We start from the raw sequence: 144,179 nt of genomic DNA, 5'->3' as shown, positions 1-144,179 counted from the left end.
TTTTTCACTCTTACCAACATTACCCATCCGCCCCCATCCACTGTTCTCTATCATAAATTCAGGAAGATGAATATTTCATCTTTCATCCACTTCACAGCGCTCTCCAGCATTACTGGGGAGGCGGAGGAGGAAGCAGAGATAGTCTTGTGGTGTCGTGGGCAGATTATGCTAACAACATAAGAGAGGACATTCTGCTCTCTCATTATACTCAGCCAATTTTAGAGAGTGCTAGGTGAGTGCTAAAATGGTTAGTTTGCTGTTTTCTTTCTTTCAATCTGATGGGATTTCCCTCACAGAAGCAAAGAAACTGTTCAGATGATTGCTGCTGAAAGAATGTTTCAGTAAACTTCGCTGTGCTGCTGCATCAGAAAGCTGCCAGTGTTAGAACCCTGAACACATAGATGTTGTATCAGATTGCTCTAACTTGCCTTGCGTGGCAGTTTGGTGGAGTGGCTAATGTGTGTGCTTTACATGTGAAAGACTCCTGGTTTGATTCTTAGCAGACACACAAACTGATCCTGTGATGGTTACAAGCCAATGTACGCCTAGTGCTGGATTAAAGTGAGGCTTCTGTCAGGAAGAGCACACAGTGGATAATCTATGACAAATCAAGCAGGTGTCGCCTGGAAGTAAGAACCAACATTTCTTCAACTTTAGCTTCATGTTTTTTCTTCGTCCAGGAGCGACCACATTAAGACAACCGGATGGAGTGCTTCCTAATTAGTGCTAAGTCAGTTCCATTAAAAAAATGCATCAGATGAAAACTAGAGCACAGATTTACTTACATCAGTCAGGCATAACATTATGACTACCTGCCTAATATTGTGTTGTCCCCTTTTGCTTCTGAAACAGCCCTGAAACTTCGAGGCATGGACTACACTAGACCTTTGTGGTGTTCTGTGGTATCTGGCACCAAACCAAGATGTTAGCGACAGATCCTTTAAATCTTGTAAGTTGTGGCCTCCATGGATCAGTATTGTCTGTCTAGACTGGACTGAGATCTAGGGAATTTTGGAGGGCAAATCAGCACCTCAAACTCGTTTTTGTGCTTCTGGAACCATTCCTGAACCATTTTTGCTTTGTGGCAGAGCACATTACCCTGCCAAAAGAGGCCACATGGTCTGCAACAACACTTAAATAGGTCATAACGTGCCAAAGTAACATCCACATGGATGGCAGGACCCAGGGTTTCCCAGTAGAACATTGCCCAAAGAGTCACACTGCCTCCACCAGTTCGCCTGCTTCATACACCGATCAAGCTACCTGGCACCAGGATGCACTTCTCATAGTGCATCATGATGCCAGGTGTTCCCCAGGTACACAACACACATGCAGCCGGTTATCTACATTATGTAAAAGAACGCTGATTCATTAGACCAGGCCAATTTGAGCTGCATTAGCTCTTCTGTTGGATCAGCCTTCACTCCCCACGTGAATCAATGAGCCTTGGTGCCCATAGACCCTGTCATTCGTTCAGCACTGCTCCTTCCTTGGGCCACTTTTGATAGATACTAAACAAAGGCCAGGAGCACCCCACAGTTTTGGAGATGCTCTGACCCAGTCGCCATCATAATTTGGCCCTCATCTTCCCTCAAATCCTTTTGTGCCACTTTGTGAACATGTTTATTTTGTTGTGAACTTGGGTGTTTTCAACATGGACTCACTTTTGGTCCCAGCCTCAAGTGGTCATTTTGCCACTTAAAGTTAGTATTTAGGGTAAAACAGTACACACGGGGCAATAGGCAAAAGTGGACTTCCACTTTAAAACAGCTTTTGAAGTGGCTCTCAGTCCTCGAGCTGTAAATCTTCAGTTCACTGGAAACATAACAGGCTACACTCTTGCACAATGAGATTCCTTTTTCTTTATATTAGGGAAATAGCCTGGGCAGTGAGTGGCCAGGGAGGAGCCGATTATTCGGTGTAATTGAGTTAACCTGGAACATGAGAGTGAGGAGTGAGGTGCTCTGTTGAAGATGGAGGAGGAGGGAGGAAGGAGTGTGAAAGGATACATTAAGGGTTTTTTTGTATCCCGTAAAACGAAGCAAGAATCAATCTCACCTCTTTGAGGCGACAACAATGGAGACAAGAATCGCTTATTTCCTCATTATGAGGCCAGGATGTTTCTGACTGAGTGCCCTCCGACAGGCCAGGAGTCAATTCTGCACTGATATTATTTAATGATAATGTTGGTCTGTAATTAAAAGATCACTTTGGGTCCAACTATTAACACATTTTATGTTTTGTTACCATGGAAATGCTGATTTCTCAGTTTTAATATTTTTGTGTTTAAATGAAAGCACAGTGGTCTCATAATTACCAAGCAGTGACAAACAGCCCACTCCACAGGGTACGTTATGTTTTCAAATTTCAGAGGCAAAAAAACGGAATATTAATGTTAACTGTAATCTCTGTTTCAGGGTTAAAAGAAGCCCACAGAGCTTTTATTAAATGAAATATTAGGTCCACCGAAACACACAGGATATTGATAGTGACACATTTATCTATAAATCCACATTTTTATTTATGACAGCAGGCTTTGTTATCTTAAATGTTTAAAAAGAAAGCACTGATGAATGCACACCGGAAGCACTTGTTTGTCAAGCAGCAGGCTTCTTATCTTATCTTTACATGTTTCAGATTTTCACAAAGCATTCACATAAAATGGGAACAGTGTGTTCAAGTTTTGCAGCTTAATAGTGAATTCATTGTGAAAATGAATACATTAAAACACAGTTAATGCTGACCTGGTAATGCCACCTAAAACTGACTCAATCATTATGTTAATAAACCAAATATAGACCCTTCTTTGAAATCTTGGAAGTAAAGGAAGTAGGATGTTTAAGGATTTATTATTGCTTCAGTCCTGAATAATCACATTTTACTTTCAAAGATCTAAAGCGAACCACCCGGATCTGCTAATTTAAGCAGTTGATTGGTTTTGTGAAAACTTGCTAAGGGCCATAAAGAAATTAATAGTACGAGGATAAAGCAACAGCAGCAGTATCGGCAGTAAAATCAGTGGCAGCAGAAGAACCTGCAGCAGGTGTCAAGTCAGCTGAATGAAACATTTGCTTAAAAGGGCTTTTTAATCTATCTGTAGATCCCAGAATGAATAAAATAATGTAAAAGTTGTCCTTTTACATGATGATGCAGGAGGTTTCTGATCACAACGCAGAAATTTATGTTAATGACCCTTTTGACTTTGAGAAAAGTCATTTTAATACATATCTTATCGCTGAAACATTCAAATAAACAGAAACAGATTATCAGAGTTTTGTTCCTTTTGTTATACAATCAGTCCAGAACCATTAGCATGTACACTCAAGTCAAAGTTAATTGTTGCTTTTTAAGCGTTTTTTGCTTTAATTAACTGATAAACAGAAAACCTTTATTGTGTGATATCAACAAAACTGAAATCTAATCCACTACTGATGAATGTTCAACTCTGTTTTTTGTGAGGTGAAACGAGGACAAACCTGAAGGCACAATGATAATCATACAGTGCCATCCAGTGGTGAAAGGACAACACTGCATATTCGTCACTGAGAACTAAATATTCCTGTTTCTTTGCTTAAATTGAACCCAAGGAGTCCATCTATCTCTTCCTCTCACACTTTTATCTTTGTCTTCTGGATGGCCCTTTTTTCTTTCTTACTCCTAAACCGTTTCTCTTTATGCAGCTTTGCCCTTACAAATTACAAGTTTTAGTTTTAATTACTCTTTTTTTCTCCCTTTCTTTCTTGAAGTGCTCCCTCGTCTTCTCTTGCTCCATCAATTCATCAGCCACCCCACGCTCCCTCCTCCCTTCTCGGTGTATAATTATCAGGGCCACTTAGGCACCTCTGATAGAGCATTTTCCTCCTCATACATGATTTATATGGCTCGTTATGGTCATTTTTAGGTGTGTATATGTGTGTGGTGTTAGCTTAGATCAATATGCTTGAAATTAAGTGGTGGCTAGTTGACGCTGGGGCCATTTAGATGTGGTGAGGAGGTAACATCAATCTAAACCTTGACCTGTTTTCTTTATAAGCAACACAATACACGGCAGTATGTTTTTTCAGCAAAGGTAAAAGAGCAGTAAATATAGCAAAACATGTTGCAGTTTGTTGGGCACAAAATGTCTTGTTCTGGAAAAGTTTACATGTGCTACTGCGTATTGTAGACAATCTAAACTCCAGTAGATGTCAGCCTGTATGCGGACCATGCAGAGACTCTGAACTGCTACTATGAACAAATGTTGTGAGTCATTTCCATTTGTGGATACTTTTAAATATTAAACACTGATCAAGTTTCTATGCAGTAATTGCAAAGACAGGTGGACGGTTGTTGCCCTGTCGATAATGCAGCTCTAGATTCCAGAGGATGTGATGAGGAGACCCTTTATGGGGTCATTTCTCCCTTTCAGTCAGACTAATTCACTATGGCTGCTAATTAAATCACTGACATGTCTGCCACTCTGTCTGCATACTGCTAATGCATTATCAATACCTGCCCTAACGGAGGGAGCGCTTCTGTGAAAAGACAGGAAATCGAAGAAATCACAGGGGTCTTTGATAGCTTGTCAGAAGTTGCCGAGAAGGGAGAGGAAGAAGTTTCTTGGAAGTAGATGATGTGAGGAGGAAGATCAGAGTCACATGACGGTCAAGACATTGGAGGTAAAGGTTCTGATATTTAATACACTAATTTCTACATTCCCTCCTCTTCCAATGAGTAACATAAAAATGAGATAAATCATCTGCATTCTCGATACTCTTTATGTTTGAAAGTGGAGAAAATGTCAAGGAGGGTAAGTTCTTAGAATGTCTTTTATTTCCTTTAAAATCGCTGTAGGTATTAAATTTGTGGCTTGTTTGTTTCTGGCAATAAAAGAAAAAAAAACATAGCACTAAAATTAATCTGTTAATCTTTGTTTTTATTAAATATTAAACCCTTTTATGTCACTTTCCTGTCACAATCCAACTGAATTTATTGCACTTTTCACGTGTTAGATATGAGTAGTTATTACACTTGATTAAAAGACAGAGCAAATAGGGAAAAAGAGAGAGGAAGGGCTGATTTTAAAGAACAAAGTTCACCTAAACTCATGCTTGTGGCTGTTTTCTAGAGTGCCCGTGAAACGTCAAGCACAGCACAGCTGTAGAAAACACCATGCAAATAGGAAAACGCTGCAAAAGCACACAAAACTGAAGGAGAAAAAGCAAAATCTCACAAAATACAACAGAAATGTTTCTGGAGAGACATTAATGTGTTGGAACAACTGTGGTTTATGACAGGAACCAGAATATGTAAAGGACCGCACTTTGATACGCTTAAAGAAATGAAGGACTCATCGGTGTTGTGAGGGAGAAAAAGGTGCAAGCTTGTTTTAATCACATGATTCGTGTAATACTGTAGATGCATGTATCCAACAAAAATACTTCTGTTGTGTTTTGTGAGCTTTGGGGGCCTTTTTCTATTTGACCTCTCAGGGCCACTGTAGTTTTTTAAATGTGACACAAACACCAACAGGTGAAAGTTGTGTGTTTAATAGGTTCATCCGCCATGACCTCATCTTTATATGAACTGCATTCCAAACTTTACCCTGACTCCTAGTAAAATTAATTGAAAATATATATTTTTATATAGATGAAAATTTTATTATTTTTCTTTTCTTATTAAAAAGTAACCATAATAGAATTAGTATGCAGTTTTAGCAATTTGTGGTGCTTCCAGCAGGGGGCAATGTTGTTTAAATAAATGTTTTTAAGGTCACATGTAACTCATTACTGTTTGACTTCTGCGTTAAGCCTGTGTGAGTCCACTCTCTCTCTCTATCACAAACAGCTTTCCTGTTTTCAGGTGTCACATGTCAAACTACCAAACCATCATACACACTTGAGCGAGTGTCCGCACAACACCTGGGAAGCTGAGAAATCCCCTCTGCTCAGAGTGAGGACAGTAATCCACTGAGGATAAGAAACATTTCTCTTACACGCTTAGTTTCTTTAACAATTTTCCACAATTGACTTTATATTCATTCCTTTCCCAAAATGACCCCTGAGTGAAGCTGTCGGATCTTGGAATCACATCTTCTTTCATTATTTGATTTCTGTCTGACAGTTGGGGTTAAAGAGGTTAGACAAAATTGGTTAACAGTGTAATTTAGTTACATTTTGAATATCCACCTGTTACTGATCTTTGTATCTATGCAGAGGCACGAGAGCATTGTTGATAATGAGCAAGTGTCCAGTATAATATTCACCTCAGACTATTTGTTACCACATGAAAAGCTGAATTTCCGTTATTGTGTCGAAGCAGTTATTGTCACCCACTCAGGCCTACCTGCTGTCGCTGGGCGAATGCTAGAGTCAACCTAAAGACTGGCTCTTGGCCTCTGGCTCTATTGTTGTGGCCATGCTCCTGTTGTTTCATACCTCAACAGCTGTAATGAGAGAGGGAAGGTTAGTTCGAGGGAGGTGGGGGAGGCCTTTTCCCCCCTTCTGTAGGGAAGCTGCTGAGCTTAATGTTTAATAAGCTACTGGACACAGAAGGAAACCCGATCCTCTCCGGAGAGGGAGGCGTACGTTTGTGTGTGTCCCCGGCATGCATTTGTTGCATGAGTATCCAAGCGTACTGCATTATTCTCTGGTCAGTGTGTGAATCAGATGAACTGTGTTGATTGGGCTCTGCTGTTATTGACTTTTGTTATTCAACTCAACGCCGGCTACTGTTTCTCCCCAGAGTGCAGCTTCTGAAAAAGCTCCTTGTGTCACCTTGAATTTTTGCCTACATTTACCTTTTATCTTCTCAAAGTCCAATATTCAATAATTTAAAAAAAAAAAATCACTATTAAATTACATTACCGTATGTTGTTCATTAAAACCATTTTTAGCCTATGTTAGCTTGTTTTAGCTAGTGCACATTGATTTTTCTCAGTACTAATTTGCCTGAATATTTTACAAAGCAGTTAATATAAGGTGCTAAGAAAGAAATACAATGGTACAGCTACAGGATGGTTCAGTTCACACTGCAAACCAGTCTCAGCTATGGAGGTCTCAAACTGCCTTTGTTATTTAAAGGGGACATGAAACGCTACACTTTAACGGCTAATTTACAACATTAAACCGGGCTTTCAAAAACTGACATCGATGTAACTTTGTCTGTGAAGCTGGATTTAAGAAGTAAGTGCTTTTAAAAGTTTTAAAAACATGTTTAGCGCCATCTTTTGTCAGTACAGACCGTGATGTCATGTGGTTGATTTGTTGGTTGTGGCTAAAAGACTTACATTAGTTTATGCTAACAAGCGACCAAATCAGTTACTCAGAGGAAAATAAGGACACTAAAACTAAAAATCAGTTGATTGGGATTACTTTATGCTGCCCCAGGCTGTAACGATGAATTTAATGTTAAGAAATCGAGGACATGGTGCTGTCCATTTTCACTGTCTGTCTCTTTAGCAGCTGGAGTCCAACACTTTCCTCACCAGGCCGGGTGTACCGAGCAGTGCAATCAGCTGGCAAAGCAGATGTTCGCAGGATGTAATCAGCTCTATTTTATGCTATAAAATATTCTCTTTTCTCAACGCAAACAAAAAGTTTACAACATCACAGGTTGCTACATGCGTATCACAACACAAACATAACAGTTTCTTACCGAACACGAAAAATCTCCATGTTACAGTCTCCTCTTAGCACACCTTGACCTACCTTCCCTGCAGACGTGCTGATGAGACTTCCGATCTTAATCATAACAAACATAGTTACAGTATATATAATGTAGGTTTCAATTTTTTTTCCTCTAAACAATAAACACTGTCATTTAGAAACTGCATTTTGTGTTTACTCTTGTTATCTTTTTCTAATATTCCAATTTGTTTAATGATCTGAAATATAAAATGTTCTCAGTCTCCTCTTTGTAGCACACCTAGTACAGATAAAACTGTAGAATTTCAATCAACAAAAGACTTAACTGTTAATAGTTCCATGTACCATTGAGCAAGTTATAGTGTTATACAGATTCTATACAATAGAAATCATTTACAGCTGATAAGTTGTTGTAGTTTGGCTTTTTAAATCAGAAAAAAATTATTGTTTACACGTTAGATGTTTTGGTTATTTCAGTTATTTTATTTTAATTTGATGGTCATTTTTTTATGGGTAAGATGTTATAATACAACGCATATTCACTCAGTGACTAACTCCATCTCCTAAAAATCATCTTTAATTCAGTTCAATTCAAACATATTTAGATATAAATGTATTGAATTTCATTGAATTAAAGAACAAAATCCAACAATTTCCTAAGAGCAAGCACTTGGCAACAGTGGGGAGGAAAAGCTCCCTTTAAAATGGAATAAACTTCTGGTAGAACCAGGCTCAGTGAGTGCGGCCTCTGCCGTGAGCGGTTGGGGGGCGAGGATAAATGTATATATGACTAAATATTAAAGGAACAATAGATGTTTAGGTACTAGGAGTAACTCTCTGGTTTTCAATTATTTACTAATAATACTTAGTTGTATATAACTTTTATAGGAGACAGAGGTGAAGTCAGTTAAGTGAATAGTCTAAGCACCCAGGTGTGCATCTTTTTCTTTTAGGGCTTTTCCTCTGTCATGTTTTCATTTTGGGCCTCTGTTAACGCTGGTCTCCTTTTCATGTTTTTCTTGCAGATTTCCCTGGAGTGCCTTTTTTGGGCCTGAGAATTATCTGGTTTGATAATGTTGGACTCTTTTTCTTGACTTGACTGTTGTGTTGTTTCATTTTGGGTCTGAGAACTATCTGGTTTGTCTCTTGCAGAGATTGCTCTCTGCTGCAGTAAGATCTTCTCTTCTTCGGTTTGCTGGAGTTTGTTTTTGATGCTTGGGCCTCACTGGTGCAGAGTTTGGTTTTGAACTCACAGAGAACTTTGTTCTTGTTCTTTGCGTTTTGCCACTTCCGCTTCTAGTTTTCTTTTCATTTTGAGGAGCTGCTCATGGAGTTATTCGATGTCCTCATGCTGCTTCTTACATTAGAGCTCCAACTCAGCTTCTCTAGTTGTTTCAGCTCTATGAGAGTCTGTGTGTGGAACATCTGTAGTTTGTTTTGAAGCCTCCACACTCAGCTCCACGGCGGTGTGTTGCCGTCTTCCACAGGAGCTTGAACTCAGGTCTGTTTCTGTGAGCCTCTTCCAGTTGTTCATGGAGCTCAAGAAGAGCGTTTTCTGCATTTTCTCTGCAGCACTTTAACTGCAGGCGAAGCCAATCGTGCATTTTGCACAGCTATCATTTTGAGTGAATTATTTTTTGCACTTGCTGATACTCCTCCAGTTAGAATCTCAGTGCAGTAATCTCAGCTGTCATATTAGATGTAGGTCTGCCATTATTGGCTATAAAGTGGGCACTGGGCTCTGGTTGCCACGAACTATCAGTGAGTATTAAATTGGTATTGGGCTCTGGTTGAGCTCCAACAGACAGCTCTAACATGAAACGCTACCTTTATATGTGTAGCGTTTCATGTCCCCTTTAAAAATCTACATTTTTCTCCCACGCTTTGCAAATGAAGGGACAATATATGAAGCAGGTTTATGAATACATCTCCTAATTGGGAAAAAAGATTGTAATTTGCAATATTTAGGTAGATGATCTGGCCAAAAATATATGAAGATAGTTTGGGGGTTGTTGGTCTAATTGCAGTTATTCATCTGCGATGCCGTCTTGTCTTAAACTCCATTACACCCCCAACATGAATGAGCATCACAGCTAACTGTTCACATGAACTCACTTTTCTGCTTAGTTTTAGTGGAGTGAGAAAGTTTGTTTTCTGCTTAAAATCCGATCAAATAAAAGCAAATCAGATTAGCTGCAGTTCTAGCAGATATCTACTGAGTGCTTAAGGATTTCATATTTCCTAAGCTTATTTTCTTAAAGTGAAAGAAAAGCAGGAACTGAGTTGATATTTTTCTGCCCAAAGTGAAAAGTGAACTTTTTTTCAAGCAGCTGCTGGCTGACTCATTGTATTGTTTTCCATTCATCCTGGCACATTGAAATTGCTTCTGTTGTTTCATCCCTAATAGTGCAATGCCTTCTAGCTTCAAGATGTTTGCTTCCTGTCTTACAGTTGAGATCCTTTTAAAATGAATCATGTCCGTTTCTTTGCTTTCATTCCAAATAGATGTGCGTATTTTTCCATCAAAGGTAAACCTCATATATAGATGAGGACAGAAGTATCAGCCCCTATAGGAAAATTGCATCATCTTTTTAAAGTATTTCTGAAGTTCTGTTAAACAAAGCAAGACATTTTAACACCATGTCTCCTGAGCAGTCCCAGCCCATTCTTCTTTGGCAAATCTCTCAACCTCCTCCAGATTTGGATGGTCTTCTGGTGTGGACTGTTCACCCCAGTGGGATTTTTAGTGGGATTCAAATCAGAGCTTTATGCTTTTTTGCTTGTCTAGGCCAGTCAATAACATTCACTTTAGTCTTGTGTTCTTCAGCAGGAGTGATGTATATTTCGTTGTTGTGTTGGAAGACAAAGTAAAGACCCACACAGTTTTTGTGCCAACTGTTTGAGGCTTTCTTTCAAAATTTTCACATATTCTGCTTCCTGTATGATTCCTTCCACCTTGATGAAATTCCCATTTTCAGACACACTGCATAATACTCCCACCACCGTGTTTCACTGTGGGGATGCTGTTCTTTGGGTTCGCCTCTCCCTTCTTTCTCTAAACATAAGCAGCATCTCTGTAGCAAAGCGCTCTAGTTGAGTCTCATCTGACCAAAGGACGTGCTTCAAGTGTGCATAATCTTTCTCCAGGTCATCCTTAGCATATTTCAGTCTGACTTGAAGGTTTCTCTTCTGCAGAAGTTGAGTTTTTCTTGGTCTTTAACCTCACAGTCATGTGCAGGGTTCTAGTGTTTGTCTACTTTGGGATTACAATTCCCGACTTGGTTAAGTCACTTACTCATGTCTTGGCAGCTGTTCTGGGGGCTTTAGTTTTCATCACAGAGTCTTTGAAATCTTTCACATCCTACTTCTGCAGGGCTTCTTCTGTACTGTGTGGCTCTCTTTGAATTTATTGATGATACTTCTCAGTTCTCCTGCTTGGTGAGCATGAGAAATACTTTTTCTAGAGTTTGAACTGATATTTTTGAATGATTCTTTCACAGTGACAGCTCAGATCCTTACTGAAGTTTTTATACTGTGTATGAACCCTCAGTTTTAGCTTGACTTTACAAGCTTTGAGCATAAAAAGTTTAAAACACATCATTACACAATGATTTGTGCTATTGGGGGGATATTGATGCAGGTCTTGATGAAACATTCATCTTTGATCAAGAAACAACTGAAATTGATTGCAGTATATTAGCAGTATCGACATATAGCTGTTCAATGGTATTATTTTTGAATAAATGTTTGCATTACATTTCTGGTTGTTTGCAGGTAATTTGACAATGATGCTAACTCTCAAAATCCCATATTAGTTCCCAGCCTTAGTACGCAAAACAGCTATAGTTTCGCTGGTTGACTGATGCAGAAAAAAAAGACAGACAAAAGTAAATTTAAGGCTAGTGACCGCTTCAGGGTTGAAAAATTAATTAAAATGGAATCCGCAGTTCCTGAAGTAGCCACATGGGGCTGACTTCTATCCATATCTACAGAATCCCAGTTTAACAGCTTCAAAAAGCATGTTTGCAGCCTTGTACAGAAGATTATTTTGGACCCTATGAAATGTTTCCCCTTTTATAACAACTGTATAGGGGTGGGTTTTTTTTATTCATGTACTTATTATAACTCGCTGGATTTTAGGAACTCTTGAAGTTAAGGGTAAGCCATATCTGATTGACAGGTGTGCCAACGCTGGCAGCTGTAGTCACTAGCTATGTGTCACAGCTTACTTGCTAGGCCTGGTTGCTCAAGTGGACCAAGAAATGAAATTCTAGTCGTGTTACCGAACACTAATTAGCAGATGTGTTTGTCTCTGCTTTGCACCTGTACAGTTCATAAGTGCAGCTTGCTAACCACGCTTGCTAACATTAGCACTGATAGTCCAGCAAATAACCCGACATGCAGTGGTCCAAAAACTAATGCTGAGACTTGAATTCATTTAATTAAGTCCTTGTGGTTATGCCCATCACTTTGCACAGTACCATTACAGAAAGTTCACAGTAATTAATTAAAACACAGTTTACATGGCACAGTGACCTCACATGCAGTCTAAAGCCATAGATGAAGACTCTGAACAGTCTGTAGATAACACAGATCAATCACTCTGCACAGCTGTGTGCCCCAGGGCAGCTGAGCACACACTGAGGCACTTGCAGCCAGCAGCCAGTTAAGCATTTATATCAACCACATGGTGTTTGAGCGGTGGTAATAATACAGCTTTTACTCATCAACGGTCACACTGAATGGCTATTCTGCTGTGGTCACGTGTCCTCTGTTGGCTGAGGCCTCTGGCCTGCCTCCTGTCCTGGAGTATCGGGTAAAGTTACAGCACAGCTAAAGCCTCTGATCTATTATTCATTTACTCATGTCAGATATTACAGGGGAACAGGGTGACGTTAGGAAGGGGGCGGCACGCACTGCTACACCTCAGGGTCACAAACGGGCTGGCAAACAGACAAACAGGCAGCAGGCAGGGACTGAAGGCCTCTGTCTATTATGCAGCATCTGTCACCGTGTCCCAGAAAACACTGTCATCCCTTTACTATAAATGTCCCACCTGTTTCCCTTCTGTTGCACTTAGACCAGACTTCAAGAGTGACTATGAAATACACAGAATCATTTTCAAATGCAAAATCTAAACCTAAACTAAACTACAAAGTTTTAAAAATATGCTTTAAGTTATTTCATCTTCGTGTAAATAAGTCTGTCACCTAAAGACAGGAATTTACATTTATTTTACTTAAATATGAGATTGGAGCTCTTAAAAATGTGTTATGTCCCTAAAAACAAGGGCAGAACTTGTTTTTTTTTTGCGTCTAATGTATTACTGTAAACCAAATAGTAATAAAATAACCTTTTAATGTGGATCTTCTTTTGGGGAAAAACTTAATTTGGTGGTGTGGAAACTAAATGGATTTCTATTTGTAAATAATTATTAAAAGAACATCCGATCCTAATTTAATTATAAGCCACATTTAAATGACAAAACTGACCAAAGTGCTGCAAATCAAACAAAAGGCTACACAGTTAAATAGCAGATATATGATACACACACACACACACATCAATAAGTATATCTAAAGAAATATAAAAGTGGTAATACAACAGCCTAAATATCAAAGCTCTCACTTTGGGTTGAAAGCCAAGGAATAAAAATTAGTTTCAAGGAATACTTTAATAATGAGTAAGGTGGGGGCCAGTCTAACACAGGGTGTGGGGGTCGTTCTTAAGTCTAGTCTGGAAAGTGCAACTGAAAACTTTGTACTTTGTAAACCAGCTTTTTAATTTTTTATTATTTTTTAACTCTGATTTTTCTGTTAAACCAGATGCCAGGTGACTTTGAAAGGATGCTATTTTCACCATCGGTCAGGGGCAGTCAAATGGAGATCTCATGACTTTGGTCCAATAACGAGTCGAGCCGTGCACCAAGCAGAGGCTGCCGTGTTTCCAGTGAGACCTGGTATTAGAAGAGCGCTCGCTGGCCGCTGCTATCCATTACTCTTTACGAACAACATGCGGAGGGGGGGGGGGAGAGACAGTCGAACATGGGGGGGGGGGGGAGTTAAAACCTGACCCTGTCCCTGCACACAAAGCCCAGGGGTATGTGAGGGGTATGGGAGCAATAATAGCTCTGCCTAAAAATAAAAGGGGCAAAATGACAGTGGAGGATACCGTTACAAAGAGCTCCACTGGACAAATAGGAGGGCCAGCGCTTTGAAGAGTTTCTCACAAAAGACGGACCACATAACCCCCCCTCAACACCACCTCCACCACCACCCGCTCTGTGCTGCCGCCGATCAGGTTCCCATTATCGGCGAGGCCACACGGTGGAGAGGGCAGGAGGGGTTTGAAATGCCTGTCAGAAGCCGATGGTCTGTGTCCGGTCTCTACGGCTCATGTGAGACATGTAAAGCATAAGTACACACAGAGACACATTCCATTTATTGCTAGTTTATTAGTTATTACTTTGACTCTCCAGGTTTGTTTATCTTTCCCTGCCTGGTTTATCCATTTATCCCATAATTTTTGTTTCTCGTGATTTACTGTTATTGTAAATATTTGAATCATATTTGGTCTTAAACCCAGAGATTGTAAATTATGAAAGAAATAACGACTTTGTAAACATATTCCTTTGTTATTATTATCATTAATTCCAGTTCTAAATAATTAATCACTCAAATTCCTCAAAATTGCTCTGAATGAATTTTCTGTGAGTTTAACAATGAATAAGTAACTGGAACATTGAACTGGAGCTTATCATAGTATGCACTGGGCCAAATACAGGCAAGGATCTACATCCATATTTTCTTCTTCTTCATCTTCTTTGACACTTTCTGTTTCTGCATAAAAGTACTTTTGGGTCCATTCAATATAGCATTGCACAAAAATGCCAACATCAGTGCCAGTCCGTTCCCGAAAGGTGGAACTTCTGGGAATGTGACACATTAAATGTGTCGAAAATCTGACCAAGCCATGACTAATGACCACTGCAAATAAATGCAAGCAAAGTAAAAAACACTAAAGGCACAAACCTGACATGTTAGCATCTGCTAATGCTAACATGGAGGGACAGATTGGGTCTACTTGAAAATTGAGCTGAATCTGAACGAGAAGCTACAAGATCGTTTACTGGACTATTGATGGAAGCAATAGAGGCAAGGAATACCTAGTGGAGTAGAGTGAAGTGGCAAAAATCTCTTGTACAGATGTGTTGCTATGCTACCTCCAGATGCCTTAGATGCACTGTCAGAAGTATCTGTCCGTCAAAACAAGAATGAAAGCTGTGCAGTTGTGAGTACAGCTGTCAAACTGGTCTACAGGAGTTGTGTATCCGTATGTTTCTAAGGAGGAATTACTGCATGTAACATTAAAATAACTAACCTATTTTTAAAATTGGGTTATAAACTGGCTGTACTAGAGAAACAGCAGGAAAGTGAGGAAAATGGTGCATTTTGGGAGTTCTTCCCTGAACCTGTATTGTTCAGTTAAGAAAATCTTACATTACTTTGTTTTCTGTTTTGGCAGTTAATATCAAAATGCAGCTGTGACTGGAAATGCACTTTTCTGTCATGTGACAAAATGTGTATTTTATCCCTGCTTTGCACAGAGACTGAACTGACTGCGAGTGATGTGATTTTCCAAGCAGCTGAAGATAATTCTTCTCGAAGTGTTGAAGCAGGGTACCAGATGGGTGGGAATTTACAGTCTGTGAGGCAAGCTGTCACTCACAGGAAGGTAAGCTGAATGAAGTGAAACAATATTTTCCTGTGATTGAACGTTTCGCTGCTCATTGTATTCTCTAATGTGGTGAACCGCACCCTTGTAGCAATTCCAAGGGCTCAAATAAACCATAAAGTAACTGACAGGGTGGCTGAGTAACTGCAGTGACTGAGGCCCAGTTAAAGGTATGTGTGTCTATCATGAGGCCCAACTGTTGGAGAAGTTCATGTTCATGCCTGTCTCCTTGTCTCTGTGTCCCACTGTTGGCCTCTGTAATTAGGATTTGGGATGGTAATAGCGGTGCTGCATGGCTGTCTAATACTTCTACTACCACCCTGACACAGGCTGCATCCAGATGCTAATGGAACCCAGTTGTATAATAAGTGATTTTAAGATCAACAAGAGGCAATCTTCCCGTTTCATGTGTTTTTTTTTAGGTATATCACATGACAGAAGTTAGTGATGCAAAAGATTTGCACTTTGCACTCGCCTTATAATCGTAAGGTTGCCGGTTCGAGCTCCGGCCCGGACAGTCTCGGTCGTTGGGTCCTTGGACAAGACACTTCACCCGTTGCCTACTGGTGGTGGTCAGAGGGCCCGGTGGCGCCAGTGTCCGGCAGCCTCGCCTCTGTCAGTGTGCCCCAGGGTGGCTGTGGCTACAATGTAGCTTGCCATCACCAGTGTGTGAATGTGTGGATGACTGAACGTGTAACGCGCTTTGGGGTCCTTAAGGACTAGTAAAGCACTATACAAATACAGGCCATTTACCATTTAAGACAGATGATCCTTGCAAATAGGAATAGAAATATTCCTAATGTGTCAGCTTCATCTTTGGCATCAGGATCCTTGATTCTGATCCAGTTTCTTCTTTCAACGTGTACAGTCTTTGACATCGTGAAGAATTTGTATCTGTTGTCTGTTGCCTTTGCAGTGCAGTCCTGACAGAGAAAAGTAAACCATGTTCCACGTCACAGTTGCCTTTTTCCCCGTATGGCAATTTCCAGGTGGGGGTAAAAAATATAGAGCCTTTATTTGGTTTTAGAGTGAAAACAAAGACATTGAATCTTTAATAGGTTTAAATGTGTAATTGCTGTGGCATGTTGAAGTATTTGTGGCTGTTGTAATAGGAATAGCTCATCTTCTCCTCCTGCCTTTCTTATCTCTTCCCTCCTGTTATCTTCCTGGTTATACTGGATATATTTCTAATCTCCTCTGCCTCCCCAAAACACTGGACACACAACTGTTGGTCATTACATCTCTAGACAATTTTGATGACATTACGCAGGCTCACTCAGGGTGTTAACCAGAACAGTTTGTACCGCCGAGCTCCCTTCTCCTTGTCACAGCCTTATGGCAAGTGCTTATCAGGCACACCAGCCGGACCACTCCGTCGGCTCGGAACCGGGCCGGCCGATGGGAGGATAATGCTGCCCCCTCCCATTTTCAACATGTATTGTTGTGGCTGGCAGTGCACTCGGCCAGATTGAGATCTTGCAGGAGAAAGTGTAATTTCCTTAAGTGAAACTCCCCCGAGCGCAGCCCACTGGCACTTTCCTAAGAAAGCCAGGAACATACATTTCCAGTTCGCCTGTCACTCAGTGCAACACAAAATGACCATGTATTAACAATGCCACTGAGATCCTGGCCAGTGATAAACACATATACACACCCATGAACATATGTAGTCACACCGTGTTTGGCTTTTTGACCTTCAGCTGTGAGATTTCTTTCTTTTTGTGAGCAGAAGTGAGTCTTTCATCTTTTTCGTGGGGCTCTTGTTTGAAAAGGAGTGAACGAATGAGAGAGAGTAACAATACTGAGGAAATAATCTAGGACCTGCAACTGAATCACTAAGGAAGTCAATCTTGGGATACTTTCTGAAAAAGCAGAAGTAGATTCAAAACTATTTTAATGCTAGGCAGTTGCTTGAACCATTTGCCACTGTCTAATGCACGCTAACTTCAACAAATCAGCTCTGCAGTCTGCACAACGTAGAAGACAGCCGAAGAGATTTGGAAGATAGCCAGCAGTCATTGTAGCTAGTAGTTAGCATGATGTCATGTGGGGTCAATCATCTGTTGCTCATCGCAGTTAATACACTCTAGTAGCTGTGAACTTATAGGCTAATAGTTATGACAGAGATTTATCCATACCAGGGGTGCCCAATCCCGGTCCTCGAGAGCTACCGTCCTGCAGCTTTTAGATGCATCCTTGTTCCCACACACCCGAATCAAATGAATGGCTTGTTATCAGGCCTTTGCCAAACATGATGGCATGCTGAAGAGGTAATCAAACCATTTGATTCAGCTGTGTTGGAGTAGGGATGCATCTAAAAGCTGCAGGATAGTAGCTCTCGAGGACTGGGATTGGGCAGCCCTGATCCAAACCAACTGTAATGAAGCACATACTGTATTCCCTAACCTTCTCAAACTGTGGGGTGGGCATTAAAGAGGTTTGCCAATGCTATTGTGATGTTATTTATGGATAAAACTGGTGTTGGGTGGGAATGTTTATCATGCTGTTTATCAAGTGCGGCTTGCCAGAAAAAGTTAGAGAACCACTGTGTATGTGACTGAGAATCCAGCTGCTTATGAGGTAAATGGGAAATCCGGAGTGATATGATAAAAATGATAAAAGATGGAACTAAACAGGTTCCTTAGGATGAGAAACACATTTAGTTTAGCCAAGATGAGCTTATCGTGGCTTTGTTCTGACAAAATGTGGACCCAGTTGCCTCACGTTTGGACCTAGTGTATTTAGCATACTGTGCAGTAATATGATAAATCTAAAGTGTGGCTCTATACTCTACCTCCAGGCCTACTTTATAGATGGCCATACACTTTATAATAAAAGGTAACTACACAAGGCTGTTAATATGTAATATGTGATGCAAGAACAGCATAATGATAATACAGCCATAAATAAAATGTACTAGGTTGACAGTATTGCTAATAGATACAAAGTCGATTTCTTCGCTCCTTCCTGCATTTCAATTAATTAACTGTTCAATGTTTTATGCATATAAACATGAACAGATCATTTGTGACTTCAGAGCAACCAGCACACAGGTATTAAACAATAATTTTACTCACTGTTGTCAAGCCTCTTTGGGGAATCAACACAGCAATTAAACTCTGGCTACTTCTGTTTGCTTTCTCAGGGTTATTTTAAAGTTAGCTGCACTCGTGCTAACTGAGGGCCAGTGTAATCAACCAAAATCTGATCAGTGTTTTTGCAATACGTTCTTTTCCTGTGGTATAAAACTGATGCATCCACCAGCTTTTATGCTCAAGGTGTTCTCTGATGTAAATCCCTTAACACACCAGCAACTGCGATGATACCTGCTGAGAGATAACAGTCCTTCAGGGAAAGAAAAAACATAGATCCATGTCACTGATGCCCAAACCTGATGTGTTAAGCTCCGCTGCCAAAGGACACCAAGTGTGTAAATGAACCATGCCAGCTGCTTTGGCAAAACAGCATTAACCAGACCCTTGCGAGGAGACGGGGCTGGTTATTGACCATGGATTCAATTCAATTCAATTTTATTTATATAGTGGCAAATCACAACAACAGTCGCCTCAAGGCGCTTTATATTGTAAGGTAGACCCTACAATAATACATACAGAGAAAACCCAACAATCCTATGACTCCCTATGAGCACTTTGGTGACAGTGGGAAGGAAAAACTCCCTTTTAACAGGAAGAAACCTCCAGCAGAACCAGGCTCAGGGAGGGGCGGGGCCATCTGCTGCAACTGGTTAGGGTGAGAGAAGGAAGACAGGACAAAAGACATGCTGTGGAAGAGAGCCAGAGATTAATGATTCAATGCAGAGAGGCCTGTTAACACATGGATCATGTTTAACATTTGTCTCATGATCTGTTTTGTTGTCTCTATGCTACTTTTTCCTGTATATATTCATGTCAAAGTGCTGCTCAAAACATGCTTAAAAGATAAACCATACTCATATTATCATATTAAAGATGTGTGAGAAGAAGCAGTTATTCAGGTCTTCAATATTTTGTGCCCAGACTAGCGGTATGCCCTCCTATTATTACAACCTAATAGGGATTCCGAGTCACAATAGGGTGGTATATACTTTATATATGGCGGTCCCCTCCCTCTGAAGAGACATATTAAGAGGCTTCTGTGACTAATGGATGTAGCGGGATCTAATTTAAAGGGGGGAGGGTATCAGATCCGCGTGTGCACAAAGACATTAAAGGACGACCTCTGGGAGGCCGCAGCGTTTTGATCGCAGCCGTCTCTCATGGGACGCTGAGCCATTCATTATGTCAAGAAAAAGCCAGGACACAAAAAAGAAAATACTGTACTTTGTGCCTCTAATGTCTGTGTAATCTATCGAGCTACGCAAAATGTTTGGAGCCTAGATCGTCATCACACATTATGTTTCACAGAGTAAGTGTAATGGGTGTATGTTGCACTTTGAAGTGCGGTTGGAGCTTTAGGGGACTATAAAAGTGCCATTTGAGAATCATTTACACACAATTTGGCACGTTTAACTTTTTACCACTGCGCATATATATAGATATATATATCTCTATATATCTATATATATATATCTATATATATCTATATATATATAGATTTTTTTTTTCCCCTCTCTCTCTATACTGCAAGCATTTCATGTAGTGAACCCATTATTACTCACTTGTATGTCCCATTTGCGTGAAAGTAACATCTTTTGAATGCCTTAATGAGAATTTCTTCAGTTTCTTCAAATTTACTCAAATGTTTGAGTCTTTACCTAACAATATAAAGCGGTGACTGTTTTGATTTGGTGCGTTATGAATAGAATATAATTGAACTAAAGGATGAATGAGTGAGAATTTGGTGTCAAAACACACTGCTTTTTTCAGATAATCGCTTACCCATATGGGGTCACTGTAACAGAGAGCTCCACATAATTTTTCTGCTAGATTTTCTTTATCCCAGATGCCCTTTCCCAAGGGATCTGAGTTCCCTCCCGATTGCTGGCAAGACTGCTGGCAGCCATAGGCAATGACTCCCACCCCTCCATAACACACTGGACAATCTGAAGAGCAGTTTCAGCAACAGGTTCCTTCAACCTCGCTGTCTGAGGGAACATTACAGGAGTTCGTTTCTTCCCACTGCTATCAGACTCTTTAATTCATCCACTTGGGTCAGATCCACACATGTGGATCAGAATTAATCACACCTCAATGTACCCTGTCAGTTTTGTACACCACGACGTATTTGCACACATTTCTGTCCTTGTATATTTATATGTATATTCATATTTATACATCTATCTATCTATCTACACTCGTTTTATATGAGTGCTTGTTGTTTGTTGTATATTTGCTGCTATGACAACTCAATTTCCCTCTGGGATTTTACCTTACAGATGTTTTACTGTAATTATTAAAAGCTTACACAACAGGCAGCATGATCATTTCTACGTCCTCCTTTTCTCTTCTACATCTTCCTGCCTGTGACCTGGAAGTCAGTCTCTGTACAACATGCTGAAGGATGTCTTGATTCCTAGAGTGCATCAGGTAAGGAAAGGACTGAGAGGAGAGGAGGGATTTTACTAGGTGGTGTAATTAGTAATACACTGGTGTACACTGTGTTTTTAACATGCACACCATGGCAGTGAGGATGTAGGTTGTTTTATCCATCACATCTGAGCATAAAATATGACAGTATTGTCACGGCTGCCGTGGCGAGCCGCAGCGAGCCGCGTGATGTTGGAGGAAAAGGACCCAAAATGCAGGCAGCAGACTGATGAAGTGTGATGTTTATTTACCAAGTGGCAGTGGCAAAAACAGGCAACGGAGCAAGAGAAATTACTGAAGGGAACCTAAACTGGGAAAAACTAAAGAGCAAACTTGAAACCATCATGAAGCGGGGTGAAAGGCAGAGAGGCGCAGACTAACGAACAGGACACCATGGAACACAGACAAGCCGACAACAAACGCAGACCAACACACACACACACACACACACAAGGAGACCAGGAAATGACATACAGGTGGGAGACACAGCTGATTCTAATACACATAATGACTGGAGGATACAAGCTGAACACAATGACCACAGACACAGACCTTCAGAATAAAACAGGAAATCCAAAATGCGAACTCAGGAACATAAACCGGGCACAGGATACCAAAATCAGAATAAACTAGAACAGACGAAAATAATCATATAAAACCCAAATGCTGGGTCAACGACCCAGCACCATGACAAGTATGCTGTTATGAAACTTTGGCATCTGTGCCCCACACTTCATACTATACAAGAGGAGGTTGCAATATTTATTTGTTTTTCGTCTCCTTTGCAAGTTCCATGTTCGTTGTTTAAGACAAAGAAAGAAACTTATGGACACTTATTAATAGATACACGTGACAACACATCCAAATGATCCCAAACTACTGCTGTGTCACGGCTGGCGGAGGGAGCTGTGTGGTGTGGAGGAAAAGGAGGACCCAAGATGCAGCGAACTGATGACAGAGTGATGTTTATTTACAAGGTGGTGATGGTGGCAAAAACAGGCAACTCAGCATGAGCAATTACAAACCTAAACTGGGAGAAACTAAAGACAAACCTAAGACCATACAAAAGGGGTGCGGGGCAGAGAGACGCAGAGACAGGAACGAAACACCATAGAATGCAGAGATACACGGAGGAACGCAGACGAGCCGACAACGAACACAGACCGACACCCACTAAATATACACACACAAGGTAATCAGGTAATCACACACAGGAGGGAAGAACAGCTGAACCTAATACACATGGGGACCGGAGGAGACAAGCTGAACACAATAACAACAGACAAAGACCTTCAGAACAGAACAGGAAATCCAGAACACGAGCCTTCAAAATAAAACAGGAAACAGACTGATGTACAACACAACACGGGGACATGAACAGAGCACCAAGGACAGACACAGGTAGGGCTGACAATACACCAAACTTCAGGTTAACCCCTAAACTAATACAAATCAGAATAAACACAAAACGCTGGGTCAACGACCCAGGACCATGACATGCTGTACTTTTGGAGATTTCTATTTTTTTTATTTTAATATTAGATTTAATGCCTATTTTGAAATCAATTTTGATGACAGGAAGAAATTTTATTATTTTACTACACAGACTGTAAAGAGCTGTTAACTGCCAGGAATCTGTCAGATTTGCACTTGCATAATTTTACTGCTTGTTTTCTTTTCAAATGAACTTTAATCAGTTTTACTGTCTGAACTGTGTGTTGCCCTGTTGAGGTATTTTAACCAATTGTGGTCTTTTGCACGATCTATGTATTAGTTTTGATTCGGTCAGAGCAATCTAAATAAAAACCCAAGTTGTGAGTCAGGGCTGTATACATGCATTTAATGTCATACACGCATTGCATATGCTGCACGTGTAGGACAGCAAGTATCTGAGACCTAGACCACGATAACTGGGACTGCATTCCTGCTCTAAGTGTAAACAGTATTCTTGTGCATGCATGCATTATGTTTTTTCATGTGAGTGCCTGTGTTTTGTGGTATTCACTACAGTGATTTGTGGTGCAGAGCAGTTATGATTTTATAGTTTAATTGCTCTGCTGCTGCTGCTGTTGTCAACAGCGACACGCCCAGCCCTTCCCTCTTCATGTCGCGGTAGGATATTTTCACAGGAGGTGGGCACCTGCCTCGGCTTCCTTGCTGATTGTTTCCAGGACCGGGGGCCTCTGTAGTCCAGACATTTTTTGCAGTGAGCTAACATTTCCTTGCATTATGGTCGCAGAATAGCTCTCCTTTTCTATTGTACTGCATGTTAAAACTCCTTATGGATTTGGGAACAGCGATTGGGGAAAGTGGAAGGAGGGGAAGGGGGTGATTCCGGGGAATTCCAGTGGCATTCCTATCAGATTGCCTTCCTCACTCTTTTCTTTTTTGTTTCAGCATAATCAGTGGTGTCAAGGTCATGTCAGCTCTGTGCTTAGGAAGTATTATTAACAAGAACCTGGACTTCCTTGAAAAAAAATTAAGCAAAAAGCTCATATTGAAATTGCAAATTTGACAGATAGTTTGGATTTCTCCAAAGACATAGGAGTAGCAGTGCTCCCTGTAGGAACAAAGATATTTGAGTTTGTCCATCTCAAGAGCGTGTGCCCTCCCCTTAAGTGTATTTTGAGAAAAGCACACCGCTATGAGAGTACCTGCGGCATTACGTTTCACAGTGATTAGATCAAAAAATCCTCCAACAAAGTGCCAACAAAAAGTGCTGCTTCTACACTGGACATCCAAAGGAGAAAAGACACAAAGGAAAAAAGACAAATAAACAAAATCACGATTGCAAAAGGCTTCTTATCTGTGTTGACAGTAAACAGAGAACAGAGGGTGTGTGGTAAGAGAGGAACAGAAAAGGAAGGTCAGTTTGAGTGCTCTCGGCTGGGCTCATGTTTTTAACCCAGTGATGCTTGGTTTGACTCCAAAGCCTCAAAGTCATATCTGCCACTGCCCTCTGGTCGTCCAACCATCCACCTATTTATTACTTTGACTTGGAGGGCTAAAGGGTAAGGAGTAAAATGTATGTAAAAAAGTAAAAGTATGTTTTTGTTCACAATAACCTAAAGTACCAAAATAAGATACAAGTTATAAATTGGTGTGTAACTTCATTCCATGCTCTCCTACGCCACACTACATTAGAGTACACTAGTTCTCAGACTCCAGATTGTTCTCATCTATTTGATCCATATAGTCCAAATGCTACTATTTGTACAGTTTTATGGAGGATTTTATTTAATACTAAAAAACAGCTAGGACTCCCTAACTATAGGTTGTCCTATAATTACTAGCAAAGGTATTCTGATAGTGCAGCCGTTCCCATAGTCAAGAGAGGCCCACTCAAAAGCCATAAAAATCCCATGGAGTCCAATCCTAAATCCTCACTGTAATAAAAATCAAAACAAAGAAAGTGATGTATTTCCATGAAGAGATTATTCAAAAAACATGAACATAATTGCTAATACAGTGGGGCAAAAAAGTATTTAGTCAGCCACCAATTGTGCAAGTTCCCCCACCTAAAATAATGACAGAGGTCAGTAATTTGCACCAGAGGTATACTTCAACTGTGAGAGACAGAATGTGAAAAAAAATCCATGAATCCACATGGTAGGATTTGTAAAGAATTTATTCGTAAATCAGGGTGGAAAATAAGTATTTGGTCAATAACAAAAATACAACTCAATACTTTGTAACATAACCTTTGTTGGCAATAACAGAGGTCAAACGTTTACTATAGGTCTTTACCAGGTTTGCACACACAGTAGCTGGTATTTTGGCCCATTCCTCCATGCAGATCTTCTCGAGAGCAGTGATGTTTTGGGGCTGTCGCCGAGCAACACGGACTTTCAACTCCCGCCACAGATTTTCTATGGGGTTGAGGTCTGGAGACTGGCTAGGCCACTCCAGGACTTTCAAATGCTTCTTACGGAGCCACTCCTTTGTTGCCCGGGCGGTGTGTTTTGGATCATTGTCATGTTGGAAGACCCAGCCTCGTTTCATCTTCAACGTTCTCACTGATGGAAGGAGGTTTTGGCTCAAAATCTCACGATACATGGCCCCATTCATTCTGTCCTTAACACGGATCAGTCGTCCTGTCCCCTTGGCAGAAAAACAGCCCCATAGCATAATGTTTCCACCCCCATGCTTCACAGTAGGTATGGTGTTCTTGAGATGCAACTCAGTATTCTTCTTCCTCCAAACACGACGAGTTGAGTTTATACCAAAAAGTTCTACTTTGGTTTCATCTGACCACATGACATTCTCCCAATCCTCTGCTGTATCATCCATGTGCTCTCTGGCAAACTTCAGATGGGCCTGGACATGCACTGGCTTCAGCAGCGGAACACGTCTGGCACTGCGGGATTTGATTCCCTGCCGTTGTAGTGTGTTACTGATGGTGACCTTTGTTACTTTGGTCCCAGCTCTCTGCAGGTCATTCACCAGGTCCCCCCGTGTGGTTCTGGGATCTTTGCTCACCGTTCTCATGATCATTTTGACCCCATGGGATGAGATCTTGCGTGGAGCCCCAGATCGAGGGAGATTATCAGTGGTCTTGTATGTCTTCCATTTTCTGATGATTGCTCCCACAGTTGATTTTTTCACACCAAGCTGCTTGCCTATTGTAGATTCATTCTTCCCAGTCTGGTGCAGGTCTACAATACTTTTCCTGGTGTCCTTCGAAAGCTCTTTGGTCTTGGCCATGGCAGAGTTTGGAGTCTGACTGTTTGAGGCTGTGGACAGGTGTCTTTTATACAGATGATGAGTTCAAACAGGTGCCATTCATACAGGTAACGAGTGGGGGACAGAAAAGCTTCTTACAGAAGACGTTACAGGTCTGTGAGAGCCAGAGATTTTCCTTGTTTGAGGTGACCAAATACTTATTTTCCACCCTAATTTACGAATAAATTCTTTACAAATCCTACCATGTGGATTCATGGATTTTTTTTCACATTCTGTCTCTCACAGTTGAAGTGTACCTCTGGTGCAAATTACTGACCTCTGTCATCATTTTAAGTGGGGGAACTTGCACAATCGGTGGCTGACTAAATACTTTTTTGCCCCACTGTACTACACAGTTATATGCAAAGCGACCCACCTGCCACTGGGACAGAAACGTCAATATAAGAGCAGTAAATTTAGGTGATGGTAATGAGAATATCACAAACTAACCACCTTCTATTACCGGATTTAATTCACTGTTCATATAATTGAATGAATTTATCAAACTGAAAAAGTGCAGCATATTCAGGGCCCACCAGAGCCCCCCAGCCCATACTTTGGGAATGACTGTAATAGGGTATTCTAAACATAAGCTTGGTTAATATTCAGGGACAGGGAGACAATGTTAGAACTCCCTTGTAATCAGTGTGTAGAAGTAGGAGGTATAAATACTTCATTATTGTGTTTGAACTTGCAAGTATAGGTAATGTTCTAAAATCACATAAATATCAGCGAACACAGAAATGATGCAGTTTATCACACAATTTGTCTGCTAGCTAAAGATTACCTTCTCTCAGAGATGGATGGATGTAAGTGACACAGGATGGGGGAGGAAGAAGAGGTTTTATTGTGAAAGGTAAGGACAGCTCAATGACATTTTGTCAGACTTGTGTTTTCTGTGGTCTATAAATAAAATTAGATGGGATTGAGAACTGGTAGTTTAGAGCAGCGGTCCCCAACCCCTGGGCCTCGGACCGGTGCCGGTCCGTGAGTCGTTTGGTACCGGGCCGCGAGAGTTGAGGCTCAGGTGTGAAATGTATAGTTTTCAGGGTTTTTATCGGTTTTCAGCGTTATTTTGTTATCGTTTTTATCGTTTACTCGGTTTTCATTGGTCTTTTCACGTGTGTTATGAATAAATTTTCTTTTTTTCGGTACCGGTACTACTTTTGTTTTGTTTTATTTATCCGCGACACCTTAAAGGCCGGTCCATAAAAATATTGTCGGGCATTGCCGTGGCGCAAAAAAGGTTGGGGACCGCTGGTTTAGAGGGGGTTTTTTATTTATTTTTTTCCAAGATATAGGATCTATAAATGGTGTGTTGCTAAATGTATGTTTTATATTGTGCAACATGTAAAAAATAAATTGAAGTATACTAATCCTGTGTTACTGAAAAGTTGCATGAAGAAAATAGGCATTTTAGTGTAGGCTACACTGGCTTGTTTGCAGTGTTTTCCGATAATATCTTATGTGTGACTGGTGCAGAGCAGCTGTGGTGTTCATGGTCATTGTTAGCACAACAATATAAATATAAAAGATAGCACAACAATGTAAATTTAAGCTGATGAGTCTGATTAGATTCACTCACACAAATCCACTTTAATACTAATACTAATACTTTTATAGTGAACAGTGGGTCTACTCTTGCCAGCTCTGATTACTCCACTATTTATCCATACTTGCTACGTAGCTAGCTAATAAGGCAAGCTGCTATGCATTCACATAAATGTTTTGGGGGGTTTTTTGCACTTACTTGGAGATTTCACAAGACACTGATGTGATGTGTAACAACATATCAGATTATCACAAAGTGCAGTTTGTATGGATAGTGAAGAGAAGGCTTAAAATGCAGTCTGATGGCAATGAAAGGCCATCTAGCAAAAAACCAAGAAGCAAATCCAAAACAGAAGCAAACAAAATCCAAACAGAGTAACTGGCAGAACTATGACAAAGATTAAGGGGAAGGATGGATGAGGAAGCATAACTCAAAACAAGACATGAGGGGAAACTAGTTAACAGAATGAAAACGGAACAATGAACAAATGACCATTAGTGTAAAAATGAATACTAAACATGGCTGCTCTAACAGACACACTGAGAAGACTAAACAAACTCCAAAAGCAGTACTAGAAATTAAATGCTATATAGGGAAACAACAGAAAATGAAGACACTACAGTGCAAAATTTAATGAAAATCTCAAACAAAAATGAAAAATTCTAAGCGCACAAAGTTCACTGAAAACACACAGAAAACACTTGATAATAAACAAGTGTAAAAAGTTGAAACCCTGTGACAGTTCTGAGCAACAATTCTCCTGACTCAAAAATACTAAAATAATACTCCCCACAGTTGGAAAATCATCATCATGATCTGATCATGAACCCCCGCATGTATTAATTTTATGTTTAAATACTGAATACTGTGAGTCCTAATCAATAAAAACTACTTTATGTATGTGTTGAATTGTGGCTGAATAGCAGGTAATTTCAGTTTAACAGGATTAAAAGTGGAATCCAGAGATTAACTCTGAGGTAGATGTATTTGGTGGCCATATTGACGGGGGGGACTTCTTGTATAATAATATGCACTTCTTAAATGATAATGTTTGTATCTATAGAAACAATCTCAAAGCCTTAAAATATCCTTACAATTTTACCAGATTGCATTAAAATAATAGAGTATTCAGAAGTTCCTGAACTGTGAACCAATTCTTCCTCCACTCCTTATAAATAACAATAAAATACCATAAAAAGAAATAAAAAGCTGTGAAGACATGGAATGAGTTTGTGAGGAAGGTTGTATTATTGTAAGAAGACTTCTCGAATTAGCTGCACTGTTACTTGTAGCTGTAGCATGACAAGCCACAATTCAAAATACAAATTATGTGTGTGTGCATAACTTTTTATCTTTACTTTTCTGACAGTAAGAGCTGCGAGGTTGACGTACAGTAAATGAGTCGGCGTGCTCGCTTATTTCTACATCTATATTGTATTTGCTCACTTAAGGGCTCAAGAGAGAACACAGCAACATTTTCCCACTGTGCTGTGGAGCCGCCGTTCTGTTGTCGCCAACTCGCAGCCGCGCTGGTCATTGTATTTGTGTCCTGTGTATCACTTCCTGCGTCAGATTGTGGATTGTTAGTGGAACAATGGTGTGTTTCGCCTTGAAAGGACACCTTAGTCATTTAGCACTAGACTGTAAATGCAGACGTATACAGCAGTGTTGCTCTCAAACAATATGTATTTTTTCGTCTGTGCTGTCACTTGAATGCAGCCTGAGCCGACAGTCAATGTAATGAATCATAATTTAGATATGAGCATTGGCTCATTTCTAAAACAACATCTCAGGGGAACTGAATGAACTGAAGTTGGCACTCACTGAACTCCCCATCAGGCAGCAGGGCGCCACGTTTCTTAACCCCTCTTATTTCTGCTGAGAAAAGAAAGAAAAAGGAAAGTGATCCCCTCAAAGATAATGCGGCCAATACTGTCTATCCAATGATGAGAAAGGATTAATGCCTTCTTCTGGTGTTATAAAAGAGCCTTTCTTCTTGTTTCCTGTAAATTGAGCCAGTGTGGGGTATCACCTACTGTACTTAACCAGAAATATTCGCGTGAGCTAAGGCAAATATGCCCACCTCCACAAATATGCAGTCATGCACACACTTGTTGCTCCTGGTTGGGCTGTGGTGATGGCGATGAGAGTGAAGCCTCTCCCGCATCCCAGCTTACCTCCCACTAAGGATGTTGTGCAAAGTAAAAAAGAAAAAAAAAGTATTCAAAGCAAAATATAGACCAGTGCAAGCCCTAAGTAGAAGGGGAAAAAAGACTAACATGTTTAGACCAAATAGCATTCTTCAGGTCAGGAAACCTGCCTTTATTAGGCATGTTGGTGCTTCTGCTGTTGCATGACAGCAGGCAGTTCAGATGGGAAGTGCAGTAACTCGGCATGCAATGCAGATGGCAGATAGCATTGCATTAGGACTTTAAATGTCAGTGTTGTTTGATTTATGGCAAAACTATGTTTACATAGTGAAAAATCTCCTGTCTGTGGACAGTTTAAACAGTCACAGTTGAACACTCTTACTATGAAAGTCTTACCTTTTAAAACAAAGCACAGAAAGCAGTAATTCGATTTGAATGGAATACAGTTGATGAAAGTCTAATTGAAAAGAAAAAAACCCCACCAAAACTAACAATCCTATCCACTAGCCTCCATCTATCAATGTGTTGTTGGAAGAATGTCTGTGTATGTGAGTTTACAAAATCACAAAAACACTAAAACCTCTCCTGAAAGACTCTTTAACCTGCGAGGTTACTCAAAGCTGAGCTACATCTTTTCATCAGCAAATGTAATGTGTTCTTTCACACTCATCCTGCATAGCGCTGAGTGAGTAACATATAGAGAAAGTGTTTTTTTTCTACCACTATCTACTGTCGCAGCACACAGCCATCAGATGAAAAAAACAAAGGCCGTGCGTAGATAACATGCAGACACCTCAGATATGGGTGTGATACAGGGTGATACACGTGTCATCTGACAGGAGCCACTGGAGGAAAAACTTAACAACAGGAACATTAATGGCGTGATGCTCCAGCAGAACATGATGATGGTGAATGTTAAAAAGAAACTGATATTCTATCGTTTGTGACACACTTATTGTGCTGAAATTAAACACATGATATTTAAAACATGTCGTCATTTTTGCTCTTGATATTGAAATGAACTGCGGTAAGAAAACAGCGCAACACATCACCTGTAAAACTAACCACACACTCGTGCTTTTGGGATTGCACTCACATGCTATTTGTGGCCTATTTAATTTTATTTATTGACTCTCCTAATGTTAGCACAGATTTGGATGTGCAGAGTGAATTAAGATACCTTGCAATATGGCAAAGATGTTTAGCACACATTACCATATTACCATTCTAAGTCCTTGAGTCTTATTTCAGGATAATTGTAAAAAAAAAATAACATTAAGGAAAAAATGAGGAAAATAAAAAATATTTCCCTCATAAAGAGACAGACACACTGGCTTTTAGAGTAGCTGGAGTTTGCTAGTTTTAACATGAATTGTGTGTGTCCTGGCAAACCTATTTATAGCAGCAATACTTTTTCTTTAATTGTATGTTATCTTGGCTTTGTTGAAATTAGATTGTTCTTTTGGTTTGAACATATAAGTTGTAGTCATACATCTAAATACTGGTATTCTGTTAAGAAAAAGACATGTTTACTAAGCAGTAAGAAACAATGATATAGCACAGTCATCAGCTATATCAAGTCACAAACTCTTTCCATTTGTTAAGCAAGTAAGATTTTCTCATACTGAGATAACCGTTTGCAGTTCAGGAAGCTCCTTGATCTTTAAAAGGTATAAATTTGTGTAGCTTCACAGAACCTGCAGCACCTCCAGTCACCCATTCTTAAACAGGGGTCTAATTGACACTGTCTGTGGGGAGGGTACGATACTCCTGGTTTGTTCTTTTCTTTTATGGCTGAGGGCTTTCCACCCTTCAGAGTCTAATGAGATGTTTACATGGAGCTGGGTGTGGGAACTGGGACCCATATACTGCTGTGTAAGATGACAGAGACCTGTTTTGCAGTTCTGGCCTCGCTGAGAGATTTTAGTGTTGAGGTCAGTGCTTTAGTGCTCTACCAGCATGCAGCAAGGAGAGAGACCACCAGTTTAAAACCTATAGTGGCTGGACTATATAAAACATAATGAAAGAAAAGATCCCATTAATGACAATCTTATAAAGACCGATTTATAGCCCCCATTATGCATGGTTTGGAGGCTTCCTATTAAAAGGTAGTTTTTCCTTCCCACTGTCGCCAAGAGCTTATATGATTCTTGGGGTTTCTTTCTAACATTTTATGGACTTTACCTTACAACTTTACGACTTTAGCTTACAAGATAAAGTGCCTTGAGGCCACTGAATTGGCACTATATAAAAAAATGGAATTGAATGTACTTTGTGTCTTAAAGTGAAGAAAAAGTTGCATAATATCGAATTTATTTCCTTTGAGTTGATGTATATAAACTTTCATCCAGCTTATCTGAGTCAAGGTCTGTGGCAGCAAGCCTTGCAAGGAAGTCTTTTATCCTATTCTCAGTTGCTTGCCTCAAAGCTGAGAATAGTTCTCTGCCCTAATGGTTGTTTTTCAAACACAGCTACTTCAAGTAGCTGTGTTTTCCTGCACCTCTGTAGAGAGTTTAGCTAGAACTAAATTAAAACTCATCCACACATCCATTCCCCCAAATGAACATCCAGTTGAGGGTCCTCAACTGTTCTTAGTCAGGAAAAAATTTAGTTTCTGAAGCTATTCAACTGTTCAACACTTTTAATGGTTACAAAATTCCACTAAGTGGACCAACTGTCTTATCATCACAAGAAACAAGGAGCTGTGGTTCTACTTTTTTGAATGAGCTCAGCTACCGTTTGATGGAAACTACACTGCTTATACTTATAGTCCTCTTTTTTTTGTTGCCATTGGTTTGCTTGCACATGCTGCTTATGTTATCCAGAAGGTATGTAAAGATCATCATCTCATAAACTTAAAAGAACTTGACACTGCCTCAGTTTGCGCTTTCATACCTCTGGTTCAATTACATTTCTGATAGCATTACAGGAGTTGCTCGTCACATCTGTGGTTCAATAGACGTCAGAATTTATAGCCGTATGTTTTTTACTGGTGTGGTTTGAGATATTAAAGTTTGAAATCAGAATCCAACAGAGTACGGATGCAGGAATCTCCATGTGCTCCAAGGCATGTGTCTTTGTGGGTTTTTTGTGGTTTTTTCCAGGGAACAGCATCATTCTGCAGAACTCTGATAACTCTCCTGAAAACCACAAATATTTCATCTTGAATTGACCGCAAACACACCCCAGAAGACACTCATTTGCACATACAATCCTCCTCTAACATGCATAAAAATGTTCACACATCCTCCAGCATACCTTCACACAAACACAAGACCACGACCCCCATCAGCACATGCCTGTCTCTGCCTCCTGTCGCACACAAGCACACACCTACACAGACAGGACAGGTGGGAGATAAGCAGGTGGTTTTCTGGTGGTCAGATGCAGTTCCTCTGAGCTGAGATCAGTGTGGGAGCAGGTGCAGCTGCTATAATCCAAAATGTGTGTCTGATGTCACTGGAGCTGTGACGATCAACTCCTTTTATCATCATGCAGCAGCAAACACAGGGCAAAGACTAAAAACTTCCACCTCATTCTAGCCTATTGTTGATCAGGCTAAGGGTTCTTTGGTTTAAAAGGCATATGATCCTCTGCAAAATTCTTGAGCCACGCCTCATTTCTTCATATTTCTTGCTTACAAGGAGCCAGACTTGGTCTACCTCAATAGTTCTTGAGGCTTTTTTAGTTTATTTTTGGGGCATTTTCAGTACAGATGTTGTACCTGAGTATTTTTTGACTGTTAAGCCACTAGACACTGACCTAAAATTAAAAGCATAAAAAAAGCGCATTTAACTCAAGGAAAGAAGCCAGTGTTGAACCTGTGAAAGCTGAATCTATAAACAATCCCACTGATTATATTGTTTCTTAAGGAAGGGAAAAGGTTGAAGTATGCCAAACAATATAAGTTAATTTCTGTGTATCTCAGTGAATATCAAACAGATCAAAGTGAAGTCACATTTTCAAACACTCTCCTACCAGAGTAAGCAGTTAGAGTAATGCAAAACTGGAAGCTGTGAATCAGCCCGCTCAGCCCAAAAAGTGACTCATCTTCCTAGTTTAATGCGTACGAGGAATGTATCCGGAGAAGGACGACGTGATGCCTACTGCTCTATTTGGAATGCTTGTTCCAACAGTTCACTTGTAAGGGAGCGATAAGTGCATTTGTAGGCTTGACATCACCGTTGGTGGAGAGTGGGCTTTGGCCTGTCAGCGAGCTGTCAGGTGATCAAACAGTTTTTCCTCTGAAGGTGTGAGTCCTTAAAGCACAGAGGTGAGAGAAGGAACAAAGGTCAAAGGTTGTTTCTGCTTTTTTGACCCTGTCTTATAAACCTCCAAGTGTCATTTTAATATTTAGGCCATGACTTTTATGAAAATATAGCAGATTTAGGTTACAGTAATGCTGAAAATGAGCATGCAAGCGGTGCTGCTACAGAGTTTGTCCAAACATTACTGCACCAATGCACACATTTTATTTCTTTCTATCTATCCAGCCATCCATCCATTCTCTTGTGCTTATCTTTATCAGGGTCATCGAGGGGCTGGAGCCTGTCCAAGCTATCACAGGGTGAGAGACGGGGTACACCCTGGATGCAGGGCTCACACAGAGACACAGGCAACCATTCAGACTCACATTTAACACCTGTCTGCTAAGTGAAATTATAGTTTAATATTGTGATTATTGCTGTTGTTCTGTGCTTTTTTGACTCGCCACTATAGCCAATAGTGTGCTTTAACAAAACATTTTTTGTGTAATAAAAGATGCGACTGGAGACATAATAAGCAGGAGTCATGGCACTCGAGCAATACTGAAATGATATTTGTAGGAGATTTCCACATAAGCAGATATGGTGAGAGTATTAGCTTTGGGGAAAAAAGGTTTAGATGAAATATTAGGAAATGCTTTTTTTCCTCTCTTTAAATCAGAGTGGACTGTTGATTCGATGGAGTTTTTGCGTAACCAATGAAATTAAACTTAATTTAATATCATTTTTTAATAACTGTTCTAGAAGGACTTTGGCAAAACTTAACAATTAAGACCATTATCTTGTAATCATTGCAATGCCACAAGTCTTATTTTTAACTGAGTTCAAGCCAAATTCTAGTTGCCTGGGTGCAGCTAGCTTCTGTGTGTACCTTCAGTCAGATGCAAACGAACACTAAAACATCTTCATGTATAAAATCGTCTGTTTTCAGAATCAAAATGGATTGTGCAAAGTTAGCTTGATATGTGTCCCTGCTACACAAAATAAACAAAAAATGTGTTCATTGACACTTTTTTGTAACACTAGCTAGATGGTGAAGATGAACATGGCAAAGCAACTTTATGGACATCTGCATGTCCATAGCATGACAGGAATAAAAAGAAAGAGTGGATTTACTTTGTTGAGGCAGGGTCATTAATGAAAGTTACTTAAAGGAGGAAAATTTACTTTATGGATTAAAGGATGGCGTGCTCATTTAATGCTAATTAATGCTTCTTAGCTAATTTCAATTATCTTGATTAGCAAGCTCCACTCGCAAACAGTACAGGTGCAACACATACTGGCAATTTAGTATTAATCAACAGATTAATGAAACGTCTGAATTTCACTCACCAGTACTGAAACAAACTGTTTTTGAACCGTCTTTAATGCACAGCAAGATATAATATTTGTCACATAACTGGCTAAAAATGCTCCAAAAGGCTCAAGTGGCTTGAAGTGGTGGGCGAGGCCTAGCAGATGTCAAATGACAGATGACAGAGACATCTGTCAATGTGGCCACACCTGCAACGTAATATGTAATGTAACTATATATCAAATACTCAGAGTAGTTATGAAAGGGCTGAAACTGTTTTCTATACTAGGCTGTAAGTTGTTTTTAAATTCTGTGAAGGCAAACATTTGAACACTGGAGTTTGTGGAGCCGGCCTCTTGTGGCACCTAAAGGTTTACCAGTCAAGGCAGGTGGCTGCTACTCCCTAATCCTCCTTCTTCCGGAGGTTTCTTCCTGTAAAAAGGGAGTCAAGTGCTTGTCCAGAGATGTCTTAAGAAGACTTGACGCTATATAAATAAAATTGAATTGAATAAAATTGAATCAGATTTAATAACTCATTAACTGATGGTACCAGAATGGTAATTGTTCCAGCCTATACTTTAACCTCTGAAACTAGGGATTTACTGATGGCCAACTTAGAATAAAAATGGATTTAATATGAAGATTTGATCAACTGGAGTCACAAGAGGCCCAAGATATAAAGAAAGTACCCAGCTGATCAGAAACCATGATCAGGGTGACTTTTTTCCATGAGGCCAAGCCGCTGCACTACTGTGTGAAACACCTAGATAAACCATGTAAGCTCAATAAAAGTACCACAATGCACCTGCTAAACATCTCAGAATCTTATCTGGCATTGAATATAGTCAATGTTAGATGATGAAGCGGTTATAATTTATTTATTTATTTATTTTTTGTTTACCAAAGATTTATTTGTCAGTTTTTCTCAACAACCATCTTGGTATGTTTGCCTCCTGTTTACAGTGTCATCTTTCCTGTGGGAACCTCAAACTTCCAAGGATCGACATGTGCTGATGAACACATACAGAACATTTTTGCACTGTCACCTGAAGCCGACTGTAATTGGTTTAATTGTTTGTTTTCAGACGTGAAATGTGGGTTCAATGGTTTTTGTCAGGTAACTCAGGTTTGCTGAGATCTGCATCAGCACACACACACACACACACACACACACACACACACACACACACACACACACACACACACACACACACACACACACACACAGAGGCGGTACAAACACCCTTCATGTGTTTATGTTGTGTTTTCCCACCAAGGCTGACAACAATCAGCTGGACTGGATCCACATCTAAGTATGACATGCTCTTCTCATGCTGCCTGATAACCTCCCTTGCATAACCTGGGAACTGGTGACATATGAACTCTGTCTCTCCAAACATCTCACAGCTTCTGTTTGACCCTTTGAGGTTCAGCCCGTCCCTGCGATGACAGCAGCGATCTGTCACGGGGATAGTCGCTGCTTTGGGAATAAGCATCACAAATCAGAATCCCTGCTGGGAACTTGAGGGTGAATCAGTTACACGCAGAACTCCCTAAACAATAATCATTGCGAAGTTCACAAGCCTTTAAACAAGGCGCTGAGTGTGTGAGTGAAATTCCCCATCTCACAAGCCGCCTGTAAACACAAATGAATTTTTTATATGTTGCTGGGTTATGAGGATTGAAAAAACCTGCATCAGTCCTCCAGTCGGAGAAAATGATCCTCCAGTGTGCCGTATTGTAGTCGAAACACAGCACAGGCAAGCAGCAACAAGACTGTCTAAAGTTTACTCTTTTGTCAGATAAGAGCTCCACTCAGTTCTGTTTGCATTCTTCAGGATGGGACTTGTAAACGTTTCCATGGCAGCTCTCTCAGCCCTCGGCCTGTTTGTGTGCAGTTGTATTCGACATTGTGTGCTGAGGCTGCGGGTGAAGGTGAAAGCGATTGTGTTTTCTGGGTATAGTCCTTCCTGAAAAACAAATTAGTCTTTGATTTTCAACACGGTCCCTGAAAAAACAGTAGCCTGGCGGTCGTATTAAAAAAGAGAGAGAAGAAGAAGAACGTGAAATGGAAGGCTCGCAAAGACACAGAAGAAGAAAATATATATGAGGACTGAAAAGACAGATTGGGAAAGAAAAAGAATGCCTGGACAAAAGAGATAAAATTTCACTGGTGTGAGTGATTCATCAGCAGAGCTTGTTGAATGCACATTGTATGTTTCTGAGGCTTGTGCCAGCTGACGTTTCGCAACATAACAAATAAATGAAGAAGTGAGATTTATAGCTTGGCAAAGGGAGGTCTGTGCGTTCTTCTCTTGTGCTCACAAGTTTAAAAAAAGCCTTTATTTTTTTTCACTGAAACATTCATTTATGTCATGGTTCTCAGCCCCATTTCTAGACCTGTTGCTATTCTAAAGTCAACAAGTGACTCACATCGCTCTCTCACCTTGACTTCTGTGTACTGAGTCAGAAGCTCGCCTTTGAGCTGCTTTGATAAGATATAGTATCGTACAATTGTCTACCTGCATACACAACCGTTAGTGGGATTTAGTTCATCTGTACCTCAGCTGACCTGTTTGGAGCGTGTGCACTTGCTGCCACCAGTCCAGCTGTTGTTGACACTGTGCACTGTTGCAGTAGTACCAGCAGCGCTGGTAACGTTGCAATAAAGAGTAACTCTAGAAGATGGCGTGAGCATCGTTGATGATTGCCTTAAAGTAAGTGCACTACACTTGTTCCAATACAGTTTGTCAGCTTGGCTAGCACTAGTAGAAATTGAGTGGCTGTGAGACTGTGTGTACTAGGCAGACTAAAGGGCGCATGTATATCTTACAAAACAGCTTCTCACAGTCGTCTCTTCGTATTGTTTTTGCCTTTGCGATAAGTTCCAATAGCACGTGCCTTGACACCATCACCTTATCAGACACATTTAGACAAACTCTGCTGCTTGTGGTTGGGATGTGGTTTAGAGCAGGCCTGGTTTCTTTCAGTTAAAGTAATTGCCTTCTCAGTGCTCTTTTATCTAGGTAGGCACCATGTTAGCATTAGCCATCTGAAACCAGGAGGCTGATAGCTTTCGTGATAGTTTCTGCTGACTTTTTTATTCTCTCTTTTTCTTTGTGTCACTGGTAGTGCTCGTAACTCCACACATATTTTCCCTCCTCCTTATTGATCCCAGCTCTTCCAATCATGTCCCTCCATCCACCCATTTTCTAAACTACTCATATGATTGCAGCATAGTGGCTCTTATCCCAATTGGCATTAGGTGACTACAGAAAGGCAGACAATCAGAAATTCTTACTTCCATGCCCACGGCCTGTTTGGAATCACCAGCTAACCTAACTTGCGTATCTTTGGACTTTAGTGCCAAGAAGAAACCTACACAGGCACAAGGAGAACAGCTCCACACGGAAAGGTCCCGGCTGATCAAAAGGTTTGAACAAGGAGTCCTTTTGCTGTAAAAAAACAAAAACAAAACAATATTAGACGTATTAGTTATACTAGTAAGTAGTTATTGTTTGGGCATTTTTTGCCTTTATTTGATAATGGAGCAGTGAAGATAGATGGTAAATGGACTGGTTCTTATGTATAGCTTTCATCAAAGTTTTACACACATTTACACTCCAATGGATGCATTGGAGAGCAACTCTGGGTTAGTATCTCTTCCAATAAAACCACGCACCTTCCAAATAGTAGATGTCCTGCTCTACCTCATGAGCTACAGTCACCCCACCTACCCCAAGATGCTCAGAGCAAAGGATGGAGTGTAGGACTCGAACCCAGGCCACTCCTCTCTGCATATGGGAAATAGCTCACCCACTGAGCTAAACATTTGCATGTTAGTGTGAATACTGAAAAACATAATCAACACAGATTACTTTGCTTTTATCTTTAATCCGTGGTCCATCTAAAGCAGTAGACAGTAACTGGTTACGTGGAAGTGACTAGGGATAGTGGGGATAGTAGGAAGAGGTTCTGCTAAAAAGCAATTACTCCCAGCAGCTGTTTAAAACTGGAGCAGTCTGAGACTGCATACCACGGCTCAAAATTCCATCTAAACCATGCATGAACTGAGACCCTCGATCCAGAATATCAGGCTCCAGATTAGATTGTGTTTTGGTTTTTTCTTGAGAACAAGGCGTCCTCCAACATTTGCTCTTTCAGTTTGATGAGTATTTGTGGTGATATGATAAGAAATGTCCAGAACTTTGAATATTTCCACAAAAAATTATAAGTTTTGGAGAAAGCACACACACACACACACACACACACACAAAAACCCATCATATAACTACCACAATGAATGTAATGTGATGTTTTTGGGAACGGTAAACTCTGCGGGTCCCATTTATTCACAATTACATTAAAACCATTTTGTTATTTTGTTGGTACATATTATGTTTAGTATTCATTTATCAAATCAACAGTATATACACTTGCCAGACACTTTATTACATAGTCCTTGCTAATACTGGGTTGGTACATTTATCAGAGATTTTGGTTACATGTTTTTGCCAAATTCTCTCTAATTCTAAATTGTAGCCTCACTTTCCTGTTCTTAGTTTACAGGATTGGTACCCAGTGTGGTCTTCTCCTGGTTTATCCCACATCCTTTATGGTTTGATGTGTTATTCTGTATGCCTGGGTTATAATGACTGGTTATGTGAGTTATTGTCACCTTCCTATCAGGTTGAAGCAGTCAGGCCATTCTTGTCCGACCTCTGAGATCAACAAGGTATTTTCATCCAGAGAAATGCCCTCACTGGATGTTTTCTCCTTTTCAGACCATTCTCTATAAACACTAGAGATCAGCCCATATGGCACCAACAATCATTCAGAGTTATTTTCTCACCTCTCTCCCCCATTCTGATACTTACTTTGAACTTGGGCCTAATGCACTGAGCTGCTGTCTTCTGATTGGTTGATCAAATGTTTGCATTAATGAGCAGTTTAACAAGTCTACCTAAAAGTGGTAGACTTGTTAAACTGCATGGTATGTATGTATATATTAGGACAGAAGATGATGTGAACCTCTAAATGAAGCAGCACAAAATGAAAAGGAGTTAAAATCACTGACTCCTTTGCACGTAGGTACATGCTGCACCACACTCACCTGCAGAGCTGACTCAGGGCTTCCAACAATGACAGAGGGATAATAGTACTTCATGTCCACTCAGATTGCAAAATACAGTAATCAGAGGAATGATTACTTTAATCACTAGGTGTGATTAATGTGAAGGAATGTGTGAGAATCAGAGACACACCTGCAGATCTAAACTTGTAAAATAGTGCATTACATATAAATATAATAGCTGACATGACATAAACAACACGGTGAACCTAAACATATTTTAAACTCAGAAGCTGACCTTTTCTTTTAAAGCTTAAATGTATGATCTTAAGGTCATTTTTAAAGGAAACTACCGGAGAACCATTTTGCCACTAATTAGGTGAACTGGTATCAGATCAGTAACATGGTTGGTTATAAAGAGATCATTTTACAGAAGCAGAGTTTCTCAGAAATAAAATGGGGAGAGCTTCACCGGTCTGCAGAGAACTGTCAACAAACTGTGGAGCAATTTCAGAAAAATGTTTGTCAACATAAAATTGTGACGACTGTCAATATTTCATCATCTGCTTTACATTCACATACATTACATTACAAAATTCAGAAAATCTAGAGAAATCTCTGTTCACAAGGGAGAAAGGTCAAAAATCAACATTTAATGCCCAGAATCTTTGGCCTTTATATGTCATCACAGCACTGCATTAAAAAGAGACATGATTCTTTCATGGAAATCACTGCACGAGCTCAGGAACCTTTCACAAAATCATTGTTTATGAACAGTTGCTGTACAATGAAGAAGCTGTATGTAAAGATTATCCAGAAACACAAATGTAAGGCTTGTTTAAAATGGACTGAGGAAACGGTGGAAACTGTTCTGTGGTCAGACAAATCGAAATGTGAAATTTTTTATGGACAAACGGACACAATGTCCTCTGGATTCAGTCCTAAAGTCTGCATGACCTAGGGTGCATCTATGGCATCTTGGACATCTGGAAGGGCACCATCAATGCTGAGGTACCTACATGTTTGGAAAAAACAAAACAGAGAAGACTCAGAACTCAGAACAACACAAGAATCCTGTATCAGACAACAATAAGACAACATTCCTCTCCCAAAAATCCAGCATGTGGTCTTTTCAGCTCCCAGATATTTATGGATTGTTATTAAAAGAAGAGGGGATGCTACACAGTGGTAAACATGAGCCTGTTTCAACTTTTGTGTTGATGCCATTAAATTCATAATAACCTCATTTTTCATTCGTTTTTTTTTTTAATTTACATTTTACATCCATCCATCCAAACTATTTTAAACATTTTTTGTCCCCAAGAGTTGAATCTCTGAATATTGTTTGATTTGGTACGGTGCTTGTTAAAGCAGAGTCATATCTACACAACAGGTCACATCAGATAGGTTTGTACAGATTTCAGCAGGGCTCATGTTTAGTCTTTGTTTCGCATTAGAGGCCCCAGCAATGTGAGACGAGTCTTTATCTCCAGCTGAATTTCTTTCCCTTCAAACTTGTGACTCCTAAATACAAAAACTGAATCAGCTTTTTAAAAATTGTAACTAAAACTGGCACCTTTCCATTAAAGGTAGACAAAAAGAGCATACGCATATCAGTTGTGTCATCTTCAGTCGCTTCATATTTGTATGTGTTTTAAAATATATATATAGTTTGACCACCTTTGGCTGCCACTCGTGTTAGAATTTAGAATTTTGAAATTTAAGATATGTTTTCAAAAATGTACAGTTAATCTAGTCCAACTTGCCCTCTTGTCAATATAAAATTGTAGTAAGCTAAGCTAATAAATAAAAGCACAGAGGGCATTACCGAGTAGAGTGATGCTGATCAGTAATCTCATTTATAAAACAAGCTTAAGATCAGTTTTATAAACTGCTGACATGTGATCTTATCTCTAATCATTCTGGACTTGAGGTACTGTAACACGTAATCCTTCTCATTGTATAGGGTTTTGCATTGTGGCAAGCCTGTGGTGAGCTCTGCATGAGCTGTATAAACAATGCAACAGGACTCACCAAATAAATGTAGCAGATTTTCAGTTCAGTTCAATTCAATTTTATTTATATAGAGCCAAGTGCTAGTTGCCTCAAGGCACTTTATATTGTAAGATAGACCCTATCATAATACATTTTCAAGAATGTAGAACCCAAAGCTGTTTTTCCAGAAGGCACTGAAAATGACTTCCAGGTAAGGGAATTGTGTTTTTTTGCTCAAGAAAATCATAAAAGCAAAAAAGAAATTTTTTTGTCAATGACTACTAAGCTAAAAATGTTTTTAGCAAAGCTATGAATGTACGCATGTTTTATGAATCAGACAATTTTAAAACTAAGTTAAAAGCATAAATCAAAGGATTTTTCAAATGAGACACACAATTGTTTTACAAAAAAATGTAACAAGCTGTGTGTGGAAGTATTCAGAGTTTGGTAAAAAGTAGCCATCCCTATCTGAGAGCTCACCACCTAAAGCATGTTGCCTTTCAAACAGCAACAGAGGTACCAGAAACATCTGGTCTACACCACACCAGAACACATAGCTCGCCAGGAAGAGTCCTTCAATGACCTGCAACACAAATGAGAAAGGAAGTGCTCAAATATGTCACATAACTTGGAGCCAGTGATCATCTAGTCATTATTTATGGTTTTGATCATCTGTGAATGTACAACACATTAAGCTTGAAGGACAGTGGCTAAAGCAGGAGAAGATAACAACAAGTGCCTTCTTCTTCTTCTATCAGGTAAGAATAAAAAAATAGTAATAGAAGAGTAAGAACAGAAAACTGAGAATACAGAGCTGGCTGTGACTGGTAGAGCAGACCAGTGTGCATGCCAACCCCATGTTGCTCTCCAATGCATCCGAGTATGAATGCGTGTGAATGTTAGACACAAAGCAATGAGGCAAGTTTGCTATACAAGAACCAGTCCATTTATGTTTTGCACAGGAGAATAGTTTTGGCATTAGATGTTTTGTTTGTCTTTGCATCCTCTTATTGTCAGAACTGTATTGACCAGTCATGACCAATCCAGCCTGGGTGGCATCCAGGTAAACAGTCCCATGGATTACCGAAATGCAATCTCTAAACCACCATCTATTGTCTAATGATGGCTTGGCTTTCAGCTGGAAGACTTGGACTGAATATCAGTTGGCAACACCTGAAACCAGAAATGTGTTTGAGGTTAAAGCCCAGTCTTCATGTCTGTATCTAATGATTTGCTTGGATTGCTTTGTTGGTAGTGGTTCTGGTTGCGTACGTAACCCTCGACACGTCTAGTGTCAGTATCAGTGGTTTCCTTTGCTTTTATTGTTAATGCTTCAAAGTTTAATTTGAAATTTTTAATTCTGAGCTTCATACTTTTTTATCTTGTGTTCTTGCTACAAGTTACTGAACTTTTGAAACCTTCTTTGAGACCTAGCATTTCAATACTGAGCAGTTATTAAAACTGATGGAGGGAGATGAAACAAATACAGAAAATGGAAATACTAACATGTCATACAACTATATCCATTGCACCACACTCACTGTTGAATAGTTTCCAGGAATTTCCATGTTCTCCCTGTGTCTGCACAGGTTTCTTCCAGTACTTCAGCTCCCTCCTACAGTCCAAAGACACACCTGTTATTTTAATTAGTGCTTAGAAACTGGTGTTTGAAGTGTCCAGAATACTTGTAGTATAAAGAACTTCCAGTGGTTAGTAAGAGTAGAAAATGGCTATCCAGATGCAAGTACAATACATTGTTGCAATATGACACTGAATAAATGTCCAATTGTAATGTCAGTAACTAATCAGCCTTGAAACTGCATTTTAAATATTTCCTAGGAATTTCCTCATTGCCGCTGATGTTGTAAAGAGATGAACAAAAGACGTCTCTATTTGTGCGCAGGCATATCAATGAGTCATACATGCACAAGTTTGCACAAATGTCGTGCGTGTGTGCGTGTGTGTGTGTGTGTGTGTGTGTGTGTGTGTGTGCGTGTGTGTGTGTGTGTGTGTGTGTGTGTGCGTGTGTGTGTGTGTTTGCACCTGCCTCCCTGGGAGGAAACATCTGCTGCAGAGTGTCAGTGGCCACCTGTTGGACTCTATCCTGCAACTGACTGACCAGCCTTCAGGACTGATTTACTATCTGCATGAGCTCAGTCTGAAGCAGGAAGATCTGTGTGAAGAGAAACAGCCGTCTTATTACACTCTGCCACAGACTTCTGTCTGAGACAATGCAGATTCACACTGTTTGTCCGAATGAAACCCACTGGGTCAATTACGTAAGCAGCAGGAAATCTTCTCGGCATGCTGGAAGTAACAGATTAACAAGGTTTTTGCACATGCCCAAAGACCTGAAGTTGTTAAATGAAGCCTTCCAGACAGGAAATCACCTGACATGCCAAAATTGACCTTATATTTCTCAGAAAAGAACAATTCATGGGGTAAGAAGAAAATCAATAATGAACAATTTCTCTAAACCAATTTAAATAATTACTTAAAAAAAGACAACAACAAAAAAAAACCCCACTTGCCTTAGTTTACAGAAGCAATGGTAATACTGGCCATTCTTTGGATCACTAGGTGCAGATGGAAATATAGCTATATCTAACAAATTGTCAGCAAACAACAAATCCACTAACTTGACAATATCCCCAATGGTTGTTTGGTCCTATTTTCCGAAATGTCCTATAAAACCATTTCTAAAACTACATATATGACGTGCTTTTGCTTAGAATTACTGACAAAAGAAAAAAATCTGCATTTGGAGGCAAGAAGATGGATAGATGTCTATTGAAGGTTTAGACAGCTGAGAAGCAGCAATAAATATAAGTCTCAGGGACAGATAATGTTTTCCATAAAGATAAACATTTTATTTTTGAAATCTAAAGGTTTTGAGATAAATTCATAGTAATTACTACTAAAATATTCCTTTATGTTGTTTGGTTGTTGGTACATAATGAGGTAACACTTGTCTTGTTGAACACTGAGGGCTTTACGGGTCCATTCACCGCCCTCATCTTTCATCATAATACATTTCATTTCACTTTATGTGTTCTTCTGGTCTGGCAGACAGAAGACATTGTTTGGGACTGTGATATTGTTTGAAAGCATGGAGGTATATTCCCCCATTAGTCCAGGCTATCAAAATAAGTAGATTTAAGAAGAGGCTCCAGGCTCCATTGTACAGAGCACCATTGTGCTGAGAGGCTTGCAGGTGTCTTTTATGGTTTTTCCAAATTTCGAAATTTCCGTCAGTTCCAGAGAAAGTGCCATCATTTTGATTTAGCAACATGGTATGATTTCCAAATATATTACATTATCAGCAATCCAGTCATGTGTGTATGGCCCCCAGTGATTCTCCACCCTTTCAGGTGTATGAAAGAGCTCAGCCTGATGTGTAAATTCTCAGGCCTGTTGCTGTTGTAGACTGCGGTTACCAGGCATTTACTCCCTTTATATAAACTGGAATCTTTGTGTTTTCTGTTTCTATTTGTGTTTTTAATGCATGTCATCTTTTATTGTTTGTGGTTGTTTGTTTGTGTTTTTGTTACAGCAGATGGCCCCGCCCCTCCCTGAGCCTGGATCTGCCGGAGGTTTCTTCCTGTTAAAAGGGAGTTTTTCCTTCCCACTGTCACCAAGTGCTTGCTCTTAGGAGGTCGTCTGGTGATTGGGGTTTTCTCTGTATTATTGCTGGGTCTTTATCTTACAGTATATAGAGCCTGGTGGCAACTGGCGTTGTGAATTGGTGCTGTATGAATAAAACTGAACTGAAATTGTGATTGAAAAGTTTTCAAGCCATTCTTGCATGGATTCATCTCTAGAACTTTAAGCCATTTAAATAAATATATCTATCTATCTATCTATCTATCTATCTATCTATCTATCTATCTATCTATCTATCTATCTATCTATCTATCTATCTATCTATCTATATATATATATATATATATATACACACACACAGCGGCAGGTCCAGAAACATACAAGAAGCCCCAAATGGAACAAAGAAGAAAAGTACCCAGCAGGTAAACAGTAGGGACCAATGATGTGCAAAAAATTGACGGTTTTAATATTCTCAGCATACAATGTGCACAGATAATGGAGATTTGGAGCACCAAGATAACAATGCAGACATTTCTCTAGAATTAGTTTTTAAAAAAATATGAGATGGGACAGTGTGAAACTGTGGATGCAGAAAATGACACAAACAGTAGGTGGGATCCTCTTTCATCTTACACATTAAACTCTTCATGCTGCTTAAGGAGTTGCTTTAAGCCTGACATGCATTGACTGCATTGGCAGGAGTCATTTAGTGTAGGCACTCATGCAGCACGTCAGAAAACATAAGACAACAAAGGTGTAAATTTACAGTGCATCAGTCTCGGGAGTCAGTAGAGGGCGCTAACAGCCCTGTTTCCTCAGGCTGCAAGTCAGTGAGGAGCAGCTCGTGGCGCAAACAGCATGAACTGCGCTGTGCATGTCTTCACTGATTATTTATGGCTATCGTTTACAGCATGTGAATTATAAGAATAAAAGCAAAAGTTTCTCTGTACATTTTTTCTGTCACATTTTTATCGTGACAATTTCATATAGAGAAACATACAGAGAAACTTTTGTTTGAATTTTGTTTTAATTGATTTGATTTTTTGCTAAGAGCCTTAAAAATGCCCAATTCGAGGTAAAGTGTGAGAAAACGTCAATAATAAATCTATCAGCTGTCCTCCCTTTTTCCCGCCCCTCTCTTCATTGGCTCTCTACACCGACGTTCCACGCTAACGGGGCTGCGATTGGTCCGCTGGGCTGGCCGTCAAAGAGAGCTCCGGCTTTGGGCAGAGAGACGCACGCTGCTTCTAGTCCCTGCTGCTCAGTGCATCGAGCGGCGGAGGGAATTGGAGTTTGTGCGTCTTGTTGTGAGTCCGTGGACCAAACAGCAGCAGCACCAGTGCGCTTTTCCTCCTCCAGAGCCGCGGGCATCCCGGGGAGGAGCAGCAGCCGTGCATGTATTGGATAGAAGGAGGAAGAGGATTCTGCTTTTTTGCCTCATTCATTATTATTTTTTGACTCATTGAGACATCCATATTTTCGCTTTTCCCTAATGGTAACCAACACCGAGCAGCCGGAGACATGTGGACTAATCTGGGGAAACTGCAGCGCTTCTTCCTCTTAGTGTGTCTTCTCCTGACGCTGCGGGCTGAGGTGAGAACTTTATATCTTTCAGCTCCGAGGCAAATGATGATTTTGTTGCTCTGAAGTTCTGATTATTATTATTATTAATGCTGTTGTTGGGGGTTTGTTGTGTGTGGTTGCTTGTTTTTGTTTTTTTTGGGGGGGGGGGGGGGGGGGTTCTTGTGGGGGGCTCGGAATAAATTCCATTCTTAATTGAATTGCCTCCTGAATCATGTGTTCTGGAATTTCGGGAGACAAATTAGATTTGCCAAAATTCTCTGCTGTGTCATAATTGCGCGTGTAACAGCAGACATCCGCAAATTTGTTCTCATCCAGGCGCCGAATGACTGCCATCCGCACCGAGTGCGTTAATGCGCGCCCGCTCTTGAAAGTTTGGTTACTCTAAGAAAAAAAAAGATCGTTAAGTGTCTTCACATGTTAGCAGTGCACCCTCACCTGCACAGAGAATCCCTCTACTGCTGTTATCAGCAGCAAGCGCCTCTAAATCTTTTAATGGTTTGCTTGTCTTTTCACTTTAGGTGATTTTGACTTTTAACTCAGACTGGATGGGTTTTCAAGGTGGATGTGTTTGTAAAGCAGGACTGCAGACTGATCTGCAGAGTGAGCTAAACTGGGAATGCTAGGTCCCGAAGCTGAAACGTGCCAAAAATGTACAGTAGCGTCTGTGCAGAGTGACTGCGCTGCAAACACATGAGCCCAGGTCGTGTTTTCTCCCCACATCCACTTGTTTCCACCTGGAATGTCCGCGTGCAGTTTTGTGGAGAGCTTTCACTGAATCAGTGACATTTCTCGTAAGGGCGGCGATGGTTATTTAACCGAGGGTCATGCAACACTTTGTATACCTGCATGAATCACTGATAGAAACAATAAACTGACTAAATGTAAGGTTTAAATTACTATTATTATTATTTTAATTACCTGTTACAGAGAGATGCTGCTACCATCTTAGGCATTTTTTTTCACACTGCCTTGTTCTCCTCAGGTGTCTCGGGCCACCGGTTACTTCGAGCTGCAGTTGATTTCGGTGGAAAACCCCAAAGGTCTGCTAAACAACGGCGATTGTTGCGACGACGAGAAGAGCGCGGCGGAAGGCCACTGCGGCGAGGACGAGTGTGACACCTACTTAAGAGTGTGCTTAAAGGAATACCAAACGGAGGTCACGACTAATGGACCGTGCACCTACGGCACGGAAACTACACAGGTTATCGGTGGGAATACTTTTCAGTTCAAAGGCGGACAGAAAACGGGACAGAACCGGAACAACGATGTCGGGAAGATCAAGATTCCCTTCCAGTTCGCGTGGCCGGTAAGTGGACCTTGTTTGATGGAAATTTGCCACGTTTATGTGATAATTGCGCTTTTTAAATTTTTGTTTTGTTTTGGTTTTTTTTGCTGTAACATTCCGATTTCTCTTAAAAGAACGCGTAAAACACTATGTTCGTTGAAATGGCCATTTAGGACGCGCAGGTGGACGCAAGTTTACTAATATGTCATTTTATTTGCCAAAAATAAAATATAAATGTAAAATTGGATGCTGTCACGTATTGAGGCTAAACCCTGGCTCACGCAAAGTGCAGCGCGCATCAGTTTGGCACAGTTCTCTGCAACAAGTCGCTCCTTGTCTGAATCTCTGCTTGCCACTCATTCTATCCGAAGTTTTGGCAACTTTTGGACTCTTCACATCATCAGTGATTCAGTCAAGTCACGGGGTAGATCACGCTCTTCTCTGGGAACTTTGCAGGAAATGTCCACATGCTTCTGATAAAGCCAAAACCACCTGGTGAGCGCAGGACGCAAGACTTTTACGCATAGTGGTGGAGTGGTGTCTCAGTTCGATGAGATACCAAACAAGCTGCTGTTTGTGTGGCTTGTGTGTTTAAATGAAAGGAAAGGGGGGGGGGGGGGGTTATGTAAGGATTTTCAGTGCTGATTAAGAAGTGGCAGGTAACTTATTATCTAATCCAAACAGAATGGAGAGCCAATCAAAACCTGCCCCTGCTCCTTATTTGGAGGCACAGCGTGGGAAAGTGGATCAGAGCTGGCAATCAGAGTTTTGTTAAAAAAACAAAACACTGCTGTTACACCCACAGATCTGCATCAGGGAGGTTTACTGTTTGAAATGATGTTTTGGTGGAGTTTACAGGTTTTGTTCCCACAAAACAGCTGAGTGAGCTGTCCAAACAAGAGTCATCAGTCACTGTGAGACAATCTGGAGAAGAGGATCAAGGTTAAAATTGATCATCAGAGCATGAAGGCAGGGATAATCACACGATATTAAGGGAGGTGATTAGTCCAGTAATCAATTAGCCAAGGAAGGGAAAGTGATAAATCTTTTAATGATTGAGCAAACATTTATTTACATTCCCAATTCCTAACTATTTTATGATTTAGCACAGTTAGAAAAACTAATAAATAAACACTCAAAACAAATGCACAAAAAACGGTTGACTTCTTAGTGGAAACACTGGTAGATTCCTTTACTCAAAAAAAATCACTTTATAACATTTTTTTTCATTTTATTTTGTTAAAAATATCTCAGGTCTGACCCATGAAGTCATGGATAAATGATGATAGAGGGGCGTGATAGGGTGCTGGGATGTCCTGTGGCAGAGGACTTCTCTGGGTTCCCAGGTGTGCATCAGACTTATTCCACTGGGAAATGGGATCTGTAGTCTGTGTTTGATTTGAACTTTCTTTGGTTGTTCTGAGGAGTTTTTGAGGTGTGGCCCGGTGCACTGTCCTACAGGATGGAGCTGCTTTTCGGTGGGTGGCATCCACACAAGACCCAAGATTTTCCAGCAGAACATTTCATTGTAACAAAACGGTCAGCGGTAGAGCTGGGCGATAGAACGATAACGATATGTATCGCGATATAACTTTTACTCGATAGAGAAATTAAGCTATCGCGATAGACCTCGCCGCTCTTGTCCTCTTAAAAAAAAAAAAAAAAAAAAAGGTCAGCCAATCCAAATTAAGTAGCGCAGAGCCGAACCAATCACAGCCGCAGCGTCACGTCGCGTGACTTGTTACGTACAGCACAAGTGCCAAGCCGCACGTGTGTTTGTTTGGGAAGCAGCCAGCGGGTAATGGAGCCAGCGCGTAATGGAGGAAATGAGTGTGCCGACTAGAAAAATCAACCGAGCGTGACCGAAGAGAAAACAGATGATGGTTCCAATGCCGGAGAGATTGTCGAACGGAAGAGCCAAAGAAGTTCCGTAGTGTGAAGGTATTTCAGCTATTTCAAGTCTGACAAAAAACAGAGTAGCGTGCACTGTAAATTGTGCCGAAAGCAAGTCTGGAAATACAATAAACTGGTGCATGCGTCACACTGTGCGCCACGTTATTGTTTCGGTGAAATGAATTTCTACAATACTGTTAATTCTACTCTCTGCAGTGTTTAAATGCTTACATATACACACAGTTACTGTCCCTCCACACATATGACTCGGTTCTGCTTCTATGCCCCAGCTTTGTTTACTTTTTCCCACCGAGGCTTCTAGACTTCTGATTGGCCAACATTTCTGCACGGTTAGGAATCTAGCGCCACCTGCTGCTTTGGCATGTTCATAGCAGCGTTTTCTTTCATTTCTGCCTTTATGTGTGGACGGGATTATTTTTTAAAAAGAAAACGGAAAATCTCCGTTTTCAAAAATACCCGTGTACGTGTGGACGTAGCCTCAGTCTCTAACTGGAAGCGCTAATTCGTCATTCGGCTTTTGTCAGACTAAAGTAACTGTTAAAACTGTTTGAAAAGCTAAGCTATACAACAAGGAGAGATTGAGAATTTCCTTTTAGTTCTCAGTTTATTTGATATTGACAAAAGTTAGTCAGTTTTGTCTGTTCTTCTGTAAAACAAACTAAGATTTATTTTTAGAATTAATATTTTGTTTCTAAGTGGAATTGACAATTTAGTCTGTTTCGTTTGTTCTATTTTGAAACTTAAACGCTTTAGCGGCTGCCTTTTGTGTAGTTTGCAATATTTGCCTTTATTTATCTGAAAAAGTCTCATGTTCCTTAAGTACATCTACCCTGTTGAACTTATTATGAGAAATAAATATTTAAATCAAAACAAGCTGCTGATTATTTCACATTTTACTTGTGAGCAACAGCACATTTAAATCTTACAAATATAGTTATTTGGCTTATATCGTGATAGATATCGTTATCGACTGAAATGAAAAAAACATATCGTGATATGAAAAAATCTCATATCGCCCAGCTCTAGTCAGCGGTATCCGTTTCATCTGTCAGCAGATTACTGTTGCAGTTTTTCAGTGTACAACGGTGTACCTAATCTTTTTGATTTTTAAAAGATTTACGTTAATACATAGCTTTGAACTTTTAGGATCATGTGGTGGGTGTTTGGTAGAATTCAAAAATAATATTTTGCAAGAAAAAATAAAAACATGAAATTACTTTTATGAATGACTGTGTGTGTGTGTGTGTGTGTGTGTGTGTGGGTGGGGGGGGATGAGTCCCCGTGCATCTGTTCATGTCAAAATGTACATATCGGGTTCTTTGTGTGCTTGGGTTGGCAGCAAGACCTTCCCATTCATCACTCCCCATGGTCAGCTGTCAGCAGAGGGGAAGATGGAAGTAGTAAGTTGGGGCCTTGCAGGCAGATTCGGTTACCACTAAGTTGTGTGTGACACAGGCGGTGGATATCAGTGTCACCTTCTACTCAAACAAGTGAACATCCTCCGGTCAATCGGGGCTGGGGGATGCCTTTACCTCGCCGCCTCTCAGGTTCATGCTCTACCCATTATTGGGTCATTGTTTCACTCGTCATGTGTGGGGTTGCTGTTTTCTGCTATCTGACAGACAGCAGATAGAGGTGTGTGTGTGTGTGTGTGTGTGTGTGTGTGTGTGTGTGTGTGTGTGTGTGTGTGTGAGAGAGAGAGAGCAGCATAAAGAAGGAGGGTATCAGCATTCAGCAGCTTCTTCTGATGAGGATGTCAAAGTCGCAGCAGTTGAAGGCTTGTAAAACAAATAGTTAGAAATAAATAGCATTTCACATTTTAAAGCAGTGCTCCATAAAGTTAACAGTGTTGAGTGAGCTGGTTTTATATGTACAGCGTCATCATGTTGATTATTTGGGAGTAACTGATTAATCATGTAATGTAAGATAATTGAAAAAGAAAGAAAGAAAAGATGCCTGGAATCAAAAATGATGTCTTTGAGTGTCTTCTTTCTACCCGGCAACACTGTAAAATCCACAGACAGACATCATTTAAAATAATAATCAGGAGAGAAAAGCAGCTAAAAAGAAAAAGAGAGGCCATTGCATGTAACCGTTTGTGATATCCCAGATAATACCGACTCTAAGCAACTGTTTCTTTCAGCTTGAAAGTTATAAATATTCAGATTCCTGGTTAAAGACAGTTACAGCACGTGCACCACAACTTCAGTCATCTCAAACCTCCAGATCAGGAACACCTGAATGATTACTGTGTAAACTTTGGCCTTGTTTCCCAAATCTTGTCGGACACTTAGAAGTGATGGAAATGACTCAACCGGTGAGGAGAATAAACTAAATGATTATAGCAAAATGCTATGAATAAAATAGACATGACAGTCAACACAAAAGGGTTCAGACAGTCTTTATAGTGCATGTTTGAGGTTTGGTAACACAATAGTGAACTCAGAGGAGAGAAACAAAGTATTGATCCGATACCAATACCAGGGTTGGTATTGATATTGGTAAACCTTTTTGCAGCATCAATTTCATGGAACTACTGTCCTACCTTCTTCAGTCAGTTTTTGCAAAGTGATGAAAACTCTATTTCTAAAACATATTAATGTAGTTATGTAGCCTTTTCTCACCTGGGATTAGTTTTATTTTCGAGGAAAACTCTGTTTAAGATCCCAAATATGTGTCGTATGCGTGTAAAATTTGTTGTCAAAAGGATGAACACATGTATGAGGCTGTGGCCTGTAGCCTGTGGTGCTGCTATAGTAGACTCCATTGGCTGACCTCTGTATCTGGGCCACTGGTCCTGACATAAATTAGCTGCAAAAAAAGGACATTGTTCTGCCCTCTCTTCCTTTGCCAATCATTTCTCCTTCATTTTAACCCCTCTGGCTTTTGGGGCCTTCAATGACATGTTCTTTCATTAGAGAAGAGAGGGGGGGAGGGATTGGTCGATAGAATGAAGGAAGTAGTGATGATGGGGCAAAGGGAGGTAGAAGGGAAGAATGGGCCCCCTTTCAAAATTCTGAGGTTTTGCCACAAGGGAGGTGTATTTTTAGGATGCGGTCTTTTAAGATGTTGCTTTCTTTTAGTTGTTTTTTTTATAGTGACTGAAGCAAAAACAAACATTTACTTCTTCTCTTATTCCTTCTCTGCCGCTCCACTCGTACCCAAACCTTCCTCCGGCCCTCCATCTCCTTCTCCCTCTCTCCTTATGGGGGTATTTTTAGAGCTGCTGTCCTTCTCTCACCCCTCTGTGAGTAAATCAGGGATCTAGGGTGAGTACTCCTTCAGTTTCATAGCCTGCTTTTTTTCCCCCCCTCCTGCCTGCCCCATCTTTTGCCAGAATACCCCCTCCCCGCCCTCAGCCTGGTGGAGCTAAGGGACAGAGGTGGAACAGCTGTTGTTCAGAGACCTCCTGCTCCCCCTCCTCCTCCTCGGATAAATGTTTTAGCGAATTGCATTAGGAAAGCAGGCTATGATTACAGCACACGTCGTGTAAGATCACGTCTCTCGGAGGAGTATCAGTGAGCAATCACAAAGTGTAATGTTGGATGACAGCGAGTTGCTGCCTTCCTCGGTTGTGTCCTCGATGCTGCCACTGCCAGCGGTAGGCTCGTTTGGCTCATTTGCCGAGTGCGTCCTTGGCGCAGTCTCTGTCTCTTCCATCAGGGAGCTCTTTCCTGTTTGCTGATACTTTTATGGTTGATTAGGTTTGGGTATTGGTTAGGAGGATGTGAAGCCCAAAGGGACAGAGGTGTAGGGTTGGTCTGGTTAGGGAAGCTGAATGAAAAGACACATGATGCAAAAGCACATGAAGCTGACTACCTGGTGTTACAGGTGGGCAGTGTGGTCACAAAGCCAGAATTCTGGTGTCAGCTTACTGAAGTATTCTCCTTGCATTTCACGTTAACACAGTTTACAGGAGAGAAGGAATTTAGAAAGCTAGTGTCTGCTTTTTAAATAAAGTTTGATTGTATTTCTGAGTGATCATCATACGTATATAATTTTTAAAGAATATGGAGGTACATCTATGTTGAATGTAAGGATTATGCAGTTGTTTAGTTTGGCGCAGGCTGACGTAAATGACTGGTTTTTGGTGGAGAGAGTGTTTTGAAACTACACAGGAACTACAAAAAAGATGAAGTATTTAGAGTTAAGACTGGTTGCTCATTTCCTGGATTAAAATGCTTTTGAACAACATCCTGCAAAATTAGTTACTTGCATGCAACAGTTTGAACCAGCTTTATTGGCTGTGTCCACCAGAGTGCTAGTAAGCAGTTTTAGAAAGCAAGCTTTTAGTCATGGATGCAGATTTCAGAAAACGCAGCCGCTCACAAAATAGAAATGATAGTCTGCGGTCTCCAGCCTGCTGCTTCTCTTAGTTTGTGTTTAATAAGCCTAAAAGCCTGCAGCGTGATCATGGTGAGGCTCTGTTACGTGATGTTAACTGCACTCACAGTGGATCTGCTCATCTTTCCCACGCTGGTTTGATGTCAGATGACCTGTTTCTGGTCAGAGGCATGAAAATGTGTTGTTAGCTGCTCTGCCTGGTCAGCTGATTGATGCACATGCTGTGGATGGATTTGATTTTATGTGTGACTTGTGTGTCTGCGGGGGCGGGTTTGTGTTTCTGCACTTATTAGGCTGTGGTGATATAAATGGGTTTACATCATTAATTCAAACTTTTTAAAGTAAATACAAATTTTTTTTTAGCTTGCTACTTTCTAAAGCAAAACGTGAATAGAATTTAGTCACGATAAAACTACACAGAATGCTTTACATGGTTTGTAATTGACATTTCACATCATAAATAACACAGCAGGTTAATACTATTGCATTACAGTGTCGTATGTCTTTCTCCCTTCATCCTTGACCGGTTGCAGCAGATGGCCACTCCCTCTCTTAGCCTGGTTCTGCCAGAGATTTTCTTCCTGTTAAAATGCACTTTTTCCTTCCCACTGTCACCATGTGCTTGCTCAAAGGGGGTTGTTTGATTGTTGAGGTTTTGTCTGCATTAGTATAGCTTACAATATAAAGTGCCTTGATGCATTGAGGTGACTGATGTTGTGATTTGGTGCTCGGTCACACGGTCATATAAGTGACTTTCCAGCATTCTAATTGTGTTAAATTCATAACGTGTGTGTTTTGGTGAGGCAGACATGAAGTAGTATATGGATTATGAACACTGAGGTGAGCAGGGGTGATAAAAACAACATGTTAGAGGCATATACACACAGAGCAGCTTAATTTCCCACTCGACTCTCCAGTTTTGCTGACAGGGCTGATAGAGCGCAGTTAGATGTGGGTACAGGGAGAGACATTATGATGGGATGAAGAGGACATAAGGCGGGATGGAAAAGAGAAAGCGATTTTGTGTGATGGCCAAACCTTCCTTTGTTCCACTATTTATTTACCTCCCAAAATCTCCCATCAATCCCATGTTTATTTTATCCATCTCCCTCTTTCTCTCACAGGGTACCTACCAGGAGAACACCCTCCAACTACATATTGTGTTAGTTAAAAGGTTTTTGGCTTTGGTTAGTTTGTTTTGTTTTCAGGGTTCAGCGTTCACCTGAGGTTTGCTTTTTCTTTGTCCAAAAACAGACTGGGAAAGGATCATTGCATTATTTTATTTTTGTATTTGGCTCATTTAGGTTCATGCTGTGAACCAGCTGATGAACTAAAATGACACGGAGAGAAGTTTTGGAATTCTTTCATGCACAAGGTCAGCAATTCAACAAGCATAATCAAATCTTAATCCTCATCTTATAAGGATTTTTTTTTTAGTTGTTTGCAGGATTTTGTAGTTTATACTTACACTAGAGTGACACACTTGTTGGTAGATCTTCTTTTTTAGAGTTTACTCCAGTAAAGAGCACATGAAGTAGGAGTTAGACTTCCTGACACGACTGTCATTCTTTTTGTGGAAAAATGAAGCGAACGAAAGGAATAAACACACTAGAGTTCAAGTAAACCACTGCAAAGATATACAGCATGAACAAACCCTGACCTTACCCTTACTCGTCATTCGGCTGAAGTAATAAAACTGGAGAGAAACTCATAGAAATGGGCCTTTACACATCTTACTACAAGTCCCTCTTCGTCCTCTGTATCCCCCTGAAACGTGGATACTGTGCAGCCTGTTGTAACTGGCCTCTCCAGAGGGATTGGGTGAAGGTTCAGCAGGGTTTCTCAACTCATGTGGGACCCAAATCTCTGCCAATAATCTCTATTGCCCAACCTCCCCTTCATGGAGAAACCCGTGAAATACTCTCTGAAGCGCTATAATGTAACTAAACTTAATCTACCTTTCTCCTTTTCCATGTAAAGGATCAAAGTGTAAGGTTGTCATGTCTGATATTAGTCATTTAAAGCTGATCAAACAAAGCAAATGTTATTAACCCGGTATGCTTATAAGATTAACAGACATTTAAATGTGTTGTGTTTAACTTAAAGTCCCAGATCGAATCTATAAAAAGTGCCTGTGATGTCTTTGTCTTACATTGTAAGGCAACTTAAAACTGACGTTGTAAAGAAATGTGACATTTCTACTCCTATTGTACTTTATCAGACGTAGCTGGGCGTTAGAAGGTTACACCAAAGTTTTAGCCAGTTGGCCACATAGTGAAGCACGAGCGAGCATCAGTATGTGAGTGAGAAATGAGAGAAATGATGGATTAAGGGCCCTATTTATTCTACCTTCTTTTCCATCCTTCTCTGACTTTTGAGGTATTTTTTATTTGCTTCTCTTGTTTCTTGTCACTTTTTATTGATAGAGATGAAGCTCCACTCATCCACTTGTCCTGTAGCTTTTAGCAGCTCCACAAGCTTGTCGTCATCAGTGTAGTTTGCTTGAGAAATCTTGAAACTATAGATGCCCATTAGAACACTTTAAAAGGAGTTTAGTTCTTTTTAAATGCACTAAAATTAATCCTGTGTTGGCATAAATGTGCAACTCTGAACCCAACGTGCTCTCATACCACTTAAAGTTTATCTACCATTGAAGAAGTTCATTTAAAACAGCATTTAGACCTAACATTACCTAACTGCCCCCACCTTGTCCACATGTTAAAAAACATTATTTGTGTTTGCAGCAAAGGGCAGGTGGACCGTTTATTTGTCACATCTGTGCTAAGGTGGGCCACTATTGAAGGACTCGGTCAGGATTTTCCCATGGCGTGAATATCGCTTTCCCAGTGGAGCTGTGGAAATGAGGCCTGCTTTAACCTCTTTGTCACCGCACCTTTCAGCAGGAACAATGACTTTATACCTCAGCTATTGTCCCTGGATATTGAGTTAACAAGACAAGTGGAGAGAAGGCGAAACAGAGATCTAGGAGGACAGCTGTGTTGGGCAAATTGTCAGCATTAGAGCATCTGGAAGTGCTGAATATGCTATTCATAAATATATATTCAGCAAATGTGTCTTTGGACTCTGGGATGAAGTCAGGGTAGCACCTCCATACTGCTCATTATCACTTCTTTCACTTCTAGTCCTCATTATTATTAATCCTACTGTACGTATCAGAGGTATTACTGTAAGTCTCGGCAATTTCCAACTTTCAAACTGCAGGTGGAGATTAAAGGAAATGAAAAAAGATCAGTGAATTCTTTGTTAAATCAGTTTGTGGTTTAGTATGTAAATGTCAGAACATGAAAAAATGAGTTGCAGGTATTTCCAGTTGTGTGTCTTGTGTAAACAGAAAGGGAATAACTCAGACTTACAAAGCTAGGATTTATATCATACGTCAGCTTATCTTTAGAGGGCTGATAAAGAAAGTAAAAAGAACTGAAAAAAATATTGTTCTTGCCACAGGCTGCTTGATCACAGTTGGTTAAACACACAGGTCAGTTGAAATTGGCTGGCTAACTGGCCGGGTCGCAGCCCCAGGTGTGTGTGCCTGTGCTGAGTCGGGAGTTTTCCCCTCATAGCCAAGAGGTTTGCTGTGAGTATGATTCAAGGGGAAATAGTGTATTGTTTATTTGCAGTTTTTACATTAGAATCAGTTCAGTTGTTCTGACATAGTTTTGAGAGATCTTGCAGACAACAAAGTTACGATAATAAACATTGTTCTTGACTGCCTCACTGGCTGTTTTTGTGCACACCTGGATGTTTTGGTCTATGTCTTTGGATGACTTTTATGCAGTTCCAGTTCAGTTTCCTGAACAATCTTTGAACAGTATAGCTTTCACCAGACTAGCATCGTTTAACTGGGTATTAACTGCTGCACATGGCCACTGGACATTGTGAATTATGATTCTGTATGGTGGACATTTGTGTTGAGATTTCAGCCTTTGTTTCAGATTTGTCACCTAACAACAAGCTGCGAGACCTCATGTTGGAGAAGCTATAGCATACAAGCATTTGGCATCATTAAATGTGATTAAGGAGTCATCATATAATTAACAAATTGTCTGTCCATCAGCAAAGTAAACTCATCTTTCCAGCTTTTCTTCACGCTGTATGGATACATGTGTGCCGTTTCTTTTCTCTCTGTATCTGATATTACAATATTTGTATAAAATTCAACTTTTCTCAAGCTGTTCTTGTTTGTCTTCGACGTGTTAGCTTAGCTTTGCTCTGAAAATAGCCTGCTGCCACTTACACATCTAGAACTGCACATTACCCAAGGAACCCACCACAGTACCTACACACTTATATTTCGCTTCAGCTCACTTCGGAAATCAGTAGGTTGTAATAAATAAAAAAATAAGTAAACCCAGTGGATTTGTTCAGTGAGCCACTGTGGACTTTTACGGCCATGGTTGGTCTGAATTTGGCTCTCTCTCTCTGGTCTTTTCCAGCACTTCACTGAGTTTACAAATCAAATCAGTAGCTTCAGCCAAGCATTTGAGCTAATCACAGACACACTCCTTACAATAAATCAGTGCAAAGTTTGGAGAATCTGCACAATTGAAATTTCACTCATACTCACTCTACAGACTGCATCCAGACTCGGATGCACAGATACCTATTGTGCGTATAACCTTACTGTAGAGGTATGATTAGAGAAAGTCACATTTCTTTCTTAGTTATATCACTTAGGACTAACTAATGGATTTAAGGTGGTATTTTCTCCCTCAGACATACGTGCTATTGATTCAGTATGAAAGGCAAATTCACAGAATTCCTCTCTGTTGCCGGAGGAGGCGGCGTGACCTGGAGCGACAGAAATAGCTTTTCACGCGTTTGGTGTGGGAAAAGTGAATTGGGTCATTTCACCATTCTGCAGCTCCAGTATAAAGACCTGATTAGATTAGCTTTGATTAGATTTGCTGTCTGAACGAGGCCTCCTCGGGGAGGGTTGGCACATTGAGGCCTCCTTAGAGAGAAGAGGTGGTAGTGGGTGGAGGGGTGCTGGGCTCGTTCTGTTAATAACGTGCTAAATTAACCATCCGAGCCCCTCTCTGCCGGGAGCAACATGTTTTATTCATGTCAATAGACTAACAGGTGTGACGTGACAGGTGTTGCTGCTGCTTTTATTTTTTTTCTTCTTCCTCAGATCACAACTCTGGAAAAGTTGTTAATTGGGTCTCTGGATTTTTTTTTACTCCTTTTGCCGTGAACAATTCCTGGCTGTTGTGAGTTTCAGTTCAAAGAACATTCCTCGTCATTATGCTCCACCTGTGACTGTGGAAGTTTTTCAAAAATTGTTGTTGCACATCTTTTATGCAACATCCTTGTGGTATTAATTTTACATTACTGCACTCTGCTTTTAATTTATTTGACTGTTCACACATGGAGGCTTTTGACATTTGTTTTTAGCTCCTGAGTTCTTCTGAAGGGTTTGTGCTGTGATTTTCTTTCTTTCTTTCTTTCTTTCTTTCTTTCTTTCTTTCTTTCTTTCTTTCTTTCTTTCTCTAATCCTTTATAAGGATTTCCAAAATTAAAGTGGAAGTAAATTAAATGATTGTTAGAGGTGCCCACTGGAGCCAAAATGGTCGTTAGTTGTAATTGTTAGTTTCAGCTGTTCAGTTTGCTGCCTCCAAATGAATCCCCTGAGGTATTACTGAATAAGAATGCATCCTTCAGTTCAGTTGTTCTATTATATTTTATTTATTTAGTGCCAAATCACTACAACAGTCACCTCATGGGACTTTACAGGTAATAATACAGAGAAACCCCATCAATCAGGTGGCTCCCTTTGGGCGAGCACTTGGCGACTGTGGGAAGGAAAAACTCCCTCTTAACAGGAAGAGACCTCTGGACGAACCAGGCTCAGGGAGGGGCATGAGGCGAGGGAGACAAGACAAGGTGGTAACATACATTTTTAATTATGCTGCATTTATGTAAGCTCAAATATACTCTATATACTCTAACTATATGAAGTTACACTCAGAACCTGACATAAAGCACAGAAACCAATACAGCAAACGAACCATGGAATTATGGTGATTAGAGATTTTGTTGACACACCCACCTTTTGCAGTATTTTGTTTTCAAGTAGCTGCCAATCAGAAAAAGTTGGCTTAAAAAGAGGAGAAGGAAGCTAAAACATCTTGTTTCAGATATACGCAGTGAGAAAAATACAGCTTATTTGATTATTGCTGTGAATAATGCAAACCTACTCTAGTACTATTAGGAGTTCTTAACAGTGAATGATCTTCTGGCCTTAGTTTTATAGTACTGGCACCACTTCATCTGCACAATAGCTTCTCTTATGGCTTGTAGTGCAGTTTAATTTGTTCCAACAATATTACACACACTGCTGAGTGCGTTCAGAGGGTTCTCCAAAAGACTCAGATTGAGACTGCGCTGTTGTAGACTGCATATTTTTTTCAGTTTACTCCCTGAATCAGTTTTATAAAAAGTTGGAATTCCCTTCTGGGAATGGAAAAGTAAAATCAGGGTGACTTCGATTATCCAAGCGAGAACTCCAAGTTTTCTAGTGGCTGCAGTTCAGTGGAAGAAAGCTTGTTAGTGCGTATGATACACATAATTTGCAGCGTGTCGAGCAGCTCCAGACTGTACAGTTTATTCTCAGCAGAGTTGTGTGTCGCTGGCGGCTGTTCCTGCCGTGGTGAGGCAGTAATTTATTCATTGAACAGGTGAAGGCGGTGAGGAGTGGGCTGGTTTCTCCTCGCCTAATGAAAACTCAAATCCCTCTGACTCCTGTAAATTGGTTAGGAGGTGTCAAGTGTCTCCCAACGCACCCTTACACTCCCTTCCTCCCCTCCCAAGCCTCATGTCTCTCTCTCTCACACACACACACACACACGCACAGACACAAACACACAGATAAGGTTGTCTCGCTGCAGACTGCAGGGACGTGACACTTTGATCTTCAAGCTCCTGGCCTTCGGTGACACACATAGCCTCCTGCTTTAGTCTATGACAAACACTCTTATACAGAAACACACATGCACTCATGTCAAGGTGCTCTGAGGTTCGGAGAAAACCCCATCTGTCTGGAAGTCAGTGGCTGTGACATTTAAAATTGATTACAAGGGGAAAATTGATTATGATAATGTCCACTTGTGTTCACTCAGAGTAGAATTGTGGCTTCTCACGCGCTCGTAAATCACTACTGTGTCATCTAACGAACCGAAGAAGAAGAAGCTGGTATGATCTGGACACTTTGTGCTCAGATTGTCCTCAGAATGATGCCATAGTTTGGGGATTATTAGTACTGGAACAACTCTGAGCAATTATAAGATTATGTGCTAGCAAACACTTCAGCATTGAAAAACCAATGGCTGAATATCTTTTCTCAACATTTAATCTTGTTAAAATAAATTGTAAAAATAAATTTGCGCTGGTGTTGAAGACTTTACCTCTTTTACAATCCTTCTTGTTTTTTAATATTTGAGCCCAGAGAGGCGATGGTTACGTATAGACTCTATACAACATGTCTCATTCATCCATTCACACTGTGACTGCTTATATTACTGCTGCAGTCTTTATCTCGCAGGGTAGAATAGCTCATCCTCTTCCAAACGATTGTAGTAATAGCTGCATTGCAAAATAAAAGTTGGGAAAACTGTAGCGGCTTTCTGTCCCTTGTGGTGATGCTGTAACACATGCCTACACTCACAGAGGGAGTGTAAAGAGCCTGTAAGAAAATGCTCCTGTGAATGCCTCTGGCTCTCTCTGGAAGTTCTGTGACATTACGTAGACACCTTGCGGCTACGAAACCTCTTTGTTTAATGTCATTTCCACTTTCCCACATTTGATTGCGTTGCTAATTTGGCAGGCATGCCTGAGATCGCTCCAACTTTCAGATTTAGGATTGGTAAAGTAGGCGCATTCATTGAATTAAGATGAGAGGTAAAGAGATGGGAGGTAAAGACAGGAGCTTTACCTTTCATGTACCCAGGATTTTAACATCAGATACAGCAGTTTTTACGTTAATCAGTTCGTGATGTGTAGAGTAAAAAGATGAAAATGTCTACCTGGTGCTGGGGTGATTACTTCAAAAATGTAATGGGTGAAGAAAAAAGGGGGAAAAAAGCGTAATTTAAAAAAATATATATAGTCACATTTCATTTCTAGAATAATCAAAAAAATCAGTTCTCCTTATATAATGCCAATTCACTGCAATTATTTTGTTTCTTCCCTTTAATTAGTCGACAGACTTTACTTGAATAGAGCTCCATGAGACTAAAGAAACAGTGACACTCGTTTAGTGTACTAGTTGAGCATAAAACAACTTATCCACAAAACTGAACATGAATTTTTGATTCGTTTTCAAGTACGTCATTAATCATTTAGTCACACTCTATTTGCCACGAAGCATTCGATTCTGGACTTGTTTTCACGACTTTTCTCAGCTACCCACCCAAAGAGCTTCACACCACGCAATTACGTTTAAAGCACCACCGAGCACCTGAGCGCTCTACCTCACCCCATGTCTTTTGCGCTTCGTCTTTAATCTCTCCTAGCGCCACTTTGTAACCTCCCTTGTAATCTTCCCTGCAGCCTTCAGTCACTCTGAGTCAGACTTGGGTCATGGGAACTCACAGCTGCTTGCTTGGCCCCATGCAGATGACAGACAGCGAGCTCCATCTCGGTTTGTTTGCTGATGCACGTGAAAAAAAAGGGAGAGGGGGGAAAAATAGCCCTGCACCTGAAACAATCCACAGTTTGAGTTTGTTGCTGTGGGACAGTGGAGTCCATCTCTTCAGGAAAGTAGGGCACAGTGTGCAGGCATGCTGGGCTTTCACACGCATTATACACATAAACCTGCAGTTTAGCACTCAGCAGATTGTGACATTTACTGTATCTGGTATTATTTAACACAGAAATCCAAATTTAATCCTCATTTCTGTGGATGACAGACAATCCAAAGAAAGGCATAGTAACCATCCTGAACATGCAAACCCAAACAACAGATGGAGGCAAACGCTCGGTCACCTCTAGTCTTCAGCTGGGATCTCGGCTTTACCAAAAGTGACTGGGAAGATGATCTTAGTACTCTAGCAGGGGTGTATAATCTAAGTAGCTCAATACTACTATTATACTTAGACCACATGCATCAAAGACTCTTGGTCACCACTGTTCCTTCTTTGGACCACTTGTGATAAATACTAACCACTGGGGACCAGGAACACACCACAAGAGCTACAGTTTTGGAGCAATCATCTAGCCTTTGGAATTTGGCCCTCGTCAGACTGAAATCCCTAGGCTTGCCCGTTTTTCCCACTTCTAACACATCAACCACTACAGGTGCCATGATGATAAGTGTTATTCACTTCACCTGTCAGTACTCATAATGTTATGCCTGATCGGTGTATGCGTACCTAGACATTTAAAACAAGTTGGAACACAGTTTCCTGTGGGGGATTTCAGTGGAGAAGGCAAGAAAATTATATTTCCCCATTGGAGATCAATATAGTCTATTTAACCGCCTTTTGGCAAGTCATCAAAAACCTGCCAGCTCTGGGGGTGCTGACCTTCCAGAGAATCCGGAAAAAAAGAGAGAAAAATATAAAGAATGTAATTAGGAGAATGTCTATCTGACTGAACTTGAAAGGATCATATGGAAACTGTGTGTTGCTACTTTCCAGGTGAATGCTTTCTTTTTTGAATGATCAGGTTGCTGCCCTTTTTAACTAGCCCTGGTTACACGGAAGGTAATCAGTGACAGCAGTGTGGGAACAAAACAAATTTTCCCACCGCTTCTCACCTTCTGTGCCAAATATGTGTGTGTGCCAGTTTCTGAAAGCAGTCTTCCGTGTCTGTTCGTATCTGGGTTTCTGTGTAAACTCACTGTCGTGTGCCATGTCTACATCATGAACTGGGCACGAGTCTGAGCAGAAAAGTTGATTGTGATGTTTCCGTATTAGTGCACCCCGTGATGACCTCTGTCTCTCCTCCTCTCTGTGTTTCAGCGAGCGTTCACTGTGATAGTGGAGGCGTGGGACAGGGACAACGGCACACACAGCAATGGTAAGGTCCACCTTTCAGTGTTCTTTCCATCGTTTCCATCTATCTCAATGATGAGAGAGTGACATTTAGGCTTTTTTAAATCTTTAAATAATCAAGAAAATAAATTATTATCAGCTGACTTCTTTTTGTTTGGATGGTTCAAGGGGCATAAATGCATAAATGCACAGTTCATTTATGATAAACTCACTGAACATTGTCAAGACATCAGCACAGACAGTGTGAACTGGAAAGATCAAATCTACTTGTGAAGCTTCTAACCGACCTGCCTGCCAGCACCAGATTTCTTTAGTACACAGCTGTATCCTGTTTACACACTTCTGGTCTCAGTTCTGTTTGGCTTTGTTTTCCAGCACCATAGTGAGGAAGGTTAATTGAAGGATGCAATCTACGTTAGGAGGCAACGCTTCGTTAGCGTTGTTGGCTTTATTTTCCCGGAGTTGATTCAGGACCCGGTTCATTTAGTGCCAGGGTTCTCAAGGTGTGTCATGTGGGTCGATGACGGCTCTGGGGAGCTGCTGTACATTTCATCCATCCACAAGGGAGCTTTTCTTCTCATTTTTCAGCTTCTTGTTCTAGCTATAAAAATCTTCTTAATATTCACAGCTGGTGTCAAGGAATAAAGAAAAAATGCAATAAAATGCTTATAAACCTTACAAAAAAATGGCTGTTCCTAACATAAACCACCGTCACACAAACAGATGCATTAGAACAATTAAAGATGATGTGTCACTCTAAATTTGAAGTTCATTATTAAATCTTGAGAACCCTTGATTCAGTGGCTTTAGCTTCATTTTTGTTCCACGCGTGCAGGAACAGACGCAGTGAGGAGAAAACTCCTTGAGTGAACCATTCAGCTGAAATTCAGTCCAATTTTATTTATATGAGATCAGGAGTGTAGCTGAAGGGAGGCCTGAGTAGCACCACTCCTTTCCCTATTTTCTGGGTGTTGTCAGCCCGTATCCAGACTGTATTTTGTTAGCTACATACGTGATGTTTTTATGCCACAGGAACAGCTCCTTACTCAATACATTAACTTTGTGTTAACTCATGATGGAAGCATTTATAGGTTTTCCCATAGTTAAGCCAAGATTTTACAATGTTAACCAAACAAACAAACACTTAGTGATAGTGGGGAGGAAAAAAAGCTCAAGACGAGTCAGGTCACACAGCCATCAGATGAGACATGAATAGCTGTGCAGACAGTAATGACAGTAAACACTTAGCAGGTCGGTGAGCCAGTAAGTGCAGATCAGACATAAATGCAGAAAAGGAAGAAAGTGAGCAAACCTCGGGCCAGAGAAGATGTAAACTTAATGGGATGCAATACTAGCATATGGATATGGATGCATAGCTTTAAAAGAGAGGAGGTGCTCGTCCATAATGTGAGGATTCCCAAACAGCTTTGGCTTTGTTTGCATCTAATATTGAAGGTAAAATGACCTTTTCACATTAATTTAAATGAAGATGACTGCTAAGATAAGATAAGATAAGATAGAACTTTATTAATCCCTCGGGTGGGTTCCTCTGGGAAATTCGACTTCCAAAAAGCACAGCAACGACCGAAGTTACAGTTACAGAATTGTTATATATATATACACACACACACACACACACACACACACACACACACACACACACACACACACACACACACACATATATATAAATACAGAGACAAATATAAATAAAATATACAAAGGGGATAAATAGAATAAATAGGAATAAAAAATAAAAAATACAAGTGAATTGCACATTTCAAGTATTGAGTCTATTGCACTGTTGACTATTTACAAAAAGTATTGCACAAGGTATTGCACAGTGAGGTGAAGAGGCACTACAGCTTAGTTGTTCCCCCCTCCTTTGTCCTCCTGTTTCCCCTCCCTCTCCCCTCCAGAGAGGAGTTAAACAGTCTGATGGCGTGTGGGACAAAGGAGTTTTTAAGTCTGTTAGTTCTTGTCTTGGGGAGAAGCAACCTGTCACTGAACAGACTCTTCTGCTATGATCAACCACACACGTACACACAAACTGTGTTACTCTACCCTTCTCGGGGTCACCCAGGCTGTTTATGCCTCTCCTCTATATTAAGTCTGTGAGAGCATTGCCTCGTTAAGCCATTAATTGCAGACCCCCACCCCCACTTTTCGCTACCTCCTAATTAGCATCCTGGCAGCTGTCTGGCTACTGCACGCCACTTTGTTATCACTGTGACAGGCTGCTATGGCTCAGCGTGGACGGTGATTCGAGTACTTTTTAGCTTGCTAGATGTGATGGTGCAGCGGCAGGAGGGGGGTGCTTTACTTATCCCGGGAGGGGAGGCGTGTATTCTAAGGTAGTGACAGGCAGTCAGGCATGCAGGAGGTGCTGATGTGTCGACCGCCGTGTCTTGTCTTGCAGAGTTGGTCTGAGTCTCATTGCATGATCATAGGTTTCAGTCCTGAATCTGTCAGTTAGTCTGTCAGCAGTCGAGGGTCCTGTCAAGAGAGAAAGCTTACAGTTTGGGCTTAATTATAGGTCAAACTGGACAAACTAAAAATAGATATTTAATGATATAATGAGAAGCCACAAACAAGTGTCTTTCCAAAGCTGTTTGGGGATTAAGTGTTGACTTCTCAGTGTATCTGCCTACTTTCGCTTGTCTTTTCTGCCTCCGTTTTGGGATTTCCTACATTTTCGCGACGCACGTCAGAGAGCAGGCCCAAACCTGCAGCATCCTGCTGTGTGTGTGTGTGAGAGTGGAGCAGGTGGAGCAAACATTAGTGATAGTGTAGCATAATTATAGAGAAGGAGAAAGTTCTCATGTGCCCAGGCGTGCACAAGAATAGGAATCTACGTAGGGATGTCCCAATCAAGTTGAGCTTTGCCCAGGAGCCCAGAAATGAATGCTTTGAATATCTTCCAACCCAAACCCTGTTTACTCTGTACTGTATTTTTTTTTTTCATGTGTAAAGCAGTTGCATCGTCCTTGGAGTTTGGTTAGGGATCTGCTGGGGTGGTGAAATCTGAGCATGATTTAGGCTGTCCCTCTTCATTTCCAGCCTCAACAAACTGCTAAGTTTAAGTACAGGGACTGAGGTCGCCCTTCCAATGAGTGGACAACCTCCTGAGCCACAGCCAGCCCTAGTCATGCGGGTTGGCCAGAGAGGTGGCCAGACTTCAGTCTGTAGTGGCCATTGTGTAATAAACAGTGGTTTGATTAATTAATCTACTGGTTCTTTTTCAGATTTGGTCTGTGGAATTTTTGTAAATGGTCTAAAATCTTATAAAAGCTTTTATTATTATACATTTTTTATTACTTTTATTTTACAGTTCATTAAACAGCAAGCATAGTCAATTACTTTATTATTTTCTGCTACTTATATCATTATGAATTGATTATTTTTAGACTGATGATCATAAAAAAAAATCCAAATTCAAACCACAAACTCTGGTTGCTTTCGTACAGAGTCTTCGATGGTAAGTCCACTGTCATGACTCACAGTCAGGGGATAATTAACATGGCTTACCTTTGTTTAATTCAGAGTAATGAGAGAAGTATTGCTCTTTTCCCAAAATATCTAACACTTTATCAGCAGCTCATCACTTAAACAACAACATTAAAGTGTGACGTGTCTCAATGTGTCGATTTTTCCTCTCAACTTCTGGTAAATATTCTGAGAGCATACGAGGGGAGTTTCCTCGCCTGCGTTTCAGTGTATGCATGAACAGGCCTGGGCTGCAGGTTGCAGAGGCCTCAGGAAAAAGAAGGCCTCGCAAAGGTTGTTTATGTTTCAGGAAGCCCCCCCCCCCCCGCCTGTTTCAGAGCAAAACAGAAAAGCCTTGGGAAAAGAGGGCTGAGATGTTATTGAGCATCAGAGCTGGTGCATTGTTGGTGTATTGGGGAAGAATTATGAATTATGCATGTCAGACTGATTGGATGGTAGTATGAATGATGCTAAAACACTGGTAGCATTCTCTAGAGATAAGCTCAGCTTTGGTCCTAAAAGTATTAAAAATACATCAGCCAGCTGCACGTCTGGAATGGAGATGATGGTGGTTTTTTGAGGTTCCCCTTTAAATCTTGAATGTAATGGAAACCTGCAGAGGTCTCTGCACGTATAGTGATGATTTCAACTTTAAAAAATGGATGATTTGCTTCTTCACTGATGGGAAATATCAGTGAGTCTTTTGCTAAGTTGTGCCAAACTATTAACTGTCATCGAATAATTTATGATAAAGTTTTGGCAATCAAAGGAAGGAGTTGATTTAGTGCATTTTTTGCCCTTTAATTTGCCATTTAACTCAGATCTGTCTGTAGTGCCAAGCAGGTGACAACAAATCCTCAGATGAGAGGACTGCTCCATTAATATTTATGGGAAAAAAACAGGTTTATTACAGTTGCCTTAAGAAGGTAGGGAGATGACAAATGGCTGTAAACGTTAGGTGGTACACCTGGAGGAAGATGGTTCACAAAGGAAAGTAACTCCTTGCCAACCAGTTAGCTCGTGGTTTCACTGGAGAATGTAAGAGTCACGTCACTCAGCTGGCATTCTTTCTCGGTGTTCTGTTTGTTGGTGTCTTTAAGCAAGAAAGAAAAGTTGGGACAGACATTGCAGAACTTTTCTGATTCTGATTTTTGTTATCAGCTCAGCTGTAGTCACAACCCCGTGTCTTATTCAGACAATTGGTTTGGAGAAATTGTGAGGAAACAGGTGTAGATTTTGCAGACTCAAACAAAAAACAGTAACAACAACTTCTGCAAAATGCTAGATGTCAGGTAGAGAAAGAGGTCAAAGTTCAAAGACCCCCAGCCCCTCTTAAAGCTCTCCTGTCCCATGAACTGTGTCGCACATTGCCTGACAACTGAAACTGTTGGACAAAGCCATCACTCTACATTTTTAAAATTAATTCCTCTCTTTGAAAGCAAAGACAATCGTGCTGCTCTTGACATGATCAGCTGCTCGGATCTGAAGCCCCTCGTTGTTTATATAAGCTGGTTTTTAAATGGCCTTCCCTCGCCTGCTCTCCCTAGTAACAACGGCCCCTCTTAGTGTGTCTCCTCCACTACAGAGGGAGCTCATGATTGGTCTATATTTTTATATCTAATTGCTGGAGATGAACAGCAGTGAGTGAGTGCCTGGGTGTTTCAGGTGGTGGGTGTGGGACTGAAATCTGTGGCAGTGTGTTAACTCACAGTGAGCCTCAGTAAATCAGGACAGTGTGAAAATGGATTCTAGGTCTTTTAGCTTTTCAGTCATTTTTCTACACTGTCTAACTTAGGAAGTTGAGCTATTGTAGGGTAAATGTTGTTCACAAATATATTTAAGGTATTATATTACCATAACTATTGACCATAAATATTTTTTAAAAAGTTATTTTATAAACACAACTTCACAGTCTTATTCTTCTGCCATGACTAAAGAGGTGTGAAAAGTGGCTAAATCCAGTAATGTAAAGGTGGACATGCCTTCCTGCTGTAATCTAAAGTCAGTATGGGAATGCTTTAAATGTGCATTACTTTTAAAGGCCAGCAGGGGGTGTCACCTTTGCTGCCTCTGATTGTAAGTTAAAACTATGAGAAAATTACCCCACTGCTCACTCGATGTGTGACCTGAGTAAACACTCCCCTGATGAGTTTATGGTCTCAGTCTTTAGTCTCGGAGCTTATTTATTGCAACACAATGTTCCTTTTTGTAAATAATGTCACATATAGGCTAAAAGGGGTTTCTCAGCTCAGATCTACCCATGACTCATCACAACTTAAAAAAAAATACATTGCATTCTAAGCTAGCAACAATGACATGAACTGAGCGTGAGTTTCAAGAGTGTCTGACACTTGAGCTGAGACAGCTTAGATGACTATATAGATCTCGAAACATGTATAAAAAAAAGCCAACCACATCCCTATTCCAAAAAGGAAAACTCAATGCTTACTTACTGAATGAAAATCTGAATCAAACGTTAAGGTGTAGTCCTATCTCTGGGGCTTTTTGTTTTTTGCATAGATAATTTGCATTTTGGAAGGAAAAGTTTTGCTAAACTAAAGGCAACCCAAGTTATAATGGAAACATATCATTAATAGCATTGTCAGCATTTAGCTTATGAGCCAGGAGAGAAAAACGAGTCTTTCAGTCCATCTCCACCTTGTCACTCTCTAAAAACATGAGAATGCAGAGAAGCCTGCTGGGTCGTGGTGCTTCTGTTCCTTGAGAACGAGCTAAAGGGCCTTTCCTATGTCGCCCTTCCTTGCCTGTTCCCCGTCTCTTATTATTTCCGGCCTGGCTCCGATGAAGTCGAGCTGGATATCCTGAAAGTGGGTGGCAGGAGAGGAGGGGGCCTGAAAAGCATTTCACCAAGCAGGAAAACTGAAAAAGCATTTCGGTTATCAAGCCCTCGCAGACCTCGCTTGTGCTTGCTTAATTTTCCGATTCTTTCACTCTTTTTCCTCAACTTTTATTTTTTCTTTTACCACATTCTTGATAGAACAGAGTGAAGCTTGACCAGAGGTTACACCTCAAAACATCAGATCTTTTGAGCATTTCTGTGTTTTTTGTTCTTTTTCTGTATACATGAAAATGAATCACTACTTCAACTTTTCCTAGACTGCGAAAGGAAGTCTGTCCACGTATACCATGTGAGGCAAAATTTGAACTGCATCACCAGTTGACAGGCTTTGGATTTTTTCACAGTACAAGTTGTGACTGTAGCAAAGATAATCTGTCAGGAATTAGTGCACATTATAAACAGCACTAATGACGGCACTTGATTTTAGCCAGTTTAGCGACAGGAAAGTTAGTCACGGAGTACCACAGGGCTCTGCACTGGGGCCTCAAGAATTCATCGTTCAGTATTGTGAACCTTCCATTGCTATGCAGTTGGCAACCAGCTATATTGACCTAAAAAGCTGGGAGAGATAACCCTGTGAAAATCGACTGACGTTGTTTCCATGAGCTGCAGGTTTTTTTTAGTTAAAAGGAAAAATTGTCCACTGAGTAAATAACAAGCATAATTTGTCATAGCATTTTTTTAACATCTGTTTCTGTATCATCTGTTTTTGCTTTGTCCAGATGATGAGCTACTGATAGTGCGCAGCATCCACAGAGGAATGATTAACCCTGGAGAGGAGAAACAAGTGGTGGAATATAAAACTTTGATTGCTAGTATTGGCTACACCATCCGTGTGCGCTGTGATGAAAACTACTATGGCACCAAATGCAATAAAGTATGCCGTCCACGCAATGACTACTTCGGCCATTATGTGTGCGACCAAACTGGAAACCAAGAATGTATGGAGGGCTGGACAGGGCCTGACTGCAACAAAGGTAGGAAAAAATATATCAGTCAAAGTGCAAACAGCAACACAATCTACCATGTAATAATGTTAACAAGAAAATAAAAATAATTAATCCTTAACTAATAATTAACTAAATAATACAATCTAAACCTTAAATCTTCAGTGTCATAACCAGTTAATAATGTATCTATTTCTCACTATTTCATAGTGAAATCGCAGCACTTTTTATGGGGGAGTACTGGTATATGTGCAATGAATCAAAATGAATCAAAACTGTCTTTTAGAAGCTCTCATTGGCATCATTTTCCACTTTGTTTTTAAATGTTTTTTTTTAATTACTTACCACTTTTGGAAAGCCAAAAGCAGCCAGGTTCAAATAAACACTCCTCATCCAAGCTTACTGTGATCACGTGGATCCTCAGTTTTTCCTTCCTTATTGCCCTTTTTGGATGAAATTCAGAAGTTCACGGAAATTCGTGTCAAATGTCACTTTGCAAGAATGTGAAGAATGTCTGGAAATTCCTGCCATTGCTGAAGGCACCTTCAGCTGTCTTGACAGTTCATCCATCTATTGTCACAACAGTTTCTCTGCATTTTCACGAGCAGGGAGGGCTAAGGAAGGACATTTTAATGACTGAAAGCTCAAAAGAATTCAAATGCTTTATGTTAGCTTTATTATGCTTTTAAATAAAAGAGTTTTTCACAATTTTTGGACAAATCCATACATGTCGTTTTCTCTTTTCCTTCTCAAAAGCCATCTGCAAACAAGGCTGCAGCCCCATCCACGGGATTTGTAATGTGCCAGGAGAATGCAAGTAAGTCACCTCTAGTTTTTTTTTTTATGCACCTCTTTGTTTCTCTTACGGCATTGTTGTCAAGTGATGGAAAATATGTTCTTGTTTGGATGGAAACCCCATCACCACCACCACCACCTCCAACACATAGGGAGTTAATGAGAATAACAGTCCTGACACAACAGAGTGGTGAGTGGGTGAGGGGGTTGTTAATAACATACCAAGCAGCCTAACCCCGCATCACTCTTAACTCCCCCATCCCAGTCTGATGCATTGCCCCCCATTCCTCCACCTCCATCCCTCAGCTCCACTCTGATCCAGAAGCTATTGTTCTGCTTCCTGTTCTAAAGCTGGCCTGCTCTTGCCCGCACACAGAAAGAGAGAAAGCAGCCTGTTTTTTTTTGTTTTTTCTTCCATGTTTCCTTCCTCATCCTTCTCCAGCAACAGAGAGGCACCGTACCTCCCCGCAGTCCCTTCCCTCCACCACCCTCTTCCAGTGTCTGGAGCCCACATCACCTCTTCCTATCCTGGATCTTGTTATGGCTGGCACTCTTATGTTAGGAAGTGTGGATTCCGCGCACAAAGCTACAGACAGCAAGCGGGGATAAAGACAGGGGGCATTGAGGGCAGTGTCACTGGTTGCTAATGGTAACTCAAATTATAGGTCAATACATAGTCTGTGAGTACCTCGAATATAAATATATAATAAGGTAATGAAGTCCATTTACACAAACAACACAAAGTACATGAAATAAGAAATACCAATTACTTAAATGACATTTTACGTGTCAAAACCAAGAGAACTTACCTCACTACAGATAACCTTCATTATGCTTTGGTTGACACAGGCTAAGGGACATGTCATCGACCCCCTGACAATCTTGAGTCACTAGGAGAAAAAAAAATGTATTTTTCTGAGTGGTTCTTGTGGCAGATTGCTGGTCACTAACAGACGCAGTCACACGTCAGTTTCTTGAAAGATGTCGATTTGTCTGCATACCTCAATCTCATAAAAAAAGAAAGTGAACAATGATCATCTTCAAAGTAAAAAATTTGGCTGACCACAAGTTTAAAAAGTTGTGGGTTGAATTTTTACCTTGAGGAGACCATTTTTCATGTACGGTATACGTGACAACCTGCTACTGACCAAACCAATCACAAGGAGGTTGTATATATATACATGTGACCAATTTCATTTTCTCCAACTACCAGCAACTCTCAGAAAACATTTTTAAACCAGTTGGAGAACACACACTGTTGTCTAGCGATTGGCTGTACTTTACCTGAGTAATTTAGCCTTGATAATTCATTGGATGAACGTTCTATGAGATACCAAATACAACAAATCAGAGATGCTACTGCTCCAAAAAAAATTGTATTTCATGGCTCCCGTGTGTTCATGAAAAGTATTAGACCAGTACTTCTACACTAGCTACAGTGTTTTTGCTTAAAGCAACAAGCATTCAAAAAAGGCTGATGAAGCGTTTACAGTTATGTGAACAGCAGAGATGGCAGCAGAGAGATATTTAGATTTGATTACATTTGGAACTGAACTGTACATTTAGACAGAGTGGAACACAAGCTTTAAAAAGCCAAACTACACACACACACACACACACACACACACACACAAACACACACACATAGTGCCAAGTATTTGGAAACATCAGAAGAGCAGCGTTGACAGAAGGGAGGGAGGGAGGTTAGGGTTTTACACTGTGGCAGGTTTGATTAGGTTTGATGAGGCTGACATTTCTCATTGAAAATGGCCAGAGGATTGTAAGAGAAAGCAACACCCTGGAATGTGCCTCAACATGTGATTTGGAGCTTCGTCGCCATCAGGTGCGCACATACGCTCAGCGCTGAGAAAGAGAAGAAGCAAAAGAGAAAGAGAGAGTCGGGGGATAGTTCACATTTATACGAACACATAACAAAACTGTAAGCCTAACTGTGTGAGAATAAAACTAAAACAGACACACCTGACAATAAACGTAACACTCTTGAGCACAGAAAAACTGATATGAAATGAATTATGAAATGAATTGCATTAGAAGGATTTATTTGTATTATATATCAATGTTAAGGTTGAAATGCTGATCTATGTCACAATTTATTCAGAAGAAAAACAAACAGTCTCTTGTCTATCACACCAACTTCGTACTTTAGCCTTAATCGATCTTTAATTTAAATTAATCCACCTTCTAAAACAAGGTATTTTAGCTAACTATGCCTTCTCTTTAAGCCAACTTTCTTACTGGATAATAGCAGGTGAGTGGGGCTCCTGTGAGACTAACCTACTAAGGGTATCCCCTGTCTTTGACATCATACAGGTCCAAGAGAAAAAAAACTGTATAAAACTTCACGTTTAGAGCAGTCTGAAGTCTTCTCATGACCTTTTGGTTCATGGGGATCACTTGCGTATACACTGCCTTCATTACTTGAGGTAAAACATAATTAGCCCCCTTTCAATGGAGTCAGTGGAAAAGTCTTAAATGGATCCAGCCACTTCCACTTTATTTTGATGCAATGAAAATTGTGGATGATGCAGGCCCTTTAATTACAAATCCAATTTCACCGTTTACAAAACACGTAAATCTAATAACGTACAGGGAGGATCCGTTTATTCAGAAGACAGCCACCTAAGCCGCAAATATGCGCCTGTCAAACGTTACAGTGTGGCTCAGCCTGTGGTGTCAGGTGCAAATTGATTGAAAGCTCCATAAAAATCACACGTAATGCGATCTCGCAAAACAAACGGGCTTGTATTAATATGATTCAAATAGAAAACCGTGTCAGGGCGAACGCATACCGAACAAGTTAGAGCGAATGTGATGTCAGAAGAAGTATTAAACCCCGATTCTTTTGTCCCCATGATAGAACAGAGAAAACCCGACTCATAGCGGTCAAAACATTTTATATTTCAGAGAGGAGGAAAAAAACAGAAGAAGAAGAAGTAGTTACTGGGTTAATGTCTGGGAAATTTTGAGGGAAGAGAAAAGAGAAAGAAACAGGGGGAAAAAAAGCATCTCAGCCTGGCAGAAGGAAACTAAAAATGTGTGTTTGGTATCTTGTTTCTTACACACAGCGCATTCACAACCTACGCTCCCTCATGTGACACTACTAAACATGTAGCTAGGCAACAGCAGGCTAAGTCCGTCTGCTGGATTTGGGCGCGAGACTTGCCTGTAAATAATTCAGCGGTCCCACACACACAGCCCCCTCTACCTCGGCCCACCGTCCCGTCTTCAGGGTGTGGTTTGTCTGAGGGGCAGCGGCGGGGCGTGGGGTTTTGTGGTAAAGGAGGGATATTTTAGGCCCTGGCTTGGCCCCCATGGCCCCCTCCATTGATGGGACAGCAGCAGCCCAGTGACGGTGCTTGTGGGTAATGCCACCCTTGGCCTGTGGCTGCCCGAAACCATTTCCCTGCTCTCCCACACTGCAGCCAGACAGGCTGTCCGCTCTGCCACCGCTGACAGTGTGCAGGGCACTACTGCCAACCGCAGAGCCGGACAACACTGCATACAGTAGTAAACAATACATAGCACTGTCTCCGAGACACACAAACACACACATATGCATAAGTGAATTGCAAATACAGAGCGAGATCAGATGAAAATTGCAGTCATGCATACAGTTAAAAACATTTCTACTTGCAAGTTGTGCATGAGACCAAACTGTCTGTGCATGTTTTGATGTAATCAGAACTTGGTCACTGCTCCATTTCTTTCTTTGTTTTAAGTGTGCCTCTGTTTGCCTGATACCACACACAGGTATTCCAAGCTCATTTAATAGGAAAGGCCACCAGCTACAGAAAATATGTTGTTAGCATTTTGCATGAATTGAGTTTAAAGACCGTTAGAGCAAAATTTGAAATTAGCTACCATAATAAATGTGATCCTGGGTCAAATAGGCTTTATTCTTTTGGTTTCTGATAGTTTTCCTGGACGCCAGGGCCCAGTCACATTTTTTTTTTGAGTGCTGTCCCGTCTGTCATTGTCCCAAAGTACTACAGCACATCACAGCAGGCTACAGAGACCCATTTCGCTGCCTTTTGGTCTTTTGGTCGGCTTCCATTTTGAAGTGTTCGTGAGAGTCGAAGGAGAGGAGGGCTGGTTGGGTGGGGAGGTGGGTTTTGCGGGCCCCAAAATAGCCCCAACGGAGAAATGACAGGACAGGTGGGGCAAGGTTACCACTGGCCTTGGAATAACAGAGCGCTGCCATATACCAACAGATTAGCTAACCCTGTGCCTGCCTCTGCTTCGAGACGACTAAGCCTCGTTCCACAAAAAAACACCCGTTCCAAGTTTGCCCTCAAGCCACGCTCACGGCACAGGAAGAGGGCAGAGAGCAGACACGGCGTGCATGACGTCTGTGTGAAGAAATGCACAAAACAAACAAAATGGGCGGGCTCTTAGAAGGTCACTTTTCTCTTTTATCGACAGTATTTTGTAGATTACAGTATTGCCTCTGATGATATAAGTCGTATTATACACCAAGGAAGGCTTTAACTCTAATAAAAGTGCAGGGTTTTTTTGCTAATACTTAATACTTGGGAGTTTTGGACAAATATGTTGGCAAAATGAACAATTTGAAGACTTCTGATGAGACTTTTGGACTTTTATATTAGCAGTGAAGTCACATTTCATATATAAGTGCTACAGCAGTAAGACATAAGCTAGTTTTGAATAATTGACCTGAAACTTTGTAGGAAATGTGAATGAATGTGCACATGAAAGTAAGCATGACGAGATATTTGCAGACCCACACACACAACACACTCAGGAATGTCCCCTGGCCCTGCATGTTCTAAGATTAGGAGTGGCAGCAAACATGTCACTCACCTCGATGAAGATGCTTTGTCCTGCTGTGGCGTTCAGCTGCAGTGTCACAGTGGTAATGTGTGGCTGAGTCAAGTACAGTGATGTTTGTACTTGCTGACCCTTCATGTATGCAGAATTCTTCCCTCTCTGAACTCCATAAATTGCCCTTTTTTTGGCACCCGGCAGCATCCCTCGTGTTCACCAGCCATGTCCCACTGGCACGATGGCATGACATCAAGTGCTCCTCTGTTTTTCCCGACATCGTAGAAGTATTAAATGACTTTATTGTTATCAATACGTAACTATCACTCTTTCTCAAGGCTAAATCCTCCTACCCCCCCACCCTTTCCCCTCGCATTTTTAAGCGTGTCTGTGTGCCTGATGCTCCCTCAAGCTGGTTGTGCTATTAAGAACACATTCTTATTGTGCGTGTGAAATAAGAGGCACTTATTTTGCTAATAAATACACTCACCCACTGTTTTCCCTCTTCTATGTGTGCTTTTTATTTATTAGTAATGGCACAAGTATTTCAGTCCTCAGGAGCTTAACTGTCTGTAACCAGTTTTCGGGTTCATATTGTTCCTGATTGAGGAAAAGAAAGAAGCGAGGAGGCAAAAACAGCTGCCCAGGTGTGCTGTCTGTATCAACAGCAAAAGTATTTGGTAATTAAAATAAGGACATTTCTTTTCTCTGTGTTGCAGGTGTAACTACGGCTGGCAGGGTCCGTTGTGTGAGGAGTGCTTGCCATACCCAGGCTGTGTTCATGGTACCTGCAAGCAGCCCTGGCAGTGCAACTGTGAGAAGAACTGGGGAGGCCTGCTATGTGATAAAGGTCAGAAGTTAAATATGTTTTCTAAGATCTAAGATATCCATCTTTAACATAGCCAGAATTTCCAAGACAAACAATCCTTATGGTTATTTATTACAGACGCTAGCTCTGACGGGACCATGTTAGTCAACACAGGATTCTTATTCTGTGTGCACTAATTGCCATGTGGCAGTATACCTCCGTTTTGTGGGGAGGGCGGCAGCATATAACCTGAATAGAATTAATTAAGTCAGAAACAACATGAATAGCGTGAAATAAGGAGCTGGGTTGGAGGTGGGTTGACAAGTGGCTTGCAGAGAGAGCGACTGCTTAAATAGATGCTCGAGGCTTAATTAAGCTGTGATCTTAAAATTAGTCAGTAAATAAAAAATGTCTTTGGGTTGTAGTGATCAAAGAAAATATAACTGTGACAACAATGTGAGCAGACATAATAGGTACCATTTCAGTTGTCCAATGTCTTGGAAATAAAGAAAACCTGTTGCTCCTGTAGGACTGTGATCCTTTGTTGTTGGATTCATCTTGGCCTCATGGTGAGACTGGTCAGGATGCAGGGTAGTGAGATAGAAATGGAATAAATTCATCATTTTGTAGGAAAAAAGTGATGGTGGCTGATGTGTTTTGGAAGTTAAAGAGCACAGAGATGCAGAATAATGACACCTCAAAGTATTTAATTATTATTTTTTGGTCAGGGAGGCTTTTGTACGTAACAATTTTGCTGCTAGTTATCTATCAGATAGCTTCTCCCAGAAATATCACTTCACACACACACTTTACTGTTCTGTCTCTGTGCAGATCTGAACTACTGTGGGACCAACCGGCCCTGTAAGAATGGAGGAACGTGTATGAACACGGAACCAGACGAATACCACTGCGCCTGTCCGGATGGCTACTCTGGCAAGAACTGCGAAATCGGTCAGTGTCTAAATACAACGCACCAAACATTTAGGTTCAAAGACCTTTGCTTTGGGCCACAGTACATTTGGGACAAAGCTCCAAAGAAACATAAAAATCAATTAGACATTTGACTTTCTTTTTAGCGGAGCATGCCTGTGTGTCTAACCCTTGTGCCAACGGAGGGACGTGCCACGAAGTCCCTACGGGGTTTGAGTGTCACTGTCCTGCTGGCTGGACTGGGCCAACCTGTGCTAAAGGTGAGAGGTGCTAAACTGTCTAGGTATTTCCCAGGTATGGCAAATATTACTTAGATGGATACATATAACTATAGTTTTCTGTACCACACTAAGTACTGTGGCTGTGATAGTAGCTTTAACATACGTCTTATATTTCAGACACTGATGAATGTGCCTCCAGCCCCTGTGCTCAGGGCGGGACATGCATCGACATGGAGAACGGCTTCGAATGCCTCTGTCTTCCACAGTGGACAGGCAAGACCTGCCAGATAGGTATGTCTGTCTGTCTCCATCTAATGAATGATGTATTCTAAAGAAAGAGAATCATCTCATTTGAGCAGCTCTTTTTTTTTTTTTTTTTTGTTTTGACTGCTCAACATCATAAATTGATGTGTTTTTCAAATTAAATTAGGTGTCTTTCAGGTAGAAGCTTCATAATATTATATAATTTTAATTTTAAAATCCTAATTTGAAAAACCACTGCATGCTAGATGATATGTGGTGAAGCCAATGTGTGTGGCACCTATGGTGAATTCCATGCATCCACACTTGCGCGCAGAGTTACAGCATATCTAGTTGTTTGTTTATCCTGCCACATCGTTTAACCAGCAGTATAACTGCAAGAGGCCCACTAATTTCATGTGTGTGTCTGTCTGTGCATGCGCATGCCCAGCGGAGACGCTCTCCGAGCATCGTCTGCAATTTGAGCCAGGTGACTTGAGTAAAGCTAAAAATAACCCCCCGCCTGGCAACTGCTAGCCTTGGGACCAAATCTAGTCCACTGGGGGGTTATCTTTGGCTCCAGACTGGCCGTAACAGTGGAGTATATGCGCTACGGTGAGGCAACGCCCCAGCATAGCGGAGCCCTCACACCCTCCGGCTTCAGCCAGGAAACACTTTATAACCTGTAAACATACACAGGGAGCAACCGAAATGCAGCGGCTTGTGTTACGAGTCCTGTTATTCTCAGAGTGCTTCCCCTTTCAGGGAGCAGGGTGGTACCTGTGGGAGAGGGAGATGAAGTGAACGGGTGCTTTAGATCGGGAGGAGGCTCGGGTTTTGGGAAGGGGTTTGGGGTGTTTAGTTTCAGCAGGCTAACAGGTGCCGCTTACCTCCTGGGAGTAGTATTAATGCACTGTGTGTTGGTTTATAGTGGGCAAGGCGGCACGGTGGGAGCGGCGAGCGCTGCCTCTGAAACTGACCACTTGGAATGCCGCAGGTTGACCCTCAGGGAATGCAAAAGAGAGACATTAACCCCTAGGGGTGGGGATGAGGACAAAATGGCAGGAGTAGGGGGAGGCAATGGAAACCAGTGGAAAAGTAAACACCCATCCAGACATGAACTTTACTTTATTACTTAGTACACATTACATTTATTTCAGTGTTCATTTATTTAAATAAATCAAGTGGCTTTATTGTGATTCCAACCATGTGCGGTGGTACAGTTCACAGTGAAACGAGACAACATTCCTCCAAGACCATAGTGCTACATATGACATATAACAGACAATCAACACAGGACTCCATAAAGTGCAAGTGTGCAAAAATGGCAAAAACACAAAACAAAGACAGTGCAACACCAGACAGAACAGAACGATACAGACACAAGACAGCAGATGACAACAATGACAGTGGGTTGTGCAAATAACTGCACACTGTGCAAAAAGTAACTTGATGTGTCATATATATATATATATATATATATAATAAGTGCAGAAAGCTGTGAGCAATACAGGAATTAAATTAAACTTGTGCTGTGGTAGGGCGCTACTGAAGTGTTTCCAATAACCATCAAAGCACCAAAATTGGTTTTGGAGACAGCTCCAAACAGGTCTACAAACAGCGTATGCCCAGTGCGGATGACAACCATAAATCAAGGTGTTGGAAAGAGTTACCATGAGTCAAATATTGCAGGATAATTCGCAGCACTTTGAGTTACCATGGAGCATTTTTTGTTCCTGAAGTCTGCGTTTAAAGCCCGTAAATGAAATGAAAAAAGAAAAAAAAAACAATTCACATAAGTTGTCGCTAAAAGGGAAGTTTGGGAAAGACCTTCGATCTTTGGCCTTCATTTCAGTGGGCTGTGTGACAGGAGGCTGTGCTTGGTGACGGGCTTTCTGAGCAGGTTCTTGGCTTTAATTCATTTTCTCTGTGTCTCTCATCTCCATTTTTCAGATGTAAATGAGTGCGCGGGGAAGCCGTGCCTCAATGCTTACGCTTGCAAAAACTTGATTGGTGGATATCACTGTGCCTGCTTTCATGGATGGGTGGGCCAGAACTGTGACATCAGTTAGTATCAGTCCAGCAGATCATTAGTCTTTAGCCTCTTTCCAGCTACCTGTAGAAAACAGAGGTGAAACAGGGGCCTCTGTCCAGCCAGCTTCTTTTCCACTGTAGCAGTAAATCAGTGTTTGTTCTGATAGATGGTTTCTCATGAAAATCTACATCATGTAATTCCTATTTCAAAAATAATAACCAATTTTTCAGGAAAAATGGTCTTTCTAGATGCTTACTACAAGCACTGACAGCATAGCAATATGCTATTAATATCTATCGATATCAAAATTGCTAGCAAAATTCTAGTAAATTCCAATATAATAGGTAACATCTTTTAATATCTGAACATAGTATTTACTGCAGTTTTTTTTCTTTTCCCGAAATAAAGAAAAAAATATCTGCACAAAAAAGTCACACGGGGCCTTAAAAGCATGTGAGTTTTAACCTGTTTTTGCATATTTTCAGCAATTTTATTGCCACCAAATTTTTTTTCTTTGGCAAATTGATTTAATTAATCACGTTTATTAAAGATATATTAAAGAATAAATTTATCTTTGACCTTTAATTTTGGAAACAGTCCAATCTCTAAGCTCAGTGGTAAATTTAAAAAATATTGGCAAAACAATCAAAACTTCACCTTAAAATCTTCCAACAGTAGAAAGTACATGTTCATATTATGTGACCAAAACATTTTGACTAGAATTTCCTTATGCTTTGGTGACACAGGTGTGCTAGCAACAGAATGAGCTGCTGTCCAGTATAGTCCTTAATAATTCATATGTATATAGTATATTTTACATTGTACACATAAAAGTCAAGAAGAGTTTATCTTCTTAGAAAGCACAAAAAGAAAAACGTCTACTGAGAAATCCAGAGATTTGCAGATGGCAGTGGAAGAGAAGCTTGTCGGCCAAGGAAGCTGGGCTTTAGCTGTATTCTGTCTCTTATATACCTCCCTTATGGCTGTGTACCTGCTACACACTGGCTCACTCTTCTAAAACTACAATGTTTTCCCAAACTATCAAACTTTTTTCTTAAATTGCTTAAACTCTTTAGGGTTAGCTTTTTTCCCTCTGCAAGTTAAATTACGTTGCACATTCTCACAGCTCATCTGCACCTCTGAATCTGCAATTCTTCCAGGCATGGAAAACTTTGCTTTGGTTTCATCGACCACTTTCCTGTAGCAGCTGCACGTTACAACACTGTTCTGCCCATTTTGTCAAAGTCGGTTTCAGATCTGACATTTTTCTTGTGATTGATTATTCAACAGACGTGAACAGCTGTCACGGACAGTGTCAGAACGGAGGGACCTGCAAGGTGAGACTTTTTAGTTCAAACATAATGAGGTCTTTATTGATTTTATTTTTGATGTGATGACAGCAACGGAGAAGTAACATGCTTCTTGCCAATCATCCAAGTACCTGTCACAACATAAAAGAATAAGCTATTATGACTTTGAAAGGTTATCAACATTCAATGACTGAATGAGTTTTTGTGTTTTGTTAAACAAATAAAAAACAAAACTTCAAATATGGACTTGGGTTTGGATTTGAAGCCTGTTTCAGATAAATCAAGAATTAAAGAAAATGCATGGCATTGATCCAGTAAGTCAAGTAAGCTGCATCAGCCTCCTGGTTAGTTTTGCATGTATTAGCTAAAGAAGGTGTTGAGCTGTTTCTTAGTGAAAAACAGTTTTTTCCTTATAACCTGAAATCAGTCACTATTTGTGATGTGCAACTTACCCTTTCCAAATGTCACAGCAGTTGTCATGGTGAAAGCTTGAACATATCTGGACAAAAGTGACAGTTTAATTATCCTCTATAAATAAAATGTGTCAGCAGACACTTTGATGACTTCTTATCTTTATACCAGGAGTTGGCCAGAGGCTACCAGTGTGTCTGCCAGCCAGGTTTTGGGGGTCGGCACTGCGAGGTTCCAAGGAACTGGTGCAGTAGCAGTCCATGTAAGAACGGCGGGCGCTGCCACACCCTGCTGCACGGCTTCATGTGTGAATGCCCACAGGGCTTCACTGGAACAACGTGTGAGGTAAGGACTAAATCCAACTTATATAATATGCAGAAGACAGTTTGATGTTTTTGCTGTAGTTTCGTTTCACAAATGCATTTTCTGTTTTTCTTCCTGAAGTTGCAGAACAACCCCTGTAGCCCAAACCCGTGTCAGAACAAGGCTCAGTGCCACAGCCTGACCGGTGATTTCTACTGCAGCTGTCCGGATGACTATGAGGGCAAAACCTGTTCAGAGCTCAAGGACCACTGCAAGACCAACCAATGTGAAGGTAACCCAGCATCTTCACATTTTTAAAAAATGTACTCATCAGAAAATTGTGACAAATAATTCCAAAGTGCTCCCCTTGCTGATCATCTCTTTTTCATTTCGTTACCCCAAGTGATTGATAGTTGCACTGTTGCCGTCACAACTAACGACACTAAAAAGAGGGTGTGGAACATCTCATCCAATGTGTGTGGACCGCGTGGCCGCTGCATCAGCCTGCCGGCTGGGAACTTCAGCTGCTCCTGTGATCCGGGATTCACTGGCACCTACTGCCATGAGAGTGAGTCATTATTAGCTGACCCACCCACACACACACACACACACACACACACTGACTATATTTATCATCAGTTACCATCACTGGGAACCACATAATTCTTACGGTAATTCAAACTCTCACTTCAGCAATCATGTCTGTCTTAGTTTGGTCTACTTAGTTTGGTCTACAGCAGAAGGAAGAAAGAATCTCAATAAACAAAATGTAAAAGACAAAAATCAACAGTTTTGATCTTTTCTTGAAAATTAACAGGGTATTAAAAGAACTCTTCTCTCTTTGCCTGCAGACATTAATGACTGTGCATCATCTCCGTGCAAGAACGGAGGCACTTGCATCGATGAGATCAACTCCTTTAAGTGTTTCTGCCCAGACGGCTGGGAGGGCAGCCTCTGTGATGTTGGTGAGTGTGTGTAGGTGTGTGGCAGAGGAGTGGATTTTTCTCAGTGTTGGTGTAGCTCAACAGTACAAGCTGTAAAGGAGAGCCTGGCTGAGTCATGCAGATTATGAGTCACAGCCATGGGAGACACAAGAGGAATGATGAGCAGTTTGAGGATCTCGCAGAGGACTAGAAGATTTGAGATAAATACAGGTGTAAAATGTAACAATCAAGCCAGCTGACAGACTCAAAATCTATTTTGTGGCTATGTGCTTACAGACAGTGCACACATTTGCAGATGACAGTCTATATTATATTTGAAAGGAAAAGGGTTAGGTTTAGACAGAAGTAATTTATTGGTGAAATAAACATTGACAGTTTTGAGTGCAAAATACTATAATCTCTGCCAAGACTATGCCTGGGGCTAGAGAAGCTTGAGTTTTTGCTGAAGAGTTGAACCAAACTATTATCACACGTTATCTGATTACGTTAGGACGGTAATCAGTAGCTAAAACGAGTGCACTGAGTTGCTGTCTGACTCTTTTCCAGACGTAAACGAGTGCAGCAGGAACCCCTGTCAGAATGGAGGTCAATGTGTCGATCTGCTTAATGACTTCTACTGCAACTGTGTAGACAACTGGAAAGGAAAGACCTGCCACTCACGTAAGTTCAACATGCGAGCCAACTCATTAAATAGACACTTTGCATTGCGTCAAAAGCTTAAAATCTTTTCCCCATGCCATCTAGGCGAGAGCCAGTGCGACTCCACTACCTGCAGTAACGGGGGAACGTGTTATGACCACGGAGACTCCTTCCTGTGCAGCTGTCACTCAGGCTGGGGTGGCAGCACCTGCAACATGGGTGAGACACCAGCATCACTTTTGTTTCACTGCAAAAACACAGAGTTACATTAATGATTTATAAAAAATTTTTTTTACTGTGTTTTATTTGTTTTTTTTAGCCAAGAACAGCACCTGTGATTCAGGTCCTTGCGAAAATGGAGGGACATGTGTTGGAGGGGGAGACGCCTACACTTGTATATGCAAAGACGGCTGGGAAGGACCCACATGTTCACAGAGTATGCAAAGTTTTGGGTATTTCTTACATTCTCTTACTAACCAGGATACATGCAGATACTGTGTGTTTAAAAAAACGTATGTCTATATACTGTTATAGCATCAGGATAAAATCAGTTACATATGCTTTTTATACATTTATACAACTCACTCATTCTCACCTATGGATTATGACAGGTTTCAAGTTTTAAAGTTAATTATGTCTTTCCTCTTGCAGATGTTGATGACTGCAATCCTCATCCCTGGTAAGATATGGAAATATTTTGCCCTCTAATGATTTTTAAAAATGTATTGGTGCTACAATATATCAGTATCTAAGGAAATCTGTATGTGATGTGTTTTTGTTAATGAGTTTGAGGTTGTTGGTTGGTTGGCTACACAAAACAACACATTTTATAATTTTTTTGTTTTTTGCAATTTATTGAAAAAATGAGGAGTACGCAAACTGTTGAGATCTTGGGATTCTCTACATCAGAGAGGCTACTCTGGACAAAAGCCTTCCCTCCCCCTTGCCCTCCCCTTCAATGACTGACAGGTGGATTAGTGGTGGTTTTGGTTTTTTGGAGAAGGCGGTGGATGAGGAGGGGGAGAAGTGCAGGAGAGTGTGAAGTGTCACCCCTCTGACCATTCACCGACCTCGACCTGGGAAACATTGTAAGGAGTGAAGGTGTTGAGGGGTGTTTGGGGGGGCTCGGTATGTGGCCTGGGCAGATTTACATATGAAGCCTGGACATTGATCTGGGATCAGCTTCATCCTGCTGCGCCTGAGAGGCTCTGCAGACCCACAGAGCAGAGCGTGGGATAAATCAGGACTACTAAGCTACACATATCTACCCGTTCACCCATTTTCCAGCTATGCGTACATTTTCTTATCTCTTTTGTGTGTGTGAGCGGGGTTATATGGGTCAAATTAGATTATTTACTTACCAAGTACAAAAAAAATTCAGAGAGCTTTTGTTAACATCAAAAACTGAATATTTGTTTCTAGGTTAAATCCACTTTTGATTGACTTGTTTGGATCTGTCTCCTGTCTCCTTTGTAGCTACAACGGTGGCATCTGTGTGGATGGTGTGAACTGGTTTCGCTGCGAGTGCGCTCCAGGATTCGCTGGACCGGACTGCCGCATCAGTGAGTCCCTGGGAACTGGAAGGGGGCATGAGGCTGGGGTCAGATGGGCGGGGGTTCAGGGGTGAAAGGCCGCAGCGAGGGAGCGTGAGCCGATTGTTTCAGGGCGACAGATTAGGAAGCCTTTCAGGAAGACCGTCTTAACCTCTCCCCTCTGCACCGAGCGAGGTCAGAGCTGAAGTTTGTCAGACAGGTCTGTGCGCTCTCCCGTGGCCCTTCTGGGAGAGAGCTCTTCAGAAAAAGCCCCCGCTGAACCAAAGCGTTCAGCGTTATTCTTTTAAAGAGTTTAAAACCAAACCGGTATTTGAGACTTTTTTTTTTTTTTTTTTTTAAGTAGAGAAACACTCAAAAGAGAAATGCAACACTGAAAGAAATATCTGTACTTAAAAATATTTTTTAGTTCTTAATGTTTTTAGGTTGTAGTTTTCAACTTTCTATGCGCTATAATCTGAAAAGTTTTTTCTAACAATGCCTACAATGCTTGCTTTTTAAATAAAGCACTCACAGTTGTTACAGTGAGTCACCGGGACTTGTCTAGACTGGTCTATGGTGGGCATTAGAAGTTTAATAATTCTCTGCACGCTGCCTGCGGTTTTCTCTTTCAGACATCGATGAGTGTCAGTCGTCTCCTTGTGCTGAAGGTTCGACCTGCATGGATGAGATCAATGGCTACCGCTGTCTCTGTCCTCCAGGACATGCTGGACCTCGCTGCCAAGACTGTAAGTACAATAAATAGCTGTTTATAGAGGTTCATAAGATGATGGTTTAGACGTAAACCAGATTTGAATCATTTTATTAAAGAAGACCTATTATGCTCGTTTCCAATATTTCTTTGCTTGGACCTTTTATCAGAGTAGCTGTTTGTTCATTTTTCACAAACGTTTGTCTTTATTTAGCACCCTTTGTGTGCCCTTTGGGTCTGAAGCCTATACGTAGATCCCTTGGCCCTCTATTTAAGCTCCCTGTCTTCTGATTGGCTGTCCCCAGTAAACACAAGGTCTTAAAAGCAGGAGGGGCTAAGACAACCATATTTGCAATATCCTCTGTCTATGACATCAAGCAGAGCTAAAAATAGAAAAAGTATCTGAAATGGAGTGAGCTTTTGGCTTGCAGGACTACATCGGCATACACTGACATCATTATTTTGAACTTCCACCATTTTTAATGTAAGCATTCACTACTCTGATAGTAGGTGCTGTATATGACAGAAGAAAAGGAGAGAGAATAATATGTCTACCTAGGGCAGCTCTATGGCTTTCATGTGACTACAGTGAACTCCAGCAGTTTTATAGGATTATAACTTACATTTAAGATTACATTTGACAACTTCAATTGTTGCTTTAATTCCTTCTTCTTTCCAGTCATCGGACTTGGGAAGCCATGCCGTCACACTGACCTACAGTTTCCTCACGGCAGCCGCTGGGAGGAGGAATGTAACACATGCCAGTGTGTCAACGGGAATGTTCATTGTTCCAAGGTTAGGAATACGAGAATGAATCGTAATTGCTAAAGCTAAGCTAGCTCGGTATTAGCTAACTGAGCGTTTGGTGTGGACCCTCTCTCTGAACGCTGAATTCCTCTAGGTGAGATGTGGCCGTAAGCTCTGCATCCTCCCGAAGGCTCTTCCGCCTCCCGAAGCAAACCTTCCGTCCTGCCCCGGAGGTCACGAGTGTGTGGAGCACCAGTTCCTCACCTGCTTCTCGCCACCCTGTCATCAGTGGGGGGTGTGCTCAACGCCAGACCCCCCCACACCTCTGCACACCCAGTGTGAACCTAACAGCGGCTATCTGGATAACAACTGTGCTCACATCACACTCATCTTTAAAAAGGACAAAGTGCCACAGGTGAGTAAATCATACAGAAGTAGGAACTTGAATCGTTGTCTTCTGAATTTTTTTAAGCTTGGTCTGTGGGTCCAGTTACAAAAGCCTTTTATGTCTTATGCTTTAGTGGCACTGAACAAAAATCTGTGGTTTTACATTGCAGGCACAGTTCACATAAACGTGATTCTTAATGTATTCTCCATACATTTCAAGACTATTAATATTAACACATGGCTTTTAATATAGAGGACACTTTTACAAAGGGACAGGTGCTGGATCAGCTCTGTACTGACCAAAAAACTTTGAGTCTTAGCAGGGGGAGGGGAAAAGTTTGTCTGGCTGTCTGGGTCATGCCTGTCGGGCATGTCTGAATGGGAACAAATCTGCTCCTCTGACAAAGTGCTGATGAGGCAAGGTTTTCCCCCTGCTGGGGGATGCTTTCGGATTGAATCCATGTAAGAAAGACTTAAAAGGAATGAGAGGAATTTGTTCACCCGTGTTGTCCGTGTGCCGCAGGGAACCACAGTGGAGAACATCTGCTCGGAGCTGAGGTATCTCCCCGTGACTCGGACGCTTGCTGAAGAGCGGGCATTGCTCATCCTCTGTGACCAGTCCTACTCCACCAGTGATGCCGTGGAAGTCGCTTTGGTAATTATTACACACACACACACATGCACTTGTGTGCACTTGTCCCACAATGTAAGACTGACTTGTGCCTTTATATTTGAAAAAGCAAAGAGCATTGGTGAGAAGTTTTAGGATGATTCCAAGACAGGAAAAGGAAGAAAGAAACGTTTAGAAAGTCTGTGAAGGTTCTCAGTCATACAGGTCATCATAGTCTAAGGAGCTTGGAAAGAAAAGCGACTTCTTTAAGTTGCTTGAAGATGTTTCACCGCTCATCCGAGAAGCTTCTTCAGTTTGAAATATGTATCTTTATGCAAATAATTCATCCCCCATTATGGCTACTGCATCCACCCACTACCATGATTCTGTGGAGATGCCTCTCTGATCTTTGATCCTGCTTACACGAACTCCCAGTCTTTCCTCCTCACTTGTCCCTTTTTTTCTTCTTCCACTTTATTGAATCGCACATAACCCCCCACTGCAAATTGTTTCCAGTAGAGGACAATAAAATCAGATCTTTTTTCTATTTTTGGTTTATTTCGTCCTTGTTTTAGAAAACAGAGAGAGGAAAGAAAGAAGTATTTGATGCTTTTAACAACATCTGGTTAAAATTTAGCTTTACTTTTGGGAACTTGCCGATCTTGCTCTCCTTCTGCATATTTCTTCTTCTTCCTCTGCATCTTTTCCTTCCCTGTCTTCTTTATCTTCTCCTTTAATATCTGCACAATCTGTCTGATCCCATCTGTCTCCCTTGCTTGCTTTTATTTGCCCTCCTTTATAATTTCCCCCCTCTTTGTTTTAGTTTCTGTATTTCTCACTCTCGGCCACCCAGACTTGAGGGAATCAGTCACATCTAAGCTCTTAATGGAGGGGATTAGTTTTTGTTCCTCTGATGTTTGCAGGCCTGTTTTGAGCGACAGATACAGGAAAAGGAGTGGTGAGCCTGACATCCACCCAAACTCCTCAACAAGGCTTTCATAAAAAGAAGGAGGAAAAAAAATAAAAAGCTCCACTCCCACTTGTTGCGGACTTGTGTTGCAGTGATATGTCACCGCTCAGTTTCACGTGCGAGTGAAATCTTTATGATCTGAGCGCAGGCTTTAACCTGAGCGGAGAAAGAAGTGCGATGCCTGTGTTTCAGAATGCATGTGGGGACGAGTGGTTTGTCTTGGTTTGTGTCCCCTCGAACATGTTGTGGCCTCTTCAAATGTTTTTTAAGGAAAACTGAGGGATGTTCAAGAAGTTGTGGCCAAATATTTGAAAGTGTTTACTTCGATTTGTTTCATCAGGCATGCTCATCACAGAGTTGTCCATGGGTGCTGCACAGACCTTTGCAGACTGATGTCCGCTTGTTGTAGGTGTGGCGGTGTTGAATTTATATACAGATATGGAAAAACTAGTAAGGTGGGAAACACTTGTTTATGTTCATGCTGTGTTGGTCCTTTGCTTTAGCGCTTGGCATGGAAAAAACAGTCATCATACATAAGAAATCTTTTGTAGTGGAGTGTTGGAAACTGTTTTTAATTTTAACAATTTTTTGTGCTTCTTTCTCTTCATGGGGAATTCCACTGTTGTTCCCATTACTGTCCAAGCCAGCGTTTCTACCAGTCAGCGCTCTGTCTGCTGATAGCATCGCAAACGTTTGGCTCGATGCTGTTGGCTTTTTGGAGGCGCTGGTGGAATTTCCTCTGTCTTTGTAGCCATGCATTCGATTTAGTTGAGTTATAGTTATATATATATATATATATATATATACATACACACACACACATACATATTAGGGGTGCAACGATACACAAAATTCACGGTTCGGTTCGATACTTTGGTGTCACGGTTCGATATTTTTTCGATACAAAAAAAATGTTCATGCCTTTTTAATTTGTCATTTATTAAAATTATAAATATATATTTTAACTCAAAAGTACAGTTTTTAAATTTAACCCTAACCCTTGTGCGTGTTTTTTATTTTGACAGCGAATGCGCACCTGCGGACCACTTATGTGCAGCCCTGGTTATATAGCTCGTCATATTGCAGCCACAGAAATTCTTTTGTCCATGAAACCATAAAGCTGCACTTTCTTTTTGCCTTATAGTCTGATTTGTCATAACTTCTCCTGCTGCTTTTACACAGGCACTCACATAAGCTCAGCGATTCTCTGCGTGATCAACCTCTCACATGTTTAAGCTTGCTGCAGGAGATTTCACTTGTCATGTTTGCATAGTAAGCTAACGATTAATAAGACGATGTCAGAGGAATTGGTGCACAAATTATCATCACTCACAGATCAGTGCTGTCGCTCTCTATACACAGTTCGCACGATTGCAAAGTGAAAGCAAAAAAACAAGCGCAAATTCAAACGCGACTTCAATATGTCACATATTGACAGTGGCTCACCGATGCCAATGACATAATTACCCAGCTACATTTCTGAAAGAATGCAAAAGCATTGACATATATTTTTCCTACAATAGCCCGACGGGCAGGGAAGAGATAGATTTTGGTAGCCCGACTGAAAAAATCGCTAGCTCCGGGACGTCGGGCTAGCGATATTGCAAGCCCTGTATCTGATTGAGGAATCACTCATCTTTGGAAAAGAGAGTTTATTACAGAGAAATGTCTCTTTCCAAAATAAAAGCTATACTATCCGCTTCTTCTGGGCTATATTCTCAGCAGCATAAGGAGAATCATGTGCTAACAGCTGTCTAAATGACTCGGCTAAAGTTAGTAGCATGCTTGTTGTTTTTGTCTTTGCACTAGGATGATGTCGGTGTAAATGTGCAGTCATATTCGTTGTGTTCCCACTAGTGCTTTCAGGTTAATCTCGTTGAAATGACCTTAACGCCACAACACGGCAAATCTCCGTTAACGAGCTACCGCCGATCGCTCCGTGCATGGGGCTAGACGGCCAACACGTTAACGAGCTAACTGCGCTAACACACTAGTTCACACCAATGTAATTGAGCATTGCATGGCACATCCAACATACTGTTTTACTTTAGTCCATGACTCGCTTACCTTCAGGGTCATACGTCACATGAAAACCAAAATAATTCCAAACGCCAGATCTGAATGAGAGTGGGGGAGGTCCATGTTGCTGAGAGCTTAACTTCTGTCTCGCTAGCTTGCCCTGTGCTCTTCCTTCTGACTATGCTGTCTGTGTGGAGCGCTCAGTGGATCTGCGCTCGACAGTGCAGCCTAGGCGGAGTAGTCGAACACAGATTCACTGAGCGCTCAACACAGACAGCATCGTCAGAAGGAAAATTGATAAAATAAATTACAAATGTTGTATTGTTCGATATATATATATATATATATATATATATATATAACAACAAGGCACTTTGTATTGTAAGGTAAAGACCCTAAATAACCCCAGAGAAAACTGCAACAATCAAACAACCCCCTTTGAGCGAGCACTTGGTGACAGTAGGAAGGAAAAGCTCCCTTTTAACAAGAAGAAACCTTTAGCAGAACCGGACTCCAGAGGGGGCAGCCGTCTGTCGTGACCAGTTGGGGTTGGACAAACACAAACCAACACTAATGAACTAAACACTAAATGTGTTTTCATCCGCTGCTCAAGATAGTCCCAAATAATTGCAAAAAAAATTAATTATTTCCTTCTGTTTGAGCTTTTTTTTGCTGAGGATTACCTTTCCCGCTAGGTAGAAATAGTGTAAGAGGATGTGGACTGATTCTTCTTACAGCTCTTGGAGGGAGTCCTGTCTACATGCCCAAAATTACAACTAAGTTCTTAGAACTCCAGCGTTGGGATGTTTTAGCTCCTGCTTCAGGATAGCCGCTTTCTGGCACAAGAGGAACTTAAACACTAGAACAGTGATTGTTCTAGAATTGAGCACATGTTGCTGTCAAGTGTGTTAGATACATTTCCTCTCCAAACTGGAACAAAATATGGTAAAAATAAATAAATAAATAAATCCTTCAAGAGTATTTGGGTGTTATTAAGCAAACTCGGACCTCCACACACAGTAAACAATATATAGAGAAAATGATGAACCCCAAAAGATCTCCTTGCAGTCTACAGCATGCACGTTGTGCACTGAGCTCAGTATCTCTGCAATGTGATCTGTCAGTCAGTCTGGAAGTTGGGTGTGTGAATGAGCTGCTGATTTCCTCAGGAGAAGAAAAAAGGAGTGTTTGTCCCCAGGCGAGCAGGGAGCACAGCTGGCCTCTTTTCTATTGTTTGTCCTAATTGAACTACACAGCACACAGCTAATCCCCCAACAACAGCCCTGCATCCCCAACTCCACCTCTCTGTTCTCACCATCAGCACCTTATTAGGCAATTAACTCCACCCTCAGCGGGGGGGGTGGGTTCACAGCCTGCCAGATGTTGGGAGGAGAATCTCTTTTATTCTGACGGATGAATGTGTTTTTTCTTCTTCTTCTTTTTTGTCTTCTTACATGGCCTCGAGCGAGACTTTGACCATTTGGCGAATGGGACTTCTTTTCTTTCTCCGCTGCACTGAGGGAATCTGTGTTTTGCAAATTTTTTTCCTTTTACCTACAAATCAGCTTTTCTTTACATCGCTGAAAAGCTCTATTCAAAGAGCACTGAAAGGTTTGAGGGAGTATTTGTGTCCCCTGTAATGAAAAGCAACTGTCAGATGTTTAAGATGTGCATTACATATTTTAGTGTGTGCAGGGATCATGATTTGATTGGAACTCTCTCTGTTATTCTTGTCACGATGGTTCTGGTTTTGCTTATCTTCTGGGTGTGGTTTGTGAGAATCAGACTTTCTGGCAGTAGAAAACTAAACGTGACACGATGAACCTTTCAGAAGAGGCACAGAAATGATGTGATTTTAACCAAAAATAAATGCAATGAGATGTTCTCATGTAATCCAGGATTATACAAAAGCAAGTGTCTTCCAGGACCATAATTGAATGAAACCATTAATTCCTGCAATCAGCTATGAAAACACTAAACTTTCTCTGAGCTATACCCACCACATATTCAAATCTAAACGGCGAAACAAGTTATTTTGAATTAAAAAGAGAAATAAATCTTATTGTTCCTGTTCTTCCTCTTTGTAGTCTTTTGAGCAGGATGGAGGATCGAAAGACGGCGACTGTGGACAGATCCAGAAGGTGGCCAGCGCTATCACCACTGCGCTGTCCAAACGCCAGAACAGCACCATCATTCTGGCAGTGGTTGAGGTCAAAGTGAAGGTGGTGGTGGAGTGCCCTACTGGTGGTGAGTTACACATCGGTTCCTCTGTGAGAATTAGTCTACCGTATTTTTGTCATATTTGCTACAACTAGCATTTTTGTTCAATTTATCACTTAAAATTGTGTTGCTCAATCACGAATCACACTGATGTTACAAAATTCTATACAATCACTCTCTGGCCTCTGATCTGCAAGAAAAAACTGAAGCGGTTCCAAATTTAGTCAAATTTAGTTATTATATTCTGTACAAAACAATAGGTACATGCTTTTTTCTTAATTTTGCCGATGGTATGATATATCTTTGTAACATCTTTAAATGCAATGATCTCCTAATATCCCATTAAACCTTCCTCTTCAGGTTACCTGGTCCCAGTTTTGTGTGTGGTCTTCAGCGTTCTCTGGATCTTCTGCATCGTTGTTTGCGTTTGGTGGACCCGCAAGAGGAAGAAAGAGCGCGAGAGAGCGGCCCGATCTGAGGAGACAACAGTCAACAACCAGCTGGAGCCGCTGCGAAGCAACACTCTCAAGGATAACCGCGACAAAGACGTTCAGTATGAATGCAAGAAACTGATGGGCCCCTCTGACAGGACGTGCGATGGGGCCGAGGGTGAGGAGGACGGGGAGCACGAGGGGGATCAGGCGGAAGACGAGGAAAGGGCGTTGGGCATGGGAGACAAGTGTCCGCCTCAGAAGTGCACCATAACACAGGACAGGGGAATGATGGGTAAGGGAGGGATGATTTGTACAACGCGCAGCGGTCCGCTGAAGGTGCCGCACCGGACAGCGTACAGCCCCAAAGACAACCGGTGTAAAAACCTGAATGCCGCCAAACTCAGCGAGGACATTAAAGATCACTACGTGTGAACCCCACACAGGAAGAGGAGGGACCGTCTGAGTAAAAGGAAGAAACTGCGATGTCTTCAATGTCACTGACTTTTCAACTCTTAAAAGCACCAAAAGTGAAGATTACAGATGCTTTAATTTTATATTTTTTATTTGCCTCGCCTTATTTAAATTCTTCTTCTGCAGCACAGATGTTACTATAAAAAAAAAAAAAAAAAAAAAAAGAGGCATGAAAATTAAACATCACGGCTTCGGGATTTCTGGATTGTTACACTGTTGAAATCAAGAATTTTCTTTTCACATTTCTAGATTTTCTGTTTACACACATTTCTTTCTATTTTTTATTTTTTTTGCTTCACTAGAAAAAAACTAACGCTCACGTTTGTTTCTTTGAAACTTTGGAGATTTAACTGAACGTCATTGGCTGGCAGCTGTTAACGCCGTTTCTACTGCGTGGCGTGGTGCATTTGTTTCCTGTCTGCCTTAGCCCACACCTGTGGGCCTTTTCTACACTGTCTTCAAATCATGTGTTTTTATTTAAAGAAAAAAAATACTAAAAACAAGTTTTATATATATATTTAAGTTCTTTGAAAGTTGGCACAAAGTAACCACTGTATAATGCCTGGCATGATTTTTTTTTTGTTTGTTTGTTTACAGTCATAAACATCTTAAAGGTTTATATATCATTTGAAAATAATTGGCACTACTTCCTGCAAGTCTGCATGATTATTTTTCAGCATATTGCTTTAGTAGAAAAGTGCCTTCAGCTCCTATTTTTACTTCTTTCCTTCCTCTTGTAGACTGTACGCAGATTTTAAATACACAAAAAGGGAAAGAAGTCCTAACAACAACTCGATCGCAGTAAATGCTGTTTTCTTCTTTGCATTGTACATATGTAAATATAAAAAATGGCTGTGTATATTTGAGTTTAATAACTTAAGTGATGCTTTGTATCATAGTTATTCTAAAAAATAAGATTGTTTTGTGGTTGTTTCTTTCTTTCTTTTTTTAATTATGTCATTCCGTTTATCAGTGTCTGTTGACACTACGACAGGTTTTAGACAGATTTTTCAGTGCCCGTGGTCCCACTGAGTCATGAAAACTTGTTTAAAGAGAAATTAAGTGTTGATTGTTTGTCTTTATGTTTAGAATTATTTGTTAGAGAGCTGATCCCAGACCTGCCAGCCATTGGAACAGGCTGTGAGGATCAGCTGGGTCATCAGTGCTACAGCTACAGGAACTCCATCATTAACAGTCATTTTCATCTCACTGGAGACCTCCAGAGTGAAATTTTATGAGCATTTGCAATAGTCACCTTTTATTACTTTTGATACTTTTAATTCTACAAATTCAATTTGTAGTGTATTTTCTTTTTTTGGGGGGGGGTCCATTTGATCTTTTTAAACTTCGGTCCCTGAATTTCATTATCACAGTGTTCAGGGCTAAGTATAAAGCCAGTCCTCCAAAAAATATATTAATATGACTGATGTTATTTTGATTTTATGCCATTTTGTATCCAGATAGGTTCTAATTTATGTATTTGCTCAGTTTTCTGTTGGATTTTTGCTAAATTATGTATTTTCTTTCATTTTCTCCACATTGGACTTGCTGTAACACACCATTGTCATTTATCACTTAATGACTCACTCATAACTGCTGATCTCTACCTTCTAATCCACATTGTTCTTTTACATTTGAAGCAATCCGAGTAGATCCAGATCTAGGTTTCTTTGTTCAGGTTTTCCTCAGTATCATCACTCAAAACGAGTAAAGCTGTTCCCGAAAGCACTTCTTAATTCATTAATGTCATACTCCCTACAGAAATGCATGTACTGACATTTGACAATCATCATTTTGGCATCACAGCAGGCAAGCAAATTGAAGAATTTTGATATTTGTCTTGTCAAAAGCAAAGGCGAAGCGCTGTATGCTATAAATGATGTGTTTCTGTTCATGTCTGGCAGAATGGAAATATAATTTCAAGTTAAGAAAGTTTTTGACTGACGGTTCTGAGGTGCTCTGCCACATGCTGCTTACGAGATTATTGGACACCAAATGGCAAAAAGGAAAACTTTGGTGAATCTTTAATCAGCACTGATGCATCTGATTTCTATTTTCAGTATGTAGAGGACGCAGGGTCCAAACAACTTAAAAGCCCCGCTGCCAGTCTCACCTGAGCCTCTTAGTATGTGAGTTACAAATTTATAGTTCTACAGTCTGCTGACAGCAGAGATGCTGCACAGAGCAGCATGGTGTTAGCTTCAAACAACTCCACGGTAATCATCCACCCAGGGGAAGTGCTGTTTAGCAAGACACTGAAACCTCATCACAGACAGTGTGTTGTGTGAATGGGAACCTGCTTGCAATAGATGTGTCTGTATCCTAATGTACCGCCTCTCCCTGTGTGTATCTACTCTGGTCTAATGAAGGGAACAAGTTGTATTACTGTTGATGTTGTTTGACTGTTGTGGATGTTGTCCAGTCTGTTTCTGCACTAAGAACATACAGGAAGAGAAATGTTTAGTGTTACCTCCACAGCAGTTGCAGGAGGGGGTTGGGGGTCAGTTATTGTCACTGTTTGCAGATGAATATGATGATTTTTTTTTCAATATTTTTTGTTAATGCAGATGCATTCATAGAAAACCCAAATAATTTTTCTCTCAGTAAATTTTTACTTTCTGTTAGCCCCACACGGAGGGCTGAATGTGCAGAACATTGTAATTATTTTGTACAATATTTGGTAAAAGTCTTGGTTTGTTAGTGGAATTTTTTTGTTTGTTCTTAGAACAATACTATTATTTATTAAAGTATTTTATACCAAAGTCTGTTTTGTGTTGTCATTTGTTAAAAAGCTGTCATTGGCTACTGCAAATGCCCTTATAACTGGACCTTTCACTAAGGTACTCTTGAAGCTTTCATTTACCTTCCATTCTGTAACTTGTTCATTCTAGACATTTGAATTCATCCTAAAGTTGTAAAGTGTTTCTATGTATTCATTGTAAAATTCCAAGTTCCATTTAGTTCAAATCAGCACTTTGAAAGGGAACATTTTACATTTGTATTCTAGAATTTTACTTCCTACTTAAAAACTCCAACCTCAATTCTCGAGCGTCACTTTCCAGTAAAGTTATATTCATTCGATTTTAAATCCCACACAATTACTTTTTTTTTTAACCTTTTTTCCAAATTAGAACTTCTACATTTTTTTATTTTAGAATGTCACTTTCCATTCTAGAACTTCTTTCCCTCCTTGACTCAAATTGTCACTGGAACTTCAATTTTCATTCAGCAATTGTGTTTTACAGTTTGCAGTTTTTTATTTGCAGACCTAAATTTAAACCTACCGCATGTTTTTGGTGCTAACCTAGTTTTCACTAGTTTTGAGAAAAGGCGCTGTAATCAAGGAGTGTCAAGCTGACACTTCCTTCCTTTTCAAACTAAAAGTCTGTCCACTTTAGGTCACACAGAACTGCTGTATTGGGTCAATATTAGCTTTGCAAAATGTTTACAGGGAGTGTGGTTAAACTCTCCTAAATGAAGTTTGTTCCATAAACTGAATTTGCTTATGTTTCATTTGTAAAGGGTTACGAAATAGGTTTAAATTGCAGGAGTTCACAATATGAGTTGTTTTACCTTTTTTACTTTCTACATTTCTAAAAAAAGAAGAAGAAAAAAGTACACATTTTTTCTGCAATATTTTCTATCCTATCTTATTTTTGTATGTAGCTTGACACCCAAAACATTTCTTTAGCCATGGAGACAATTGCCCAGCATCCCGCTCCCACTTCATTTAGCGCCAAGCCAATAAGAGAAGTCCTTTGCATGACTACATCTGCCCCTTTAATGACATGGTGGGAAATGATTAACAGTAGCCCGCTCTGCATGAAAGCCTTCCAGCAGCTGTGTTGGATATCCTTAATGCTTGGTGGGACGTTATGTGCTATGCTGTGTTCATTAACCCATCAGTTGTTTTGGGAAGAATGGGAAATGTGTCTGGAATCCTGGATGGCATAGCTTTCAGGTCACATGCACGTTCAGTGCACATTTGCTGACCTGCTTGGAGTGGAGCACAATGGGAGATTGAAAAATAACGGCACAGTACAAACAGCAGGAACAAGCGATAGCATTAGCAACTGGTGTCGTCCCACAATGTAGCATGTAAACAGAATTAAACTGCTTGTATCAGAGCACCGCCTTGTAATCGGAAGGTTGCCGGTTCGAGCCCCGGGCCGGACAGTCTCCGTTGTTGTGTCCTTGACACTTCACCTACCGCCTACTGGTGTTGGCCAGAAGGGCCTATGGCGCGACCCTCTGTCAGTCTGCCCCAGGGCAACTGTGGCTACAACTGTAGCTTGCCTCCACCAGTGTGTGAATGTGTGTGTGTGAAGGGGTGGATGACTGGGTGTGTAAAGCGCTTTGGGATCCCTAGGCGGGACTACGCCTACTACGGTAGTAAAAGCGCTATACAAATACAGGCCATTTACCATTTACAGGAGCTGCCAGTAAAATCACATAATCCTCAGACAAACTTGACCTAAGAGGCCTGTTAAAATCACATTGTCCATGTTGGGAATCAGTAATTTAATGGCATCAGCAAATTCCATCTGGTGATAAAGTCCAAGGCTTGGGAAGCCACGCGGAGCATTTGTAACTCCAGCCCATCTAGAAAGTCAGAGCAATAAAGCTTAAGAACTCACTTTATAACAGCAATGTCCTTCCTAATGAACAATATCAACACCTTCCACAATGGATTCCTCATGGATCTCAAATGATCTCAGAAAAGATACAAGTGGAAGTGCCTTATGTCCCTCCAGGGGTGAAAAGAGCCAAATAACTGTCTACAAGGAAGTCAAGAACATCTACTTGTGATGTGTTTTGTTTTTAGCTCAGCTTTTTAAGCACATATGGAGGCAAAAAGTTAAGAGGGGAAACATGAACAGCTCCAAATATGTCGTCTAAGGAGCTTGGAAAGAAAAGCATCTGGACTTCTTTAAGTTGTTTTCACCTCTCATCCGAGAAGCTTCTTCAGTTCTAGGGTCAAACGGTGGAGAGTCCCAGATTTAAGCCCTATGAGAGGGTCCCCCCAAAAGGGACAATGGACCCCTAATGATCCTCTACCTAATCACACGAGCCAAGGTGTGAAAACGGGTGTAGGTCAGCTCATTGTGAAACCTAGCCCCACCCTATCATGAGATTTCCTGAGGTCAGATGGCCCAGGATGTGAGTGAGTATTAAGGAAGGGAAGGGATCTCAGAACTGGATTGTAGATGGCAGACAGTTGGTGTCGTAAGCCACCGCCTCTGTTCAAATATGGTCGCTCACAGTGGGCATAGATTCAATTCAATTCAATTCAATTCAGTTCAATTCAATTTTATTTATATAGCGCCAAATCACAACAAAAGTCACCTCAAGGCGCTTTATATTGTACGGTAGATACAGAGAAAAGGCCAACAATCATATGACCCCCTATGAGCAAGCACTTTGGCGACAGTGGGAAGGAAAAACTCCCTTTTAACAGGAAGAAACCTCCGGCAGAACCAGGCTCAGGGAGGGGCGGACATCTGCTGCGGCCGGTTGGGGTGAGAGAAATAGATGGCCTCTTTCCCTCCTCTTTCAAACCATCTGTCTTCTCTGTCCAAAATGTGAACATTGGCATCCTCAAAGAGTGTCCTTTATCCTTTAGATGCAGATGAACCGCTGAGTCTTGTCCTGCCGAGGTGGCTCTTCTATGTTGTGCCATGCGTTTATGAAGTGGCTGTTTGGTCTCTCCAATGTAGAGGTCTGAGCATTCCTCGCTACACTGTACAGCATTCCAAATATGTCAAAATCCACAAGCTTCCTTTTGTGCAATAACAAATTTTACAATAAGACAAAGCCCAACAGGCAGGCAGACATTTAGGTATTAAGAAAATCAAAGATCCAAAGTTGCTTTCCATCAGTTTTTGACAAAATAAAAAAGAAATTATATTGTTTTAGTCAAAATAATAATTTTCTTTAAGGGAAACACAAATTGCTTACATACAATCCAAGACTGGGTACAGTAGGCTGGACAGTCTATTTAGTAAGTTTAAAAAATATGAAATTTTCCAACACATTGAACAATAGAAGCATGTCTCATATATAGAGTACTGTTTAGAAATATGTACCTACATACAAAGTGCAAGTAAACATAATTAACCTCCTTTTCCATTCTTTTTAACATTACAACATGGCTATTTAAGTTGTTGCTACCAGGATGGCTAACTAACCAACTCTTCCAAGTTGGTCCCTGTCATGCTTGAAGAACTCTAACTGATGGGAGATGTGTCGTGGATTCACGGACCATTTGATGCTTGTCATCCTGGATAATTTAAACTACCAACTCAAAATCGTTTCTATGGTGATAACATCAAGACGTTGCTTTGTGCTTAACTGAAAAGTTATCATCCTCTGTACCTAGAAGGATGACTCAATGTGGCAGATAAGCGGCTGAAAAGAATGATGCGCGCAATGTGTAATGATTGATAAACTGTGTTGCAGGTCGGCCAGTTGGTTTCTTGGATGCTGTTAACGGTGCATGGATGCGAAGTTTGACAGTTTGAAGCGGTTCAAAAAGTCTGGTCAGTCTGGATGCTGCACACAAATCAAGAGAAATGTTATTATTTACTTTCACTTTCTGCAATATTAGCTTGATGATTATGCTTTTTTTTCTAGTCTTTTTTTCCTTCAGTTTAGAAAAAACGGATGTTTGAGTCTGGCAGCACGGTGGCACGGTGGTTAGCACTGTTGCCGCGCAGCAAGAAGGTCCTGAGTTCAATTCCAACATCAGGCCGGGGTCTTTCTGTGTGGAGTTTGCATGTTCTCCCCGTGTTTGTGTGGGTTCCCTCCGGGTACTCTGGCTTTCTCCCACCGTCTAAAGACATGCAGCTTGTGGGGATAGGTTAATTGGATAATCCAAATTGTCGCTAGGTGTGAATGTGCGAATGAATGTGAGTGCGAATGGTTGTCTGTCCCTGTGTGTTGGCCCTGCGACAGACTGGCGACCTGTCCAGGGTGTACCCGCCTCTTGCCCTATGACAGCTGGGATAGGCTCCAGTGCCCCCCGCGACCCTGAAAAGGAGAAGCGGAAGCGAATGGATGGATTTGAGTCATCTGAGGCTTTTTCTAGTAAATCAACTTGCATCCATTGTTCACCTTTTATACACGCCTGTGACTGCCTCAGTTTTTCAGGAAGACTTACCTGGCATCATTGTGATATCAGAAATAAGTGAAAGTGTCAGAAGTCAAATAAATCCAAAGAGTTCCAAGCAAAGAAAGTTTTTATCAACATCAAACATTTAATATTATAGACTGTAACTTCTGAGCTGTCCTTACCTTTGAAAATGCTGCAATTTTTTTATCCATCCCTGGAAAATACAACAACCGTACAATTGCTAGTAGACGCATTATGTAGAAACAGTTTGTGTGTTTGGTGATATTTGGTGCACAGCATTCATAGACATCATTCTGTCTATGAATGCTCTTCTTCAGCAGCTAGTTAGATTTCCATCTTCACCAAAAATACATCACATATCATCACTAGCTAGGATGTAGCAAATGAAAAATGAACCCACTCAACAGTAATATGCATTAACCTGCTTGTCAGATCTAATTACTCATTAACTCAGGGTGCAGGAACACTCTTCCAGCCTTCTTTAACCACAGGGTAAACTGTGGTGATAAACAGATGGTCATAAATATTGGTCATGCCTTTATGATCACATGGTCTACAGCAATGCTCAGGTAGGTGGTCTTGTGTTTAAATGACGCTCAGTTGGTACTAAGATGCCCAAAAATCTATTCTTAACTTACACGAGTGACATCCAGTGTGGTCTTCTGCTGCTGTCGCTTATCTGCCTTAAGGTTTGACTTATTGCACGTTCAGAGATGCTCTTCTGTACATCTTAGTCAGCTCAAAGCAGTCTTCCTATTCTCCTCTCACCTGTAGCATCAACAAAACAGTTGGTCATCATAAATTTCTCAGATACTCAGACTAGCTCGTCTGGCACCAACAAAGCCACTTAAATCACTTTAATTGCCCATTCTGATGCCCTGTTTACATGTGAAAACACAATGAGTTGCTGCCATCTGATTGGCTGATTAGGTATTTAAGTTGACGAGCAGTTGAACTGGAATACCTAACAAAGTGATTGAGTGTGTAAGAGAAACATAACAGTACCAAAGATATTTTCAAATCGGTTGTATTTTGAACAAATACAACTTATGAAAGGTTGAAACTGAATAACTGGATCTGACTCCATAAAAAACAGTGTTAGTTTATTTTTTATTTTTTTTATTTTTATAAAACTATCAATGTCTTAGTTTCATTATATGTTGTTATGTACTTTAAGTACAATAAATTGTTTGTGAAATATTACATTCTACTTTTATTTACATTCCACACAGAAAAAAAAGCTTATGCCAAAAACATTGATTTTAAGTAATTTGATTAGATGTAAAATTTCCATGCCATTTTGTGACATATGTACAATGTAAAACATAACATTGATTGACATCTGGTCAAATAACATTTACTTAATTACTTGCATACATTCATTTTATACCAAGCACATTTTCTTCACAATTTTTGATATTTCAGTTCAACTCAAAATTACTGCCTTACCTTTATTGAAGGTCAAAAATATTTTTAGAAAGCTTATTTCATGCACTGATGTTTTACTTAAAGAAAAAAAATATTGGTAGTATAACGCACACTGATCTAATATAACAAAAGAAAGAAGAACATTTTAAGTTTTCTTTGGTGGCAGTGCCAAAATGTGTCAGTATAACTAACATCCCAGCTATAACTCTATAACTTGTTTTTTTTTTAAGCCTATGGAGATAATTGTTACTGATATTTCACTAAAAAGCTACAAGTGTGTACGGCAGAGTGACTCTCCAACGGGTAACCGGGCAGTGTCTACTTCGTCAGGGTTTCACAGTAAAATCCGAGCTATTCCCTGACCTGCTGGTCTGGCGCCGCTTAGCTTTTAAACACAATGACCCAGATATAATGAAGCTGAGAGGCTCAGTGACTTTTCCCAGCCTCCTCCAGCTTCCCACACAAACAGAAACTGTCATGGTCCCCGTGCCTGCTCGGCTGGCCCTGTGTGGCTACATGTTATGTTTTGTCTTTTCTCTCTCTCCTCTCTCTCTGCTCGCTGCCTGGGCGGAGCTCATTGTGAGCTCCCGGCCTCCACCACCTGTAGGCAATCACCTGTGGCTCCTCACCTTGTTTGCTCCCGCTACTTAAGGCAGTGACTGAGAGCACCTCGCCGCTGGACTATTGAATAACGCTCGTCAGTGCTACTTTAGCCTCAGCCAGTTTTGAGCTCTGTCCGTGAAAGTTCCGTGCTAACCCTTGTTCTCTGTATGCAGATTTCTCGTGTTTGGTTTGGAGACTCTGGACGCTTTTCCCGACCCCGCTCTGCACCCCTGGGAACCCTGGCCCCCTTCTCCTTCACCTGTATATAGTGCACCTGGAGTGTGTAAATAAACCTGTTTTTCTGAGATTTCAGTCTGCGCCGAGTCCTCCCTGCTCCTCCGTGACAGAATAGTCCAGCCAACCATGGACTCAGCGGACTCTGCTTCCTCGGCCCCGGCCCCGATTACCTTGGAGGAGCTACTACACCGGCACGAGCAGATGTTAGTCCGGCTTAGTGGAGAGGTGGCCGCCTTGGCTCTGGTCGTCGCCCAACGAACACCACTAGAGGCGAGCCCCCCCGAGGCGAGCCCCCCGGAGCGCCCAGCCTCTGCCTCATCTCCTCAGGTAACATCAGGCTTTGCTGCAAGCGCTGCTGCACCACCTCTCTCCTCTGTGTCTTTGGATAAGCTGTTGCCCACACCTGAGGCATTCACGGGGAAGCTGGGGAAGTGCGCGGGGTTTTTGATGCAGTGCGCTATGCATTTTCGCCAATTGCCACATGTCTTTTCTAGCGATGAGGTCAAGATCGCCTATTTCGTTCAGCTGTTACGTGACCGTGCTTTGACCTGGGCGCAGGCTCAACTTCAAGCAAACCCTGTAATTACGTATGCTGACTTCCTTTCCAAGTTTAAGGCTGTGTTTGATAAGGGCTCCAGCACAGAAGCCGCCGGTCACCGCTTACTCAACCTTAAACAAGGTAAGCGCAGCATGGCTGATTATTCTGTTGATTTTTGGACCCTGGCAGCGCAAACAAAGTGGGGGCAGGAGGCATTAAGGACCACGTTACTAAACAACATCAACGACGACCTAAAGGACGAATTAATGATGCGTGAACTCCCTCAATCTCTGGAGGCTGTTATGTCGCTGTGTATTCAGGTGGATGATCGGCTGCGTGCGCGCCGGAGCGTGCGGAGGCACGCACCACGGGAGCCGCGGGCAACAAGAGACCCTTCCCCCGAGTCACGAGGAGCCCGTGAGTACAGCGGGGGCGAGGAAGGAGAGCAGCCGATGCAGATAGGACGCTCCCGCCTTTCACCCGCGGAACGTCAGCGTCGGTTCTCCGCTGGTGAGTGCCTGTATTGCGGCCGTAAGGGTCACTTTATCTCCACCTGCCCGGCTCTGGCAAAAGAGCGCGCCCACCAGTAATGGAGAGGGTACTGGTGGGCGACCTGTCTGGTAAACACTCCCATCCACGTTTAACATTGCCCGCAAAGCTCACGATACAGACAGCGATTCACCCTCTTTCTGCATTAATAGACTCTGGTGCTGAGCAGAGCTTCATTGATATCTCACTAGCCACAAAGCTGAACGTTGCTACCACAGCTTTGCCTAATCCGCTCCGTGTGTCTGCCTTATCAGGCCAACGTTTGCCAGACATCACTCATATTACTGAACCCTTGTCTCTCTCACTCTCCGGTAACCATACTGAAAGGATTAGCTTCTTCGTGTTCAAGACACCGTTTGCACCACTTGTGTTAGGTTACCCCTGGTTGGTGCAACATAATCCCCAGATAGACTGGAAGAAAGAGCGTGTTACGGGGTGGAGTGTGGAATGCCACATGAACTGTCTTAAAACTGCCACCCCCCCGGTCACTCGGCTAACCACAGTTGAGCCCACAGAGGAGTGCGATTTGTCCGCTGTTCCCTTTGTCTATCACGACCTGGCAGCAGTATTCAGCAAGGACAAAGCAAAAATGCTCCCCCCCCACAGGCCCTACGACTGTGCCATTGACCTCCTCCCGGGGGCGCCGCTTCCCTCTGGCCGCTTGTATAGTCTCACCCAACCTGAGAGAGAGACAATGGAGAAATACATCACCGACTCGCTGGCCGCGGGCATTATGCGGTCCTCTTCTTCTCCTGTGGGTGCGGGTTTTTTTTCGTCAGCAAGAAAGACAAAACCCTCCGGCCGTGTATAGACTATCGTGGCCTCAACAGAATCACGATCAAAAACAAATACCCGCTGCCCCTTCTCTCCTCTGCCTTTGAACTACTTCAAGGGGCTACAGTGTTCACCAAACTCGATCTGAGAAACGCTTACCACCTAGTGAGGATTCGAAAGGGAGACGAGTGGAAGACGGCATTCAATACACATCTTGGTCATTTTGAGTATTTGGTAATGCCCTTCGGTCTGACGAACGCCCCTGCTGTTTTCCAAGCGCTAGTCAATGATGTCCTCAGGGATTTTATTAACCGCTGTGCTTTTGTCTACCTTGATGACATTCTTGTTTTTTCAAAGACTGTGAAGGAGCACGAAGTCCATGTGAGACAGATTCTCCAGCGCCTGTTGGAGAACAGACTCTTTGTGAAGGCGGAGAAATGTGACTTCCACGTAGACTCAGTGGCGTTCTTGGGGTACATCATCGCTCAAGGTAATCTGAAGCCTGACCCGGCAAAGGTCCAAACAGTCCTAGACTGGCCCAAGCCCCCAAATCGCCTGCAGCTCCAGCGTTTTTTGGGCTTTGCCAATTTCTACAGGCGCTTCATTAAAGATTATAGTAAGATCGCATTGCCTCTCACAAGACTTACTTCCCCGAAGGTGTCGTTTCAGTGGGACCCGCCAGCCCAGGAGGCGTTCGCCTGCCTAAAGGAAAGGTTTGCCACCGCTCCTATCCTTCAACAGCCTGACCTCAACCAACAGTTCGTGGTGGAGGTGCATGCGTCGGAGACGGGGGTTGGGGCAGTCCTGTCTCAGCGCTTTAAAGGTAAACTCCACCCGTGTGCCTTCTTCTCTCGCCGCCTCACACCAGCGGAGCGGAATTACGACATCGGGGACCGAGAGCTGCTGGCTGTGAAACTCTCACTAGAGGAATGGAGGCACTGGCTAGAGGGCGCTGAGCATCCCTTTATTGTATGGACAGACCACAAAAACCTGGAGTACATCCGGTCAGCGAAGCGTCTCAACTCCCGGCAGGCCAGGTGGGCTCTGTTTTTCTCACGGTTTGACTTTTCTCTCACCTACAGGCCCGGGTCACGAAACGTAAAACCTGACGCCCTTTCCCGGCTGTTCACCGTTACGGAGAAAGACCCTGACCCTGAGCCCATCCTCCCCTCCTCCTGCGTGTTCGGAGCAGTCACTTGGGCGATTGAATCCCAAATCCTCGAGGCGCAAGTCACCGAACCCGACCCAGGGACGGGCCCACCAGGGCGGCTTTATGTTCCCACATCCGTCAGGTCACGTGTTCTCCAGTGGGGTCACACCGCCCGCTTTTCCTGCCACCCTGGACTTCATCGCACGATCTCCTTCTTGCAACGTTACTTCTGGTGGCCCTCCCTGATAAAAGACACTAGAGACTATGTGACCGCCTGTCCCACGTGCGCTCAAAACAAGCGTCCCAACCAACCGCCGTCCGGGTTGCTCCAGCCTCTCCCCACTCCTGGCCGGCCCTGGTCCCACATCGCCCTGGACTTCGTCACGGGGCTGCCGTCCTCTTCAGGTAACACAGTAATACTAACCATTGTAGACCGTTTTTCTAAGGCTGCACATTTTGTTGCCCTCACAAAGCTCCCGACCGCACTGGAGACTGCTCAACTGCTCACGGCACATGTGTTTAGGCTGCACGGCATCCCTGACGACATCGTGTCCGACAGAGGCCCTCAGTTCACCTCGCGGGTTTGGAAAGAGTTCTGCACGACCCTGGGCGCAAAGGTTAGTCTTTCATCTGGTTTTCACCCTCAGACCAACGGACAGACGGAGCGTGCCAACCAGGAGCTGGAAGCTGCCCTTCGCTGTGTTGTCTCCCACAATCAAGGCACCTGGAGCGACCAGTTACCGTGGATTGAGTACGCTCATAACAGCCTCACGTCGTCCGCCACGGGAATGTCGCCGTTCGAGGCTTCTCTGGGGTACCAACCGCTGCTGTTTCCTGCTCTTGAAGGCGAGCATGCGGTCCCCTCTCTGCAACACCACCTCCGAAGGTGCCGTCGGGCCTGGCGTACTACCAGAGCGGCCCTGCTCCGAACTAAGGAGCGAAACAAGGCCCTCGCTGATCGCCGTCGGACCCCTGCCCCTGCATACGCCGCGGGTCAGAAGGTATGGCTGTCCACTCGCTTTGTGCCTATTCGCGCTGAGTCTAAGAAACTGGCGCCCACCTTCCTTGGGCCTTTTGAAATTGACTCTGTTGTCAACCCGGTGTCTGTTCGCCTGAAGCTGCCGCGCAATATGCGCATACACAACGTCTTCCACGTCTCTCAGGTCAAGCCCGTGCTCTCCAGCCCGCTGTGCCCCCCTCTTAGGGCCCCTCCGCCCGCCCAGCTTGTGGATGGTCAGGAGGTGTACGCCATCACTCGTATTATGGACTCTCGGCGCCGGGGACGGGGTTTCCAGTACCTGGTGGATTGGGAGGGCTACGGGCCGGAGGAACGATCCTGGGTGCCCCGGTCGGCTGTCCTGGCCAAGGAGTTGATCCGGGACTTCCATCGTCGGTATCCGGGTAAGCCTGGTGGGTCGCCGGGAGGCTCCCGTTGAGGGGGGGGTACTGTCATGGTCCCCGTGCCTGCTCGGCTGGCCCTGTGTGGCTACATGTTATGTTTTGTCTTTTCTCTCTCTCCTCTCTCTCTGCTCGCTGCCTGGGCGGAGCTCATTGTGAGCTCCCGGCCTCCACCACCTGTAGGCAATCACCTGTGGCTCCTCACCTTGTTTGCTCCCGCGACTTAAGGCAGTGACTGAGAGCACCTCGCCGCTGGACTATTGAATAACGCTCGTCAGTGCTACTTTAGCCTCAGCCAGTTTTGAGCTCTGTCCGTGAAAGTTCCGTGCTAACCCTTGTTCTCTGTATGCAGATTTCTCGTGTTTGGTTTGGAGACTCTGGACGCTTTTCCCGACCCCGCTCTGCACCCCTGGGAACCCTGGCCCCCTTCTCCTTCACCTGTATATAGTGCACCTGGAGTGTGTAAATAAACCTGTTTTTCTGAGATTTCAGTCTGCGCCGAGTCCTCCCTGCTCCTCCGTGACAGAAACCTCTCTCTGCACACACCTGTTTCTGCCTGACCACCAGCAGCGAGCTTTCACGCACTCTCACACCCAAGCACTGACAAATAACTGCCACAATCTCTATTCCTGGACCAGGTCCCAGCAAGCGCTGGTATCCAATTTATGCCTGAAAGCTGCTTAGAACGCATTGCCCAATAATAAACAACAACAACAGCTGGAGGTGTTACAGTGTGTTCTCTTTTCAAAAAGTGTTTAGTTTTGGTTTGAGGATTTTTTTTTCAAGTGAATTAGCCCAGGTTTCTATCCCCATACCATGATTATGCGGAATTGTTGCTTCAGACAGAATTTATGTTGTTGAATTTTTAAAGGATTAACATTTTTTAAAAGAATTAAAATCTTTTGTAGCATTGAACTAGTTGAATGATACGCCCGCATAAAAACAAACTGCTTTCAACAGCCTCACCTAAATTACTTCATTGTAATGTAATGTCTTATCTCTTTGATCCAAATGTTTTCAGCAAGGTTTCTGAACCTGAACCAAGGGTACAGAGTTTCATTTCACCAACATGTCGACATTGTTTTGGTCTTTTCTCAGTTTAAATTGAAGCCTATTATGTAATCCTATTGCCATGCATTTTCCAGAACTACTTACCAAAGCCTAATTTTGAATTCAACCTCAATTGATTTGAGCCCTCAGTCCTTATTTTATTGCCTTGCATGGTTTACAGGTATTATAAAACCAAACTTGGATACTGCTGTAGCTTGTCCAGTCACTAAATATTAGTCTAGATTACAAATGATTAAAATTAGTCCCTCAAATTGCTTTGAGCACTTCATTTATTGCCCCTTACATCTTCAGGATTTGTTCCACTATGTTTACGTCTAAAGTCTTTAAGCTTCTTTTTCAGTACTTCCTCTCTTGCTTCTTTGTGTAATCACAGAATAAGGCTGTAGCTGGGCTTGGTCAGTTTAATTGAATTCTTACACACCAAACTAAGTCTGAAGCAGACTGAGGCTCAGGGTTTAAAGGGTTTGACAGTTCATTACATAGATGTAAGAGGAGCGTGGAAACGGGTAAGGAGACAGAAGCAAGAAGTCTTCAGGATCAGACTGATCCTGAAGACAGCAGGATTCCTCGTCGTTGCTGGCCACACCTTGGCCTCACTGTTGGCGGTGAGCCCTCTGACTCCTCCCAGGGTTAGGGCCGAATCCACATGTTCAAACGGAGATGAAAGGCCCCCAGTAGGAAGGTTTGCCGGTGCCAATACCAACTGCCTGCCAAGTAAGCCCTGCTTAACATGCGCTTCCAGATGTTACTGACGCTGATTATTCTGCTCTTTGGCTCTCCCTGGAGTCAAGGAGGGAGCCTCCGCTTGACCCCTTCACATCAAAGTGTGGAGGAGGACTCAAAACAATGAGCACTTCCAGAGAAGAGCGAAGGTCTTATGTGTGTGTTTATGTGAGTGTAAGTGTGTGCAGAGTGAGGAATCAATGATTTATGAGGGTAAGAAGTGGGTTGGGCCTCTCATCTGAATAGTTGACATTAATGCCTATGTCCTGTGGGTATGAATCCGGAGAGCAGAGAACTGACTGACTATGAGCTCACATTCGCATACTTTTGCTCATAATTCAATCCACACTGTACTCTACATACAGTATTGTGCTTCACAGTAAGAAGTACTTACATCCTTGAATGGGAGCTGTAATACTACCAGAGATGAGAAGTAATATAGTACAAGAATTTTCAAGCATCTGCACTTTACTGGAGAATGTTTCTGCTAACTTTTTACTTTCACTTACTTTTATCAAGGGTTAAAGTGAGTCAGAATGATCCAAACAGCGCGTTTGGTGCAGACCTCCATAAGTTGTGGTCCCAGTATTTCAGCACCTAGCTAGCACTCCAGATTTTGAGTGAGCATAAAGGGAGTATATTGTGAAATGTCCTGCAAACCAAACAAAGGATATTCAAAGGTTGTGTTGGACTGGTGCACAGCAGCTGTGGTGTTCATGGTCAACGTTGGGTTACATGAAGAGCAGCAGAGATTGATTGTCAGTGTAGATGACAGCTTGTTAAACATGTGCTTGAATCTTCACGTCACAATTCAATTGTGTAAATCCACAAAAAGAAGTAAACTTCAGAGGAGCAGCAGCACTGATATGTACACAAAGAAAATCTACAGGGGCTTGTTTTTCCCCAGACTGAGCCACTATAACTGACCATATGTTTGAACCTGTTGAACGCCACTTTAATATCTTATTGCACGCGTTCTTTCTATTTAGGTGTGGAGCCAATTTAAAAAGATAATGTTTGCATTCCCATGTACTGTATTATTATATGTATTATTTTATAATTATATTAATATATCAAAAGGATCAGTTAGCTTTGCATATAAAATAGCAGGTATAAATGTCAATTTTCCTTTTTTACTTTTACTTCAGTAAACAAACTGAATAAGTACTGGAGTGTTTGTCATGATACGTTGTGTGGCAGGCAGGAGAAGGACCCAATAGCAATATTCACAAACACGGGGATGAACTTAAGAAACACAGCTTTAATGCTGGCAGGACAGAATACAGGACATGCAAAACTAAACCGGAAAAACGTAAACTAATACTCGAAGGTAGACACAGGGAGATCCACACAACATGAGGGAGAACACGACGCCGAACAGAGGGAGACTCAGACAGAAATACACAGAGGGTAAACGAGGAAAGTGGGCACACACGGGGAACACAGGTGACACTGATAATCATAACGAGACAGGGCGGGGTGAACTGAACATGACATGTAGAGGCACAGAGGTTCCGACAGGAGGAGAGAGAGCACGGGGAAAACACAGACATAACGGGCTGGGGAAACATGAAACAACCACAAAGGGAGACGAGGGCTCATCAATACATAGAGGGCACACAGGGGGGAGAGAGCCATGAAGGGAAAACACTTAGGGAACAACACAACAGGGCAACTCAGAAGACATGGCCTAAATAAGGAACGAAATACAAAAATACAAAGAACTAAGAATACTGGGCCCACATGGCCCAGGACCATGACAGTGTTTGGATTAACAAACTCTACATAAGTAACAAATATACCACTACCACCTCTGCATAAACCAACTTTAATATGATTAAAGATGTCATGAAGAAATGTACTTTTACATTTCGCTGTATTGTGTGACATTTGCTTTTTATGTCCTTTTGTTTTGCTTGTTAGTGTGTATTTCAGCCCTGAAGTTTTATTGTAGAGATTTTTATGTACCTTTATAATTTAATTTTAATTGAAAAGTGCCAAATTTCAACACTCCACTCTTTCAAAAATGTTCACAGTGTGAAAGTAAAATGATGCATACTATAGTTTCCTCAATCATACTACAGTTATTGTACAAGAAAGGGAGTAAAGGTGGAACTTTTATCCAGGCAATGACTCAAAAAATAAGAAACTAAAATTTAAAGATCACGTTTTATTTGTAAAGTTTTCTGTCCACAGTTTTGCAGGACAAAAGTGCAACAGTAAAAGAAAATAAATGGATTTAAAAATCACAAAGTCACAGCAAGTCACATTTTTATGTTACAGAAGCATTGTGTACTTTCTTATTTTGAAATATCCACCATTCATCCATTCCGTCCGTGGTGAGAGGTAGGATACACCCTGGGAGTTTAGGCAAAAATACGGCAAAAATAGAGTTTATATGGGAGCTTAACAACCTCGAAAGTAAATACTTTATATGACCACCCTTAGTCTTCAACACAGACTGATCTCTCTTCGGCAGCTTTCTTGTAATTTCTTTAGACAGACTACAGGAGTCTTGCTTTGTGAAGTACATTCTGTAGGTTTTCTTTGGATGTTGGCTGCCTTTTGTTCCATTCTCTGTCAAGATGATCCCACACTGCTTCAGTAATGTTGAGGTCTGAACTCCTCGACACCACTGGCTGAACTGCAGCTCCAAGCTCAGCTCCGTCCACCGTGTTTTACAGACTGATCTAGACACTCGCTGACCTCTCCAACTAAAAGAAACACTGAAATTTGAATTAATCCACTAACTGCTAGTGACAAAGTGCATAAAAATACAATTTCAAATGAACTCTTTTCTTAGTTGTGTTTTATGTATAAACACAACACTGGTTGTTATGTGCCTTTTGATATCTGAATGAGTCATAGGTTAGTGTTAAGTAGCTTAACAAAAAAACAAACAAAAAACATTCGTCTGAAAATGGGTCAGGTATAAAGACTGGGCTAAAAATGAGTGAAAAGCACCAGAAGAAGAAGAAAGTCTGGCTCTTGTGTGGAGTTGCAGAGCGTGGTTCAAACCAAGAACCTTCCTGTTGTGAGGCAACAGTGCTTTCCACTCGTTATTGAACTTCTTTAAATGCTTTGCTATAAGGCAGCACAGATAAGACATCCTTATGTGCCACAGATGACATCATGACTGCTTCTGAGCTTGTATGTTAACAGGCTGCACTTTAAAAAGAAACAATAACTCACATGCACATAACGAGTATATTGAAATATGTTTCGCTGTCATAAATTTGAAAATTCAAGTGTAGCAAATGCACATGCACATTGGTGAAAACAGGTGTAATTTGGGTTAAAATAAAATAGAAGTAAATTAGTTGAGGCAGTTTGATGCAAAATGAGAAGGCTCTTAATTCATCTGAGAAGTAGCAGGAGCTCAAACACTGGCAAAAATGGATCTACACTTTTTTTTTAACCACATAGCTTTTTGTCTGACTGCATTGATAAATGTTTCTTACAGGAAACATTTGTAAATTAATTTTTTTTATCAACGCATTAAATCAGTAGGCTCAAAACATTTGTGTAAGTACGCAGTTCAGAAAAACTAATAAATGAGGTATTCAGTCAAAGTGGCGGAGTCATTTCATCACCTTTTGAAATCTGAAGAGTCTGAAGCGGCACGCCTGGCTTACATGAACACCACCCAAGGCTACACATTTCATAGACAAGCCTCAACTCAGAAAGGAACGCCGTAACTCCCAATATCATCCACCTATTCATCCTAACAAATGAACTGGATCTGTTTCATGTTAGAATTGCAGTGCTCACACATAAAGAAAGCTGAGGAGTCTCCTTCACAGGAAGAGAAAAGTGGATCTTATTGTGTTGCTGTAAAACACATTATCTTTATGCTTACATAGATGTGCGTGCCGCAAAGTATAAAGTGTACAAAGTAGATCGCATGGGTCGGTAATTTTTATAAAGCAACAAAAAAGTGCCTCAAGGTGAAAGCAAAAGTTCAACTATGGTTGACAACCATAAAGCATACAGTGCAGTTTCATGCATGTACAGACACCAACATAAAGCATGCCATTAGAATACATGAATAAGATAACCTTTATTGGACCTATAGAAGTGAAGGAAATGCAACAATGACATTTCTCACGTATACAACATCGTATAGGAACACAGTTTTCTGCTTTCCATGTTTTTCTGAGCATGTGTTATGTGCGTGTGGTCCTGTACACACCTACTGCAGGTAGAACTAACTAGAAGTATCCTAATGACACATTTAAAGCTTTACATGTGTCATTAGGATCAATATTGATGTCGAGTTTGAAGAAAGGTCATGACTGAAAAAAACATTCAAACTCTGTTAAAACCTACAAGCAAGTCAGTGTTACACCAATGCCAAAGGTCATGATCTAAAGCCAACATCTACTTTTTGTTCAGAAAGATATTATCAGTGCTTTGAGCATCAGCATCATGCAATGTATCGGTCAAACTCGGCTAATTCACTGTCTGACATACTGCAAAGTAACACAAGCAAACATTGATATTGCGGATGTTTTATTTGCTTTCTCATAAATATCAAAAAATTGCATTTTGGGTATCATATATTTGAAGTGTTTTTGGTGTAAACCATCGATATATAATGTATCTACAATGGTCTGAGAACTTTATAGTCTCAGAGAGGCTGTGGCCCTGTTGTGAGATGTTATCTGGATAGAATACACGACGTATATTTGTTTGTTCTGTACAAGTAATACAAAGCAATCAAAAATACACGTATAAAATATACATTAAATGTATGTAATAGTTTGCTAAATAATTATGGTACAGGAAGTTTGTATATATAAATAAATAAATAATAAATAGTCAATGCTGCATTATGTCTGAGCATATCCTGGGTTGGGACACGGAAAAAAACAAATACAATAAATTAAAAATAAAATAAAATAAAACAAAACAGAACAGAACACAATCTCCTAAAGACATATGTTATTCCCAATAGAATATAGAAAAAACTGAGAAGAAACTGAGAAACTGTACCATTTCTAGAAAAATGTTAGATTATTTTCAAGTTAATGGCAACAATATCTGGGACAAGACCATGTTCACTACTGTGTGGCATCTGATCTTCTTTTAACAATAGTCCATGTCAAGACAAAAAATGGACAGCATTCCATGTGGGAAGTGGTCTCCTCACTTCCCACAGGGAATGCTGTCCATTTTTTGTCTGCATGGAGCTAATCAGCAGTCTTTGGGTTTTTTCTTTTTCTTTCAATGTTTAGAAGAGTCTGGGTGCTGATCCGCCCTACCTGCATACGAGATCTTTCAGCAAATCATTTTATTGTAATATGAATATGAATAATATGAAATTTAGCATTGTCTCGCTGAAATATGCATTTAAAATATACCTTTGAGCATTGATGGTGCCTTTCCTAATGGCTGACAATTTCATAGTCCATGGAGACAGCCGTCTACTTATTTTTGCAGATGAATCCAGAATTTTACACTTGGATTTGCTTTTGGATCACAGAAGAGTTTTCTACTTTACCTCAGTCCATCTTAAATAAGCTTTGGTCCAGGGAGGATGGTGGTATTTCTGGATCATCATGTTCAGATATGGCTATTTCTATGGATGACAAAGTCTTATGTGTGGACGGCAGACTGTGTTCATGGGCAATGATTTCTGAGCCCCAGTTTTCTGCAGATTTCCAGAATACCTTGATAATATTATATACTGTAGATGATAAAATATATAGTTTTACTTTGATGGACATTATTCTGAAATTGTTACACAGTGTTTCCATCTCCATTCCATCTTTACGTCTGAGAAACTCTGCCTCTCTAAGATGCTCTTTTTCTACCCAATCATGGTACTAATCTGTTGCCAGTTAGTTGTAAAATCTTCCCTCCATCTGTTTCATTTTAATATTACTTAGTTTTCCAGCTTTTTGCAGCCCCCTACCTTTTTCTTGAGATGTGTTATTGCTATCAAGTTCAAAAGGAGGTAATTTTTTTTAATGGTACATTTATTCAGTTCAAATATAACATGTTTTCTATGTCATATAGTGAATAAAATATTGTTTTACTAGGTTTGCAAATTTGATTACAGATTACAGTAGTTTTTTTGGGGTTTTATATGCAATAGCATTTTTCTACATACAGGATTTGGAAGCTGACTGGTGTAGAAACCTGACTTTGTGACCTTTCAGCACCCTTTCTTTAGGCCTTTACGGCTCTGTAACAAACACACCCCCAGAAAAACACAAAGTGACATGACACAGGGTGAGGCGGACCTTACGTCATGGCATTTGCACGCTGTGAGGTCGAGCCCCGGGGCAGTTGGGTTGAGACAGCGTGATGGTCGGATCACTGTGTCATCAGTTGTCCGGAGGTGCAACAAAAAGGCTTAATGCATGATTAAGTCCCGAATCAACTCTCATTATGAGTGAGCACGTCAACTGTGAGTGCAGTGTGGTTCCCTTTCAGAAAACTGAACCCTGTATCAAAATCTGCCCTAACAGCTCCCCTCTGAACTCATGCTGAGGCTCATAGACTTTCTGCAGCTTTAGACTCTTTCTGCATCTTTGACTTTGTCATCACTAGCTAGAGTCTGTCATCTGATACTCTATTTAAGGCTATAGCACGCAATCTTTTGACATGAGTTGGCACAAATTTGTTGTGCTGCTTTTACGTTCTTCCTCCTGTGGGGAAATTACAGTTGAACTGTCAAACACATTTAGCTTAAGGACCTAGGTCTCAAAGTCCTTCACAATCACTGTGCATATCTGGTAACCTGGGTCATGTTTGCCTTTTTCAGAGGTGGCAAAAGTATACATAACGTAACTGTAGAGGTACAGATACTTGTGTTAATAAATACTCCAGTAAAAGTTGCAGTGCTGTGTCAACATCTTTACTTAAGTAAAAGTGAAAAAAATAAGACAACGACCCTACAATAATGCAAAGAGAGAAAACCCCAACAATCATATGACCCAAAGTGCTTTGGTGACAGCGGGAAGGAAAAACCTCTTTTTAACAGGAAGAAAATTCCAGCAGGAAGGGGCGGGGCCATCTGTCTCAACTGGTTGGGTGTAAGAGGAGGGAAACAGTAGTACTGTAGCAGTACCTACTACTACAATATCCTACTTTGATATCTTACTACAAGTAAGCCACCTGTCAGAGAGCATAGTGCTCTACTGGGGTTATTTGGTACTACAAGGTCTGTAGGACTAGAGATCCGATTACTTTTTTCAAGTAACGAGTAAAGTAAGGGATTACTATTGCAAAAAAGTAATTAGATTACTGTTACTTTCCCATAAGCACGCTGTTTTACTACGTTACTACGTTACTACGTTACTACGTCACTAAACCGTGTTTTTGTTTGTGAGAGTGTCTCATGACAATGACGTATGAGTGTGCGACGCCCGTGGCAACAACAGAGGCGTGCAGATCAACAATGGATAATATGGAGTGCGGGAGAACAGTACGACTGTGCAGCGTTTAAAGCGTGGAAGTACTGACATTATTTTGAGTTTGATTCCGCAGAAAGTGACAAAAACCTCCACCGGCCCCACTCCTGCTAAACAGGTGAAAATAGATTTAAGAGCAACAGGCCTTAGTGCTGCCGAGTCTTTGATTTTGTTTATTTTTTACTGTGTTTTACTTGCATCTATTTAAAAGAGTGAGTGTAAACACAAAAAAATATTTTATTTTATGTGCTATAATACGCAAAGAAATGGGTTTAAATGTTAAACAACTTTCTTCAAGTCAAAGACTGTTGCATATAATTTAATTTTTGCTTGATGCAATGTGCATAAAGTTAAAAGATTAAAACTAATAAAACAAGTTTTAAAAAGAGACTTTTTTATTTTATTAAATGTTATATGAAGGATTATGCATAAAAAATGAAATTGAGCTAAAAGGTCTAGTGCTTTATTAGGTATTCAGCTTGTGTATCATGTTTTTAGTAATAAGGTAAATAATTACTTTTAAAATTATGTAATCAGTAAGTAATGGGATTACTTTCTTGGAGTGGTAATCAGTAATTAGTAACTAATTCCTATTTTCAAGTAGGTTGATCAACACTGTTTAGGACTTCACAGTACTGCTCTGCTGTAAAGCTAACCACTGCACAACCGTGCTGCTCTTGCTTGTATATTTCCACATATATATTAATTTGATTAGGGATGAACGCAAAGACCAGGAATAAAACTGGTTTATAAAATAATAAAATTTTCCATCAACATACAACATTGGGAATACACTGAATATGACTTTGTTTAAGATGAGAGTAAGTGCCTTGTAATGGATGTAAACAGAATATTTGGAATATTCTGAGATGACAAAATCCCAAAGTGGGAACGTCCATCTCAGAAAACCCAGCTAACCTAGCTAACCTGAAGAAGGTAAGAGAGCACACCCTGCAGCAAAAGAAGCTAAACTATGGAAAGGCAAAGGAAAACATGAAGGCAGTGTTTCCGTTGGTTACCTGATAACTCACAGGCGCAAAGGGGGAGGAGGAATTGTAGTTCAATATGTTTATTGAGAGTGGGATGTGCACTGTTTCAGTCAGCTGCGCTCAAGATGTTTAGCGCTCCACTTGAACCAAAATAAAAAACATGTGGATCTGCTTGCTATTAAAGGGGCTAAGATGTATATGGAAAAGTAGAAACTAAAAAAAAACACTCGTGAAAGAGGACTGGAACAGATGCCTGGATCAAAACAGAATTAAAAGCATTTTTTATGGGTCTGTCAGGCTGTTTTTATAACTATTTTTTGCTTCTCATTGATTAATTAATTTATTAATAACATCCTGTTTTCTCTTTTTGCTTTCTATGAACCTGAGCTACCAGAAGATAATTAGAAAAATGTGGTGTAGTCTGCTCTCAACAATCCAGGTCACACTAAAGGATGCCATGAAGCATCAAATTTCTGATCCATTCATAACTAAAGCAGAGGAGCTGGTACACAAATGATCAAAAGATGTGGTAAAGCTCTGAACCCAGCATGTTGCACGTGCTGGAACAGCACTTTTAATTTGCTGAGACGACTGCTGACACTGGACTAAAACAGCTAGTGAGCCAGACATGAACGCATGTCTCACAAGTGATTGGACCAAGCTGGAGCGCCTTATCAAGCTGTTTGAGCCCTTTCCCATTCACATAGTCCGTTTTAGAGTGACAACCAGCCGCTCTTACAAGAAGCAATACCTGGGTTCAGCTGTGAGACACACCTGCTGACTAGTCTTTGTTTTTTCTTGGTTCTGTCCATATGCTGTCGTACAAATTGACAGATTTCAGGCCTTTTGTTGTTGCTGAGCTGGCCAGTGCATTCATTCTTTTTAATGTAATGTAATTTAATGTAACTGTTTATTAATTTAGCTATTCCTGCATCTCTGTGCCTTTTATATATTTTATTATTATGACACTTCAGCCTATTTTGTTTCCAGTAATTATTGATCAACATGTTGTTGTAATCCTCGTGGATTTCACTTTAGGGAGACACTCTCTGGGAGTCTTTAAAACCTTTATAGTCTTTGATGCATTGCAACAACTGTTATTATGGCACAGCACTGCTAGAGGGGTGTTTTTCCACCATTTTGGTAGTAGGGGAGACCGCTCTCGTAGCCATAACAGACGAGCATGCTGCTTTCTTCTCACCTCTTCATCAGAAAGGCCTTAACTTTGTAACGGGCTGGCACAGGCATCTACCTGACCCCAGGACATGTATGGCTTGTATGGTCTTGTTATTGTTAATGCCCCCAAAAAGGCCAAGTGTTCTACCTATGTGACTAGCCTCCGAGTTGTCTGGTTGACTTCCACACTCCCCCGCTGGACCTGCTAGCCACTCCTCCCTCGCCAAACAGCTGGTACAGCACCTTTATCTTTTCATCTTATCCTCTATTAAAATTCTTTCTTGTTCTCTGACATGCATCACATCTAAACATCCCTAACATGAAATGCCTCACTCATTATCTCTTACCGCATTTTGCTGTTTTGGCACATTTAAGAACAGATTTTCTATGATGTGTCAATCACTTTCACTTTAAGCTCTTACCTTACCATACTCAAACTTTTATTAGATTTGTGCAAAATGATACCTCTGTAACATTAAACCCTTCAAATTCTTGTTAGTGCCCATCCTCAGTGATGGAAAGGATCGGATTGGACGATTTGTCTTTGCCTTCAGCTCCATGGGCACATTACTCGTTCCTTTCTACACTACCTGTCTGTCAACGCTACAGCAGATGCTAGTTGTGGCGTTGACTGGTGGAATAACAAACTATCTCTCGCGCTCTCTCTCTTTCCCTTCTTTTAGCTGAAGCTAATCATTAGAAAGCCCCGGGATTTTGACTTTGCATCTTATGTCAAACGTGTTACGATCTGCCTTTTCATGGTGCAGAGAAAGATGGTTCGCTAGAGAGACAACAGACCTTTAGCTATTGTCAGATGAATAATTTAGCTGAAAAACATATATATAACTGTTTCTGTTTTTTCAATGCGCACATGTTTCCATGGACAGATTAATTGTGGGGTTATTGGCAAGTTTTATCATCTTTGGCTTGATGAAGTCTTTTGAAAGCTCTGGGTTGAGTTTCAAAGATTTATGGGCGTGAGTTCAAAGGTTTATTCTTTTTGCGTAATTTACCAGAGACAGATAGATTGCAGGGCACCCAGCAGGGGAACTCCTGGTCTCAACTTAGAGTGTAGAACATGGCACTGGACTTTTTCCAGCTTTTATTTCTTCATCCATGTGTATTACAGAATTGCACACAATATAAACGAGTTACCAGATTACCTATAGGTTCTGCAGTAAATGTTTCTTTTCCTATTGACAATCATTCCCCAATCCTTTTGGATACAAGACTGTTATTAACCATAAGGTTTCTGATGATTACCATGTGAGATGTTTCCTGCATCCCTCTGGTGTCCATCTGTGCAAAACAAACTCAGGAATTTCCCTAAGTTTTGAAAGATTTTGCATCCTTCCTCACTCAGTAGACAATGTACTACAGTGCATTTCTCTCTTTTCCCACAAATTGCTTCATTACAGCTTGCTGTTTTGAAAGTAAATAGACCAAATTACTGAATTACCATTTCGTCAGTGCACACTGGCTTGATGGGATTTCAATTTGCAGTTAAATGATCTGATACATAGAACATGATCATAACCAATGATGTTGTGAATGTAGGAACTCTAAATGAGGATATGCCAATTTTATAATGGTCTTATAATGTAAAACCACAACATTTCAGATCATTCTCAGTGGTTCTGAGACCTCTCAGGTGCAAATGTGGTATCATCTGTGATCAGTTTGCAGGACCCTTGTATGTGTTGGGATTTCCTCAGGTATGTTATAAATGGGTCACTATCGAGATAGAATTTGCTTGACCCGCGCTATAGTCTTCAGGTAAGAAACTGAACAAACATCAAATTTGTTTCATCTGGAATCTTGTACAAGTACTAATTCACTGGATACAAGGTGGGTTTTTACTATTTATTGATATTTTATTTTAGAACAGCTGTCAAAGTAGAAGAAAGCCATGTATAAAAAAGGATCAATCTGACAGAGGAGCATATAAATCTCATTTCAGGGCCATTGGCTTTGATGTCCAGCACAAAAAGGACCTGCGTTTTTTCCACCCTGCAAGTGAAACCAAAGACTTGAGTGGATTTTGGGGAGCTACTCAAGGACTCATTTTTGCTGACTTCTCAACTCATCTTTTCAGCACTCCTGCATGGATGGATGGCGAGACAAAGGTTGGGATGGGTGAATTTTCTTGAAAAGAGATGTTTGCTGCTCTTCAGAGTAGCTGACCTGAGACGACAGCAGTGACGCTAATGGCTGCTGTGAAGAGGCCTACAGAAGTCCAGGCGGAGGTTAATGGGCCACTTCATCCCTCAGTTTCCAGGCCACGTCTCAAAATAGATACAGGCAAACCAAAACCAAGTGGACCAGAAGACACCAGATTCTTCTAAAAGCAGAAATGTTAAAACTTAAACCTTATAGCATCTTAAAGTTAGAAAGCTAGCAAGCACACATTATTAAAAGGTACTGAGAAGTCTATCTATGCCTGTCTCTATGAGACAGAGTTAGTGTCCACAACCTTCACTGAAAAAGTTAAGTTGGACTTAATTCGTAGAACCACAAACATGTTCACTATGCTTACCGAACCATTTAGCTGAAGTTCCCAAGTATTACATCAGGCTTCAAACTTTCCTTTTTGCTAACGCATATAGATCAGGTGACCCTGAATCCACCTCATCATACTTGTTATTAATCTCTGTCTCTCTTTCACAGCATGTCTTTTTTCCTGTCTTCCTTCTCTCACCCCAACCGGTCACGGCAGATGGCCCCGCCCCTCCCTGAGCCTGGTTCTGCTGGAGGTTTCTTCCTGTTAAAAGGGAGTTTTTCCTTCCCACTCTTGCCAAAGTGCTTGCTCATAGGGGGTCATATGATTGTTGGGTTTTTCTCTGTATGAGTTATTGTAGGGTCTACCTTACAATATAAAGCACTTTGAGGCGACTGTTGTTGTCATTGAATTGTTGAATTGACTTGAATTAATTTACAGATTTGAGTGTAATTTAGTTTATACTTTAATTTTTGTGAGTTATCGAGACCTCTATATCATGGGTTAGACTTTACAGGTTTTTTAAATTTTGCTGCTATTCTTTCTTGTGTTTCTGTCATGATGCCGTGCTCGTCTGTGTTCTATGTTTATGCTACAGCAGATGGTAGGAGCGATGATCAGGTCAGCTGGAGACACCTGGGCCCAGTGTTTCATATATGAAACCCACCCTTCAGTCTACCTTTGAGAGTTCTTCTTCAATGCATGTCTTTGTTCTGTGCTATTTAACATTTCCATCACTTTGTGAATTGTGCAGTCATCCACTCACACACCCTCACTAACAATAACACTGATTTCCACATGAGCTTTTAGCTGAAGGTGATGCGAGGGCTGTGTTGTCTTCCAGTCAGACACATTGTTTCAATGTAAACAGCGTACACCAAGTTTTCTGATAAAACCATTTAGGTCCTGGGAAAAAGTAGAACAACAAAGTCAATGCATAAAGTTATCTCAAGTTTGAACATGAGTTGTTCAGTTTCTGATGTGCATGATTTCACTGTATTGTGTGAGCTCACTGTGCTGGAACAATTTACCAACTCAGTTCCTGAGTATATGGCAACTTAGATCAGTGAGCAAAAAGAAAAAAAAAGTGCGGGTAGCACTCATTCATGATTATGTGTTGACACACGAGTGCCTTTGGAGAATTTTCCAACTTACCAGAGTCGAAGTAAAGAAGGCTGTAGCGTGCATGACAAAGATTATTAGTTGCACAAATTTGCTTAGCAGGAAGTTGGCTGAATGGCTTAAAGGTAAGCTTAAGTCTGCTGCAGGTCTGTGCATCAGCTTATGCATGCTCACAGTGGAAAGACTTGCATCCAGCTGGTTTGGAGTTTTACCAACACACTGTTTGTACCATCTCACAACGTGATGTTACACTGCCACTTGTTTGAGGCTGAGGGCCAAGTGAAGGAGTTTCTGTTGTGTAATAACCTGACAGGTCAGCACAGATGCACCTCTGATTTTGGAGGCTGTCTCAGTGCTGCTCATAAAACCAAATGAGAGGGTGATCTGATTGCAGAGCAGTTGATCCTCCTTTGAAGGTGCTGTTTGATTAAGTTTAAGTGAGTTAGTTGACAGAACTTGTGGATGTATTCTTTAGGACCCACTGTTACAAATTATTCCAGGTTCTCAAGTAATACAACTCCTGTGTGAATAGGATTTCAGTCACTTTATTTCTGAGCTTTATACAAAGTGAATGCAAAAATGAAACTGTCCATGGGCTTGAGGTTAGATTAGAATGTTTCACGTACACCCAGCACTACTGTTTAAACTTTCCGTCTGTGTGGCGACAGGTGAGATGCACCTTCTGTAAATTTACCTCTGCGTTTCGATGCTGTTCCTTGCTGCTTCGCCTCATAAATCACTTTGATGCATCTTCTAACTGCAATGGAATTTTAATGCCTCGTGTAAAATGATCCATGTGACATAAATCATTATATCTTACTGCTTCTACACGGAAACATGTGGAACCTAAACATCCCTCTTTTTAGAGTTTGGAGGTGTGTGTCACAGAATATGGGCATAAAGACAGAAAACACAGAAGTGTATGTAAATCAAAGCCTATTTCTGTACTTCCTCTGTGATCCCCACCTCCCTGCAGCCGTCCTAAACCTCGGGCTGGCCAGTGTAGGCAGGTTGGTGCTTTGGCCCATGCTTCAAAGACTCAACTCTGCTTTCAACCAAAGTCTGAAACAAAGAGTCCCAGATGCTCGTTATGGAAGTCCAGCAGAGTTCCAGCAGATGGATCGGAATAACTAACATACTGGAAAACTAGAAAACAGACGGGTTAGAGCACTGGTGTCTCAAAGCTGCTTCGCTTTACTTCATTATTGTAACTGAGTAAATGCTCACTGAAAATTTTGGTATTTTAGCTGATTGATTTCAAAGTCAAGCGCATCATTTCATATCATGTTGGAATGTTGAGTTATTGGTTGAAGGTTGGGCTTCGGGATTGGATTTGGATGAGTCTGATGTGGCTAGACGACTCAGTCAGAGCATCTCCAGAACTGCAGCTCTTTTGGGTTGTTCCTGTACTGCAGTGGTCAATATCTATCAGTGGTGAACCAGCAACAGAGTCATGGGCAGCCAAGGCTCACTGATGCACGTGGGGAGTGACAGCTGACCTGCGTGGTCTGATCCAACAGACAAGCTACTGTAGCTCTAATTGCTGAAAAATGCAGGTTCTGATGGAAAGGCGTCAGAACAAGACACTTTAACACCCCACTCACACAATATACATTATCAGATTTCATAAAATTTCCATATTGTTTTATTTTATTTTATTTATATAATGTATATAACTCACCCACTAGCTGCACATGATGTTCTCTTTGTATATATTCACTCACTATATATAATGTTCTCTCCCTTTTTGCACAGTCAAGGAGCATATCAGGTCAAATTTCACTGTGTGCTGTACTTGTATAACTATGCACGTGACAAATAAAGAATCTTGAATCTTGAACAGACAGTGCATCATAGCTGCAGTCCAGCCAGATGCCCATGCTGAACCCTGTCCACCACCAAAAGCACCAACAATGGGCATGTGAGCATTAGAACTGGACCACAGAGCAATGGAAAAAGGTGGGCTGGTCTGGTAAATCATGCTTTCTTTCACATCACCTGCATGGCTTGGTGAGTGTGCATTACTTAACTGGGGGTCACCAGAAACCAGGATGCACTATGGAAAAAAAATCAAGGGTCAGGACTGTTTTGGCAGCAAAATAGGGACCGACACAAAGGTCATAATGTTACGCCTGATCAGTGTATACTAGTCAGTTTGGGTGAAACTTAATAAAGTTAGGAAACTGGGATCCAATCAAGTTAAAAACTGTATTTACTCCTATTTAAATACAGGTTGTGCATACAAAGTGTTCAAAACACATAAAACCAAATAAAAAATGCAAAAAGCAAAACAAAAATGAAAAGACTACAACGCTCAAATGAGAAAATATCATGTTAATTAAATGTCTGGATTTTCACATCAACAGTGAGGTTGTTGGATTGCTCCAAGGATGGAGGTTCAGGATCAGGTTACTTTATTTTCACCCACAGGTATAGATTTGGTTTGCACTGGATGAGTCATTTACAGTCATATGCACAATTTCCAAGTTTCTGTTTCACAGGCCAACAGGTCTGTGATCTGGATGCTGTTCAAATCTTTACTTCTTTAAAAATGTATACAGTGTTTCATCAACTACTCAACTAAGAAAACCAGTTGAGCACCTTGTGATGGGCAGCTAACTGTCTACATGCAGCTCAACACAAGCTATGCAGGACCTCTATCAGGAAAGCACACACCTGCTTATGATTCCTACACACATGCTGCATCTGCGATGATCAGTGCCAGGATGGTTTACTCAACTTTTCATAGAAACGTCAGCAACAGGGAAAACTGGATCCACTCGTGGAAAAGGAGAGCTTTTATTTCAAAGCCTGATCCATTTTCAGGAATTCATCATTCAATACTTCAAAGATGTCGATGACTGAATCCTCCAAAGATGTTTGGATGTGGTTGGAAATGACAGCTCGTGACTGTGGGTATGCTTCTCATGTTAGCCATCTAATATAAGAACCATACTAGACAGCTATTAATATGGAGGAAAAGTTCTTACTAAGTTATCAGTTAGTCATGCTGTGAAAGGCACTTCTTTTAAAGTTTATGGAAAGAACACATCTGTCACCAGCAATCTAACTTATATTACAATGGATTCTTTTTAATGCCAGCTTTGTCTAGATACAGATCGGTGCTCTATGTGCAAGAGCTCTCTGGGTATGGATGTCTTTACTCAAAAACAAAAGCACCTAACCAAAGAATACTTATATTAACCCCCCTCAGATTACTTCACATCTAGTGCACAGCATTAGTGCAAATATTCAGAAATATTAAATACAAAGTAAATACATAGTTACTTTGGTGATCACTTTAGAGATCCAGGTGCAGCCTAAATACTGGGTGAAATGTAACTTGATTTTTGTGTTGAAGATCACCAGCGGTAATTAGTCTCCTGTTACGATAAAACCCCCGTTTTCAGAGGCAGCATTCTGTCAAAACTGGAGCTCAATTTCTGCAGAGCAAATTCTGGCTCATAAATCAAATAATCAACTTTGGGCTCTTTACAACACATTTAAAATATCACAAAAAAATCTTGTTTTTGTTCTGTCTGCCCTCCCCTCATTCCCAGTTCCCAGTTGGTTGGAGAAGATTGCCGCCCCTCCCTGAGGCTGGTTCTGATAGAGGTTCCTGTTAAAAGGGAGTTTTTCCCTCTCATTGGTTCAAAGTGCTGGCTCACAGGGGGCATTCTATTGTTCGGGTTTGCTCCGTATTATTGTAGGATCTTTAATTTACAATAAAAAGCACCTTGAGGTGACTGCTGTTGTGACTTGGTGCTATATAAATAAAATTGAACTGAAGTTGCATTGCTCTAAAACAGCCTGTTCTCTCTCCCGAGGCGTACCGAATATTTGTCACGTCCCGAGGCGTTCCATGGGAATGCGAAAGGTGACCGTCTGCGCTCCTATGCTATGCGCCAGACTGTGCATAAAATCAAATAGAATTATGCTCCCACGGTAACACACGTTCCAGCTGTGTCTTTCAGCCTTAACCATAACCTCATCCGTAATGTTAACCAACACCTTAATCGTGTTAGTTAGTATTTTCCAAAGCAATGTAAGTAAAATAAATGTACATGTGTAGATTCATTCCAAATGGTTCTCGTGTTCCCTCATTTTTCCCGAACTTGTAATATAGGGACGTGTTGGGTGGCCTAAAGTGTATTATACTGACGATTTGTCTCCTAGTGTAAAAGGTTACGCTTTGGGAGTGAGAACGTGTTGTCTAAAAACTTGTGAGATGAAGACTGTCTTTATATTTACTGTTCATATACTTATTTAGATTTTAACTTGGGTTTTAGATGTGGGCTAGGGTCAGTATTTTAAAGTTTTTGTATGAATGACCTGTCCAACAGACTAAACTTTTTTTTTTTAATTGCCCCATATGTGAATCTTGTCAGACAGGAAATAGCTACCAGATCCATGTGGTGAGGAGTGAAAACATTACAAGCCGTGATGGCTGCATACCTTCCCTGATGCCGACTGCCGTAACAGCTGGACGCTGAGCCTCACCATCAAGTGTCATCTTCTGTCTTTTCCTTTTTACGTCATTTAATATATTAAACTTTGACCCCTCTGAGCTTATTTGTTATCTCCAGTTACATTCCTGAACAGCAGAAAAGCCCAGCAGCTGATTTAGAGGGAGTACTACAGGCTTTGTACCAGTGTGTGTTCATGTGTTTGGAGTGTTCTGGAGGTTGTTCCTTTTTCTAGTATTTAAAACAGTTATAATTCACTCAAGAAAGATCAAAATATGCAACGTTCAGTTACATAGTGGGGTATTAGCCAAAAAAACAAAACAAAAACACTGCAATTGAGAAAGGTTATAGCATTGACAGCTGACAAAAACCCTAAAAGTTGCCCGTGGTTCCAGGGCTAACCCCAGTCCCACAATACCAAAATATCAGTAAAAAGGCACTCCATAATCATCCTAGTCCCCCCCCCCCCCCCCCAAAAAAAAAAAACAACAGCATTCTATTACTGGGTTAAATGTATACAGACCTGACACGTGTAGTCATTAAATCATTAAAGTTTGCTGGGCCAAGTAGCTCTACAACACCTTGACTGCTCAGACGTATGAAAGGGACAGTATGCTGACTTCAGTTGAGTAACTTTATCAAGTCCACTCCAAACTTGCCAAGATCACTGTTCCAACCTCCATCTGTCAGTGGAAAAACAACTTTCTGATAGACGGGAAGCAGCAGGTGAGGCTGGGGAGACTCATATCTAGCACCCGCCTCCCAGTATGTCTACTTCCTCTATATAAATGACTACACCACCCATCAAAAACACAAAGTTCATCAAGAACAGTGATGAGTCTGCAGTCATGGTGTTGAGCATTTGGCACGGTGGCGTGGTCAAAACAACCTACAGTTGAATGCACTTGAAACTGTGGAGGTGACAGCACTTGAGGAGCCGCCCCTTTCTTTTGTCCACTCTCACCTTAATCAACAGTACTGTTGTTTGCTATGGAAACCTTCAGATTTCTGGGATCCACAATCTTCCAGCATCTGAAGTAGGCAGCCAACATAGCCGGAATTATCAGCTAGAGGCCCAGCAGAGACTGAATAAGTGCCATATATATTTAAACGGGGATACTCCTGCATCAGGATTTTGAAGTTGCCACACTGAACGCACAAAAAGTAACTTGTGTCCAACACAGCACAACAGTCAAACCCAAAATGATTACTTGACCTACTACAACACAAAACCAAAAGTAGCAACAAATAATCACAACCAAGTGATCTGTTGTCTCCACCACACAAACAGTCACATACAAGTGGACTTACACCACAACAAGTTACTTTAATCCACAAGGTTCAGCAAAGCAGGCATACTAGTGACCAACCACAAAATAGAGAGCTATGGCCACACAACAATCACATCAAGGGTGGCACAGCACCCCTCAGTGTTATTGCTATCACCTGGCCAACAACACTCACAAGTGATCCAACAAAAGTAGCCATATACCCTAGACCTCCAAAAACCCAGCTACATGTTGTTGAATGTGCTGATTGGCTGACAAGTGGGTTGGAAGAGGGAAGGAAGTGACAGCTGAGGTTATCAGGAAACCCCATCAAAGATTTAAAAAAAAAAAAAAAATATATATATATATATATATATATATATATATATATATATATATATATATATATATATATATATATATATATATATAGAGGCAGACAGCTGATGGTAGTACTAGTGCTACTATTTTCCACAATCAAATAAAATCTTTCTAAATATTTTTTTATATAATTAAATTTGTGTGGCACGGTGGCGATGTGGTTGGCACTGAAACTACACAGCAAGAACATTCTGGGTTTGAACCCCCTGGCCAGCTGTGGGCTTTCTGTGTGGACTGTCAAATAAGGTAGATGTGCATTTCCTATTTGCCTCATGGTATGTGGAGTAACCCCAGTCCCATTTTAAAGTGTCCATCTCTGTGTTACAGGGTTTTTTTATTGCTTTGACCTGCCGAAAGAAAATGGGATCCACTCAGTTTTCATCATCACTATCTCAGCAGAGCAGAAACCTCTTGGAAATGTGTTAACCCTTTCTCACTGGATTGACACATTTTCATCATCCTTTTGCAAAACAGTTAACACAGATGTCATTCAACCAGTCTAAACCCCACTGTTTTATCTAAGGTAACCAAACAGAAATCCCCTGTTACTAACTATTAGAAACCTACCTCGATCAGAAAAAAAAATCATGCCTGCTATTAATCTCTGGCTCTCTTCCACAGCATGTCTTTATCCTGTTTTCCTTCTCTCTCCCCAACCGGTCGCAGCAGATGGCCCCGCCCCTTCCTGAGCCTGGTTCGGCCGGAGGTTTCTTCCTGTTAAAAGGGAGTTTTTCCTTCTCACTGTTGCCAAAATGCTTGCTCATGGGCAGAGGCGGAGGCAGACATTTGATACACCCGGGGCTTAGCCCTAAAGGGTAGTATGCATGTGGGATTGGGGGGAGGTTAGAAATGACTGAAAGATTAATAGGCTCTGTTTTGAGTTTTGTTGAAAAAAAGAATGACTTCATATAGGGAAAAATATATATCACATATGCAGGACACCTTAAACTAGTTTTTTAATTAAGCAGCAAGGCAGAACAAAATCAGGGCTGTATCAAGACACGAGGACTAAACCCCAATTCAACCAAACCCAGAACTGATCCGCAATTAAAACAGTTCAAAGTCAGGACTACTGAGGATTTAACCAAAACAGAACCATAATCAGAACTAGATGATAGTAGCACTAAAAATCATCATAGACCTGCACTACACTTATTTTTTAATTCTACCAAAGTCCACTATTTAGATTGAGAAAAGTTTATATAATTATTTAGCCTTGTTGTACAAACAAGCCTACATAACTTAATAAATATAGAATTTGAAAAATAACAAACCTAAAAAGAAACACTAGGTACGAGATACATGAGTACCTATGATACGGTGATACTTTTGGTAAACAACCATTTGACTAACATGTGTGTCTCACCTGCTCTTGTTCCATCTGTTCTGTCCTCATTCTCTCTCTCTCTCTCTCTGTTCCTCTCTGTTCCTCTTTGTGCTGACAATCAAGCCAAACACCAACATCATCAAATATACAGTTGAAACCAGATATTTACAAACTCTTCAGATAAAAACAGATATACCTTTTTAATTGTAACATAAAATCAGACTAAATGTTTATTTTTTTAGGTTGATAAGTACAAAAAACATATCTGTTAACTTTAAGAGTAAAGAGAGAAACTATCTGTATTTCTTAATTACAAATGGCACCAAATTGTTGTTTTGGTTGACATCTCTTGATTTTCCCATTTCAAAGAAACAGGCTCTGTGTTTTCCCTCTACTAGAAGCTTCTTCAGCTCACAATGGAATTGTCTGGAGTTTTCTTATTAATTAACAATAAACTGAGTGTACATGTACTCCTAAATTTGATGAAAGTGATAAAAATAGAAGCTCTGTCTCTCTTTATTCTGACATTTAACTAATTCAAAAGATATTTCAATATTTATTTATCCAAAACAAAACAAGTTTACTCTAAATTGATGTTGTACAGTAAAAAAATATTCTTGTGTTTTCCATAAAGTGTATGTAAATATCTGGTTTCAACTGTGAATATACTGCTGTGTATTGAAACTCCTCTTGTTTTGCATAGAAATATACTGAACAACACACAAAGCATAATATATAAAATAACATTTACCTGAGTTTGTTCTTTGAAAGAAGCTCCTTATGTCCATTCTTGTATATCAGTGCATTACTGAAACCGATTTATTTAGCCGTGGAGGGTAACAACTGAAAATATGAAATAAACACACATAAGCTAAGACTCTCTAAAGAAACAGCATTGTTGTTGTTCCGCTTTTCATTTCGCCATTTGTTGATTCACTTGAAGAGCGAGTAACGTAATATGGGTCAAGTGATCAGTTTAACATCAATCTTTTGTGATACACCGTCATATTTACATTATTTGTACAGTACGAATGATTTGCTTTGGTACCTGGTCGAATTTCAGCTCTCCTCTGTCTGCCTCGCTGCGCTTCTCCAACAGCGCACTCGCAGGCAGCAGCTGCCCCGCCCCCTTGCTCAGTCGCTTAGTGCCTGAGCTCGGATCATACCAATATTAGGAGGGATTTACACACAGTCGTAAATTCCCACGGTGTGCACTATGTGCTTCGAATATTGTGTGTAGTTTTTGTTTTATACAGTTGTCAGCCAGGCATTTAACTATGAAAAAATTACACTCCAAAAGACCCCGGGCTTCTGAAAAAACAACCCGGGCTTAAGCCCAGTAACCAGATATAATCTGTGTACAGGAGTCATGGCTGAAGCCTAATTTGGATTTTGTTATCAAAGGATATGATGGGGTTCGGAGGGATAGGAAGGAGGGTAATGGGGGAGGTTGTGTACCTTTTGTGAAACGTGGGGTTCAATATAGAGTGGTAGCTATTGGTAAGCAGTTAGAGTATATAGTATTGGAAATTGGGGATTGGGGGGGGGACTTGGGAGCATTAGAGTGGTAAATTTTTATAATCCAGGTGGCAAGCTAATGGAAGTGGCGGAACTGGATACTTACTTAAAGGGGAAAGTGATTTGGTGTGGGGACTTTAATGCTCACAAGTTCTTTATGGGGCTATAGTTGTGATCGGAATGGGGAAGTGATTGAGGAGTTGTTGGATTTGAAGAATTATGTGTGTTTGAACGATGAGAGTGATACTAGGGTTGATGTTAGAACAGGGATTGAATCGGCTATTGATCTAACGTTGGTGTCTGATTCATTGGCAGGCTTATGTTCATGGGAGGTAATGAAACTTACAACAATAGGAAGTGATCATTATCCTATAAAGACTGCGGTGAGGCTGAGCATTGAGAGACAGGTTACCGGGGGAGTGAAGAGATGGTGTTTTAGTGAGGATAATTGGGATGTCTTTAAGGTACTCAGTGAACAGGAATTTCAAAAGGTTGATATGAATGTAGGGGTGGACGATTTAAATGACTCAATTTGTAAAGCCATTTTAGTGGCGGCAAGCAGGGTAATCAAGAGAAAAGGGGGTAGTGGGAAAAGGAAGATTGTGCCATGGTGGACAACGGAGTGTGATAAGGTGATTAAATGTCATAATAAGGCTTTTAAGAAATTGAAGGGTAATCTTAGGGTTTCAGGGTTTCATAGATCAGTATTATGGGTATGTGCAGGTATATATGGATGCTTCAAAGAATCCAGCTAGTGGGGGGTGGCAGTGGTAATTCCGGACTTTATGGTGAAAATTGGGAAGAGGATTAATAATGGGTTGTCTGTGTTTGCAGGAGAAATGATAGCGATTCTATTAGCAGTGCAGTGGGTGGAAGATTTGAGGCCGTTGAACACAATTATTTGTTCAGATTCCAGTGCAGCCTTGGTTAGTCTACAGAATGGTCATTCGAAAGGTAGGTCAGATATTTTATTAGAGGTTTAGCAAACTCTTTACAGGATACATATGATGGGTCTATCGGTAGTGTTTGTATGGGTCCCGGCTCACTATGGGGTAAGGGGGAATGAAGCAGCGGACAGGTTAGCAAAGGCAGTCACTAATCATGAGATGGTTGATCTGGCGGTGAATTTTGGTAGATAACACCTCCCTGGTAACAGACAGCAAGCTCTTAACTGCTTCAGCTCCCTCAAACGCAACTTAACAAGGAAACCTGAGATGTCCCAACATTTCTTCTAATTCATGGGGAAAATATTCGAAAATGGTCATGCTGAAGTTGCTCCTCCTCTCACTCCAAACCAGGAACGATGGTCAAAGGAGCTTGCAAAGAAAAGCGTCTGGACTTCTTTAAGTTACTTGAAGACGTTTCACCTCTCATCCGAGAAGCTTCTTCAGTTCTAAGGTCAAATGGTGGAGAGTCCCAGATTTAAACTTAGTGGGAGTTTCCCCCCACAGAGGGACAAAAGGACCCCTTGATGATCCTCTAATCGCCTGAGCCAAGGTGTGAAACTGGGTGTGCGTCCCAATCAGCCAGAGTTTCGGGTGAGTTCATTGTGAAACCTGGCCCCACCTTATCATGCGAATTCCTGAGGTCAGATGGCCCAGGATGTGAGTGGGCGTTAAGGCGTCTGGGAAGGGATCTCAAAACTGGATTATAGATGGCAGAGAGTGGTATTTACCCATTTTCGGAGTGTACCACCCAAAGAAGCCTGGCGACATCCGTGTCGTTTTTGACCCAAGTGCACAACATGAGGGAGTATCTCTGAATGATGTTCTCTTGAAAGGACCTGACCTCAATAACCTACTCCTGGGAGTTCTGATGAGGTTTCGCAAGGATGCCATTGCAGTAACTGCAGACATCAAGCAGATGTTTCATTCCTTTCTTGTGAGAGAAGAAGATCGTAACTTCCTACGGTTCTTCTGGTTCAGAGACAACAGTCCTACACAAGATGTCATTGAGTACCGCATGTTCGGTACATGTGTTCGGTAATAGCCCTAGCCCAGCAGTTGCCATTTACTGCCTCAGGCAGTCTGCGATGGATGGAGAACCACATCATGACCCTGAGGTGAAACAGTTCATTTGCCTTGACTTTTATGTCGATGATGCACTTAAATCTTTTTCAAGTGTAAAAAGCGCTGTCTGTCTGTTGAAGAAAACTCGGGATGTTTTGGCAAACTCAAACCTGAGGCTCCGCAAAATCGCCTCTAACAGCAAAGAGGTCATGGAGGCTTTCCCACCTGAAGATCTCGCAAATGACTTGAAGGATTTGGATCTGAGCTCAGATATTTTACCTGTACAGCGCAGCTTGGGACTAAATTGGAACTTGGAGTCTGACACGTTCGTTTTTAAAGTCAACAAAGAAGAGAAGCCTTTCACACGCCGAGGCATCCTATCAGTGGTAAATAGCATGTATGATCCCCTGGGATTTGTGGCTCCTGTGACCATTCAAGGGAAGCACATTCTAAGAGAGCTCACACAACAAAGGTGTGACTGGGATTCTCAGCTCCCTGAAGGGATGCAGGAACAATGGAAGTCTTGGCGGGATTCACTGAAAGACTTAAGTGGCGTGAAGATTCCAAGACCCTATACCAAAGCTTTTCTTTCAACAACAAAGACGAGAGAACTGTTTGTCTTTTCTGATGCGTCAACAATGGCTATTGCAGCAGTTGCCTTTCTCAGGGTGGTGGACGAAGCAGGGAATACTCATACTGGCTTTGTTATGGGTAAGGCGAAGCTGGCACCCAGACCTGGACACACAATCCCCAGACTTGAGCTTTGTGCAGCTGTACTGGCCGTAGAGTTAGCAGATTTCATATCATCAGAGCTTGACATGCGCATCGATGCTATCACCTTCTACACTGATAGTAAAGTAGTGCTCGGATACATAAATAACGAGACAAGACACTTTTATGTGTATGTCAGTAATCATATTGTGCGCATCAGAAGGTCCTCTCATCCTAAGCAGCGGAAGTATGTGTCTACAGGGGAAAATCCAGCAGACTGTGCGACTATGTCTGTACCGGCTGCCTTTCTCTCAGATACCTCTTGGCTCACTAGACCTCATTTTCTGACTGAGCCTATGCAAGATTCTCTAGAACCAGACTCCTTTGACCTTGTGGATGCAAACATAGATGCTGAGATACGCCCACAAATCTCTACTTTGCAAACACAGGCTTCTCGCACACTGCTTGGGTCCCACCGTTTCTCCAAATTTTCTTCCTGGCAAGCTTTGAAATGTGCCATTGCTAATCTCCTTCACATTGTGAACAGCTTTCACACACGCAAGGTCAAAGGGACCATGTGATCCAAGGGGTGGCATTTCTGTCAGAAAGCAGGTACACCTGATCAACTCAGTTTATCAGAGCACATCATTATTCAAACTGTGCAGGAAGAGGCATATGCTGAAGAGTTGGCCTGTCTTATGAAGAATAAGGTGATCCCTCAAGGGAGTCCTCTTAGGACCCTGGACCCCTTCATTGACGCACACAATGTCCTCAGAGTTGGTGGTCGGATAAGGCATGGAGAGGTTCCTCATGAAGTTAAGAACCCTAAGATCATTCCTTGCAAGCACCATATTGCAACATTGCTGGTCAGACATTTCCATGACCTGCACCATGGACGCCACTTCACAGAGGGTGCCATCCGTGCAGCAGGCTACTGGATAATAGGTATGAAGAGATTGGTGAGCACTGTCATCCACCATTGTGTCACATGTCGAAAGCTCCGCGGCCTCCCTGAACAACAAAAGATGGCTGACCTGCCATCAGATCGCCTCTCTATGGAACCCCCATTTACCTACGTTGGACTGGACGTGTTTGGCCCGTGGAGTGTTGTTGCACGGCGTACAAGAGGTGGTCTCACTCATAGTAAGAGATGAGCAGTTATATTCACTTGTATGGCCGTTAGAGCAGTCCACATAGAGGTCATAGAATCTCTGGACACCTCATGCTTCATTAATGCCCTCTGGAGGTTTCTAGCTATTCGAGGTCCTGTGAAACAAATACGTTCGGACAGAGGCACAAACTTCGTGGGTGCTTCAGCTGAACTAAAGATTCCATCCAATATTGACTCCACGTCTGTTGAGTACCTGGCAGGAAAAGGCTGTGCATGGGTCTTTAACCCTCCACATGCGTCTCACATGGGTGGCGCATGGGAGAGGATGATAGGAATAGCCAAAAGAATCCTCGATTCAATGTTCCTGCAACTTGAGACATCAAACTTGACGCATGAGGTCCTTACTACACTGATGGCAGAAGTGGTGGCAATTATCAACGCTAGGCCTCTCATACCACCGCCTACCTGAAGGAGATTAGGAATCTGGAGAACTGGTGCCAGAGGAACAACCTCCTTCTAAACGTCAGTAAGACAAAGGAGCTGATAGTGGACTTCAGCACTAAGCAGGAGAGGAACTACCAGACCCCCGTCATCAACGAGTGCCCAGTGGAGAGAGTGGACAGCTTCAAATACCTCAGAGTTCACATCACGCAGGACCTGTCATGGTCCTGTCACATCAACACCGTGGTGAAAAAGGCCCGACAGCGTCTCTACCACCTCAGACGCTTGAGAGACTTCCAACTGCCCTCCAAGGTGCTCAGGAACTTTTACTCGTGCACCATAGAGCATCCTGGCGGGAAACATCTTAACCTGGTTCGGGAACAGCACCATGCAGGACAGACGAGCTCTACAGAGGGTTGTGCGGTCAGCTGAGCGCACCATCCGCTCCGAGCTCCCTGACCTGCACTCAATCTACAGCAGGCGGTGCCGGACCAAGGCCAGGAAGATCGTGAAGGACCTCAGCCATCCCAACAACAGACTGTTCTCTCTGCTGAGGTCAGGAAAGCGATTCCGCTCCCTGAAGACCAACACAGAGAGACTGAGGAGGAGCTTCTTCCCGCAGGCGATACGGTCTCTCAATCACACCACCACACAGTACTGACCCACACATATGGTTCTTACACACACACTGGACTTTCTGGACATTGTTTTTGCACACATTGTTTTTTTGCACAACACTGGTCACTATATTCTTCATTTCCGGTTAATACTTGTACAGCTGCTGTTATTGTGTATATATTTATTTATATTTAGATTTCTTCATACATTCTTATATAGTTCTATATTGTGTATTTTGTTGTACAGTTATTTTATTTTCAACTTTAATTTATATATTTTATCTTATTCCTTCCCAGTTAAATTTACCCTTCATTCTAATTTGTGTTGTACAGTTATTTCATTTTTAACCTTAATTTATATTTTATTCCTTCTTAGTTAAATTTACCCTTTTTAATTTTTCATATTTATTTCCTATCTTATTCATAGCCTTTTCCTTTTTTGTTTTCTTTAGGTCACAAGCAGTTGTCCAAGCATTTCACTACATATCGTACTGTGTATGACTGTGTACGTGACAAATAAAATTTGAATTTATTTGATTTATTTGATTATTTACCAGTATGTACTGATCCAAGGGACCCAGTTCTACTCACCCCAGCCACTCTCTTAACTCAGAAGATGGGTATTCCATCAGCTCCACCTAAAGACTCCAATATCAAAGACATATGTAAACAACAATGGCGTCAGGTGCAGCATCTGGCCCAGACTTTCTGGAGCAAATGGAGACAACAGTATCTTTCTTCACTGCAGCCAAGAAGAAAGTGGCAGGACAGTCAACCCAATCTGGAGCCTGGGAGCATTGTACTTCTCAGAGATCAGCAGCTCGAGAAATGAATGGCCCCTTGGAGTAATCACCCAAGTCTTCCCTTGCCAGGACAATAAGAGGTGAAGGTATCCAGGCAAGACGGGTCAAAAGTATTTTTGAGACCTGTGTCGGAGCTCATTCTTCTCTTACATCCAGACAAAGACTGAACTGTTACTCTATATGTATATACATATATAACCATGTATAACTGTTCTGTATTGTATGTTAGTAGTGGCATTCTATCATGCCAGGCGGGGAGTGTGCTGATAGTGTTAGTGCAGCTGTCCCTTTAATAGTTCTGATACCTGGTGACATCACTGGAAGCAGGACGTAGTAAGGTTTAGTGAAGTTTGCACATGGCCAAGGAGACTGCCATGAATCCACATGCATCTGCCCTCAATCCTTCATCTTTTGGAGCATCGTCTGTATGTATATTGTTTATTTGATACTTGTCTGTAGTTCTGTTCTTGTATTTTGTGACATGAGGGAAGTTTAATGTGTAAATGTGTTACTTACGTTGTTAAAGCCACATGTTTAGAGCGCGGCTATGCTTATTCTTGCAGCTAAAGTGCTACGCTATGTTGATTTAGATTATTGTAGACTTGTACGTACAGTGTATATGTAAGATTTAAAGAATATACTGTAATTGTAATTGTGTTATGTTTGTTTCAGTTTCACACTTTCTACATCATTAAACCTGTGGACAAAGAGTAATGGTCTTCAAAGTCTTGATGGAAGAAAAGTGTTGAACCTTGCTGCTGGTTCCTCTTCTGTGCAGTGTAAAGAGGGAAAGACAGTACAACTGCAACAGATTTTATTTTGGTTTACATGTATTTTCTGTAATATTTCCAGTATTTCAGTTTTCAGTCACAACTTGAAAAAAGTCATGGAATCAATAAAATATGCGTCAAAGCAGTTCTGATTCTGGATCCAACTCATTGCAAGAAGACATATTTGACACAGTCTATGCAGAAAGATAGCAAATGCCACTGCCATGAAGGCTACGTAATGGGCTACACTGACAAGCAATGGTGCACTGACTCGCACTGAGTGCTGTGTTTTGTTGTCCTTTGTGTAATGATTGATTGGAAGAGCGCATACACTTGTTCACAAATTGTTGTTTAAATGTTTTGGCACGGTTAGAGCATTTTGCAAACAAAATGTGTCACTTTGGCCAACTGTTTAGGCTGTGTGTTAACACTGGGAAACGAACACAGGTAACAATGTCTGCCATTTATGTAACTGTAGTCTCTACAAAGATTCACCGCTGAAGTCTAAATCAACAGTAAGACATTACCAATAGTTCACAATACTAAAAACCCAGACAAAACCCTGTGTTAACTATCTTTACTCTTTACAATCCTATTGCATATTCTGTAAAGTAACAACCTTAGAGTAGCAAATAAAGGTGACACTCATTGAAATAATCATCAGCAAGCTTGAGCACTTCAATAAAAACAGAATTGTTTTGACAGCTTGCTGGTCTAGAGTATTCAAATGTGTGTTAACATAATGCCACAGTCTTCCCAGGAGTGAACATTGCAGCAAATTCACTCCAAGGTCAGACCTTGCAATGGTCAGAGAAATTGCAAAACTAAAGTCAAGAATTACACCTCCGCCTCTCCGTGTAAAATGTTAAAGTTCATGACAGAAGCATTAGAAAAAAATGAGTATGGCTCATTTGGAACAACTGCCAGGAGAAAGTCTGCACACCTATGCACAGCTCCACGTTTGATGAAAAACACCTTTTATCCAACACTCCAACACCTGTTTACTTATTGATATTCATATTTGTTTAGTTGCCATGAAATATAATTAACTGATTGTATGAGTAATATATGACAAATGATTATACATAAAACCTACGTTTGTGTTTTGTTTATCATGGGCAGATCACTCTTTCTCATGTCAGGTTCCTGACGTAGTTTTCAGCTCATGAGAGTGTGTGACATTTGTAATTTATTGGTTGATTGACTGATTTTCGCAGTGGCTCATGTCTGCTGTGATGACGCCAGGAAAAGTCATTAGTCTGTTTTCAGTTTTCGTGGTTTTATTTCCTGTTGAGGCCTGAGAAACTCCTGTAGGTTAAACTGAACTACCCAAACATTTTATGAGGGACTACCTGAAGACCTGCTCTAAACAGACTCATCGCACTTTGAACAGTGACTCAAAAATAAATGGTTAAAAATTAAGCAGACAATTTTTCAAAAAATCACATTGTCGCTTTCTATTATTTTGTTTAAACTTTCTTGGTCATTTGTTTGTGTGAGAATTTTACAAATGTAAAGCTAAAAGCCCCACGGTGACATGAATACCAGTCTGGCACAAAGCAGAAAACAAAGAGTATGTGTGTAGAAGACATACCATGCCTGATTATTCATGCCGTTAAGACACTGGCTGGGGTTGAGGTCTGCAGCAGCTGTTCTTTTTGTATATGCAAGTGTGTGCATGTGTATGTGTGTGTGTTGGTGTGTGTGTGTCTCAGAACAAAGTAATCACAACAGGTTTAGCTATGGTTGTGATGTTCAAAAATCCATCATATTGAAAGTCTGACCTGACTCACACGCTGACTAGACACAAGTCCCGAAAGGGGAACATGGACGTTGCACAATGCAGGTCCAGATAACATCGGCGTAACAACTTATGAGATGTAAGAAGCAAACGTGGTTGTTAGCATTAACATGTCACTCCATGTTGTGTTTGAGGACAATCGTATTTTGGGATTTATGAGCTGGCATCAAAAAAGGAATACATTATCACTGAGTGAACTCAAGCCTAAAGAACAAAACTACAAGCAGAAACCGTAATCTGATTGTGTGGTTTCCCCAGTTTTGTTCAGCATGTAGGTGTCTTGCTGTCTAATCATTACGACGGCAGTAAAAAAGAAAAAGGAAACTTTATCGGCACAGATCTTTTCTTGAGGCTAAATGTATAAACTATCTGCATACATAAATACAAAGAGTGGACTTTTTCCCAGATATCATTGCAGTTGGGATATATGAGACATATCTCAGACCATCCATTTAAAGCCTTTTCTTAGGGCAGTTCAAGCCTCATATGATGATAATTAGGCCTCTTTTTTGGGGAAACTGCACATGCTATAACAGGCAGCCTTGCATAAATAAATGTTGTGAGTCATTGTTAGGGTGCTTAGGCGCAGAATGAAAAAGTGCTGTATGAATGTGTGTAAATTGCGTAAATGAGGCTTGTAGTTGAAAGCACGCTGAGTGCTCAGTAACAGTAGCAAAGTGCTACAGTGGCTTGCAAAAGTATTCGGCCCCCTTGAACTTTCCCACATTTTGTCACATTACAGCCACAAACATGAATCAGTTTTACTGGAATTCCACAGGAAAGACCAATACAAATTGGTTTACACGAGAGAAGTGGAATGAAAATCATACATGATTCCAAACATTTTTTACAAATAAATAACTGAAAAGTTCAAGGGGGCCGAATACTTTTGCAAGCCACTGTATATAAGCACCTGAGGATTATTATGGCCTGCTGCATGGTCCAGACCTAAGAAGTTTAAAGTCCTGTTTAAATTTATTGCCTGCAATTCAGCAAATTAATAGATATGTGTTTTTTTCTGCTGCATCTGCACAGTTTATAGTTGCAGCTTCCACACCAAGCTTCTTAGCATTAGCTGATAATTTAGCACTCCATCCTTTTACAATTCCCTATTTAATGGTACATTTACTTGCTGGGCCCACGTCCTCATCTTAGGTTAGACAGCATTTTAGTGGTAAAGGTGAATGGCTTGGACATGAATTGAGCTACGGTTTGGGGAAAGCCTCAAAGTGGACTGGCGGTGGCTCCCGGGCCTGGCAGATCGCCATGTACTAAATAGGAGTGAAGAAATGAAAGAATTGAAAAGGGGAGGGAGGGGAGGGCACGTAAACTAGAATAAACAGTTGTGGAACTGGGGGAACATATATGAGAACCAGAAGGAATGTGTTTGGAGGCGTGGTCCCACTCCTGAAATTCTGATACTTAATCTCCATTGAATAAGAGAATTTACTAGTTCTGTAAAATTAACATTTTATAGAACTCACTGTTAAATGTTTGTTTCCAAACAAGGGCAAGTAGGGACTGGATTAACACAAGAGGCCACAATCCTGTTATCACTTTAAAAAATGTTTTTATTATTTTCAGTAATAAATGTATCACAAGAAGCCATTTTCTTTGATGATAATCCAGCCATTGCTCTGACAAGTCCTTATTTATTTATCTTTTAATTACCCAACAGTCTTGCCTTAACAGATTGGTACATTATCATGACATAAGCACAGTTTGGCAGACTTTATGGGAACCAGCTTTTTTCTAAAAAGAAAAATTCCTTTCCTTACTATCCCAAAAACAATAATTTGGGGTTTGCTGTAGGGAATCTGGTGAAACCATGACAAACTTTCACAAGAAATTCACCAAAACCTTATAATCACCATTCTTCGAGGTTAACGAGACCAAACCTCATAAGTCATGCTTCAGTTTTTAAACGTGATAACAAAAGCTTTTCATCTCTAAAACTGCTCCTCCCGTTCACCAATTATTCTCTCTTCACAAAGGGTCTCAGACCGGAACATCAACAAGTCAAATACGAGGAGATGATCCAGTGCGTGGGAGGCATACTTTTGTGTTTTATCGTGGATTCTCTGTCTTGATCTAATGATTATCTTCGCACAGGCTGGTGGACTGCCAACATAAACCTCAGAATTCGGTGTAATTCTCTGTTGATCCCCTGGAACAACGAGAGGAAAACATTATTTTATAAGAGACTGAAACTTTTGTTTGCCGTACACATTTTGCCAGCAAAACACAACGTCTACGATCGTCTACGTGTAGCTCTCCCTGCAACAGTCTTAATCACTGCAACTTTAAAAAAAAAAAAAACTAACATATAGAAATCTAACAGAAATATAAATACATTTTTTGAAGCTAGTCAGCAATGAAACCTGCCAACAGAAACTCAAAGTGGGAACTGCACAGCCAAACCTCATTGCACTAAGTTGGCTAGCTTATCTGTTTACATAATGAGGAAATGCTAATCGGAATGTCTAGTAAGTTGAAAAAACAAAACAAAACAATTGATATGAGTGATAAGAAATATGGTGCAATCCCATGTAACTGCAAATAAATGATTCTGTGGCTTGAATATTGAACTCGCTGAGGTAATTCATCATTGCTGTTGTACTTTAAATCTAGTTTTAAACAA

At 41.2% G+C, this 144,179-nt stretch overlaps 1 protein-coding gene across 2 annotated transcripts; it reads left to right on the top strand.

Moving 5' to 3' along the window:
* The first annotated feature begins 46,812 nt into the window (after nt 1–46,812).
* On the top strand, nt 46,813–98,205 carry LOC146611617 (protein jagged-2-like). 2 transcript variants are annotated; one of them, XM_085343162.1, is made up of 26 exons: nt 46,813–47,129; nt 48,103–48,426; nt 64,644–64,701; nt 71,745–71,999; nt 72,726–72,786; nt 78,287–78,417; nt 79,207–79,326; nt 79,452–79,565; nt 79,704–79,817; nt 81,720–81,833; nt 83,092–83,138; nt 83,694–83,867; nt 83,967–84,117; nt 84,229–84,393; nt 84,677–84,790; nt 85,316–85,429; nt 85,514–85,627; nt 85,728–85,844; nt 86,060–86,087; nt 86,885–86,970; nt 87,573–87,686; nt 88,329–88,444; nt 88,551–88,811; nt 89,307–89,438; nt 94,470–94,629; nt 94,963–98,205. In XM_085343162.1, exons 1-26 carry the CDS (start codon nt 47,058–47,060, stop codon nt 95,466–95,468), a joined length of 3,762 nt encoding a protein of 1,253 aa, XP_085199288.1. In that variant the 5' UTR covers nt 46,813–47,057; the 3' UTR covers nt 95,469–98,205. The 2 variants fall into 2 exon arrangements, with proteins under 2 accessions (XP_085199288.1, XP_085199289.1); XM_085343163.1 differs by lacking the exon at nt 81,720–81,833.
* The last annotated feature ends 45,974 nt before the right edge of the window (nt 98,206–144,179 follow it).

This window comes from Diplotaxodon limnothrissa, linkage group LG19, assembly GCF_057381915.1.
Source record: "Diplotaxodon limnothrissa isolate DT_005_m linkage group LG19, D_limnothrissa_male_GT1.1, whole genome shotgun sequence".
Taxonomy (NCBI): Eukaryota; Metazoa; Chordata; class Actinopteri; order Cichliformes; family Cichlidae; genus Diplotaxodon; species Diplotaxodon limnothrissa.
This window is presented reverse-complemented; position numbering and strand designations above follow the sequence as displayed.

Bases quoted from the DNA above. Each gene is read 5' to 3' on its own strand.
- LOC146611617 (XM_085343162.1), top strand. From the start codon at position 47,058: ATGTGGACTAATCTGGGGAAACTGCAGCGCTTCTTCCTCTTAGTGTGT. The intron at 79,566-79,703 runs GTGAGAGGTGCT...CTTATATTTCAG, and splicing joins TGGGCCAACCTGTGCTAAAG to ACACTGATGAATGTGCCTCC. The intron at 88,445-88,550 runs GTTAGGAATACG...GAATTCCTCTAG, and splicing joins GGAATGTTCATTGTTCCAAG to GTGAGATGTGGCCGTAAGCT.